Source organism: Vidua macroura, chromosome 1 (genome assembly GCF_024509145.1).
Source record: "Vidua macroura isolate BioBank_ID:100142 chromosome 1, ASM2450914v1, whole genome shotgun sequence".
Classification (NCBI taxonomy): domain Eukaryota; kingdom Metazoa; phylum Chordata; class Aves; order Passeriformes; family Viduidae; genus Vidua; species Vidua macroura.
In genome coordinates this window covers 87,138,062-87,282,240 of record NC_071571.1, presented here as the reverse complement: position 1 = coordinate 87,282,240, position 144,179 = coordinate 87,138,062, and positions in this window count along the sequence as shown.

Here is a 144,179-nt window from a genome sequence, read left to right as displayed (position 1 = left end):
CAGTGTCTATGGACGTGCATGTATGAAAAATGTCAGAATAATCCCACTGATTCTGAATGGTTATGCCAAGTTGAATTCCTCTCATTAACATAGGAAATTGTTTTATTTTCATGTTTGTAGAGAACACTGTGTTCCACTGTGTTGCAGAGATATCAGCAAAATAACAGGAGTGTCACTGTCAGCTGGATGTTGGTACTGTGTAGCTTGGTGAAAACCAACATCAGAGCTAGCTGGAAAAATGGCACTGTTGTGACATATTTGAAGACTTTGAAACTTTTCATGTCAGCAATGGAAAAAAAACCCAAATTCTGTGTAGTTTTATGTAATAAGGCGATGCAAAATACTGGAATTGGAACTATTTCTTTCCCACCCAGATATTTCACTAATGTACTTTGAGCTTGAATAGCTCTCCTATTATAACTTAAACGTATTTTCGTCAAAATTTTTCTGAAGCTTCCAGCACTTATACAGGAAAACTACTAATTAAGTGTAAATTTTGATTTGTTTGTCGGAGACCATAACTGATCAGTGCAGCTTCAAAAGCTGGACAGATTAATGATGATCTTTCATCCCAATGGCAAAACCAACTAGAGTGGTGTTGCAGTGATAGATGAGTCTATTCAGGTGATTGGCAGATGTGATTTTTTTCCCTCTGCAGCTCTACTTAATACTTTAGTTTATAAGTATTTTTTTCTTTTGTTAGCATGTCAAAGACTTTAGAGCCATTTTCTGAAACCATGCATTTTAAAGACTCTGACAGTCTGGGCACAAGGACATATTCCTTGCACACAGCTTCCTTACTCTGACTGCCAGGTAATGCCTTTGTGCATGAAATCACACTCTGCAGGTTTTATTTTTGAGATGTATACATTTACGAGACATTTTTGTCGCATCTTCAAACTGCAGATAGTAAGGACAGTAAAAAATCAAGAAAACCATCTAGTATAGAGTTTAAAAATAGTTTAATTGGTCAGTTGGAAAAAAGAAACAGCCAGATGTGGAGTTGTGTTTTTAGGTTCCACTGTATGTATGTTCAAAATGGTTTATCCCTCTGTACCCCCCTTATGCCTTTTTGGTTCATCCCAGGTTTTCCCATCAGCACGTGTGTGTCCATCAATGCCAAAAACCCTGACTCATGCCCCTGACCCCTCCCAGGTGACTTGTCCACCCTTCTCCTTTGTCTGGAGGCTTCTGCCGGGGTCACTGGGTGACTGGACAATGGCCTGGGGTCCCTCCCCTACTCCCTGCTCAGTGGATACCCCGGTGTCCTTCCCTCGGAGAGCCACTCCCATGTCTTCTCCCACTGGCTGATCGGGTTTCCCGCCCACCCTATATCAGGGCCTGCTCGAGGCCCAGAGCTCACTCTCTTCTGGGACCTCTTCGAGTGCTGTTGGGCTGTGGGGCTTTCCTCGGAGTCACAATAAATCTTGGACCTATCCCCAGAAGAGTGTCGCCCTTCCTTGCCGGTGGGATCAGCAGTGTCCTCGGACCCACAAAGGCACTCTCTAAAGCCCTGCTGGGTTCAGCAGAGAGTGCCTCTCGCTGCCCTATCGCCCCGTGGAGAGCTAGCCGGGGCTGGCGAGAGTTCTGCTCTTGCGAACTTGGGGACGAGACGCGGCAGCAGGAGAAATTGGAAGGATGGGATTATATGAAGACAATAAAGATATCTGCCTTGAGGTGTCACATCTTGGAGATGCGAAGGAATATCACTTTTTAACTCTTTCGTTTTCATTTTCTTTTTCTCAAATCTTTGTTACACTGAAGCCTGCTCTTTCCTGGCACTGGCTTCACAAATTCTTGAGCACTTGAGCTCTGAAATGGGAAACAAAGTCCGGTTAAGAATATGACAACAAATAAAGGCTTTGGCTGCCCTACTCCTGAGTCACATGGGAGGAGGTTCAAATGAAAAAAAAAAATCTTCATCGGATTTCAAATAAATTTTTTTTTCAGAAAGTTGATAATGCTTGGGGACAAAAGAGGGAAACTTTCCTACATTTACTATTAAATTAAAGTAAAATAAAATATGTTGGATGCTTTTGCTACTCTTTATTAGTTTTCTTCTTTTAGTTTCTACATTGTGTATTTGATGAATTAGAAATTATCTTCTATTTGAGATAATCATCCAAGTGGACACTTGAAAGAAGTTTTATGTGTGAGACAATGATGAGGTTATTTTGGTTGAAGATTTATTTTGATGAAGTTTTTTTTGGTTGTTGTTTGTTAAGTTCTTTGTTTGTTGGGGGTTTGTGGGTTTTTTTTGTGTAATGAAAGAAGTGTTACTAATTTTCTTTCCCTGACTCAGATATCTGCAAAAGAAGCTTTTTCAGAAAGACTTGCAAAACAAGCCTTCAACCAGGAACAGCAGTGTGGCGTAGAGGTGCATGATGGTAACATATTGCAATGTATTCCTCAAATCATAAAACTGGTACCTAGAAAGGAAAATTTTAGGATGATTCAATGGTAAAGATGGTAAGATGATTTAATGGTAAAGGATTTTTTGTTAAAGTAATTTTCTTAACAAGGTATCATTGCCTAATTATTACAAAGATGTGTTGCTGGAAAATCTAGTGACTGGTGAAATTAAAAAAAAATAAGAAAGCTGATAATAAAGAACCATCTTCCACTTTGTCTTGAGCTCTGTATTTTTGTACTGATAGTTCATTTGGTACAGCGCTGAAAATAATTCTGGCTAATTAATATAGTTAGTATTTACTGAGGATCCTTAAGCATCAGCAAGTTAAATTGAGTTGTGTGGATTCAACAGCCATTGGTTGTGCGCTATTTCAGTATCTCTCAAGTGATTTAAAATTAGGTTGAGAGCAACTGAGCAGGGAAAGAAGGAACAGGAAGTCTCAGGACACTGGGTTTGAAGTACAGGAAACCATCACAGGCAAGGCAAGTTGATTGACTTTGTAAATGTTTAGGGATATGCAGTGGGCACACTGATTTTATCAGTGTCATTGGTATTGTGGTATCATAATATTATGATAAAACACACTGTGGGTTTGCTTAAAAGGCTGCTGTGCTTTGTAAACACAGAAGTAAAGTTTCAGGAGACACAGGACTGGAGAAACATGAAGCTGATGAAACATGCCCAGGAAGAGAAGATTACTAGATGAGCACTTCAGGATGAAAGGCAACAAGTAGAGGTGGGGAATCTGAATAAACCTTCAAGTCAATAACTTATATAAATGGATTTGTTTTCCAGTTCTTTACTGTACTGAATTTTGGTTAGTGTTTGATGTCCATACTTTTTTCTCAACTTTCATGATGATCCATCAAGATACCTTGATCTCTTGTACTTGATATTTGTTCTGTTTGTCTTGTACTTGACATTTGAAGTGTTTGGGAATTGGCACCAGGAGGTGCTGCTCTGTTATGACTACAGCAGCGAAGACATTTAAAAACGGTATAATTTAAAAAGTTATTTGTTAGATTAAAAAGAGAAATAAAAGTTAAGTTAAAAAGTTATTTATAATAGTCTTTCCCCTCCAAACTTCAGACTAGCTGTAACATTGCTGACAGATGAGAAGATCATTGGTTGGTATTCTACATGGTGTTTGTTAAAGGAACCTAAGCTACATGGGGAGCAACAGCCACGGAGCAATTGTATGCTGAATGAGTAAATGAAAAAAATATTTTGCAACCAGGGCAGTTCTGACTACTTCTTTTAATCATGTTTCCTCTGAAAAGTAGTGTGTAGGCAGCTTTTGTGGTATAAATACTATTTATTGTAAAATGTCTGCTAAGCAACTTAATGCAAAATTTTCAACCATTGTTACTTGTGGGTATGTTAAGTCAGGCTCTTACAAGAAATAAATTCTCATCTTTTGTTTCTTTGTCAGTGAGGCAGTCTCTGTGGGATGTTGGATCATTTTGTTCTTTGTTCTATGTAAAAAAAATAAACTAAAAAAAGAAATAAATTACACTTAACTTTCTTGTGCACAAGAGAACAAGGTTTGAAGTGATGAAGAAGTCATTTGTCTAAACATTTACAGTGTGGAAAGAAAGGGAGGAAGGTTTGTACCTTCGCTACAACTCATTGACTCCAGAACTAGTATTATGTAGGCAGGATGATTTTTTTTGTTGCTAACATCAATAGATGACATGACTTGGAAAGCTCTTACTCTGGGTGCTTGCCATGGTTCATGGAAATGACTTTGTTTTTCACTTTGTGCATAACCATGGAACACTCACAGTATTTGAGTTTGAACTCCTAGTGCAGGTTCCTGTGACAGGCACAAGGTCTGGGCCCTTTGCTGTCAGTGAAGAAAATCTCCAAACACAGCTTGAACAATACAGATCAGCTACTCCACCAAACTAACAATAAAACTGGGGAAGAGTAGTCTCTAGCTATGGTGTGTTTTTTTTCCAGGGGTTATTTTACAGTGGCCTAGATCAATATTGAAATTTTTATAATCCACAGTAGAAAAAGAAGAAAAGCTGGTGTTTTTATTTGCACAGTATAACCTGGAGAAGTGCATTATTATTTTGCCAATGGTTGCATTATTTGAAGTTGGTTCTGGATTTATATTTTTTATACATTACTCCAAGAAGTACATCAGAAAATACACATTTCCTGTGGTGGGGGTGGGGAGGGGAGATTGTGTGTTTTTGCTTAAGAAGTTATTTATGCAGAGTGCTTTTTATTATATTCTTGCTTTAAACAGCTGTGTGTAAGGGGAAATAAAAATGAAGTTTCCTCTTGGAAATTCTGCTGTTATAAAAAGTCTGTGTTAGAAGCTGTTTTTTCTTTTAAATACCCATTAGGCAGTATCAGCTGTATTAATTGATATCTGCATCTGGCATGTCTAAATCAGAAGCTGGATCAGGTCTGAGCCAGGCTATTTTAAAATATCTCAGATCCTGATGAGCAAAAAGGTTTACTGTAAATTTTCTCATCAATGTTAACCTTAAGTTAGTGCTGCAGATCACTTTGTTTTTGAACAAGACCTATACTTTCTGCCCTTGAAACTTCTAAAAAATATGATTTGAGCAAGCCAAACAACAATAAGAAAAAAGAGATTTAAAAAAAACCTTTCTGTTGGTTTCAACAAAACACCTAGTGGAAATACAATTTCTGTATTTGTGCTATGGAAAGCTGAGAGTCTTATCCTGTTGCTTTTACTTGAACCTTCTTTGTACCATGAAAAATCAACACACTCTGTGCCAGGAGGCTTGTTCTCAACACTTAACTTGAGTGGGAAGTAGATGATGTTAAATGGAAGAGCAACATATGTGTGTGACAAAGCTTGTCTTGTCTTCTAACAGCAGCTCTTTTAAAGGAAGAGTAGAAGGGCTCCTTCTCAAAAGAGGAGGGTGCTGATAACATGTGGCTTTTACTTTCAATCAGGTAAGGGTAAGATTAATTAAAGACATTTTTTAGGCACACAGGCTTCATCTAAATTTTTCTGTGATGTGTTTTGTAGTGAAAAAAGGTGTTAAAATGCTTTAAGACAAGTAATGAGCAAGCCCATTTATCTGAATCTGCAGCTTTAGTTCTAGGGCTGTGTTTAGCTGTGTGAATAAAACTGGCTCTCTGGAAGGTCAAGCTGTGTGGAGAGTACCTGGAGAGTTGTTTGTGAGCACAGGATAGAAACAGCTGGGAAGTTGGGAAGGTCGTGTCCAGAGAGGTTGTGGATGCCCCATCCCTAGGCATGTTCAAGGCTAGGTTGGATAGGGCTCTGAGTAAACTGATCTAGTGAGTGGCAACCCTTCCCATGGCAGAGGGGTTGGAAGATCTTTAAGGTCCCTTCTAACCCACACCATTCTATGATTCTAAGCTTGCTGCTTTGCTTGATGGCTCTCGTGTTCACTGTCATTCCTTGGAAAACCTTTATTTCTGTTGAAGTTAGATGCTCTGTTTAGTTATACTGCTGCACGTTCCTCTGTCTGAATAATCTGGACTGTAGTCCTAAATACCCAAATGGGTACCAGGCATGAATGGGACCGATTTTTGTAATATTTACTCTTGCCTTGCTACTGGGCAATAAGGGGTCATGGTGGTGTGTAGGCACAGAGTTTGGGGTAACTGGGAGTGGGGCTGCCTCATCCCCAGTGGGCTACAGCTGTGCAGGACAGGTGACCAGCATTGAAGGCGGTGAGATATGGTGTGTCGAGGGGCACTGACCAATCAGGAAAGGGAACAGAGGGCACACAGGTGTAAGGCATATAAGATGAAGGGTATAGAAGGTTGGACTGAAGAGCAATAAAGAATAGATGCTTGAAGCCTTCTGAAGTGCTTTTGCTCTGTATGGGCTGATGTTTTCTGATATTGTATGGTGTATGCTCTGTGTAGTGTGGCTGTCTCAACTGCAACATGTACTGTGACAGCAGTGATGTTAATGTGTGGGTGTAGAAGACACAGCTGTGCACATCAGCAGCACAATTCTAGCCTGATTGCCATGGTAACTGTCGGTTTGGGGGTATGTAAATGTGTTGTGTGAGCCATGTGGATATATTGCAAAAGGGTGGCAGGATAAGTGATTGGGTATGCACCTGTGGCTCTGCAGAGAAGGCACTGGGGAAGCAAGACAGCCAGAAAAGGTGCAATACAGTAGGTATGGCAAGTAGATTAGGAATTAGTTGGGAAACTCAAAGAGGAAAAGAAGTAACTCAGAGGACAAATGGTGCAGAATCCCAAATGAATTCTTGTTCATGGTGAAGTGATTTGGCCAGTTTGTGTGAAGGGCAGCATTAGGTTCCAAAGGCTTGTGTTAACCTGCAGCCCATTAGCTGAAGATAATGCATAAGACCTAGATGGCGTTCTAGCCTGCAAAGCAATATATAATTGACTTGTTCTTCAATCCATCTGATGTAATGCTACATGCTAGAGACTTTCCAATAGATTTTTACCTGTTTATTCTTGAGTACAAAGTCTTGTATTTACATTGAAACAGATGATCTAAAAAGAGCTACAAATATAGATAGAGTTGTGTAAGTAAGGCCTTAGAATATGGTCAGGCAAGGATTAATTATTTTAGAGCAATGCTTGATTTTATTTCAAATACTGGAAGAGGATAAGAAAAAAAGCAAAAAGAACATGATAGCTGAAGGAGTTTTGAGTGGAATTGGAGCTGGCCATATTACTTTAACAAAGAGGTTTGTTCATGTTCTCATTTGAGGTTTTGTTTATAGATATTTAAGTGAAAAGGTTTTCAATAAAAATATAATTTTTAAACTGGTTACCATGCTTTAGATTGGGTTTACCATTTTATCTTCAAGGGGAACCCCTTCTCAGGAGGTACTTGCAGTAGGTATCTGAGCCATCTTCTGTCAACCATCTTCCTGTTTACCCACTTAAAAACCTGGAGGAGCATGGAAAATAATCGATGTTCTGCATGGAGCTTTGTTTGCTGTGTGTGTTTTCCCTGCCTATTTCTCTGTGTAAGAAAAAGGCAAGTAGATCTTGGTTTGGAAAGGTTACAAAATGCTACTTTGCCAGCTTACCTGGAGGACATTTTGAGGTTCCAGCTGTTAGAAGGAAAGTGAACCACTTAAAATCCTGCCTAAGAGATTGCTTATCACCATCTCACTGAGCCTACATGGCTCTCTCTCTGTGGGAATGGATAAGAATGTGCCAGATACCCAGTTTAGAGGGCAAGCTTCCTACTTGTTAATACAAATGGCATTCTTCCTCTCCAGACAATAATCCTGATAGAACAATAGTCACAAGAGACAACTTCTCTTGCAGGAGGAAAGGGTTATTGCATGAATAGGGAGAAGTTTTCCCAGATGTATTAAAATCTTCTGAACTCTTAGTATGAGAGAGCCCAGAAGCTGCTGAACTCTTAATGAAGGCACTCAAACAAAAATAGACATTTTCATCCAGCTTCAGTGGATCTGAAACACAAAAGTTTCCAGTTAAAATATGGTTTTCAAGCTTGTTACCGTGTATGTAGGAAATGGACAACTCTTTTGTAGTACAACTTTTTATTGCTTTTTGTTAATTATAGAAGAAGCACAGCAGTTGGCTGTGGGCAAATAATCAGGAATGGGGAAGTAGTGTCAGCCCATCAGAAGAGTTTTATATCTTTAATTTTTCATTGTGTTCTTTGTGAAATAAGGACAAACTTACACACAAACCTAAAAAAAAAATCTCTCACTAATGAAGACAAGAAGACCTGTCCCTTTATACTTACAAAGCTACTATTTTACAGGACAATGTTTATGTTCACAGATAGAGTACCAGAAGAAGTCAGTAAATAAGGAAGACAATAATCAGTGAACCTCGTGAGATAGTTCCTTCTATTTTATACTGGATGTCTCAAAGACTTGATCTATAAGGTACCTCTATTTTAGTAGTTAAACATTGCTGTGCCTCAGACAACATCTGTAACTAAAAAAAAAAAACAAAACAACCTGTAGGCGACTGGAAAAGGTTCAGTTGTCTGCAGAGAGAATAAGGGACAGACTTCAGTAAAATATTCAAGAAGTGGCAGATATGTTTTGTTGCTGTGTTTTGTGAATGCACTAAATAGTTCCCTGCAGAGATGGAGAATAAAATGAAGGGAAATCCACAAAACTGATTGTGCTAAAACCGGTACTGCAAAGGCATGCTTGAAAGGACAAGGGTAGATAGTTATGGGAGAAAGTCTGCATACCACACTTCTGTGCTTAAACAGTGAAGGCCAAATCTGAAGAGCTTTGGGTGACTGAATTTGTTATCTATTTTCATTCTCTCCTGGTGTCCCAAACCACGTGTGGCAAAGACATTTTGCAAGGGTGAAACTATTCTTAAGTGTTCTAAGGTCCAAGCCTGGGCTTCTTTCCTACTGTTTAACATGGTGTTTACCTTTTCTCACAAATAAGCATGACATATTTGAGGGGTGGAAATGCATAGTCTGTGTTATTTACTGTTGTGCTTATCTTGCTGTATCTGGCTTGGCTTTTTTGCTAAAGCTTCTCTGTATTCTTAAAATTTGGAATAAATTAAACCCTTGCATTAAACAGATAGTTTTAACAAGTAGAAAGTATTAAAGACACTTATTCCTTCAGCATTTTGGTGATTTTTTTTTTCAGTTATTTTTTAAAGATGTGAATTGAACAAATACGATTTATTCTATGCAGTGCTTATTTATAATGTGTTGCCACAGGCCCCCAACTGGGTAAAAATTAGCATTGACTTGATGATTCAGAAGGCTGATCAACTGTTTTATTATTATATCATCTTATAGTATATTATACTTCTATTACACTATATTGCAATAGCAAGAGCTCTCACTAACTCCAAAACCCATGACTCTCTGCTGAGTCCACAGCTGTGGATCTGATTGGTCATTGACTCTAGACACCATCACCAGAATCCAATTAAGCAATCACCTTGGGTAAACAATCTTTAGAACACATTCCACATGAGCACAACAACTAGTAGAGATAATAATTGTTTTGATTGTTTCTCCTAACTTTCCTAGGCTAGGCCTGAGAGAACTCTGTTCTCTCTTTGACTGAACTGAGAGCCTCCACAATATTCAGCTTGCTGATCCCTATGGGCAGGTGCACTATTCTCTGGGTAAAACACTGACTGGATGCCGGAACCCAGAGAGTGGATGGAGTTACATCCACCTGGCAGGTGGTCAGAAGTGATGTTCCCCAGAAATGATGTTCTCAGTGTTGGGGCCAGCTCTGGGGAGATCAACCAGTATCTTTATCAACATTCTGCATTCTTAGCATTAGAAAAATCAAAGGACAGAGCCTGTGCATTGTCACACTGCGACACAAAATAACTCACAGAAGCAAGCTAGATGTAAAAGGAAAGAAAAAGAACCCAAAAAAGCCAACTTTATTTTCTGACTCCAGTATATATACAATAGCAAAAGTGACAGTGGATTGGAGGGTGAAACTGCCACCTCTCCAACCACACTGGTCAAACCAACAGTCCATCAATTCTCTCCACCCTCAAAGAAGAATGCAAAACAGTCTTTATTTACATGAACATGTATGAGAAAATTCAGTTGAAATATGTAAATAACAGAATGCATAAGAACTTTTAGAAGAACTTTAAAACTCTCAAAAGAATAGGGTGACAGTGTATTGTATGCATGCATGAGTTTGACAATAATTAATTTGGCTCTGAAAATACATATATTTTTGTTGGAATGTGCATTTCTAGAGTCTGCATTTCACTCTCAATTTTTGTCTACCACTAACCTGTCCTCTCCTGTTCTTCCACTGCATGGTTCACTGCTATTATTCTCACATCTCTCATGCACTTGATGAAAATACAGCACTTAAGGTTAAAAAGGGAAGTCTTTCTTGTTTCATTAAGATCTCTTTAGTTTGCTCCATTAACTGGTTGAAGGAGACTTTTGTCCTTCAGCTGACTCTTCTCTTCCTTTCACAGAAGGCTTTCATTCCTCTTAAAGGCATTTTCCTATCACAACTGGATTCTGCAGGCTTTAGCTTCAAGACTGTAGTAAGGCACTTGGACATCCAGTGTGCTGTTCTGCTGTCTGCCTCATGAGAACCCTTTCCTGCCAATGTGTTGGACCACCTCCCCTTGTCCCAGAGTACCAGCAGTAAGTTTGCCTTCATTTGTCCCTCTCTTGCCTTGCTCTCTGCTCAATTCTGTGTTTTATCACTTGAATAAATGCAATTATTTGTTATTGGGAATTATCTTCAAAATTTTGCATTTTGAAGAAAGTGCAAAGAAGAAGAGACTTCAAGACTTCTACAAGTGTAATGTGTCAGACTTGTAGATTATGGTCTTGAAAAAAATTGCTTAGGGAGGAACAAGTGCTGGTTGAATGAACTGTCAAAAATGGTCTGTTCTGTTTCATTTTGTTTGGTTTTGGTTTATTTTCTTGCTGCTACGAACCTAGAACTGATTAGGGTGATGACACTTTTTTTTTCAGTATGGTTTTATAAATGAATGTGTGAGCATTTCCAATACTTGGTCAGGACAACTGTGATTGTGTAGACACAGTGAGTGTCTTGAAAACCCTTGAGAAGGTCCAAGAATGGGGTTTCCTCAGCCTGTGCAGTAGACCTAAGTACAAAGGAAGCAGCAGAGAGCAAATCTGAGCAGTAAGGCTGAAACACCTTAATAAAGCTGGTTTATTGCTACTACATTTACTGGTGCTAACAACTGCCATCTTTGCAATGGCTCAGCACAACTTTCAGCTTTGTGATTCACAAGCTTTTCACAGGGAGGGATAAACTATAGATACTTCTGCAATGTTTTTTCTCAGTATTGGTTTTAGGACTTGCATAATGTCTTTCTATTTTTTAATATGCATATTTTCAGCCATTAGGTTGTGGTTATAACCTTTATATTTTATCAGTGCTGCTAAGTCACTTGTCATTCAATGTAAGCTCAAACCTGTTCATCAGCATCTCTCTCACTAAACACAATTCCATTGACACCCAGTGAGCTCTGGAATGACAGCATTCTTGAAGGAAAAAAATAAACCAGAAAGCAGCCCTGTGTCTTATTTAAATTAAACAAAGATGCAGGAATCCAGTACCATACCTGACTTCTCATCAAAACTGGAGAGGCTAAGCATTCCTGTTCCTAAAAAAAAAAAATTAACAACCAAGCATCAGCACAGCTGAGGCAGACAGCAAATATTCAATCTGTGGTGCAAAACTGGTAACAAAAAGAACTAGATTCAATTATCATAAACCCACTTTTCTCACTGACACAATTATATCTGAAGACTTGTGCAGCAGAGCACAGCAAATACGCAGGTAAGAGTCCAACACAAAACTCAGAATGACAAGTTTCTTGACTTCAAAAGAGAGGTTTTGGTACTTTGGCTTCCAAAATACCAAAACACTTTGGTATTTTGGTACTCCTCTAGAGCTGGCTGTTAGAAGTCAAAAAAAGCTTTTGCATGAGTAACAGAATTAACATCCCTGGTTGTCTATGGACTTGTTCCTCATCCCCTAGTTTTTCCTTCCTTGTCCCCATTGCAGCCCTTCTATCTGGTATATTTGGCTGAGGAAAAAACACAGCACACGAGTACAGCAGCATACTAACCACAATGCACTGACTTAATGTCTGGGGCTTGTCACTTGATTACACAAAGACCTAAGTTATAAATTATTCTTTAATGATATACTTAGCTGTTTTTTTACATGAAACCTGTAAGATTTTAATTAACATATTTAAGGGAGCTCCCTTTGTCAAACTTATTCAAATGTGGCTAATATATTCAAAAGATAAAGGGGAGTGCAGTCCCTTATCATAAAGTCAACCTGAATGACAGAACATCTTACGAACCTTCATTTGTGCATCATGATGAAATGTTCCCTTGTATGCTAAAAGTCTGCCACCAGGTCTTTGGGTAATTATTGGTGCCACATTCCTTTAGGATTTGGTAGCCTCATAAAAGTGCACCTGCCAACACCAAAAGAAAGAATTGAAATAAAGGAAGAGCAGCATCTAACCTCTGAAACTGAAAAAAATTATCTGCCTAATTAATAAAAGACTGTTAAAAGAGACAACTGAGGACCAATCTGCCCTGTAAGAAACTGATTTTTCATAAATATAGATTAACATTAATGTTCTATCTGACTAAACAGATTAGTTTGGATTTGGACTAATATTTTAATTTTCAATAGGAGGCCATAGTATGCATTTGTTAGTTTTAATTGACAGAAGGAATTGGGAGTGCGATAATCCAAATATTGTACATACTTACTGTCTTACATAAAAAGAAATATTAAATGTTTACTGCCAACCAGTCACATCTTTCTCTAATGTAAAATATCTGTATTAGTTCTTTAAGTCTTTAGTTCTTTATTAATTATTTAAGCTTGTTGTAATTTGAAAAACGGAAATTTAGTTTTTAATTATTTTAGACATTCAATACATTGTCTGCAACTGGTTACTTTCTTTCTTTCAACTTAATTGTGTAGAGGAAGATGTAGAAGATAAGTATGAAGAAAAGTTGTGTGAGGCACACAATTCAAATACAATAGAAAAAATGCAGTCATGATTTTCACTTAAAAGTAAGCTAGGGACATGCTTAACCGTGGTCTGGGGTCTGACACTTCATTTTAGAAGTGGATTGTGTTTCTTTAGCTGTTTGTAGTTTGAGCAGATGCAAAATACTTGGTGATTCCCACACATTTAAAAAGTGACTTAATACAGTGAGATGTGACGAGACTTTAATGGGAAATGCACAGTAAACAATCACCACTATAGAAACTCTTCCTTCACTTTGAAGCTATGTCATGTAACCTGTCTAGGGCTTCATGATTAAATATATACTTTTGTAGTAGGAGAGATGCAGAGTAACTTTCAGTAAGTAATGGTTTGTGCGTTCTTTGAAATTGCAGTTTGGTTTCAAGAAAAGAAGCCCCAAATGCTGTTCACCTCAGCTCTCTCCAGCTGAGGTGCTTTTCTTGAAGAAGAGATATATAATCTATGGACTTGTTTTCACAATTTTGAGTCATACTGTTATGTTTATATAAGATGCCATTTCAATAAATCATCCCTCATCTGAATAATAATCTTTAGTTCAATGTGAGTATGAACAATTGAATAATTTCAAACTCTGCATTGCTTTTGGTGTCCCTTTTTGGACTTCTTTCTTCTAGTCTTCTATTTTTCTAAATATATCTTATTCTGATTTCCATGGCTTAGTTTTTGTTTTCCAATTTTCTATTGTTATAATTCAAGCATTTTTTTACTGTCTTTTTGAAAGCAGTATAATCCATCCAATGTAGTATTAAAATATTTCACTGTATAATTAACTTCAGGTCTTTCAATACTTGATTCTTATATGAAGTACAAAGATATTTTCTTTAAGAAGTCTCTACAGAGACTTAAAACTCTACAGAGCTTAATGAAATTTTAATGAAATGCTGTTTTATCACACTATGGTGTTTTCTTTCATTCTCATTTTTGACATTGGTAAATGTAACTCTTATATTTCCCAAATATCTTTGTGGAATATAAGGAATAAATACAAGCTGCATCAATGATTACTGGTTAATGATTGTTCCTTGTATAAACAAAATTGAGAAATATTATTTTTTGTAGTTTTATTCACATTCTTTTAAACTGGAATGTCTGTCTCAGTCCTTTAAAAGAACCCCATAATGTTGGAATTAGTTTCACCACTTACTCAGTGCATTCTTTTGCCGCTGATAATTTCACTTTTTTCCTTTCTTTAACTCTCCAGTTCCTTGAATAAAAAAACAAAACAACAACAAAAAAAAAAACCCACAACCCAGAAGCAAATAAAAATCTATCAGGAAGTGGATTAAGAGGTGACATACCTGAAGTGGCTGCAGGATGTCATTTGGTTTGCTGATATGTGGCATATAAAGGACCTTTTGTTTCATTACCCTGTAATATTAGAAATGTGCAGGAGTCTCACAAAGAGTAAAGGGCAGGAATGAAATGAAGAGCTCAATAATACAGATTATGAAAGGGAAGATGATTTATATGAATTGGTTGATTTTCTGGGGAGTTTTTGAGTGACCTCACTAGGTAGCATGTTTTGGGCTTTTTTAAATAAAATGTTATTTCTAGCATCTTATTTCTTATTCCTGAGGTGTTTTCTTCAGTGTTCTATCACCACACAAGTTTTGTTTGCTTTTCACATTTAAAAAAATAAATTTGTAAGTTAAAAAAGAAGAATAAAGCAAAGAGGAAAAGTGGTAAATTACTGGGCAGGGGAATATTTCTATTTTAATGTAGTATAAAATCCATAATTTCCGAAATAGTTTTGAAGTCCTCTCCTCTCCCCTCCCCTCCCCTCCCCTCCTCTCCCCTCCCCTCCCCTCCCATTCTGAAAACATGAATTATAAATGAGTTGTGCCAGCCTACTCAGTACTGCAGTTTGAGGAAAGGCAGTCCTTTCTACAGAAGATACTAGTTAACAAACTGTAGGCTAATCAACTTGGATTTCAGCCTCATGATTTTTGAACATGATTGCCACTTGCTGAATCTTGATTTATCAAACAGGCAGTTGCACTGGTAACTGAATTTGTGAAGTGAGACCAAAAGCACATCTAAGGTATGTTGAACTATTCAAGAAAACTTGATCCTCTGCAAAAGTTATAATTTTCCTAGTCAAAGTTAGAAAATAATTTGTCATCGCCCCCACCAGGTTTTATATAAAGATTTGATCTTAGATTGAGGCCTAGCTAGTCATCATTGTCACGTAAATTAGTAACTGAGTATTTCTGATCATACATGTAGATGTGGCCCTGCAGTACATGGTTTAGTGGTGGACTTGGCAGCAATAGGTTAACAGGTGCAGTCAAGGATCTTGGAGGTCTTTTCCAACCTAAACAATTCAGTGAATCTACAACTACTGTTTAAGTGTATTTAGGATAGTCACGTATATGTGGAAAAGTGGAACAACTTAGAAACTGTCACAGAAAGGCACACGAGCAAGAACAGAGAAAGGGAATAGTTGAATGATGTATAAAGGTAGAGTGAGTTTGCAGAGGAGATAATATTAAGCAGTGTACATATGGAAAATTAGGATGAAAAGGTATTTTGGAGTGTACAGTTCAAAAGAACATTTGCAGCTTTTGTAAGAGTTCATGAGTGAACCAGGAGGAGATGTGAATGGAAGATGGCCTTTAGCACCAATGTTTTGAATGAGCTGTGAGAAAAAAAAAAAAGATTAAAACAGGCAGCATGCTGGACACAAATCTATGATTCTGGCCACAAGAAGATCAAGTTAAACTCCAAAGGCAGAGCTATTTATGAGATAACCTGAAGCATGCTCCTTTCTCAGGGGCCATCCATGGCTTTTGACAGGATTAGGCATCCTTGCCTTAGGTTGTCTGAAGAGTCTGTCTCTACATTCATTTTGCAATTTTGAGTAGCTCAGGTCTCACTGCTATTCATGACAGTTTTTCCAATGTAAAAAAAGCACTATTTATTGATTAGTTGCATATCGCCTGACTCTAAGGGTCTCTTTCAAAGCAAATCACTAGAAGCCATAGAAGTCTTAAGTAATCCACAGAGATTTCTTGCAATTCAGTGGACTAATCTCTGTGAAAAATGAAAATGGAACTTCATCTGAAACTTAGAGAAAAATACTATGTATTTAATTAACTTTTCCATATACTGCATTTTCTCTACTTTTATTTAAAATGTCTTTTTGGGAGGATTATATTCCCTGGGTCATTTTAAATCTCTAGGGTTTTCTGTTCTGCAGTGTAAAACATTGCATTTATCTTATCTTTCTTTTTTTTCCCCCTTCAAATGGCAAATTTTCTTTCATAATTGTAGGGATTTTTTGTCACTATCACACTGAGTAACAGAAGATTAGACTACACTGCAGCAAATTTGTATTCAATGTGCATAACTGAATTAAGGATAAAATACACTTCGAAATCTCTTGAAAAGTCTGAGAGTTGGAAGAAGTTAAGTTTTTCCTTATGTTCTATGAGAAAAAATCCTCTGTAGTCCTTCTTTAAAATCCAACTGGCTTTGTGTGCAGAGACAAGAATTGATATATCTTTTTCTGAGCATTTTCTCCTAGACATTCAAAAAGATAAGGGGGGAATGTGGCTTGACTAAACCCGTTTTTTCAGTTTTCATCTGGGATAGCTGAATGATATTGCATGAAAGACTGATGTTCTTCTTCTTTACTTGAGCTTTTCCTTTTTTTTTTTTTTTTTTTTTTTTTTTTTTTTGGAAGTGGGTGTTTCAGTCCTTTCCCTTTTAATGGGTTCCCAATCCATCACAGGACTACTGCTGTTTCCCCCCCAGTGAAATTTCAAAAATTGTTATCTGTTCTGGGTATGAGGAGTTCTGACCTCCAGAGTTCAGATCCTCTAGGAATTTCCCCTCTAAGTCCATTACCTTCTATATTATTGGAAACTTTTATCCCACGAGCAACTTCTTCTATACACAAATATATTATCTCATAGGTAAGTAAATGACAATTTAATTAAGTCTAGTTGAAGTCAATAGGAATTCTCCTCCATATGACTTTGCAGATGCTGAAGGGTAGGTAATTTTGTATTTGGGAATAAGGACTAGAAAAACCAAACATTCATAAAACATGCTTGGGAGTTTGTTCTGGTTTTATGTTAACTGCTTCTCTGTTCACATGCTATGCTCTGTCAACAGTATTTTCTATGAAGTGATTATTCACAGCCAATTAAAATATTTGTCCTTTAATGTAAAACAGGAAAGATAAGAAATTTAAAAATGTATTCTGGACATTCAGGAATGCACTATCTAATAAATATAAAAATATATTTTTAAAGAAACAGATTTATTTACAAGATTCAGAAGATTCTACACTGAGACATAGCCAGGTCTTACAAAATTTTTCTCCAAGATTAATTTAAAGCTGTTTCCAATTCAAATACAAGTTGATGTTCTTTGGGCTACTTTTTATAAAATTTTTGCAGCAAACTATTATGCATATGCTTATTCTTGTAATTTTTTAATATAAATACTATTTCTTGTTTATATTCTGTCTGTGCTTTTAGTATTAACCCACCTGATATGTTAGGAAATTATTCTTTGAAGGACACTGAATTTTAAAGCATTCCAAGACTGTTTTTTTCCTAGATATTATGAAAAAAAAAAAAAAAAAAGAGAGATGCAAATCAATCCTTCTGTATTCTTGCATCAAAGTTCTGTTGAAAAAAAATTTTTTTTCTTCACAATATGAGGAAGAGGAAACCAGATTCAAACTCTGAAGGAAATAATTGTCCAGAACATGACTTCATTAAACAATAAGTACAAAAGATTGTGCTTTGGGCAAATTTGGGTATATTTCACATCAGATGAACTAGAAATTAATTTTTTTTTTTGGCATAAAGCCCTAAGGCTCCATTGATCATCCCTTTTTAAATTATTTAGCTGAGTATGTAGACTTAGGCTTTCTATATTAACTGTTTGTACTTTTTTTCTTATTTTTTATGTTATCTGGTAAGGTAAATCTTGATTTTTGCCATTGTGTTAAGAAAATTGTGAACTTCACAAATTTAATTTGGACGTTTCTTCTTAGGTCTTAAGACTTGTGTGCTTTTCTGAACTTGAATGTAAGCTTAAGTCTTTAAGCATAGCTCTCCACCTCATTGGACATGTATTTGGATAACCAAATTTAAAAAAAATGCAAACCCAATGTCAATAGCATTATGTATTTTTAAAATGCCATTTTTGAAAATACTGTAGAAACAGTATCCCATTCCTCTCGTTCAGCCAGGTGAGTTACAAGAACTGTGTTATATGCAAAATTCCTGCCTAGGATTCTGGAGTGCAAATTGTTTAGAGCTGTCTCTGTTTTACAGGTAGGAATAGCTGACCCTCTGTGGTACCTAGGTTGGCATGTTTAGATTCTGTACTGAGACAGAGTGTGTTAGTATATGTGGTCATAGGAACTGGCTGAAGTACTTGAAAAAGATTTTGTGTCAGCTCACCTAGAACACTCTCCTTATTAACCAATAAAATTTTCAGCCAATCAGTCCAGTTAATTAAAGGATGAACTGTTTCATTAATAGCTCAGAGTGAGACTCAAGTAAAAGTAATAAAAGAACAGCTGAAAGACTTACTTGCTCTTTGGGACACTTTTTAAAGTTTGTGTAGTTGGAATATTTAATCAGAAATTGGAGGTGGCAGTTGCAGATTTGATTAAGGGATGGAATGAATAGGAGATAGAAATTCTTAAAAAGAAACTTCAGGTGATGGATTGCAGGTTTTTACTGCAGTGCATGAGCACTTTCTGCATGTTTAGTAATCTGAAATGAAGCAGTAGTAGAAATTAAGGAAGTGAGTAATGAGGAATAAAATAGAGCAATGTAAGAATTATGAATTGTGTGTGTATTAGATATGAATATTGCATATGTATTTGTGTATGCAGACACACATATTGTTGCCCAGATCAGATTTCAGAATATTGAACAGCCTTTTCATTGTCAGCCATCAGCTGTCATAAGCACTATATTGATATCCAAGGCTCCATTTCTTCTCTGCCTTTTTTTTAATTACAGTACAAATAAAGTGTTGCATTATTTGAAAGATGAACCTGTGGCAAAGCATCACCTCATTTGCAGCATAATTTACATCTAGTTCTGAATACAGTTGAAGCACTCACATTGAGATCATGGTGAACTTCTACCATATGGAAATCTGCACTTGATTAAATTAGCATTTTCTTGACAACTTTAAACCTTCCAGAGTTTGACTGCTACTTCTGATAAATGCTTTCCTCTTGAGAGAATGAGAAGTACTTTTAGATTGCTGCATTGTGGATGCTTCTGTGCCAAAAGCAACATGTGGCACATGTTCATAGCAGTTTTATCCCACTCCGAATAGATTTGTTTTACTTGCCATCAGATTTAGCCTGAGTTAAATATAACTGTTGTTACATATTTCTGGTAATTGTATATAGAGAGAATGGGCTGATTAGCTTCAATAGAACTTTCCTTTTCCTTCTGGTGTCCAGCATGCAATAATGGCTTGTCCGAGTGTTGTGCTTTAACCCCAGGCAGCAAAAATGCCCCACTCAGACACTCACTCGCCCCACAACCCTATGAGGAGAGAATGCAGGAGGGTGAGAGAATCAGAAGAGTAAACGAGAGAAAACTCATGAGTTGGGATAAAGGCAGTTTAATAGGGGGAGGAAAAGCCATGCATGCAAACAAAACAAGGAATTAATTAATTGCTTCCTAAGGACAGGCAGGTGTTCAGCCATCTCCTGGAAAGCAAGGCTTCATCACATGTAATAGTGATTTGGGAAGACAATCCCAATGTCCCAAATGTCTCCCCCTTCCTCCTTCTCCCCCCAGCTTTATATGCTGGGCATGATGCCATATGCTGGGGAATGTCCCTTGAATCAGTTGGGGTCAGCTGTCACAGCTGTTTCCCCTCCCACCTCCCTGTCCACACCCAGGTTCCTTGTTGGTGGGGTAGGGTGAGGTGAGAAGCAAAAAAGGCTCTGTGTAAGCGCTGCTCAGCAGTAACAAACTGTTTTCAGCACAAGTCCAAGCCATGGTCCCTGCTTGCTGCCGTGAAGAAAATTGATTCTACCCCAGCCAAAACCAGCAAACAACCATCCGCTGGTGGCAGAGAACAAAGTCAGTAATGAACAGTGAAGAGCCCTGAACAAATGTTATGGTATTAAGTGGAAGTCAAGGATTAACTTGTAGCTTCTTGCTTATTGTTGGCCTTTTGTTCTACAATTAATAATATTAAAACAATGTTTTCTGTTGATCAGGATATGAATTTGGTTAATGAGCTCACTCTAGAAAAGATTAAGAAATAGTAAATTACTATTACACATGATGTTTCAAGGCATTGTTTTAAATCACTGGGTGTAAAAGAGAGGTGCATACACCAAGGAGATAATTCAGTCATGTTGTTCTCATTGTTGGTGGGTTACAATCATCAGGCCCCAGCTGTCCTGGCCAGCCTGTAACCATCCAAAGTCTACCAAAGACAAAATAGTTTTTCACCAGTTGATCTTCTGGCCCTTGGGGATGGTTCAGGAGGATGTGATTGCAGAGGAGGACTACAGCCTGGTCAGGGCAACTGGAGACTGCCGGCATGTGCAGGTCCCAACAAGGAAGTGGGGCCTTTGGAGTTAATCTGGATAACACAGAGCTCAGGGATAAGGTTTTCTATGGACTTTAGCAGACTTTGAGCGTGGCTTTAAGGCAGTTACAGGTGGCTGTGCTTGCTCACATAGACCTCTTCCCAAGTAATAGGTGATCTCTCTCCTTTTTTTAGTTTCAATGACCAGCGTTTCTGTAGGAGAGGGAGGTCTCATTTTTTCTGCAAATAGATGTGTGTGTTGCCAATTTTTACATATAGCTTGTAATTTTAGTTCATTTCATTGCTTCATAAAATTTTATTTGTGTTTATTTACATTTGCATGTAGTCCTAGATCAGGCTGCTAATAGATAATTAGTTCATTATCTCTTTTTAAAAGAGTCAGTCTGCTCCAAATGATTGCTTGCAATACTAGAAATTCAATTTGCAAAGTAATTAAGTGCTGAAGTTCTGAGGGCTTTTTTCAGTGTTTTGTGTTTTCTCAGATATAGCTGATTCATAGCAGCTGAATTTTTAAAAATGGTAGAAGAGGATATTACAGTCTGCTGCCTATTTTTATGATGTCTGAAGTTTACTCTAAGAGGAGGTTTATTTGTGTTTTTAAAAAGTAATGGGAAGAATTAACTGATAAAAATTTCATGTTAAGTCAAAAACCATTCAGTCATCACATTTCTGCCACTGATAAAAGTGGGGTAAATATTTGCAAGACAGAATTTACAGGGACTACAAAAAAATTATGTACTACATTTGTAATATTATATGGTCACATGATTAGCCTTTTTTATAAAACGTCTACATTTAAAAAAATTAAAAGAAAACATGGTAAACTGTTTATTTCCAGTATAAATTTATATATATGCTTCCTTCTGAAACTTTATTAATATCAGTAATTTTAAGATTATTCCCTCGTTATGTGTCACACATTTATTTTTATCTTTGTAAGTTTATTTGGCTTTACTACATATTGAGCATAGAAGGAAATACTATCTAACCTTTCCTAACACCAAGTGTGTTCTTGACCATTGTTGTCTTGTTTGCAGTTTGAATAAAGAAGGGATAAAATAATACTTGATAGTAACAACTCTGGATTGGTTAAAGGGGCAGTGCTGATATACTACAATGATATACTAAAATGTTTCCAGACACATGCAATCACTGTGATTGTTGCTGCAATAAGATTAAAGGAAGTCACAGAATTTCAGAGTGGATTTGTTTGGGTTTTTTTTTTACCTCTTGAAGAGCAATCTAAATGCAAATTTTATACCTGAATAAAATCCAAGAAGTCAGTATGAATGAGGCTTGAGGGGAAATAAAGTCAGTGGCGATGACACTTGGCAAGTAGGTCTGTCATGCACTTTGAATGTGAAAGCATATTATTTTTTTCTCACTTCATCATATACTTGTAAAGTAATAAAATAAAATCAGCTTTAATGTGTTGATCATCTAAAATTATATAGATGCATGCTGGGTGAACTATAGTGAACTACATACAGTGAACTAAAATCCTAAAGAGTTCTACTGTGATGCTGCTATGTTAGAGCTCTGAGTCTGTGAATGAAGTTTTCTGTTGATTTCATTTGAATTAAGTTTGTAAAATACATTTTAAATTGCAAGGTCATAATAAGGAAGCTTAAAAACAAGGGAGGGGAACTCTTTGAGTTCTAGGAATGTGGAGAAGATTGGACTCTATTATTCCCATGTTTTTCAAGTCTGCTAATATTACATTGAAAAACATAACCTAGAAATTGTTCACATTCCATCTTTCTTCCTGCTCTTCCCTTTGTCTGATACAAAACTCTAACTGAATAATATACCCTTGGCCCTGAATCTCTCCAACAGAAATAACTCAGTGGTTTCTAAAAGATATGGTTCCATGCCTGTTAATGTATTTGCCACATTTCATACATCACAAGTACTTCTGCAATTACTTCTGGAAACATGTTTTCTTACAACCCCTATTACTGAAGCTCTCAGACCAGTGTAGTTTTGAGCAAAGACCTATTTTGTCACCTCCTGCATTTTCTGCATCAATTAGCTTGAGAGCATGTAGGAGGTATTAGGAATCACCATGTATGAAGGTCACAAATATAATAATGTTGAACTGTTAGGAGCAGACTATTTGTAAGTGGAGCCAATTTAAGATAAAATACCAGTTTAAAATAGTTGTTTACAACAGTTGATGCGCCATGTCACATTTGCTACGAAATACGAAGAGGAAAGGAGAGAACGTCACCCTGTTTTATTGGGGTCAAACTTAAACGTGGTCATCTCTTCCCTCTGTGTTCAGTTGTATTGCTGCAGGTATCAGGGAATCAGGACATTTCAACCCTGTTTCCTTAAATCACAAAGTATGTAAGACAGAACAAGTACCTGGTGAAGAGTGTAGCTTTTGTGGCTACTCTTCCTTGGGGTTTCCAGGAGTTCTGCTTACATATGTTTTGTCTTCAGTAGAGCTCTTTCTCCTTAGAACTTCACAGGACGTAATCTTGCTGATTCTAACCTTATCTTTTGGACTGTCCTTACTTTTTAGAGATACCAATGTTATTTTAACAGATCTGTTGTAATCCTTGGTTGAAGACTGGCTGACTGGTGCCTTCACTTGAGGCAAATTAGAACGTTCTTTGTAGCAAAACAATGAGTGGATATATTCAGCATATTAATTTTGTGTCTCAACCTGCTGAATCTGGTGTTTCATATTGACCTGTGGAAAGTTAAATATTTTATGCAATCACATAAAATGCATCTTAATCAATGAGGTTTTTTGCTTCAGATCTGGTATGATTATAAGTAACCACTGTGAAAAATAACAGTGTTGGGACTTTAGCTGACCACCTTTCACAGAACCTCTGGGAGACTGACTGATATGGGGCATATTTGTCAATATTTGATGGTTAGGCTAAGGATTGACTACACAAGCACTTCTATTTTCTTAATGCTCTTTAAGTGACTAGAAAATAATGAAGGAATAAGGGTTTGCCTCTCCCACTTCCTAGTAATGTCCTAGTAATGTCCCATTCCTAGTAATGTCTGTGTCCTTTTGCTCTTAGATATGCAGAATTTAATTTTTTCAATTCTTTTTTTTTTTTTTTAATTTCTTTTGCTGTATGTTTTGTGAATAAAATATGGCAGTCTGTCTGAAATATAGTTTTAGAGGAATGGATATAGAAAAAAAGCAATGCTTTTTATTTCTTCCTTTCCCACAAACAAATGAAGAAAACACCCTATCCAAACAAACAAAAAAAAAAAAAAAAAAAAAAAACAAACTTCCCATGCAGCAATATTCCAGTTCTAGCACTAAACATTGAAATGTGTTTTTTTCTTCTATGTATGAAGCTTTTTTCCTGTCTATAAGTAAATGAATGATTCCTGAGGAGACATCAAAAAGACTGAGGGAAGGGAGGAGTGATCATAGACTGAGATTCTTTTTGAGGACATTTGATACTTTTAAGCTAATTAGTTTTTTGTTTTTTTTTTAAGAGATAATGTATAAATGAGCGAAGTTAATGAGTCTTTTTGTGTTCTGCTAAAGTAAGGCTGGCTGAATTTAAGTTTTAGGGGTTTTTGAAACCGATCGTGAGTTCCTCCATTTCTGTTTGTCTTGACATATTTTGCTCTTCCAGACCTTTGCCAACATGCTAATCTACACATTTGGCATTGTGAGAGAGAGACTTGATTTTAATTAAATTATTGATGGATCTCATTAAACAATGAAATATGCTTTTAGACTCTGGACTGCAAAACCCACATAGAATAGCATACAATATAAAACCATAAAATATATTATCATACTAATATTTATGTTTCAGCAAACTTTATCATGTGATTAAAACATCCTTATTTCAGTCATGTATTATATACATTTTTAATTGTAAATTTGTATTTACGAATTAATTTTTTTTACACTCTTGAAGTTTAGAGGCACTTTAGTTGTTTCAAAAATGGTTGTCTATCGTAAGGAGTTAAACTTCTTGGTGTCATATATACCAAAAGCACTGACAGCATCCAGCTGGTCTAACTGCAATCATGAAAAGAAAGTGGACTTAGCTGGCTTTGTCATTGTTGCCTGTCGAAGTATCCATTTCTGATGTGACATGCTATGATGTTTTGACTATTGTATATAAACTTTCAAATGTCAAAAGTTCTTCTAGAGCTTTTTGTCTTTAGATCCAATGCTGTGAATATATTGCAAAGATGAAATTTAATTTTCTGTTGCATCAACCTGTACCTAGCTTTGCATAAAGTATTGGATGTTTTTTTTTTTTTAAGGATTCTGAAGGATTGTTCCAGACACAGAGCTAGGATTCAACCAATGATTACTCATCTCTGGTCCTATAAGAATGGGTCTTTAATAATTTTATCTTCATTTCTTGAGTGGTTTATAAACCTTCCAAATAGACTTCTCTTCCAGTTAATCAGCTCACAGTAAAGATGGTCCCAAGTCAAGAAGCATCTAAGTTTCTTGGTTAATGGCTTTGCTAGCAGAAAGCACCAGCATAGAAACAATTAAAATTAAATCTTCTTCCATTATTATTCAGACAATCATGTAGAGAAATGGGAAAAGTAATTTTACGTTTTAATAAATTCAAATGAAATATTAACAATAAAATATCTTGCAGTGTACTTATATTAAAAAAAAAGCCCCAGAAATTATGCTCTGAACCAGGTTGTTGAAGAGCTGTCTCACCAGGATCAGAATCTCTCTCCTGGCTTCAGTGGAAAATGAACTTCTCTGATATATTTTCCTTGTTTTTTGTTTATAAGGATACCCTGTCCAGACTCTTTCTTTCCTGTTCCTTTGAGCCTCAGATCTTCCCATAGTGACTTATGGTTCCAAAAGGTCAGAATGTCTGGCTTGTCGCTTTGATATAGTCTAACTTCTAACTCTCTTTGTGAGACACTCATTGTTCTGGACATAACAGGGAAATATAAAGGCAATGTGCTTTTCACTACCTGGCTGCAAGAAGTATGGAACATTGGTAATTAGCTTCATGGGACCTGTCCAGATTCAGTTGTATCTTGTAATGAACTAATTGAGTTTTAATGATCTTGAAGGGATTAAAAGTGCAAATATGGACTAAGAGCCTATCTAAGATTATACAGTCAGTCAAGGTTTAAAGTTGTCTGAGCTGCAAAGTAACTGCCCAGGAGCAGAGCAGGAGGGTCGATGCAAAACTTGACTTATTTTGAATAGAAGAAACAACTAAAGGAAAACCAATATGAATTAGGGATCAGACTGAGTAGAAATGACGAGAGTAAAAGTCATCAACTCTAGTAAAATCATCCAGCAATAAACAGAATAAATCTTTAAATCTAAGGTGTCCTTAATACATGCCCTATTTTTACCTTGTTTCTTTTTAAGGAATATAATTGAAATCTCCAGGTATGTGAAAATTACAGGCTGTAGTTGATAACTTCTCTTCTCTCAGGAAACAGTGGTGAACTTCATGTTACAATGGATCTGGAACTGTCACAGAACTTGGGTCCGGGTCCTGCAGGTCTGTGAAACTGCTGCCATCACTCTCACAGATTGGTGCTTCCCTTTTGCTTCTTGAAGATAGAAAATAGGGCATTCTGTATTTCAAAATTTTTCTTTTGTATGAAGTGTTTGCTGGGAGTGGGCACACAGAATGTGCCCCTTCATCTGCACCATTTTGTAGTGCATATAGATTGCTAATGGATGCCAACTTTTTCAGATATTTTTTTAGCTTCTGGTTGGCTCAGTTTCCAGTGTGTTTGCAGAGACAGAGAGCCACAGTCAGTCAACAGCTGCAAGTTTACTAACAAATATGCACTTGGATTCATGCCTAAGTGTACTTGCTGGGAAAAGTACAAATTTTACCTCTCAACAGAAATGACGTTTTCCTCAGAGTGTTGTAAAAGGACAAGCTTCACAGAATTACAGGTTAGCTTGGGAGGGACCATAGTGAGCCTTCTGATCCAACCTCCCTGCTCAAGCAGGCTCATCCTAGAATTGCATCCAGATGGTACTTGAGTACCTCCAGTGAGGAAGACTCCACAACCTCTGTGGGCACTGTTCCAGTGCATGTGCACCTGCACCTGCACAGTAACAAAGTTTTTCTTCCTATTTAGGGGGAATTCCTGTGCATTAGTTTTGAAAATTTGGGGGAAAAAAGGCTTTTATAAAAGAAAGTGTAATGTATATGCCTAGTAAATTTTTGTGTCTCTTTTGTTGGTTTCAGCTGCATTCTTATTCTGTAATATGAAAATAAGAGGGGCACTGGTAGACTAAGATCCAGACCCCTAAATGTATTTAAACCCTCATACCATTTGAAGTCATTAGAAATTCAAAGCTTAGATAGGAGCTGAATGGTTAAAATCCATTGTAGCTTACCTATGTGATTTAACCATGGTTTTGCATAAAACCATAAAACTTAATTTTGCATAATATTGAGCAACAACATAAACAAATGTGATGATAAAAGACTATTTTGGTACTATAACATATATATAATGAATATTAAAATTTAAAGCAAGTTTGAGCTTGCCATGATTATATTACTTTTTTAAGAAATATTAGTTTAGGAGAGTCACCTCTTGATGTCCTGGAGGAAGTACAGTGATTGCTGTAGTGATTAGCTATTTTTGAGTCTTACCCCCTTTCTTGGAGATGTCCCTTTTACTCCCATACTTACTTGAATAGTTGTAATTGAGATTTTTAGGTTTGAAGAGCTGAATGAAAATGCAGGGACATGCTTGGCACTTTTTCTACTGCCTAGGCAGGGAAAATAGCCATACTTAAATGTATTTTTAGTCTAGATTAGAGTTAAGCAGACTGCCAGTCTTAAAGACTGTTTTAAAACAGATTTTTTTCTTAATTTAAAAGTATGTTTTCCTACTTAGTCCAGATTTTTTTTATTATTTCAGTGAGTAAACACATTGTATTATATTTTTTTTTCTTTTTTTTTCTTTTTTTCCTGGAACAAATACATCTAAACTCAATACTGTGATGTCCTTGGAATGTAAAATTGGAGATCATTTAAGGCACTTCCAATTGCCTGGCTTGTATTTTCTAAATCCTAAAAGTGGTGTCAGTGTAAGTAATTTTTAAATGTAATGTTTTCCATAAGCAGTAAGTATACAAGGTGTATTATTCATATTATGACTCTAGGACATGTATTAGACTTAATAAAATGTGAACAGATACTGGAGGTAATAGATTGTATGTTTTTCTGTTAGTAGCAAAGACAAATAGCTTGTTGTAACATATAGTACATCAATAACTTTTACATTTAATTGTATTGCTTAGAGGCAAAATCACATTACTAAGTCCAGGGCAGGTGGATGGATAGACAGGTGAAAAACTAGATTAATTCATTTGGTGAGTGACACACTTGGAATAATAAAAAGAAGGGAAGAAATGCACGGCAAAGGATGCAAACTACATCACTCATGTATTTCCCATGTACATTAAAAAATTGAGGGGAAAATTGCTGTAATCTGTGTGTACATGGTAGGAAAGCAGTAGAAAGAATGGAAAATGTTTCTGCAGCACTTTGTAAGAGGAAAAAAATAATCACTGGGACTTTTCATGCCTTGCTTCCTGTTACGTATTGGCAATATTGTTGGCATCTGGAAATGGAAAATTATAAACCCAACATGATTTTACATCATGTTTTGATAAATATTTTTAAAAAGACATGTTTTGTCGGTTTTTAAGATGTCTTGGGCATGTTGGGGAGGAAAAAAAATGGATTCACTTGGATCTAAGGAATTTCCCAAAGTTCAGAACAATTAAGAGCAGTTGAAATATATATTAAGTAAAAAAAGGAAAAAATAAAAAACAATTCCAAGAGTTAGGAAGTGACCTTTCTAGAGAGCTTGTACAGGGATGAAAGCAAATAATTTCTGAGAAACAGGGGAAGCTTGTGTTCAATCTTATTCTTCATATTTGGATTGCTGACCCAGTGAAAGATTGTCTTGATTTGTCAAAGGTTTTCAATTTCTACCAATTACCATGGCTATATTGCAGAAGTTCTAGTCTAGTTTTTGAAGCAAAGGAGAAAGTAGGGAGTAACTTGCAATAAAGTCAAAAGATAGTGGAAAGATACACACTGTAAAGACATTGTAGTGTTTGGTAAAAATTGGTGATAGCAAGATGAAACTGGAAAAGAACAATAGAGGATGTAAAAGAATTTTTTCTTTTTCCTGAGTTTCATGGTGGAAGAGAAATTACTAGGTATGGAATTACATATGTGTGAGCAGAGTATGTCTGTATAACAGACATTATATATATATATATAGTAATATATTATATTATATTGTAATATTATAATATACTATGTTGCAATATTATATATTATGTATATTTCAAATATATTTTTATCTATAAAAATCCACTAAGACCCCAAAATTAAAGTGTAGTAAATGGAGAATGTTCAACATTTTTGACTAGTGGCATAAGTTGTGAAGGAGTTAGAAGAGAAATACTAAAGATAAACATTCTTATCCTGTAGGTAGGAGAATAACTGAGGAGAATGGGAGAAAATTCAATTTGTACCAGCAGATTTGGTTCCATGGTGTAGTAGCCTGGTTTTACTTGTGATCAGAAGCAGTCTGCCTGCAAAATAAGTGAAATATTAATAAGGAGGCCAGAGTGTTTTTTCAGTACAGCCTGCCACAAAATGAAAAATGTTGAATGGGATTTGAATGGTGGTTAAATGATCCCTGCATTCAGAGATGAGTATTTGGATTATTTTAAATCACATTTGTTTTCTTTTTCTTTTTTATTACTATTATTATTATCTTTATTACTATCTTTTTATTATTATTTTATATATAGTTGTAGATACTTGGTTTTATTCTGCTACAAATTTGGAATTCTGCTCATCATCATCATAATTTTGGTAAAATTTCACATCAACCCACAGGAAAGAAGGACAAATTGTTTCTTTTTGCCAGACAATAATTTGGAAGAAACAAGAATTCTCAACTTTATTTGCTTGTAAATTGGAACACTGTACAGTCAGAGTAGTTTGAGGAAAGAACCATGAATTGCTAGGGGAAAAAAATAAGGAAGTAAAATACATTGTCCAAAGAAACATAGAAAAAAGTATTAAACCATTTATAATATGAAACAAAAAGGTGATTAATTTTTTAAAAACTGACTGAAATGACACTATAAAGAAGCAAAACCCTGAAAAACCTGGATGAATAAAAAGCTTAAGCAAGAAAGGAGGAAGCTGGAAAATATATATAATTGTGCAAGAAGATGACTAGAAATTCTAAAGGCAATTCTAGCTTGGTTGAAGACAAAAGTGAAGAATGGAGAAAGATGGAAAAGATTAATTTGAGTTTTTCAGAAGTGGTTTCCTGGTGCAACTGCAGGTGGTTGTCTGAATTCCACAACTGGTGTAGTAACCAAATTTTCTGATGATACTTGGATGGAACAAATTATGATATTACATAAATATGAAGTTGAAGAACACTAATAGCACATCAGGAGTGCATAGCATATTGGTAGGGATCCTGAAAGTAAGAGGACCCTCTGTAGTGAAATTGTTTAATCCTTGAATAAAAGAAATATAGAATAAATGGAAGTCTGGAATTTAAATTACTTGTTACTGTAGCTTAATTCTCGGATAACTCCATTGTAGATTAAGTTTTAGATGGTAAAATTTAAACCACACCTTAATAATAAGCTATCTCTCAAAATACCTTTTCGAAAGAGAATAATAATTTAAAATACAGTTTTACTTGGTGTTTGTGAAAGTGTGTAGATATAATTATATCTGGGCATGTATTTAGAATCTAGACATGCATGTTACATTTCATATACTTTTTTCAACAGCTGCAAATCTGTTTAAGATAAAGATGTTTTAATGTGGGATTCATTTGAATATTGAAAATACAACAAGTTTGAAAGCACATGAATGTTTTGGTATGTACTGCTTAGTCTTCAGAACAGAAATGAACCTTTGTTTAATTGGAGAAGTATGGAAAAGAAATAACCAAGGGGGACTTAAAGAACACTATGAGAGTTTAAAAACTCCTCTGTCACCTCTCCTAGACTTGTACATTTCCCATAATTATGTAATTAACCAGTATTTTGGTGTCTCTCCCTTGCTTGCTTCTTTATTCATTTCCCAATGAAAAGTTTAAGAAGCCATTTCCTTTCAAAACTTGTGAGCTTTGACAGATGACCTGAAAGTCTGTACCTTACTGTCTTAGTCACAGTTGACGTTAAACCAGGCCATCTGCTGGTGCTCCTCTCTCTGTTCAGCCTGGGCAAGTATATTTGACTTTGTCCCTGCTCTGTGTAATTATGTCCAAACCTTCCATTTGCCTCTGTTGGATTGCCCCAGTTCTCTTAGATTGTGGCTTATACTTAACTGTTTTCTTCCCTTGGAGAGTAATATTTCTCTCTTCTCTCTTTTCTTATCTTGAGATACTTAAAAAAAAACTGATAAGAGTCAACTAGTATGTATTTTGAAAACACTCTAAACCTTCTCAGGGAGGAATCCTCCATAGAGAGCCTTTCTTCACAGCTTCTCTTTTTCTTATTTCTGTAGAACTTATGCCATGTTTGGGAAATGGACATGTCAGATGGATAGCTTCTGTAGCAGAATGAGAAAACTAAGAAAAAAAAAAAAAAGAGGTATCTTTTGTGTGCCAAGGCCTTAATTTTAGTCTTAATCAGATGAAAAGGCTTGTGAATAAATTATTGTCCCAAATATTTGTTTGGAGTAGATTTGCTAAGGCTAAGTAAAGAGGATTCCAGAGGCCACATGTTACCTTTCAAGATGTACCTAAGGAAACCATCTTTCACTTGCTTTTTGGGTTCATTGGTACAGCTGTCATAAAAACACTGGTTATCCACTTAGTTCTCCTTGGCGATACATTCAGCTTTCTCAGAAATTTTTAGGAATTATTTTTTTAAATGAATTATCACCAATCCTGCATGTGTGTGTAGGAAAGGGCATCTTTTGAAAAACTGTGTTTTTTGTTTTTCATTATTGCTAATCTATTTATGTTCAAGTATTTAATTTTGATTTTTAATTTTAATTTTTGTTAATTTTATTTTTTTTTGTATCATAACATTTTCCTTTTCATGCACCATGTAAAGAGGTCCAAATCTGATCTCACTTTTTTTTGCAGCAGTATCCTGTACAACTTTTTCAGATAATTGAGTAAATATGAAACATAAGAAAATCTCACACTGTGAGCTTCAACATAATTTAGTGTGTGCTACACAGCCATCTAACCTGCAGCCCACACATAGATTAAATTAGAGTGGTGCTGTGTGTTACCCCTTACAGAGAAAACAGCATTCTGAAACTCTGTGACCTGCAAAAATAAGAAAGTTTAGGGAAAATATTGATGCACACTTAAACAGTCAATAGTTGGCTGTAAAGATGAATGTCTTTTTTTTCTGCATCAGTAATAGTTTATAAGATTTCATTGTAAATTGGCCCAGGAAACAAACAATAGGTGCAAGAAGGCCTCATGCACATCAGGGGTTTGGTTAGTCATGATTTCTTCATGTCTCTGAGCAAGCAGATTCAGTTGGTTGTTCTGTGTAAGCATTACCAAATTTGCCCAGAAACATATTTATGTAAATACAGAGAGGTAATTAACCCTTATCAGGCAAGTTACTTCCAGTTAATCCTCACATGCTTGTTATAAAAAATGAAAGCCAGAATTTATCTTCTGTTTGTTTTCTTACATTTCTCTCATTGACACTAAATATGCCACTTTTTCATTCTAATCAGGTTTGTTACTTTCTACTGCTTTGATGAATGGAATAAGTAGTACAACAAATATTTGTTTTCTACTATAGTCTTGATTGAAGCCTTTTTGTCCTGGTTCCATCCCAGATCAGGGGGGAAGGCATGGCAAAGATATTATGTTGTTCAGTATCATCTAATGTGATTACCAGGGTTGGGGAAAAGGGGCTCTCTCTCTTACTTACAAGAAGGACAGTGTTCCTTTCCAGTTGGGAAAATGGTTGGTGTGGTGGGGAAGAGCTGGTTGGTATTTTATTGTGGGCTTTCAGTGTAAATCATTTATTTGTCATTATTAGTATTATTGGTATAACAGTATTATTATACCTTTCATTATTGGTATTGGTGCTGTTTGTTTTCTTATCTCATTGCTGTTTCCAGTAAATTACTCTTATCTCAACCTGTGATCTTTGCCTTTTGTTTTTCCAGCTGGAGGGAGAGGGGAAGTGAATAGCAGTGTGGGGTATTTTACTAGCAGGACTAGTAAACTAGAGACTACAATTCCTAAAATGTGACACTTTTCCGAAAAGACTTTGCTGGTTTTACTTTCTTCCATAGTCGTAAGACACTTCTCTCTTATTAGTTTGTTTGGCTACATGGTTAACAAAAGCATAAAAGAATGTATCAAAATCAGTATGTTTAAGCAATAAGACATACATATGGCATAATACACATAAGGAAGTGGTTAGTTTTTGCAGCTGCTTACTGCTGCAATATTTGATGATAAAAAAAGGACTGCATCAGAATGAATGTGGTTCCTGCATATAAACTCCTGCATGTGTGTGTAGGAAAGGGCATCTTTTGAAAAACTGAATGTTAAAGTTACCTAAAAACTAGAAAAATAGTATTCTTTTTTATGCTTGATCTCATTAGTTTTAATACAAAAGATATTAAGACACTTTTTAATATTGTTTCTAGGAAAAGATGCACAAAAAGGAATTAAATATTAATTTAGATAATATTGGAATGGAACTTAAAATTTTCTAAATGTCTATGTAGATGTTTTTCTTAATTTTCTTCTTTTCTGTATTATTTTGAATTTGTTGACTTTCAACTGTGAATATACTAGATTATGACAAAACATTGCTCTTCCTTCTATTACTTCCGCCCCCCCCCCCCTTTATTATGGGTAGCAAACAGTGAAGTGTTTAATAGAACATATTTTTATTTCTGTTCTGGGTGTCTCCACTTCATCCACTTCATTATTCTACCAGATTTAACTGCATTTGTTTTATCAAATTGTCTAAAGCTCAGATACCCTTGTCCTAATGAAGAAAGCTCAAGTTTGCACACAATTTAGAGATGTAGAAACTGGTACAAATTAGTCCTGGATGATGCTCCAACTGCCCTTACTTATTTTTGTAGCATTCTTTCTCATGTGGTGACTGCCAAATATGAAATGCTTGTTTGTGAATGAGTTTCTATTTATTTTGAACTTGCAGTTTTTATTGGTTGTCAAATTCCCCTGTCATGCAGTTTTAAGAGTAAGGAGAAATATAATCATATTATAATCTTAAATTCAATTTCAACTCTTTTAAGGGCCAGTTTTATCCTTTAATATTTAACTTTGAAGGCCCTTAGGCCTTAGTATGCATGATATTTGAACATATGCTCTATTTAGACTATATAAATTAATATGTACTCTTCTTTAATGTCACTGAAGCTTTCTTACTAGTACTATAGACCAGTTGGAAAACTATTTATTTAGTAGATTGTTTATGGAATATTTTGCAAACTTTTTGTTGAGATTTTTTTAAATTTTGAATACCAGCAATTTAAAACTTCTGTTTGTTATTTTCATCGCCTAATTAGCAGTGTACAGTTCACATACCAATGTTACCAAGACTAAGCCTCAGAATTAATTTCCTGGGAACATTTCTGTAAAGCACTATAAAACTTCAACATCATAATTGTTCTGCTGTTGTTCAGCTCTGTGCATTCATGTATTTTTAATATGTTTCCTAATGTCTTTTTTCTTATTTGGTGTCTGAACAACTACTATCTACTGCTTATTTTGATTGTATATAATTTTAATGAGTAATTATGATCTCAAGTTCCTCTTTCTCTTTGTCTGTAAATGGTTTTTCAAGCAGAAGAGTAACCAGCATGAATTCAGTGAGCTGGTTCTCATGTGCTAATTATAATTCATGTAGTTTTTTTTTTTTTTTTCATTATACATAGCTGAAATTTACATTGTGTTTCTTGTGTTTCTTTTATCTCTATATAAAACTCTATATACAGGACATCATTATGGTCTGTATGTTGTACAGGAGCACACAGCTTCATCTTGTCAGTACAGCTAGTATAACAGAGGTAATTCTCCAGAGATTTGTATATCTCAACATTGCAGGACATTCTTCCTTAAAACAGTATGAAAACAGAAAATTGAATGACTTTATGTTTTTGGTCTTGCACTACTTAGGAAACTGCTGTTTATGCATCAAAATCTTATGGTATCAAAGTTCTTATGGTCCAAAGACAAGTATAAGTCTCTGATCTTTTCATCCAGAATTAAATAGTTATTTAATAAGCATTTTTTTTGGATAAAGTGGGATTGCTGTTGTTAGTGGTGGTAGTCAGTTTATTGATAGATAAACCAATCCACTTTCAAGGCATCAATGGTGGTTTTGAGATTACACTATAGTATGAGAAATGAAACATCTCAGAGAGTTAAATGTTACAGAAAATGGAAATTCTGTTTGATTGTGAATTTATAAATTATTTCTAGGTGAGAGACTTACCCAGCCTTAAACTGTGAAGAATTGCAGTGTGTGTTCTGAGTGTTGCATACTTTGGAATGGAAATTATTCTACACTACAGCTTTCACCTACTCTTTAAATTTCTTCCAGGCTAAGAGTTCTATAGACATTGTGATTCATAAATTCTGCTGTGTATGTTGCTGCATACTTGCAATTCAGCTAGAATTTTTTTTCAGTGATAAACTAAAGAATAAAATCCAGTCTTTCTGAATCCACTTAAGGTGGTTCTTAGACTTGCAACTGAAAGAGGTAAACCACCTTGACTTCATCTTCTACCTCTTTACATTGAAATGTTTAATGATATTGTGGAATTAACTTCATATACTTAGTTCTATCTTAATGGATTTATCATCACTGATGATAAACACTTCTCCATCAGAGGTAACTCAAGATTTTTGTGCACCAAAGAACTTATTGACCTATGTTTACAGTTTTGCAATACATTGTTATTGTAGTGGCCTCTCTGGTGTTGACATCTAACTGGTATGTCTTCCACTGAAAAAGAATAGGAGGAGAAAGAAGGAAGAGAAAATGAGGAATGATGGAGACTTCTTGCTTATCACACTTCTTTTCCAAAATATGTAAATGGCTTTCTTTTTTTTTTCAAGTTAAGCTGTATTTTGCTCTACTTCCCTAAGCACTGGATTTGGAAATTGTATAAAAGGGTTTGTAGAGAGACAAGTCTTGGTATTTACGGTGGCTTTGATTTCCACAGGGTGCACAACCTTCTATTGTATAGTTGGAGCATCTGTAGCTATTGCCAATCATTATTTTGCTACTCAAGGTGGCATCTAAAAAGTTGTGTGAGCCAAGGTTATAATTTCATCACTGTGCAAAACACAGGTGGTAGTGCATGCTGTTGATCAAAATTATTCTTTACTCTTAGTAGTAAAATAAATGTGATCAGAGAAGATAGAAGGTCCTGCAGTAATCTAAGATGACATGTGTATATTATCCTAGGGGTTTGCCTAAGCCAACAAATCACCTCTGAGTCTTTGTGGCTTTAAATCCTAGATTAGTAAGAAAACATTTACAGTTTTTTCTTTGGAAGCATATCTTCAAAATGCCTATTCTTTCCTATGAAACTATGTAGAAGGATGTGATATTAAGCAGAGGATATTTAAACTGCCAGGAGAGTAATTATTTGGAAAAATTATGTAGGTCCTGTTTAAGGAAATAATTTTTCCAAAAGTGTAGAGATTTAGTACACTACTTACATTAGTTACTGTAACAAGGAAATCTGCTTCCTTCCCGTTTTAATGACAAGGGATTTTTTCCCTTACTTGGAAGTATACTGTGGTTTTAATCAATTTTCTCTAAAACTACCTTGCTATAGTATTAAATTCATTAATGTTTGTTCTGTTTCTGGCTAGGTTAGGGTAAATTTTTGCAGTAGCCAGGAGGTGGCATGGCTAGGAGGAAGAAGTCATCTTATGCCACCTCATGCCTTGCCAGGGCCAGGGGAAGGGTCTGTCCTCCAGGAAGGAGGGTTTCCTTTCTTTGACAGAACTTGGCAAAGGGAACTGCCCAGTGTTGTCTATTGTTGTTTGGGTTATTTTTTCTGTATGAATTTTCTTATAGCCTCTGTCATTAGTATTGTTGCTGTTACTGAGTGTTTTCTTATTTCATTGCTGCTTTCAGTAAAGTGTTCTTATCTTAACCTGTGATCTTTGCCTTCTTAACCTTCAGTTCTCCTCTCCAGCCTGTTGCAGTGGGAAGGAGGAGGGGAAAACAGGAGAGCTAGAAAAAGAGACAGGAATGTGCTTTTTGACAGTCTTGGTGGGTGCACTGCATTGGGGACTATCATTGCCAAACCATGAAAATATCACAGTATTGAAATGAAAAGTACAGGTGTTGAACATTCTTCTGTTGCTATTAATCATGTGATAGCATTTTTACTCATGGCTTACATAATTAAAATTCCTTCTTTCTGTTCATTTATCATGATAAGCATTTTATCATCAAATGGAAAGAAATACATTTGCTCCTTTAAATAGTGCAAGGCTTTCTGGTCAATAAGGTCTAAGGCAAAAATGTTAAAAGGTGTCTTTTCACTGGCTTTCAGAATTTTTTTATATGGGTTAGAAGCAATAAAAGTTTAATAAGCTAGGATACCAGAGAACAATAGACCTTGTATCAGCCTGTGTGATATATTGTACAGATATTACTTAAGGCTTATCTCCAGACCTATGAGAATGTAAAATGTTCTTTGTCAGTTAAGGATCTTAGGAAAATAAACAGACACAAAACAACACACCACCAACAAAAACACGGTCTTGCAGTTTGTTCCCTCTAATCTAGTTTTGACAATATTGTACTGGAAATGCATTTTTTTTTTATTCTTTTAATGAATGGAGAGCAAAATAGAGCTCCATTACTCTTGGAAAACAACCCTAAACTGCAGCAGTATGCACTTGATGTCTTAGAGAAAATTAGAAAACCTTTCACTCCTATGTAATTTTTTGACGTGCGACAGAAACAATTTTGCAGTGGGTGGGTAGCAGTCTCTGTCCAGTGTCAGGAAACAATTGCTGGCAGATAAGTAACAGCAGTGTATTTGACAGTAGATGTGAATTTGTAGATTCACACCTGAAATAAATTCCTAAGCCCTATTTGCAAGAGTATTTTTACATCTGAATTTGTTCTATATATAGTTCTTGTATCAAATGTCAGAAGCTGTCAGACTGCTGGATTCAGTGATGATTTACATAAGCACATTTTTTGCTTTAAAAAAAAATTAAAATAGAGCCCTGCACATGATATCAAGATATCCACCCATTTAAATAATTGGCTAATTATAATTAGATTAGGGAGACCTGCAAGACTGGTTTACAAGAAGGATTAGATGAATTAAATATGTTCTGGCTAATCAGATGTCCACACAAACATTAACTTAAATCTCAAGGAAGGCAGATAATTATTTATGGATAAGAAAAGAAGCCTTGCTAGTTAAAATAATTCAATGTTCAGTCTAAGTAACAAATAATTCTCCTGGATTGAAGAATTAACTATGGCAAGCAGTGGAATCAAAATACCCTGTGTATTTAAAATTAGAATCCATAGCATATGTAGTCCTGTGCTGGGATGAAGGCAATCAACATGAGGCTGAAGGTGACCAAAGTAGTATAGTTTGAATTTTTAATTGTTGCATTGGTTTTAGAAAAGATCCTGATAATTTTTGGCATGGGAAATAGCTAAATGTACAAAACCTGTTAATCTCAGGCTCAGGTTTAGCATTATTTCCTCACTTCACACATATTATATGTGCAACGTGTTTTTATATACAAAACCAGAATCAATACAGTACAATACTGTATAGGGAGGACATGTATGAAAGCCAGCTCCACAGTCATCTGTTTAGCAGGAGAGGCCTTTTGGGCATGTGAGCAGTGTTGTTTTGCTACTTATATTTGCTGTGTTAGTAGATGGGATCCAGATAATTCTTTTGTTCCTCATTAATGGTTTTCATATGAAAAAAAGTTAGTAATGAACTCATCCTGTCTCCCCAGCTGATAGCTGAAATAGATAAGCTAGGTAAGCAGCTGGAATGTTCAACGTAGACAAATAGAATTAATATGCTTTGTGAACTGTAAAACTCTGTTATTCCATTGCTCTTAAAGAATCATTGAATGTAACAGAGTAGATCAGGAGTCTTCCAAAATCCAGAAGTCTGGGCTGAAAGGCATGGTCTGCAAAAGTTTAATTTAATACCTTCTAATCAGTCTCAATGACAGCAAGCATGCTCACGATTCTTTAAAAATGGACCATGTGTTCCATTAGCTGTAGAAATAGAAAAGCTTGAACAAAAACTAGAAGGCAACAGTGCTTTGGATAAGAAGTAAAACTGGAGTCACATGTGCACAAACAAGACACTGACCTGTGTTAAATAGGTCAAAGGAATTTAAATGCACGTTGCCATACTGTATAACTGATAATGTACATTGTTTCAGGCTATATTAATTTTATGTAGTTCTAACTAGTAACTCATTATATCTAGATTAGAGAGTACTCCTTTATAAAGAGATTATGTGTATTTAATGTGCACTGATTAATCATGTTGCCATATCTATTTTTAGAATAATTAGATGCCTCACAAAGAAGTTAATTGTCTGGTATTAAAAAATACAAACTTCTGATGTGCTATAGGAGAGAAGGAGTTTTTATATTACACTAGATTTGTTCTGAATATTTAACATACAGAGAATACAAATTGTGCTAATCCTGACTGGTTTTGTCTCAATCATGAATGATGGTAACTATAGAAGATTTGATATGTAGAATCTCATACCATTACTGCATATTAATTTGTATTCTGGATTTGGTCTATAGCAAAGAGCTCACCAAGAGAAAGAATTCAGGTACTTGTACATTGTTATTGGTTTCACTTGTCCAAACAGAGCATCACAACAGAAAGCAGAACTAGACAGAGACTGTATCATGTTAGTACCATGGCAATCACTGTGAAAAAGGAAAGCAGACTACCTGAAAACTTGCATTGATTTGCCCCTAGATTACAGTGCTTTTATTACTTACAAACATTGAAGGGTGTAGGGGCTGTTTTTCCCCCTCCTGCATTGACTGAGTTAGACCAGTTGAATGTATAATTAAGCCATCCCTGGCTTCCTTTTGAAATCTTGGATGCTTGTTCCTGTCAGATAGGCAGTTGTTCTTCTGTTCCCTATAAATCCCAACTCTAGACCTCCTCCTCTTCCAGTAACATGGTAAATATCCTTCTTCCTATCTTTTATCCTGTATGATTTGCACTAGAGTCTTAAAAAATATGCAGGTCAGTTCTAATAATTCTAGTTACTGCTGTTTGGCTGTTTTTATGGGCAACAATGAAAGCAGGGTGGAAAAAGACATAAAGACCCTTTCTCTGGAAAAAGGAAGTTTATAGAAAAATGAAGTTTAGTGACAGAGATCCAGTAGCATTTTCTCCAGAGAGTAGTAATATCATCTACATGCAATCTTCTAATAATTTAATAATTGTGCCTTATCACTTGGTTACCATACTTGCAGTGTAACACTTGTGGTTACAATTCAATAAACCACGTTTGGTTTGGTTTATACCAGTGATTACTGTATAATAATATATATAGGTTTAATTATATGAGCCAGAATACTTCAAAGCATATATGTGTGTTCTATGATCCTAAACTTTGAAAAAGAGAGAGAAATAAGAACCCAAATAATAAATTAATCTTCAGCTCTTGCTAGTTTCCTGAGATTTGACTAATAAATGGTAATTGCTTACCATATGTTCTATGACAGGATTTTTCATACAATCATACTGTTGTTTAGGTTGGAAAAAGCCTTTAAGATCATCAAGTCCAACCATCAACATACCACCACCATCATGTTCATTATTAAACCATGTCCATTAGTGTCCTATCCACAGGTTTTTTGAACTCTTCAAAAGTGATGGTCACTCCACCACTACTCTGGGCAGCCTGTTCCAGTGCTTGATAACCCTTTTGATGAAGAAACTCAATATCCAATCTAAACTTTCCCTGGCACATCTTGAGGCCATTTCTTCTCGTCCTACTACTTGTTATCTGGGAAATGAAATGGATCCCATTTCACTAGAATCTCCTTTCAGGTGCTTGTAGAGAGTGATAAAGTCTCCCTGAGTCTCCTTTTCTCCAGCCTAAACACCTCCAGCTCCCTCTGCTACTCCTCATAAAACTTGTGCTTCAGACCCTTCACCAGCTTTGCTGCCCTTCTCTGGTCTCACTCCAGCACCTCAATGTCCTTCCTGAACTGAGGGGCCCAGAACTGGACGCAGCACTCAAAGTGTGGCCTCACCAGTGCCGCGTACAGGGGACAATCACTGTCCTGGTCCTGCTAGCCACACTTATAGAAGCGAGGCTGTCATTGGCATTCTTGGCCACCTGGGCACAGGCTGGATTATGTTCAGTCACTGCTGACCAGCATCCTCAGGTCCTTTTCTACCAGCCATCTTCCCGGCCACTCTGCCCCCAGCCTGTAGCACTGTAGTTGTTGTGACCTAAGAGCAGGATGTGGCACTTGGCCTTGTTGAACCTCAGGCCGTTGGTCTCATCCCGTTGTTCCAGCTTGTCCAGATCCCTTAGCAGAGCTTTTCTGCCTCCCAGTAGATCAACACTCTCTGGGCCTGGCCATCCAACCAGTTTTTACCCAGTGAGGTACTGCACTTCTCTCATGGTGTGTTTAGAATGTCAACACAAGCACTTGTTTGACATTTAAGCAGTGATTAGAACATGTAGGTTGCTAGGTTTGAACATATCACTCACTTTAAAGACACAGGATAATTAATTGTGTAGATAAGCACATATTTCCTGCAAGTTTTTGTTATAGCAAGGCGGTTAGGTTTCATAACATGAAATCAACCTTTTTTGTTTCAGTCTTCAGTGTTCTACCATTTTCAAGGAAGGTGAGGCCTCTTCTAGACTTGTCATGTGTCCATATTTCTGAATAATGTAAATTAAACAACTTTTCTTTGTGTCCTCCCATGTATTAGTCACAATTTTTTTCACAGAGAGGCCTCCAGATCCTTCAAACCATCAACTGAAAAATAGACATAGGACAAAGGAAATCAGTAATATTGACTCACAGTCTTAATCTAGGGTCTGTGATATCTAATCTGTTTGCCTAACAATTATTAATTTTTTTGTGTATTTAGAATGGTTTTTTTTTCCTTTCTTTCATGAACAGTTTATGAGATCAGATTTCTAAATCATTTGAAAGTAAAAAAGATGTTCTTTAAACCCTCAGAAATGTACCGTAGCTAATATTTGCACTAATCTCTGCTCTCGGCTGTGTGATAAGAGTCATTAAACAACAAAAAAAATAGACCACTTTTTCTTCTTGAGGAAGCTAAATATACTGCTATAAGTGATACCAAGCAACTTAGGTATATTAAATGATGGCAGTGCTTTGAAGGTGCTAATCTGCTGAGGAGATAGGTACTGATGTTGTTAACGACTCTCTGAGGTCTCTCATGGTAGATGAACATCAGACATCTGGGAGCTGTGTTGATAACACAGCAAGGAAGAAATTATTAGCAGGGACAGTTGTCCTCCAATAATGTACATTGAGCATTGTTGTTGTCTCTGAGGACACAGAGAAACTAGTCCTGTTTTATGATCAAAATTAGGCTATAAAATTTCTGTGCAATTTATAAAAAAGTATTTTTTTGTTTTTTAAACAACAGGGTTTAATTGTTTGTATTGAAATAAAACATTGCTGTTAAAAGCCAGCAGGTAGCTTTAATAATATTCATCAAATCATGTAAATATAAATGGATACCCTAGGGTATGAGCTGTAATCAATTAATCAGAGATTCCTAATAATGAAGCAATTAATTTGATAGGGGTAAAGATATTACTTGCCTTCCAGAGCTGACAAGTGGCATTTCAGTTCACTTCCTCCTCACTTCTTCCTTCCCTCCTCTTGGCATAACTGAGTTTTTACCTGTAGCCATATGTGTCAGACTTCCCATCTGCCAGAGTATTGGTGCTGCCTGAGGAGACACTACACAAACGCTCTTATCTAAGCAGTTTAACTAGAACCGGATGCATGCCATGCACTGTTAAAACTGTACCAAAACTGTTTGCCTTGTATGTTATGCTTTTCCAAAGTAACAGTGCCTTTAGGAAGGAAAAAAAGAAATAAGCCAAGACAACCAACAAACTCGAGCTGCAGTGAGCAGTGCAGTTGCAAGATATATCACAGCCCTTGGTAAAGGTAGCAAGAGCATAGAGGCGAATCTGATAATGTAATTTAGGTGGCAATGAGATCATTGTTATTTCAAAGCTTATATCATGATAACATATATATCCAGAGACTAAATCCTAAAAATAAGATGTGATAATTGAATAGAAAATAAAGGTGTGAAGAATTAATGCTAATCTTCTGGACAAATACAACTGTCACGTGGAGCTATGTGTTATGTAGCAAAAGCTGCTATGCTAAAACAACTATCTGAGGGATAATAATATATTAAAGTATTCCCCAGCTAACTGGAAGTAGACATTCACATGGCCTTAGCCAACCTTTTTTATATCAGCAGTGAGAGTGACTTTGGCAGGAGAGTTGACTGTAATTGGCTGTGCTCAGCACCTTAGCAGATGTGCTCAGTATGCATTAGGATCTGACTATTTTGTCTCTGTGAAGCAAAACACTGCTGAAAGCCACTGGAGGTTTTGCTTGGCTGAGGTTTCCAAATTGGTTACTGGGTCTGTTTTCACTTGTAAAAAATATGTAACTTTCCCCTGTATATTTTTTTTTCTTCAAAAAATAGTCTAGCTAGTATTTTGTGTGCTGAATTGGAAATATCCTGAGTGAAATGTGACATTGAATTAGACAGGTTCACCTTTGCAATTGAATGGATTTAAGAATGATGTAGAATTAAGATGATGTTAGGTGATGTGGCAGGTTAGGTGATGTGGGGGTTTATTTTTCTTGTAAAGGACCGATTATAATATGCTCCATAAGGAATCTATTTTCTAAGGAATTATCTTTTAATTCTACCACCTCACAGGCCTGTTCCAGCCTTCATGGTGGTAATTATCACAGAATCACAGAATGTATTGAGCTGGAAAATATCCATCAGGATCATTGAGTCCAACTCCTGGCCTTGTGCATGACACCCTGAGAGTGACACCATGTGCCTGAGAGCATTTTCCAAACACTTATCTCTGTCAGGCTGGTGCTGTGACCACTTCCCTGGGGAGCCTGTTCCAGTGCCCAACCACCCTCTGGGTGAAGAACTATTTTCTGATATTCAACCTAAACCTCCCCTGACTCAGCTTCATGCCATTTCCTCAGTCATGGTCACAGTTATGGAAAGTTAGACGTTACGTTATACTTGTACAATATTTTTGTAATTTTACCACACTCTTAACCATTGTGTTTCTGTGTAGTAATAGAGCCTTCCAGTTATTTGTAGGATTATTGTATTGTTTAAAACTAATCAGTAGAAGGAGACAGCTCCAAATAGTCCATTTCCAGTAGCACTGTATCTTATAATGAGTAATGTAGGTGTTAAGATTTGAAGTTTCTGAATCCTTCTTGTCATTTGGGAATCCATTATTACTTCTTCACCAAGCAATATACTGGATTGGTTTTCATTTTGTCTGCCTGAATTAAGCTATGAACAAAAGGTAATTGAGATTGCATTGCCAGATGGATTGCCTTCGAATGTTCCCAGTACAACCTGTCTATAGCTAAAAGTAGAATAAATATTTTCAGTGATGTTTGGTAACAGTTGGAAGAAAATGTCCAACAATTTACCTAATTATAGATAATAACAGTGAATGAAATAAATGCCAATAAGAATCCGACAGTAAGCTGTATTTATAAAAATCCATGAAGTATGACTTGACATCTCCTGGATAGCTTTGATAAATGTCAACATGAATAGAAGGGACCCCACTCCTAATGTCCAGTATGCTGATCAGATTTTTTGTTACAGTTCTTGAAAGACTCGTGTCCTTTTCTTCTGGCTCAGCTCCAGGGGAGCAGGTCCTGTACCAGTGCTAATGTGGGATAGATCATTGGTTGCAGAAAAATGATCTCCCAGAATCATATCTGAATCTGTGAAGTCGATTTCAGTTCCATCACTCTCTAGAGACTCTTTTCTCTGCATGCATCTTTTGAAGGCAGGTTTATTTTCCAGGCCTTCAGATAGGTTTTATAATAGGGAAGTTGTTTAAATGATAGATTATAGATGATAAATAAATAACTACATTATATCAGATTAAATATTTTGTTGGCTATTATGAGAACTTGCTCTTGCCTTGTGTATGAACTTTGTGGTACTTGAAAGAGTTTTTTATCACAAGATGCAAATATTTAAAATCAGATTTTCTGCAAGGTAACATTGCCTACATGCACTTATTCCTAGACATCCTTGCATTGAGAACCTAACTTTCCCCTCCATTAATTTTTCTGAATTAATTTACAATTATTTGTGTTCAGAAGGCTTATTTTAGCCTGTTACCCAAGAATCTTATCACACAGCTTTAGAGAGCAGTGAATACCCTTGCACCCATTGCTTTTGCTCTCAGAAGATGACTTTATAAATTGAGCTGTACTGTCTCTGCTCTTTTTCATAGGCTTAACTGTTTCCTAAAATATTTTATTTTGATTATAATGTATGTTATTCTACTTGGCTATGAGCTTAACTAAAATGTGGGAATTGGGCTGAGTTCTTTCTAACTCCTGCCTCATTCCTAGTTTCTCAGCTCCTATCTCATGTGGATTTAAGACTTTTTCTATTACCCTCACAGACTGTGAGATGAGTTAGTGCATTAGGGTCATGCAGCTACCTACGTAAGTGTCAGATAAATTGGAATATGTCTTCACAAAGTCCTTTTATGCCTTATTTGAATTCTGGAAGTGTTGTGAAGGGAGTGAGAGAAGACAGTAGTCAGGAGAAAAGAATTTTTACCAGATCTGCTTACAGATTGTGGTGAAACTGATGAAGCAGAACAATGTCTGCAGATCCAAAAATATTAACATGGCACTTTTCAGAATTAGAAATTACAAAGACTTCTTTAGATCCAGCAAGAATCTTTATTTCTCTGGGAATTTTGTATCAGTTTCAGCTATTGTTGCTGGCTTTCTTTATCTGAAGTGATGATTTTCTCATAATTTAAACATAAGGTGCCAGAACAGTTTTTCTTCAATGATTTCATCTTCAGTAGAAACATTTTTCTGTGGAAACATACCTTCATGCTTGAAAACTAATAAAGAAAATAAATAAGCTGTAGAAAAACCCCACAGCCCACAAAGCTCTCAGAACTCTTTAGGACTTTCAGGTTTACATAGATCTAATCATAGATGGTTATTATTTTTACAGTTTATCTGATCCCAACATGATCTGTGTGGAAATACTTCTCATTTTTCCTGGTGTCCTGACCTTTTTCAAAATCAAAGCCAAGGAAATGTAAAAAAACCAAAAAAAACTTTGAGGGAAAAACTTATTCAAAATCACCCTGAGTCAGAGCTTTCTGATTGAGAGTCCTAATGAACTGAATCTATTAGGACTCATAGTAGGACAGAAAAAAACCCGTAAACTAATGGCAGATAGAGCTGGGAGTTTTACCTCAGTGTGGCAGGTTAACATCACCCTGTGAACGATAATGGATTAAACCTGAAGCTGGAAAATGCCGTATTCTCTCTTGTGACTGGGAAATCAGGAGGGAAAGACTGCATTGCTGATATAAACCAGGCAGTCTAACAGCTTTTACTGATGGCAGAAAACTCATTCTCACACCCAGGAGGTGTCTGGGAGCTGACAGCATCTGTGTCATGTCAGGTATTTCACAGCTCTGTGTGTTTCTTTTTCTTTATTGTGGTATTGCTCAATGTTTTGAAAAATTTGAGCTACCTATTTCTTGACTAAAGGATTCATATATTAATGTTAATAAAATCATATACGTCACAGAGAGGTAAAATAGTTTTCAACAGAAGGAATATGGAGCAGCAGATGATGTAGGTTTAATATGCATAACAAACTGATCGTAGTTGTTCTTAGCACATAGCTTTTGAGTAACCTCTACAACCCTTTGCTTATTGTTGATACTTAGGACTTATGAAAAAGACCAATAGATAATTTCCTAAAATAAGGAATCTACAAGTTTTCTTCCTATTCTGACTAACACATTGCTTCTGGCTCAAGATTTCACAGAGCTGTAAATTGGAAAGTATTCATAGGGAATAGCAATGCCTGCTTGCTTTCTTTGTTCCCAAACTCCTGCTTAGCCATCTTCTACTGACCACTGCTGGAGACTGAGTACTGGGATAAGCATTTCTTTGGCTGGATGCTCTTTTGCAGCAGTATTACATCTGTAAGGCTCAGACTCACCAGGCTGTTGGACAGAGGGTTTGGCAAGGTCTACATCAGCATGTAGCTCCATGAAGTAGGACAGGATCTTTAGACAGGAGCTGAGAACACCACGCAGAACATCTATGCTATACATTACTCAGGGTTTTTCTTTGAACTAGATTTAATCTCATCTTCTGGACTGAATATCCCCGTCATGTGTGTGACTCAGTTGTAGGGAATAGAGTGTGGTTTGTTCACTCCTGAAACAGAGCTTCCAGTTTGATTTCCTGTAGAGGTAATCTAATTTGTGCTCACCTAATCTATCCAGTGTGCTGAACCAATGTACAAAAAGTAGGCACAGCAAGGGATTTGTTTCAAATTTGCACTGATATTCAGAAACAAGATATTATTGTAACTCACATCTGCTTTGTCTCAGCTTCTTGCAGAAAGACTTTGCTTTCCATTTCTATAGCTGGTAATGGCTTCTTTTTCAGAATGACTCATATGATATGTGGGGCAGACCTGATGGCACAGCCATACAAGTCCAGTAATTAGTTAATTAGTATTATTAATGTCTGTGTTTAATAGGCATGCCTGCAGAAATAAGATAATTAGCTATGTTGAATAATATTACAGAGCAAGTTTGTATCAAATGTTGCTGAAGTCCATCCTTTTTCTTAGTGACACAGAGGAGTTTTTAGTATGACACAGCTCACTGAAGAGTCAAGAACAAATTCAACAACATGATGACGCATCTGTTTTCTGCCTATTTTTAAATTACATTTCTGTCACATAACAGAGAAATAACAGTGATACAGTCACTGCAGATCAGATCTGCAGAAGTTCATTTACATTTAGGTGGAACAAAACTGCTGTCCTGAGGCAGTGACAGGGGAAAGATCTTCAAGGAGGCATTGAAGTGGAGGAAAAATGTATAAAGCCATGAACTCTGGGGAGACAGGGACCAGAGTAAATTTCCTTTGGCTTCTCTGCAGGTAGAAGAGGTTGGAATTTCCATCAACTTTGCAGAGCAGGCTGACTGTTTTGGGAATTGGACTGATAGTCAATGCTTGTGACATTGGGAGGAAGAATGTGGATGCCACTTCTTTGAGGAGAAGAGATGGTCAGTTACATTTTGCTTTTGCCAGCAGCTCCTGGTCAGTTTTTGCAGTCATTCAGGTTGTAGTATGAAACTGGTCTGTGGGATCTCATCAAACTGCAAATATTGGCATCATGCTTATGTAGTGGGAATGAAGGGTCAAAAATCTCTCTTGAAACTTCTATTCTTTTGTCATTTGGAGATACCTTTGTTCTTTTGAAGGAAGGTTTTGAAGACTTTTAATTATGGAAATAGTCATGTGCAGACATTCTGAGATTTTTAAAACGGTGAAGGAAAGGCCTGTCCTAATTACCTGCAATAATGGGAATTATTAGGACTAAAGTATTTTGCATTTTTTCTACACAAAATCACACAGCTGAAGCAATAGCTAATGATTTTCATCATCATCATCAAAAAAAAAGAAAAATGTCATGGCATTTGTTGTCCCTCTACCAACAAGAGCATAAACACCATCAGATTAAAGCCAGAAATAAGTATTTTCAATTTTAAAAAAGTGCAAATATGTGAATGAATTTCATCCACTCAGATAAAAATTCCATATGCAGAAAGGATTTTATTTCTCTTATTTTTTATTTTTAAAAATGATGTTATGTTTTATTCTGAATTTTGAGAGAATCAGAGATAATTTAAGGAGGACATATTTAAGGATTTCTATGTGGCACGTCACAAATGCTTGGGATCTTTGGCAGTGTGTTTTAATTTATTTTATGTCATCTTAGATTGTTTGGGTACAAGCAATGCATATTCTAACTTATGGTGGTTATTTTAGGGCTTTTTTTGTAATATAGTAAAATAGCACTAAATTAAACAGTGCTAACCATGTGAGATGATAAACATCACAAATCACTTCAAAAGTTCTGCAAAATACTTTATTATCAAGGTAACTGAAAAGCTTCAATACCTAATGAAGTCAGTGAGAGCTGAGAGTTTCCCCTGAAAATATATCTGGTAAACTCTAGGTTTGAGTTTCCTCTGGAAAATGCATCCTACTGTAAGTCTGTGCTACAACCTTTTTCATGGTTGGTGGAAGACCTAGATCTGACCTTAGATTTATTCAAGGTAGTTGTTTGGGTGTTGATCCCTGATTTGTAGAGGCTTCATATTCAGGTTAAGGGGAATAAAATGTTCTTCAGTTCTAGGGCCTTCAGTTGGATGATGTGAATAAGAGTCTTCAGGTACAAAACATTTATTTTAATGTAGCAAATCTTCCTATTGATGCCTTGGAGTGGCTACCTGAAACAGAAGCTAGACAAAATTAAGAGAATAAAAGTGGGCATTTATTAAAGGCCTTCACTAGGTACACCTTAGGGAGCCAAAAGCCTCTGAGGGGCTACAACCAAGATGGACAATGGTCACGACTTTTTCATACATTTACAAGTTTGGTCCCTTTACATATCAGGGGTTAATCCTCCAATTACAATTTCAGGTAATGAAGTCATTTACTCCAAGTTTGCCTTCCCACCCCACCACATTCACTGTTTGCGTCTCTCAGGGCCTGAGACAAGGTGTCCTTGTGCTTCAGGCCTACAGAGGAATTGTTTTGCCTGGATAAAATGGGAGAACAGTGGCAATCAGGCTATAGGATGTCACCCTGTTCTTTTGAAAGTTTTAAAGTTCTTCTGAAAGGTCTTATGCATTCTGTTATTTACATATTTCAACTGAATTTTCTCACACATGTTCATGTAAATAATGGTTTTGCATTCTTCTTTGTGAGAGAATTAATAGACTGTTAGTTTGACCAGTGTAGTTGGAGAGGTGGCAGTTTCACCCTCCAATCCACTGTCATTTTTACTATTATATATATATAGTAGAGTCAAAAAAGTTTACTTTTTAAAGTTCTTTTTCTTTCCTTTTACATCTAACCTACTTCTATAAATTATTTTGTGTCACAAAATAATGTGACACAAAATCGATAGTGTGACAATTGGACTGTAACACAAAATAATTTATAAATGTAAGTTAAATGTAAATGAAAAAAAAAAGAACTTAAAAAATAAACTTTATTTTTTGACACTACTATATATATAAAATAATAAAAGTGACAGTGGATTGGAAGGTGAAACTACCACCTCTCCAACTACACTGGTCAAACCAACAGTCTATTAATTCTCGACACTCACAAAGAAGAATCTAAACCAATTATTATTTACATAAACATGTGTAAGAAAATTCAATTGAAATATGTAAATATTAGACAGTATAAAAACTTTAAAAAAAAACTTTAAAACTCTCAAAAAACAGGGTGACAATGGAGTTTGAGAGTTATACACTAAAGCAGTACAGGATTTGAAAAATATAAAAGCTAAATCCTAAGGCATCACTATCCTTTATTCAACTGCACAGGCAGAATTTGCAACAACATCAGGATGTAGTACTAGAATAACTCTGGGGTTTATTTAAACTCAAACCTGACACATATCACTGGCCTAGTCTAAATAACACCTTGTTTCTAAAAGATTTTCCACATTAGATTATTGCACTCTAATGATTATAGCTGTACTTTACATATAAATACTGTCATAACGTAATGGTAAAAAAATAAATCATGCATATATAAGTTTGAGCTAATTCTAACTTTCAAAAAATAACCATTTACAAGTTTATTACCTCATTTGATGCAAGAATGACTCTACTTTTGCAGTAATGCTTCTTTGAATGATGTAAGATAACACCCATCCACTCTATTGGGCAAACCCACATGTAAATACTGGGGGATTGGTGTATTCTTCTGTATGGACTGTGACTACATAGTAATCTCTTCTTTTTACAATATATGATAATCAGCTGAACATGTCATGCATAATGGTATTGTGGGTCTGTGTAATGGACCAGAATGAGACGCATTTATTTAAATAGGTAATTTTGGGCTTGTTACTGAAATTCACCTTGCTTTTAGTGCAGTCACATATTTTGGGAAATTATTTCTGGATATTTGAGCATGACGGAAACTTTGCAACTTTTTTGGGTAAGTATTGTTCTGCTAGGAATTAAACTAATTTCCATCAGTATTTGAATTATAAAAGAAAGGGAAACAGCAGAAACTCTAGTCTTTACTGAAGCTGTAACTGCTGTTTCATGGAAGAATGGATTTTAAATATTTAATGCTAATAAATTTTGTGTTTCTCTGTTAAAAAGGGCATATTTAATCTAAGCCTGAGGAGAATTTTTAGAAAAAATACCAAGAGAAACTTAATTAATGCTAGAATAGGGCTGTTAGGGAAAGGGGAGGCAAATGTTTTTTGAAGATATTAGAACTGTCTTTTTGCCCCACTCCTTTTTTTTTTTTTTTTTTTGGTGAAAATAGTGATTATATTGGACATACTGCTATCTGTGTCATGAAAGAGATGAATTTGAGAAATATGGGAATCAATTTGGCTGAACTAGAGGTGTTGAAATGTCTCCCAAGTCTATTAAAACTTTCACACATCCACATTTCCAAACTAATAGTTGACATCACCTGTCCCATCTCAATAGAGCCTGTCAAGAGGAATGAGAACTGGTGTAATATGACAGCTGCTTTAAAGTAAGTGAGAAAAAGTGCAGCTGCTGTTGCTCCCCTTGATTGTAGAACATGGGACACAATGGGCTGCATGAAGTACAAGACAAGGCCTTGTCTGAAGAGAAGCAATTAGGGAGGCAGGAGGGAACTGTCTGCAGGCATTGCTCATTTAGTGATCTAGGAAGGAATTGGTAACATGATAATATTGGGGAGGGAGAAAGAAAAGAAGGAAAAGAGGAAAAGGGTATGTAAAAGATGCAAAGAGAGAGTAGTAAAGATGCAAATACAATAAGAAGACATTAATCTCAAGGTGTCATCTCTGATTAATGAGAACCACATTGCTGGAAGCTGAGAGGATATGTGCAGTAATATACATCACTGTATACTGTATACACTCCTTTCTATGCTTTTCTTGCAGTTTTTGGTCCTAGCTGTTGTTGGAATAGGGCATAGAAATGGATGGCTTCATGTGATGACTCAGGACGGACATTCTTTTATTAATTCTGTGTTTTTCCATAGTAGTGAGGAGACAGAAACCTGAAAACAAGAAAAAAAAAAAAAAAAAAAAAAAAAAAAAAAAAAAAAAAAAAAAAAAAAAAAAAGAGACAGCCTTATCATGAGCAAAATGCATCCTTAAAATTCAAACTTAAAATTCAATTTCACATTTACTGCCTGAGGATTTCATTTGGAAATTGGCCAAAGAAATAGGAATGTCTTTCTGCCAAGTCTGAGTTCAGCTCTGGTCTAGCCTCAGGCAAATTATATAATCTTGCTGCATGAATGACAAATACAGAACAAAAAATACAGACTGGTTTCACCCAAGATACTGAGGGAGTGCTTATATCAATGGTTATGTGAAGTGTATGTTGCGTGCTGTATAAAAATGATTACTATGATTCCATTATTCTCAGTTGAACTCCTGATAAAACCGTGATACACTGGTGGGAAGGCTTCTGGGAGTCTGCTGTTAAGGTCTGCCTGTCACCAAAATGAAAGCAAGGTACCATTGTGTCAAGTGGAGTTCAAATGTCTGCATTTGTAGTGCCAATCATACATTCATAAAATGGAGATATTTCTCGGCCTTAGTTAAAAACATTTCTGGAGTTCGTATCTCTTTGCTGTCACACCAAATAACTTGGAGGGTAAGGAATTTAAAATAAATTTCATTGGGAAGAGATGTGTCTATTCTTACCCTGTCTTTTACAAATATCTTTATGTGCAGTCATCTTTATGTTCTTGCATTTGTAAATAATGTAAATTATTTAATATATAGAAAATTTACATGCACAGATGGCTTATTTTAAGCAAATAAGGATATAAACTTCGTGTATATGTACACACATGCACACATGCTAATAAAAGTGTATGTTCATGTGTGGAAAAATGTGTTTCCTATGGCCTCTATCACCTTGTGGTATCCTACTAAGTTACTACTCTGGGTAAGTGCTGCACCTGGGGAGGAAGAGCCCCAGGCACCAGTGAATGCTGGGGCTCATTTGAAACACAGCTTTGCATGAAAATACCTGGCAGTCCTGGCTGACACCAACCTGGACATGAGCCAGCAACATGCCCTGGCATCAAAGAAGTCATCTGCCATTCCAGGCTGTATAAGAGGTGTTGCCAGCAGGTTGAGAGTGCTGATCCTTCCCCTCTGTTCAGCCCTGGTGAGGTCACACCTGGAGTTCTGAGTCCAGGTCTGAGCTTCCCAGTACAAAAGACACATGGAAATGCTGGAAAGAGTTTGTGGGGGGCCATGAAGGGTCTGGAGTATCTCATAGAAGGAAAGGCTGCAAGAGCTGTGACCGTTGAACCTGGAGAAGGGAAGGCTTAGGGGAAATAATTTTAGGAATATCTGAAGAGGGCGTGCAAGGAGTATGGAGCCAGGCTTCTTTCAGGAAGCGCCCAGTGACAGGATCAGAGGCAAGGGGCACAAACAGAAACACAAGACCTTCCCTCTGGACAGTAACCACTTTTACTCTGTGACAGTGACTGAGCACTGGCACAGGTTACCCAGGACACTTGTGGAGCCTGCATCCTTGGAGAAACTGAAAAGCCATCTGAACATGGTGTTGGGCAAACAGCTCATCAGTCTGCCCAGTCACAGTGAAAAAGAAGAGCCTATGAATAAGTTGGCTCTGATTATTTGGAACAGTGCTCATATTTCTTCCTCCAAAGGAAGATATGCACACACTCATGGCTTCTCTCATTACTGTGGGACACAATAATGTAAAGGAAATAATTTACAGTAGTTTACTGGAATAAAGATAAGCCCCTGATTTTTCTAAATCTAAATTGGCAATTTACTACAGTGGAAAAGAAGAAATGAAATTTTCTGTAAGCTTAATTCAAGGAACTGAAAATAATGCAAGTCATAAAAACAAATTTATTTTTGAACAGGTATAAAAATTCTATAGATGATTTTACATTTAAGGAGAATGAACCAATATGAGGACTCCTCATTAACTTTCAAGGACCATTTGGCAGGTAATGGAATTCATCCTCTAAAACATTTATTCTTTTTGTCTTATAGACACACATGTCTATCTCTGAATAACACAATTCGCTGTTGGAGGAAAAAGCTGTCTCTTTTGCATCGAAGCCAGAAGGAAAAGCAGGAGAGAAACAAGACAGGGAGAGGAATAAAATTGAGGCTAGAGAGAAAACATGTAGAGTAAGCAGAAAAGAAAACAAATTCATTTGCCACAAAAAATGAGGAAAATAAAAAACTACTGGAAGCTTACACTTTTTCCCCGCAAAGATGCAAAAACCCACAAAGATGCAATTCCAAATTTACAGCATTGCCTTAAAAATATGCATGTTTTGTTTTATTGGAAATCCTGTAGTGATATTTAGCTAATTTTGATTTTGTGTGGAACTATGGAATACTGGTTTGTGTCTCCCATCTGTCTCACTCTGTTCTGCAAAGGCTGGGCATCCTTTGCCGTGGAAAGGACAAGCCTGTGAGTCTGTGATTTACTAAAGCTGATATTGCAATGATTGGGAGAATTTTCAGTGGAAAGCAGTGGATGCTGCCATTTAATGTTTTGAAAATATAAATTGTGGAAAACTGAAAATCTGACTTGAGAAGTGAAATAGTGTTAAACAGTAACAAAAGTTATACTTTGAAATATACATATGTAAGAGTTTTGGTTTCTGTTTGTGTAAAGAAACTCAAAGTTCTTTATTTCTGAAAAAAAAGTTGCAGAAAAAGGTTTTTTTTTTTTTTAATATACACAACATTGTTCATTACTTGGAAATACATGATCCATAATGTTTTACTCAGTGAAAAGCTATACAGTGGTTTAGTTTCTCCTGTATTTTTTCAGATGCCCCTAATTTCACCAACTCCTTGTGCTGAAAACTACACTTTAATTTCAACACACATTGAGAAACTGGAAGAAAATATAAAGGAGTGAATGTCTAACTCTCTGACATGTTATGAATCTGTACTGCACATTCACAGAGGATGTGAATGTGCAGTACAGATTAATAAGAGATTCAATGACACCACACGTCTTTGATTTTCTGTTAGAACCTGTTCAAGAAGAATTGTTTCTATTTATTTTCATTATTTTTCATCATCACCCATGCATACCAGTGTTCAGCTAGAGGTTACAATTGTAGAATGATCAGCAGAAATGGAAATTGGTCATCTTGTGACCAATCTTTATTCCTATAGCAATATATTTACATCGTAGGTATGGAAAGTAGAAATGAGTCAGTCAGTCTACAAACACAGTGAATGCTCTCAAGTACCTGCACTTAACTTCAAGTTTTCTTGCCTAGATTCTGTTTTCTAGGATAATTGACCTAAAGTGTCCTAGCCTCTCTTCATGAAGGAACTAAAACCACAAGCTACTTTTCCTGTTCATACATTTGTCTCAGTTTGTCTTGACTGCTCTCCTTCCTGCTGATACCTCTTCCTTTTGTAGGTTGTTTCCCCAGTTGCCAGAGGAGACTAGTAGAGGAGGAGCATCAGCAGCACTGAATAATCTTGGCCTTTTGCCTGTCTCTAAAACAGTTCATTGTCTTAAATTGCAGGATGAACTATATAATTGTCACACGTTCTTTGGAGAAAGCAAATATTCAACCTACAGCGAATACTGTTTATGGAGTTGCACTGAAGTGGACTTGGAATGCTACATGCTTTATAAGTTTAAGTAAATGTGGATATTGTTTCTGATATTTTTTGTAAACTGCCTTTCCTCTCCAGAAAGAGAAGAAAATAGGTTATTTGGTATTGTCACTTGCCCTAATAAGGGTGTTATCTGACCGGGAAAAATGGAAGAAAGCCTTGTCTATATCTTTATGTGCTGGGCAGAGGAGTCCTAGGGAAATAATCTACAAAGTATAAATTAAAAACCTATTATGCATGGGTTTAGCAAGAATGTACTGTTCTGTGTAACTATCTCTCTTCGGGCTATCTCCTGGAGTCTCCAGTTAACCACTGGAAAACTATTTAGAATTAAATAACTTGCCATAAATCATGTACATTAATATCCTGTCTTTGGAAAGGAAGACAAAAAGTTTTTTTTTTTTATTTCATCCTCATGCTTTCACAAAGAGGAGATTTCTCTTATTAATTCAAAAGAAACTGTTTGAAGATGAGGGTAAACTCAGAACTTCATTATTTAGTCCAAGTTTATCAAATACACAGAGTAGTCACCAGAAAAAAAAAAATCTGTTGAATGGGTTAGAGATGGGAGTTCTAATTTTTGTTTGGTGTTTTTTTTTTTTGTTTGTTTTTTTTTTTTTTTTTGTTTGTTTGTTTTTTTTGTTAAGATCCACTACAACTTTTTTTTTTTTACAAAGTGTGAGTGGGATATGACTGAACAAAAGTAGTAAATATTATTCCATTTAAGTAAAAAGTAATTGAACTAATTAATGTTTAGGGACTTGGAAGTTTTATTTCGTATACTGTCATAAGAACTTGTATGATGCAGAATTCTGTGTCTTTAAAAATCCCTTCAAATACTTTCTGTACTTTGTACTCCCAGAGAATAAGATTTGCATGATGAATGCAGAGGGCACATTGGAATTGCAGTAGCATCCCTATACCTCATTTCTGGTGGAGTAAATGATAGTTGAATCACATTCTTAGCAAGTGTCCAGTTGCTCCAGCAAACATAAATTCCATGGCAATAAGCAGTCACAGTACCTCATAAACAATAGGCAATGGTTTAGTTTGGGACTTTTATATTTATGTACCATTGCTTTTGATTCCCCCAGGAGTTCAAAATTTATGCAAATAGTAACATTCTTCTTTTCATGGTTTCTCCTGACCCTCTTATAAATTTTGTAGTTGTACCATTTCAAAAATTGATTCTGAAAGTTTTGGTCTACTTCAACAAAAGCTAAATGAGCCCAGCCCAGTCTGCAGAAGCCTCATAAACTTAGATGATTCTTTACCAAATGTTTTTTTGACTCTGCATTTATTCAGTGCTGGTACCAGCAGTGCCATTTAACTGCCTTATATTTCCTGATCCACTCAATCTGATCTACGTTTAAAACTAGGTTGATGGGATTTAATGCTTTAGCTTATCCAATGCATATTTTTATTGCAGTTGGAAATGAATGTGTTAACGCTTCCATGTAAAAATTCTTTCTTGCAGAAGACTATTTTGTTTTTTATATTAAGAAAATTAGAAACAAAATGTATGGTTTATGTAATTTTTTTAGTACTTTCAAAATAGAGTTGTATTATTTTCAGCCTCACTCTACATGTTTCATAGAGCATTGATTTGTATAATAAATTAGGACCTAATCCCAAATCTGTTGAAATTTTTCTTGTATGCTTTTTCTTAAATGGATGCTCTATGAGGATTCTGACATGTATAGATCCAGATGTACAAACAATTGTATTTGCTTAGATCTGTGTGGAGAAATTTATGACAATCCTCATCACAATCTAAACTTTTTAGTAATGGAGCAGTGCCTTCTTTCAATCTGGCAGACTGCACAAGGGACAGAAGATAGGAATAATTAAACATATTTTGTAGTGGTATTTCTGTCTTTGTAACAGGTAAAATTACCTGCACAGAGCAGGTGTGTTACTTCTTATTGTGTATATTAAGGAAAGCAGAGAAATACTTTCAATTAAGTACTTTTTAGTTTTCCTGGTTACATAGCTGCTGAGTGCAGACATGGAAGATGCATCAGGGACATAGAGAAATTAAGAGGGTCAAGATGGGCTCATCATGTGTAGCTGGGTACTGTCCTCAGCCGTCCTATTGTCTCCTGCTACCTCCTGTCTGCCTCTGCTTCAGTGGTTATTCTGCTTCTTGATGCTTTTAAAGGCTTGTTGTCATGACCTGACAGTTTCAGATGAGACTTCAGGAAAGATGATACACATTTTTTTAACAGTAGGATAGAGAGGAAGAGTTAAGGCTTCTATAAAAGAAGGGTGTTAAAATAAAACCTATCACTTGCTATGATTTTAGGTAGAAATTTAAGCATACATGAAAAGATCAATGAGTTCCATATAAGAAGAGTGAGGCAAGTAGAATTATCTGTGTGCCTTAAGCGATTGTTCAATGTGAAAGTACTGTCCTGTGCAAAGATATGTATAGCTTGCATTTTTTTTTCCAGCACTGTGGGAGTTGGTTAGTTTTCTGGTATTAAGTATAAGTTTTTTTTTCTTTGTTTTTTTTCACTTGGGACATGCAATTCTCCTATGATAAAGTAAGTAGGTGTATGAATCCATTCATGCTTATTACATATTTTCACAATTATGGGACTATAAAAAAACCTGAAGGACTTGCTATGAATTTTTATCTTAAATTAGTGTGTAGTTCCTTTATTCAAAGAAGAGGAGTGGCTAAATGCATGGTTCATTTTTTAACTGGCATACTGTGATTTTGGCTGCAAACTGAATTACATATTCATTGTAATATTTTTCCATTGCTTTCTGAGCAATTTTGTTCTTAATCAAGTTTTTATGAAACTATGTATTATCTTGATCCACATCCTAGGAGGAAATGCTGACATTTATTCCCTCCCAGACGGAGGCTTTCAGAACTTGATATCTGCAATTGATTTATTTATTATATTATCAACCCTCTTGTGGATAGAGCACCTTCACTGTTGCCCTCTACTCCAAGTTCTGATGACAATGTTTTTTAGGGCTTTTACCATAAATTACTTTATTGTTATAGGCATTTTTGTAAATGTACTCTTGTACATTATTAAAGGGAGTGAAATGACTGCATGAAGTTTCGTAAGTAACCAGCCATCATATATAAATTTAACTGATGGATATTATTGTACTGTATGTGCAAAAAAGGTGTATGAGCAATCCTGCTGATGATCAACAGGAAAAGAACTCCAAGGCTCTGGTTGAGATAACTACTGCTATTCAATTTTTCCTTCACACTAGGTACTGTGCTTTTGTGTCCTCGTGCTTTGTGATAGTTCATGCTTTCTTACTTTATGGAGATGTCAATGAAACTGGCCAGACTTCTCCTCTGTCTGTTGTTTAGACAGAGATTCATTTCTTTGCTCAAAAAGGTGAAAGGATGGGAAGGTAAGGGCACATCTGTGTTCTGTGATGGTAGTACTATAATTATACCACACTGTCTTGATATGCGGTGTGTATTGCACTTATATAGCAGTAATGAAGAACAGAAGCTGAAAATCTGCTATTTCTTTTGTCTTGGTTGTATTGTTGTCCCAGCTGTAATTAAGTAGGATTGTGATTGCTATTCAGTGCCTGCATTATCATACTTATTGCAAATAAATCTTTTGTTTCTTTATTTCTTTCTCCTAGAAACTTGTATTTTCTTCTCTCTATCCCATATCCCATGTTGTCTTTTCTAGCAACATCACAGAAAACTCCCAGGATTACAGTTTCCTTTACACCTTTCAAAGGTTGCAATTCAGCTGTCATTTTTTGCCCATTCTCCTAGTGTCTTTAAATTCAAATTCTCTGAATCTATCATGGATGTGACAGGGTGTGAATTATGATGCAATAGAACACTTATTCCTATAAAGTATAAGGTTATAAGTCAAGTACCATTAAAGTAAAAAATGTGTGAATCATTGTGCTGTAAGTCACTTAATAATATGTTGTGTGATTCTATGTTGGCCTGGTACAATTCTTTACTTTAAAAAAAAAACAAACAAAACCAAAACATAAAGAAACTTCAGGAATAATTGATTTTAATTGAAATTTATTTACTTATTTATTTATTTATTTATTTAATATTGAAATAATTTTATTGAATGCAAATTAAATGGGTTAAAGTTATGATAGATATGTTCTCTATTTTAGGTTAACACTAAAAACTCTACAAATGTATTTAGTTAAAAAGGAGTATAGCTGTGCATTTTTAAGGGTACTAGAATCACTGTGTTGTGTAGGATGAGTGTCACAGAGTGATGTGGGTAGGAAGGCACCTAAAGATCATCCAGTTTAATTTTTCCTGCCGTGAGGACACCTTCCACTAAAGCAGGCTGCTCAAAAAAAGCCCCATCCAACCTGACCTTGAACACTTTCAAGACTGGGTCATCCACAGCCTCTTTGGAAAACCTGTTTCAGTGCCTCACCACTCTCACAGTAGAGTATCTTCCTTATATCTAACCCATACTTACCCTCTTTCAGTTTGAAGCCATTCGTCATTTTCCTATCACTCCATTCCCTTGTAAAAAGTCCCTCCTTGGCTTTCTTGAAGGCCTTCTTTAGGTGCTAGTAGGCTACTATCAAGTTGTCACAAAGCCTTCCCTAAATTTTTTCAAAATTGCTCCACTTAATCTCACAAGCAGAAGTATATGAGGATTGTGAGTATCTAGTCTGATAGAAGTAGTAAAGACAATAGATCCTGAAGTCTTTTGTTACCATTTCTTCTTGCAGTGGCTGTTCAGAAGTTGATCAAAGTAACTTTAGAATTGTGTGGTAATTTTCTATTAGCAAAAGCATCATTCTAAAAAAGTATTTAGAGCTGTGTTAGAGCTAAACCAAGGTGGGATTTTTCAGTTCTCAAATGCTTTGTGCTTAGACCTTAGAACTTGGACCCTTTTTATGTGTGATCCACATATGTGTGAAGCCAAAAGGTGTTGACTTATGCTGCTCTTAGTATGGGAGCACTTACATTCACAGTGAATGTGTTCCAGTTGTTGACATTCAGTAGATGGTGAAAGCATGATTAAGAGTCAAAAAACCAGTTTTTCCATCTGAAACAGAGAAATCTTTATAATCACCTCTTTTGCTTTATCAGAAAATAAAATAATCAAAGTATATAAAACTCCCTTTGGAGGTGTGCTACCCAAGACTCATTTTCATGAAGATACTTCCTTAATTTTAAATAATAGAGTTCTATTTAAGTTGCATCCTTCCCCTTCTGACATTTGGATTTAGATAAAAAATGGTCTAATGGTCAAAGCTTGTCTAATAGCTTGTCAAATGTTCACACTGTAGGAGTAAAGGAATATTGTCACATTACATCTAGTTGTTCTGGTTTTGCCTGTCACAACGTCAAAGCACAGCACAATGATGTGAGTTACAGTTAGAAACAAGATATAATAAATTTCTCAATAAAGTTGCCTGAATTTGAAAAAAAATGGAGAAAATAGGCATTTTTTTTCATGGTTCTGGCAAAGTAGGCAATGGTTATTGCATTGTCCCATCACTGGAGCCAGTTTCTGAGAGATGCCATGCACTTAGTATTCCAAGATAATTTAATGTGCTTTGGAAATTTTTCAGATTTTTTTATCTGTCCCCCTATGGATGTATTTGCTGGTCAATAGATTTTATCTAATTACTGAGAGTGAAGACACAATTTGGTGTGGCGGGCTTTTAAATTATACAGTTCCACAGCTGTTGTCACTAATAATTTCTATAAATATGCCTTCAGTGCTGCAGATACAACACATATGTTGGGCTCTTTCTTCTTTTTTTCATTCTGTTTACTTTTTCCTCTGGGTTTCTGAATGCTTATTTTTATTTTGGAAAGGTATTGTGTTGGTAGACCTCGTGAGTTTTCACTGACTACTCCTTTTATGTGTAGAAATGCAATTGAATTTCCAGCTCAGAACTGAGCTTCAGGGAAAAAAATGCAAAGCTGGAGGTGGGCAGAAGTACCCAGAAGCCTAAAAATGGAGGGGGGAGGTTTAATGGAATTTTGAAATGGATTTATTTATAGAGATATTTAAAGGGAGTAACACAACTGGCCAATTAGATTAGTTGTTTATAACATCTTCAAATTATATTCTGCTATATGTGAATGTTCAGCTGTCTTATTATAAGAATTCACTTCACAGTACGCTTGTTTTTTACTGTGGTGTCTATATTCTCTTTTCTTGTTCACCAGCCAGCCTTTCTGGATTCAGGAACTTGTCCTGATATCCCTGACACAATTTATTATCATTGGAATACCTGCGTTTTTTTGGTTGCTTGTTAAAGAACTGTTGACAGCAGACAAGACGATAGATGTGTGCACATAGAGAAGGTAGGTCTGTGTAAGATTTGTGTCCTTAGACACTGGGATAGAGAACAAAGACCCCATCAGAGACTGAAATTCTCTAATGGTTGTTCTTACTCCTAGAGAAATAACCAGCTGGCTGACAGTTCAGATGGACACAAAGCACATTCAATTCTGATCTGTGCATGGGCAAATTTGAGTCGCGGGATGTGTGTTGGCTTGGCTGTGTCAAGGGATAAATTTGTGATGTTCTTGATTCCTACCTGTTGAGATACAGCCCTGGTCCTATAAGCTCAGCTTGTAAGAAGACCACTTACTTTCATGGGGATATTAATTAGGGATATTTTCCTCCTCTCTCTCTCTCTTTCTCTCTCCATAGAGAGCGCAATAAAAAATTGTTTGGCATTAAAAGCAGGCTGTTTGTGAATAAGACACCTGAATAATGATTCTGAAGTTGTTATTTTTATGCAAATATGGCTATTATGATGAGGATGAATATACAAATTAATGAAGCCTGATACAAGAATAAGAATTAGTTAATCCAGCGAAAGCTGCAAACAGTATTTTTAATCTTTCAAAGGAACTGCAGGTAATTTTTTAAATTGTTTTCTCTATCTTCGTACTTTCTCACACTTCTTCAAACTCTTTAGAAAACAATTTGGCTCTTAATGTCCAGTTGAGGAAGTGTAGAAAAAACAATTCAATAAAATTCAAGTGTCTTACAGTCTATATAAACTAACTAAAATTGTGATTGCAATAAATTGTGGTACATGAGTCAGCTCCAGATCTAATCTTGTAGCTTTTAACAGTAGTTGCCTGTAACAAAACTTATTGTCTGTAGCCTAAGCCAAATTGGAATGACTCATTCATCTGTTTCTTCAATAGAGATTCCTCAGTGTGAGCTTTCTCTTCCTTGCAAGTGATAAAAGGCTCCCTTGAAAAACATGCAAAATTTATCTACCAGTAGAGTTAGTGAGAATGTTTCTTCTAACAACTGAGGGAATAATACTGAGAGCATCTGTCCTGGTTTCAGTTAGGGTACAGTTAATTTATTTTCAATAGCTGTTACAGTGCTGCTTTTTGGATTTGGAATAAGAATGGTGTTGATGACACACTGATGTTTTGGGTTTTTTTTCCTGTTGTGTTTATCCGAAGTCAAGGACTTTTTTTATGTCTCATACTCTGCCAGTGAGGAGGTTTGTCAAACAAAAAGCAAACTCTGAGTCAGCATAGCCAGGACAGGTGAACTGAATGGATAAAAGGGATTTTCCACACCATAGAATGCCGTGCCCTATGAAGAATATAGTATATAAACTAGGGAGAGTTACCTGGAAGGTTGACCACTCTGGGTTCAAGAAGGGGGGTCTGGCATCGGTCACTGGGTGGTGAGCACTTGCATTGTGCACCACTTGTTGTTTGGTTGGTTTTTTCTTTCCCTTTTTCCAAAATTATAATTATTAGTATTATTTTACCATTGTTATATTTTTCTTTGTTTTCAATTAATGCATTTTTCTTATCTCAACATACAAGTTTTACTTTGATTTTTCTCTCCATTCTACCAGGATGGGGTTGATAAGAGAAAAGGTTGAGCAAATGGCTGTGTGGAGTTGCATCTGCAGCTGGGGTTAAAACCATGATAACATCTTAAATTCCTTCCTTAAATTCTAGTTTATAGACTTCTGATCATTCTATTTTTTTTCTTTCAATATCAAAAGAATCTAAGAAGATCAAAGAATGTCTGCCTGTATTTACCCCAATGTTAATTTTTCAGTGATTTCTTGTAAAGACTGCTCTTTATTGCATCCCTTTGTAAAAGTAAAATCACTTGACAAATATATATGAAGATGGAAATAGTGTGCTGTTCTTGAGATATCTGTTTTTACAGCTGTATGCTAGTCACTTGCCTCTCATTTAATCCATGTTTTCTTGGCTGCCCAGAAAGGAGGATGATGATTATTCAATACTCTTTGCAGGAAAAATCAAATCAGTGTTTAAAATTTTTTAGTCTTAAATTAGTTACAAGGGTTGAATGATATCGTCTAGAAATTAGGGTTTTTTGGGTTTTTTTTTGTTTGTTTGTTGAGGTTTTTTTGTTTGTTTGTTTGTTTTTAGCAAAGCAAACTCTTTATGGTGTTAACTGGTTGTAGTTAGCTGTGTAACATACCATTCATATACTGATTATGATGCATTTTTATTCATATTCTGACAAGGACTTCTGCTGGAACAGATTTTTTTTTAGTTCTCCCTTTCTTACTTAGTGAAAGTATGAATTCTTTTGAATGTTAAAATCCTGTTATTGCATGTGTTCGGGTTTGAAAACAAAACCAGTGAGAGACTCCAAGTCAGAAATACAATTTATTGGGAAAAGGGAAAAGAAACAAAATACATGCAATAATACAAAAGGAAGACCACTGACAAAGTCAGAGTACAACCTAACACTCCTTTGGCCAGCGTGTTGGTAGCAGTCCAAATTGGAGTGCCTGCAGACCTCTTGGAGCGGCAGATGTGGTTTCTGTTGGAGCAGTGATCCTGTAGAAAAGGTGTAGTCGTCCAGTGGAAATCCCAGCTGTGTCCTCTTGGAAACCTGTGGGAAGGCTGCCTGCCTGTCCAAAAATCTCAGAATATATCTAGGTGGGAATGCTTAGCTGCTCCCCCCTGGGCGGAGCATCTCAAAATGGGCTGATGTCATTCTGAGTCATGGGGTGGGACCTTGATCACCTGTTAAACAGAAACGGCTCCTGGAGGGAGTTATCTCTGAGCTATGTGGCAAGACATTGATGGGCCCATTAACAGGAGATAAGGAAAACTGCCTAGAAGACAACTGCTACACAGATGGCAATAGAAAACATCCTGCTTCTCAGTCTTGGACAGCATGGTAAGGGTACCCTGCTTTAGCTGTTTGTAACAGGAGAAAATGACAGCAGACACTTATGATGTTTTATCAAATATTGGTACTTTCAGCCCAACTTTTAAGTATGTCTTTGATTCCAAAACTGATTCTAAAATATCCCTGTCTTAACAGACTGGTTATATGTGCATGTTCACACATATTTTGTTTTAAGAGCTGTATTTGTTTCTTTGGTATTGCTTTTCTTTCTTCAGCTGTAGATTAGGGATATTTAAATATAATACTCTCAGTTTGAAAAATGGGAAGATGATGTAATTAGAAATTTTATTAAATATATTAATTTCAGTGTCCCTTTGCTTAATGCCTATTTTTATATCTGAATTGATGTGATAAGATTTATCACAGTAAAAAAAAAAGAACTGCTTTCAGTCGAGTGGGTTCATAACTACCTTTGTTACACTGGCTCTGAAGAGGTCAAATTGTAGCACAATGGCACACCACAGAGTTCATTACTCACAGTTCTTGATGAGAGGCTTGATATCAGGCAGTTGTGGTTGCTTGAATACTTTTCCTAGCTGGACCGCTATGCTGCCAGAAAAAAAGTTTGTTTTCTTGTTTCTAAGTGTAGCACATGTGCATTTCCGATAGATATGAGTAACACTGGGTAAAAACCTGACCAATCACACTTGAGAGCAGTGGAGTTAAAACTGATATAGGTGTGAAGCTGAGCAGGAGAAGGGAAGGGCAGTACTCCTATAGAAGGATGTGAGAAAAATCTGGCTTGCATTTAGTGGAATAAAGGTGGAGAAAATGTATGCTGAATATCCTGAATTCTTCAGTGCACCAGCTGCTGAGGAAGAAAAATTTCTCTGGCAAAATAACACTTAGGAGATAAATAGCTATAACATAAGCATTAATACAATTTTAAGCTGAAAACTGGAGAAGAAATATGGTGGTAGAACAAAAATAATAATTGTGGAAAAATGAATTAGAGCATCTGACATGATTTCTAAAATTTCATTGGAGTGGGCTATGGTAGACCTTTCCATTTTGACTGCCTGCAAATATCAGCTTTATTGAGAAGCTCTTCTGCATCTCTCCTGAACTCATAAAAAGCACACAGAATTTATACAGAACTCAGACAGAAAATTACACATAAAATACTGGACTCTCTGGAGGGTCTGCAAAAATTATTGTGAACAGAATCCCAATGATATACACAAATCCAGTAGTGAATTGCTTGCATCTTATATCTTGCTTTGTAACAACATCTGTAGGACACCTAGAAACAAATTTAACAATAAATAACAAATAGCATGAAAAAATCACTACAAGGGAGCAAAATATCATGGAAAGAATATTCAGCTGAATGAATGGATAAGCAAAAAATTTTCCTGGTAAGTGAAAGACTTTGATTCTGAAGTAACAAATAAAGTTTTAAAGGAGACCTGTTCCATTGCTTAGGCAGTGGTTAATTGGTTTTTCTCAAAGCAACAAATTTAAAGTCTGGATTTATCGGAATATTGATGTGGCTTCCTGCAAAGGAAGTTTGTCTTAGGTGAGATAAATGACATAGTCTAAAACTGGGCTCTTTCTAAATGCAGTGTTCCAGTAATTTAAAAATGATTGTGTATTTTGCCATGTGGGAAAAGGCAGAAGTGGGGACTGTGGTAAGGATTATTGATTGCTGCAGGAGTGAGCTCTTCCTAAACAATTGTATCAGTAAAGAAAAGAAATCAATTAAGCACGTTGAGAATTTGTAAATAAAAATACCATCTCTTATTCAAAATATTAGCAAGTTCTGTCAACTTGAAAGATGGCACCTGCACACACAGGTGTTCTTTTTATACTGAGCATTTGGTATAATAAGGATCTCTGGTTATAGTACTACACAGCAGTGATATTGACATCATACAGTACTGAAGAGTTAAATAATCCAAAATGCTTTCTGTCACAAGTCCTTTCATTTACCTCCTTAAAGGCAAGAAAACCCAAAAGCAAAAACTAGGTCTTTCCCCATGTTTTATCATGAATTGCACTTAGGTTTTTCTTTTTAAATGTTTAGTTCTGATACAGTCTTCCAATTGCAACCATTAACTTTACACTGGGAGATTAGGTGACCTGAAACCATGGATCAGCTGAGAAATTATTTTGTTTCAAAGTCAAAATATTTCCTTTTGGGTTTCATACACTTCTGTTATTTTAGACTCCTCTTCTTCCTTTTGGGTTTTGTCTTCTATCTTTTAATTTTTTTCCTCCTGACTCTCGACTGGTAGATTTTAGTGCTTGGGGTCTTTTTTTAAGTGTTATTCATGGTCTCGTGACTATACAATTTAATACTTTTGAAATCTGTCTACTCTTTTCTTAATTTCGTCTTTTATAGGCTTCCTGATACCTTCTTTTTTACTCCTTATACTTCCTGGTAGCATCTATATATATATGTATATATATTTTTTTTTTTACTGATTCACGGTACCCTAAAAAGGTTGAGTATTTTTTTTTCCAAGTGAATAGCTTTATTCAGTGAAAAATGCAGTTTCATTCTATATGAAACTTTTGAGACTTGCAAAATTGGGTGAATACTTTAGGACCTTTAATTTAAAAAGCCATTCCGCAGTAATATTTTTTGAAATAGATCCAAAGTGTTTCTCTGGATTCACTGGGGACATAGCAGCATGTATAAAAACATTTGGAGAAGCTATCTGATTCTTTTCAGAAGCTTGTTGTAGTCATCGAATTTTCTCATTCTTCCAGATCTAAGAAGATGGATAAAAATTAAGAGACCTTTGAGTGGATTTTTCCTGCTCTTTCCTGCTGAACCTGTTCTGTGTTAATAGTTATATTCCTATACTTCAGGATATAGCCATGGAATGGTCATCTGTGAGGTCAGGAATACCTGAGTTCCAGACCCAGTTCAGAGATTATTTCACATAAAGTGAAACTGTTTAAAATGGAGAGAAATATGCACCAGAAGAGCTGGCATTTCAAAGTTTGGGGAAAAATTCTGAAGGTGCACAGTGGGAATTTGTAGCCTGCTCCCCAGAGGAATCATCTAACCAGATGCTCAAAAACTAGAGAGAACATTATAACTCTCTTCTCTGGAAGTTTTAGATGTGGTGGCTCCTGTGTGGGCAGGTATACCTGTGTATCACCTAGTGCTCCACTTCAACCAAAAAACTTGAAAACATGATTAAATAATTTCTCTCTAAACTTATAGAAATTTATAGTTTCAAATGCAAAGTATTATGTCAGATCTTACTTTTGGCTGTGCCTGAAACACGTTTTCAATACTTTGGCCATTAAATGATAAAAATAAGTCATCCATTGAGCACAACCTAGACCCAAAAGATCAGATCTATCATCATCTTTGTCGAATTCTTCAGGTGATTATGTCAGCAGCAGCTCTGTTGCCTTCATTAGAGCTTTAGCCATGTATTATATCAAATTCGTGTGTCTGGAAAGAAAATTCATCTCCTTTAACAACAGCAGTTGGCTGGAAATTGACTGTTAAATCTCTACCTGCATCTCATCTCTTGGCTGAGAGATCTCAGTGTGCATGCGATAAATATAACAAGATAATTTGTTTAGTGGCTGATTTCTTATTTTTCAGAGGGAATAACTTTGGAAAACTCATTGCTGTTGCTCTGAAGGTAAGCTACAATATTCTCTTCTATTGTAAATATACAAAATCACTTTCTATAAAAATATACATGATTCTTTATTTTTTTCTATTGAAAAAGCTATTCACAGAACTTGTAGAAGAAAGGATTTTCTTAGCTAGCTTGCTGATGGCATAAGCCATAAACTAGCAATCAGTGTTCATGGGTCAGTGAATACTTTGTGACTAGAGATATGTGAAAGTCTGTTGAGAGAGCACATCATGCCCTACTCTCATTCTAACATCATTCAGTAGTTTTTGAGAGGTGAGAGATTTCTATTTGCCCTATCATACATTTTTATTATTTTTAACACCAGCTTTCTGAACATGCTTTTTTCACCCCACTCTGTGTCCTTGTTCTTTTTTATTTGCCAGAAGAGGTGACTGTGTGGAAGGAAAGGTACAAAAATATGACAGTGACAGGATGCTAATACAGATAATGAGATGCTCTCACTGTCTTCTGCTCCTCTCTTCTGTGTGCTTTAAGAGCAGTGTATTATACAAATAACTTTACCCATGTTACCTGGAACACGGTGTGGAATAAGTCTCCCTGTCCCTCACTAAATCACAGGGAATTTCTCACTGCCAGTCCTGTGACAGGGAGACCTTTGTTCATGCAGTCAGGCAGATTGAAAGAACTGCTGTGTTCTGATAGATTTAATTTAGTTACCAGAATGTCTGATCATATTTGGATCATTTATGTCTCATGGGATCCTCCTAGTTTACACTCCAGATGCTTGCTTTTTTTGGCCACAAAACAATAAGAATTGTGGCTGGTTTTATTTTCCGTTATAACATTTGAACAACTACAGAAAATACTTTCTTTTCCCTTGTGCTTTAATATATTCTTGGACCACAGAGAAATATGTTAATTATCTTTATGAAAGCTAAAGTTCCTAGTCTTCTCAAAAGAAAAATTCAGAATAGTTGGCATTAGTATAGTGATAGATTTTTATTTAGATATCCATCAATCACAAAAGCAATGAGAAATTCACATTTAATACTTAGCTTCAGATGAGCAAAGAGCTAAATGCTCACCTTTTTCATTGTTAATTGTAAAAATTTTGTGTTCTTATAAATTCTTTCAGTGAAGAAACAGAACAAGGAAGAGAGACTTTGTGGTGGGTGGATGACACTAAATCGGAATCAGATGCGGATCTTCTAGTACCATTAAAAACTTGCAGATTGTGGATTTCAAAACCAGTGTAGACCTCAGTTCTTACACTAGAAACCGGCATGTTATATATTGTTCAGCTATTGTTAGTTTAGTAAGGTGGACTCTGCTTTACACTAGAAGAATCATGATAGGTGTCCTCTTTAGAAGTCCTTGAAAAGTAAAGTACATTAATAAATATTCTAAAACTGATTATATGTCATCATACACATGCACAATTATTTGATAGAATGGACTGTGGTCATTGTCAACTTGGTCATTACATGCACAGAATAATACAGAATTTTTAATCTTAGGGTTTGTTTTTATTTCTGAAGAGTTAAGTCTCTGAATAAAATATATCTGAAATAATCTATAGATTCTTTTTTAATATTCTGAATGGCAATATCATATTCTAATCAATGTCTCTGATAATATCAGATTCTACATAAACTAAGCTAACTTAAAAATGGCTCAAACAGTTGCTTTTTTATCATATAACTGACAGTTTCTGAAGAGATATCTATTGCCATGTTGCTAAATTTCCCTTTTTGTTTAATTTTGTTCAATCTCTGTTCAGAGGCAGGGATTGTTGAATTATAGAAGCAGAGCAGTAGCATATAAAATAATTTTCAAAATGATATATGCAAGTATTTCAAATTCCATGCTCACACTCAACTCTTTCCAATCCTTCTCTTTCTTTCCCTTTCAGCAATGGTTTTATTTCAGCAAGTGGAATTTCCATCAATTCTCTCTGATTTAAGAAGAGTTTGGATCAAAACCCCATGTCAGAGCTAATTGCCATTTCTTAGAAGGGACACCTGAGCTGACATGTGGAATATGAGTGTCCCATTTGAAATATCCCAGATTGGTATAGTTCAACACCTGAAATGGAGCAATTTATCATGACTATCCTACACATTCTCTTCTGTATTTTAAGTATTTTGCATTTATGTTTACAGATTATAATACCATGCATAGGCAATCAGCTCACTTTCTGGAGAATATTTTGTGAGATAATTTAGTTTAGGTCAAATATCTAGGCAAGATCCAAGTATCAAAAGACCTTAATGAAGTTCCTGCTGTCTTTGGCCAAATCTCTGAGCTTTTTATGATTGCAAATTTGTCTGATTCTTTTTTTCTGTGGACTTTTAATGTAGCAAAAGTACTTGGACCACTGTGAAATTTTCTGTGAAATTAAAGTTTATATTTAGTTTTACATTTGACATGTCTTTTGAAATCCATGTTTTTATGAAATTCATCTGGATTGTCATAAAGATTTGAATTGAGGTAAGGTAAAAGAGCTTGCTTTAAAAAATAATATTTTTGAGAAAGAGGAGTAGCAGGAAGCAGTGTTGCATTCTGTGCTAATTGCTCTGAGTTGCAGGAAGAGGAAAGGCTTCCTTCCTTTGGGAAAGGGGGTGGGGAAAATGAGAAAGAAGGTGTATTTAGGGTTACTTATGAAGCACTTAGCAAGGGAGACCAGAAGGTGATATTTTGGACCAGTTATCCAAAGCACTAAGTTTCGTAGTGATAGAGAATGTCAGCTAGAGCAGTAACTGTTTGGAAAGGATACAGCCTACAGCAAACATTTGCAAATTCCTTATAAGAGTTTTCTCATACAGAAATAGCAGAAAGTCTCCAGGCCTTTCTGTCATTGGTTAAATACTAATTTTAAGCTTGCTCTTACCTTTTCAAGTGGACAATTTGAATCTGTTTTTAGAAAAGGCAAGTGGAAAAACATGAAATAAATATGTAAACCCACAGTGGAAAAAAAAACCAAAAAACAAAAACAAACAAAAAAAACCACCCAAAAACCCCCAAAAAACATCCCACCCAATAAATTTTAAAAAGATAATTTTAACAAATTTTAAAAAACCTAAAAAACTAATCACCTAAGAATCAAGCACATGGATATGTGGAGTTCAGAGTAGCTGAAACTCTCCTAAAGAATAGGTGGTAACTTAAATTCTTGCACTCCAGAGTAAAGAAAAGTTAATGCACAGCAAGTGAAACTAGATAAAATTATAAACTACATGCATGAAATAGGAACACAGAAACAAACCCTGAACTGAGACACAAATGTAAACCTGGCTATCAGGGAAATGAGTTTTTATAGAGTCTCACTGCTAAATGGCAGGGGTACATTCATGTTTCTGTGGCCATAGTGGCCTTTCATAGGACTGGTGCTTTTTAATAGCTTCATTTACAAGTTGGATGTTCAAAAGAAGATCTTGTTTATTAATGCACAGATTATGCCTCTCAGAATGAAGAATGCTGAGAGGGCATTAGAATTAAAGGTGACATTGACAATTTACAGAAATGTCCTAAAAATGGTGAAATCCATTAAAATTTCTTGCTAAAGCAGGACTAATCGATTGTGTAAATGCAAGATAGCTAGGTAGCAGCACTGCCAAAGTAGATGCATCAGAGCTGAACTGTGAGTAAGGTATTGCTTACTCACAGTAAGGATAGAGAAAGGAAAAGGTGATATTGCATTGTAAAGAGCTAGTAAGACTACTGTTTTCAGATATGAGAATCCATCCACCCCCTGCTTTTCCTGTCTGTAAAGCTACATTTGCAGAACTGCTTTCAGCTTTAGGCATTACTATGCAAGGACAACATCTTGGGTTATTGAATTAAAGACTCATCACCACACATGAGCACAAAGAAGCACAGAAACATGATTATAGGCAGGGGAACTCCAGTAACCCTGATAGAGGCATGAGTTTCTGCCTGTTTCTTCCCAGGTCTGTCATAAAGAAACCACCAGCTCTTTTGCCAGCATGGAACCCATCATGACAAATCAATGGGACAGGTTCTTCTGAGTCCTTTTTTGGACTCTAGGGGGCTATTGCTTAGGAGGTATAGGCTTTGTTGTGGAATGCAAGGGGAAAGGCATCTCAGCATTTAATATGTCTTTCTAAGGGAGGTTTAAGGAAAGAACCAAAATTAGGAAAAATGGAGGAATCTTTGAGGTTTAGGGATGAAGAAGCTTGGGAAAATTGAGACAATAATAAAATGAGACTGTTGTATGCAAGCAAGTTGCTGACCAGTGTGCTTGCCTAGCTGTGCCCTGAGCTTGACCAGTGCACTCTGCACTATCTTCCTGTCTGGCTTGGTTTTTAAATATTTTCCAGGGTAAAAAAGCTGTCTATTTTCAGTGCACTTATCACTATGGAGGTGAAAGTTCTAGAGAGTTACGTTGGACCATGAAGGGCCTGTGTGGTTTTGGAGCCAGTAGCTGAAGAGACCCAAGTGTGTCCATACTGTGTGGATGTCTGTGTCAGTGTATAATCACTAGTTAGCACCAAACTGGTAGTCAGTGAGTAAGATGAAGCTTGGGAGTCACAGATTGGATTGGCCATGAGTCTGGAGAAACTTGAGCAGTCTGTGAGCTGACTAGTGGAGGGGTCAGAATGTCCAAGCCAGCTGTTGGAGAAAGCATGGCCTCTGAGGTACAGCTTCAGGAAATGTCATAATGTGGGTCAGCAGCCGGAGAGATCTGGTTGCACATGTTTGTGTCTGTGAGTGAGGCAGCTGGGAGGCCAACGCATCAAGGATACGGTAACTAAACAGACTGAATGTCTGAGGCCAGTTGCTGAAGACATACATATTTTATATATGTGTGTCTGTAAATATATCTGTTTTTTCAGCCATATAAGAGAACAAGATCAAGCAATTTGTGCTCTTTTTGTTTGAGTGCTGTGCTCAGTGTTCCTTTATTGGTGTGGCCAGTTGTATGAATCTATATTGCGCTGTGTGTTTGTCTATTTACATTACACTCGGACACCTCACTGCTGGCTGGGCCTGGGGTGCCTGAACTGATCCACCAGATTCAGCAATTTGCAACAAGTATGTTTGGAAATACCTGAGAGACAGACAATGAGAATTGTGAGAACAGTGAAGAAATTCATTTTCTGGGTAAAAAGAGAATTAAATGAGAACAAAGCATTCTTTAGTATGTAAGAGGAAACACAAAGGGGAGAGAAATAATCTGTAGTGCAGATTCAAGTATTTGCAGAAAAGGAGTTTTAGTCTTATTATTAGGCCAAGCTACCTGATAGGTAGCAAAGCAAAAACTTAAGTGATTTGCATAAATGAGTTGTTGAAGTTCTGTCTGCAAAGGTTTTTATGAGTAGGTTCTACAATCTTCAGTGAGGAACATTGTTGTTGATCCTGTCTTTAGTTAGGGAATAGTTATAATTTCCTTTGTGCTTTCATGCTTTAATCTTATGTCTTTTAGAAATTTCTCTGTTTAAATTTGACACTGGAACTATCATGCTTTATGACACTGGATGTACACCTGGTGATAGGAACTTGAAGTATTTGTCCTGATCAGCCTCTAATATCCTGCAGCAAATGGAAGAATTCCAAGTCCTCTGCAGATGAAATGTTCAGCCTCAGACCAAATTTTAGAAATTTCTGGGGTTGCAGTGGTCTCTGACTATGAGCTTTTTGTATAGAAAACTAACAAGTTAACCTAAAGACAGATTTTGAGGTTGATTAGCCTTTTTTGTTGACATAGCGTTTTTCAATGTAAATATAATTCTTGTTTTGCTATTTTTCTGAATCTCCTTCCTTGGATGAAAATTTATTTCTGCAAGGTGCCCTTATTCTGTGTGAATTGGCTTGAAGCACTAGACAGATGCTTCTTGCTCATTGATGACAGATATTTAGAGAAGGCTGAGGGCTATCAATGCAGGATTCTTCCAACATTGTTGGTACTTATCTGTCTCATCCAAGTAGCTGGGCTAGTGGTTCGTGGTACCCTGCTATATGAAGTGGTAATTATTTATTGATTTATTTCACTGCAGAGAGCCCTCTACATTCGTTCTGTGAGATGAAAAAGGAATCCTTAAACCACAGTGTCAGAGAAAATATCTGAATAACTCTAGGATAAGCCACAGCAAATGGGCCTTACTTCTAGCACTGGACACTGGCTGAGGCAGCAGGCTACTTTGAAGTTCCCTCAGTGGACTCCTTTAGAGTGGTGGGAGAAAAGATAGTTGTGGTTCTCACAGGAAGGAAGTAGCTGTGAAAGTTTTGCAGGATGAGGCCCAGGAAGTTAGGTCAGTCTGGAAAGTATTTGATCATTACTGACCCTGGACTGTACCAGGACACTTTACAGAGTTTGCTTCTTCCATGTCTGCTGGGCACGTTCGTCAGGGCAGCCATCTGTTTTCCTTTTGCAAAGGGTCTGAATATAATTCCTCCTGGAGATGGAGTCACTTCTGGTTTGGTAAGGAGCACAGTATCTAGAATCACTGGTACATATGCATGAACAGCCCCTGCTGCAGCCCACACTGGAAACAGGATCTATAGGAAACATAAAACTTAGATAAGGAGACAGTAGGCACCTAAACTGTTACATGATGCAAAAGAACAGAAAATAATTCCACATATAATCTATGGTTTTGTTTCCAATCCATAGTGAGCACACCTGAATAGGAAAAAACATGGTCATGTGTAGCCTAAGGCAGTGATATTTCCTGCAAAGTACACAAGAATGGAGGCTTTATATATCTGTCCCCACTTTCCTGAGATATGTTTTCTTTTTTTGCCATAATTAAAATAATGACATTAGACAACTTCTTACTTTAATGTTTTGGGAGTATCAAATCTCTGTGCTGCTTTGGGAACATGGCCTTGCTAGCACAGTTGGAAGGTGGGTCAGGAAACATGGGAAGTTGAACTCACAACATAGTCTAAAACAACTGTAAGTAAGAGGCAGCATCTTTTGCTGAGAAGACATTATACATGCAAATCTTAAAAGAACTATGGATATTACAGTATCACTAGACTGTCCTGTAGGAGCAGCTGGTCAGTTCCTGCCCTCTCACACCACTTCTTAACAGGTTGAGTGACATAGCTGTGGCAAACTGGGGATTCAAATGTGGTCAGTGGAGTAGATATGGGTATCATTTAAGTGATCCTATTTGGTGATTTTTAGGGAGAAATCTGAAGAAGAGCGAGACCCTTCCAACAGCACTACTGTACTGAGAAAGCAACACAATGAAGAAGTCCCTGTTAGAAACCTCACTGAGTATTTCATGAGAGTCCTCATAGGAAAGCTTGCTGCTTGATGTCAGTGAACTCAGCAAGTACTTGTGCCTTTTTCAGTAAGGAACAAGGAGGCAGAGGAGGAGGTTTTGGTGCTAGTCTTTGCTCATGTTCAGTCAAGATATTATTGTGAATTTTTTTGAGTGTGGCTATTATTGTAAATGCTGCATCAGAATATGGGTACTTGTCCTACCTCTGAGAGGAGATTTTTTTACTGCTGCTGAAGTGTAGGGGATAGTGGAGGAATAATAAGAGACACTGTAGTGTGTGGTTAGGGATGGAGATTCAAATGGTCAATCCTTTGTTCATGTCCTCTGGAAGGGATTCTACTTCCAGAAATGGATCAGGAGGGTTTTTCACGTGTTTCTTGCCCATCAACTAGTCTGGTCTTTCTCTCCTGACTTAATACAGTTTTAGATATGATCTGCATCTTTATTGATGCCAGACAGGCACTGTAGCATCTGTGCCTACTTTCTTATGTGACAATGTCTAAATTTTTACTTGGGGAGCACCTTAGTAAAGTGCTTACTGAAGAGCTCTCCTGTTACTGCAATGTCTTTGGAAAACAGAAGCCATCAAAATTCTCCATGAATTGCATGAAAAACCAAGGCAGAATCCAATTTACATCTCTGTCTTGATTTTTCTGTGATTTAAGTTGAATAATAATATTTTAGCTTAAATGTTTATGACAATGATGTGAACACTTACAAGATAGACTGTTCAAGACTGTCATGTATAGGCTCAGGGAGCACACACAAACTACTTAAGAACTATATACAAACTAATTTTTCTTTAACCAAAACTGTAAATATATTCATACATTCAAGTGACGTAAAACTGGCATATCTGCCTCAATGTGCAATGTGGGTTTCTATCAGATAAACATCCCCTACAGTATATCTACACAGTAACTTTATTATTGCTCAGATTCAGAACTTGACAATTCAGTTTTTGCTCCAAAGGATCTGAAGGTCAGTGTCATGGGAGACAAGGCACTCGACAGAAGCACAATGGCCTCCTTGGAAAGGAGGTGTGTGTGCTTTTGTTTTGTTACAATGAAAATGCATATTCCCTGAGACTAGCGCTGTTATTGACAGTCTCAAGGGAAAGGGGAAGTTCTGATTTACACTTTTTTTCCTCTCTGGAAGGTCTCTCTGGCAAAGCAGGATGCAGAAGACCCTGCTGCCATGACTTGCACTGTAGTTACTTTGTGGGGAGAACCGATGAGTTCAGCATACATGTCAGTTCATCCTTGTGCTCAGGAGTAATCTCCATCCTCAGGTAACTCCTCTTCCAAGCTGTCTGGCAGTGCTGCTCTCAGCAGTGGTCTGTTGACATGCATATTGGAAACAATAGCAGACTGTTGGGATTTAAAAGTATTTATTTGCTGCCTTGCAATGGCTCAGCTTGTCAAGATATATTCAGGTAACAGTGAAGACTGTCATACAGTGTAGCACATGACAACAATATAATAGGGTCAATAGAATTCCTCTTGACAGGACATAAATGGATAGGCCAAACAAGGATAGCAGGTTTTCTTTCCTTCTCTTGCTGCTAAAATTGTCCTGATTCTAGGAAAGGGAGCTGCTTCAGGGTTAAAATCAAAGAAAAGAAAGAAAAGAAAGAAGCAGACCTGAAAGTGTGGTAAATACTTTGGAATATGGAAAAGATATTTTTTTCTTTTTAGCCAGTGTGTTAGCTAATTTATTAAGTGAATTCTTCACATAGTCTTGGTAGAATATAAGTGTATTTTATGTATGATATCAGCCTCCTCTATCAAAAAGAGCCCCTTTCTGTCCTGAAGAAGATGACTTGAGGTTGGCCAACTTTTAGTCTGCACAGAAATACACTTGGCATTGTGGCTTCAAAAAAATAAATGCTATTTGGTCATCTAACTGCAATGAAATTTTTTTGTGCTTTTGTTATGTTACCGTGGGAAAATGCATCTCTCCTGTTACTAGGGTGGTTGATAGTCTCAAGGGTAAAGAAAAGGTCTGATTTACACTTTATTCCCTGAAAAATAACTGTCTGGGTAACTTGCATCAATTTAGAAGAGGATGGTGAGGGAGCCTCTCCTGCTGTGGCTTGTACTGCCATTGATTACTTATTACACTGAAATACCTATACATTTTCTCTGAAATAGTATTCAATTAGACTTCATGAAAAAGAAACAAAGCAAGTTAAATAATACTAGAAATTCCTATAGCCTTCTGTTCATTATGCATTAAGTTGTTAGCTTTTCTTAATCCCAAGGATTCTGCATCTTGTTGAGTCATATTATTTAATACATGCTATAGTTCTTCTAGAGTGCTTATAATTGTCTGAGTAGTCTTTATGATTGCTTTTTATTACTTCATTTATGTGTAGAACTGCATTCATTCTTACTGTCTATCATGAAATCAGAGCCAGGAATTGCTGACTAAATCCTCACGCAAAGCTAGAATGAATATAGGAAATAAAACCAGATAATTAACTTTTCTGTTTTTACAATCCTTTTTATTTGTGATCATCCAGAAGAGTGACATTTTGCTTTTTTCCAAAGCAATATTTTTGAAAATCAGATTTTTGCCTCTAGTTATAAATATATTTCAGTGAGCACATTGACATTAAAGTGCTATGGAAGCTTCTCATAAGTAGTCATGCAGTATTTTAGCATCAGCTCCATTTTGAGCAGAAATTCAGTGTTGAAAGGGCTTATTATCAGAGACTTGAGGTTAAAAGCAAATTTTAGTGCTTTCTTGGTTCATCAATGTGGCAAGAGATGGAAATGGAAAATTTGAAGTATAACAGAAAGATATAGGTTATTCTACTGATATTTTGTTTATTACTGGTTTGAACTGGATGAGATAAAATAAAATCTTTATTACTTTTTAACTAAAACAAAATAAATGATCATCAAAACCCTATACATCTTTTTAATGATTCAAATAATTATGTTCATAGAAACTTTCAAGAATCTGGTTCAGAACTTTTCATACTAATTTTTATTTTTCAGTGATTCTCCTGCCAGGAAAGTAGCTCATGCACTGAGCAGTAGCACAGCTGTGTCAGTTGGCAGGCCAATTACACAACCCAAGCAATGGCAAAGCAGTGATTTTACAAATAAACACAAGATAAATGTTGCATGAAAACTCAGGCATTAACTTTCAGAAACAACATAAATTTCTCGTGGATCTCCTGGTTACTCCTTTTTGCTAGGCAGTGTTTATATTTGCCAAGAATTTTTGGTAGATAGTGATGGTTTTCTTTTTGCAGGAAACTGATCTGCATATCTCTTCCTTTTTTATTCCTTCCTCCTTTTTCTTTCTTATTTTTACTCCTTCATGGTTATCTGAAGAGGAGAAGACCTAGCTATTTTGCCACCCTCCATTTGGATGTAAGCCAAAATCCACCAAAGTCAATGAGGTGCTCCACACTGAATTTTGTAGGTACTGAATCACACCTCTAATTCTTTGAAGAGTATAGCAACACAAATTAATTTGTATTAATACAAAAGATGTACCTCGCATCTATTGATATATTTTCATTAAATAATAAATGCATGTTCATCCTACAGTTTAACCATGCAGCAGTAAAGTGTGACTATAGTATTCTTCTATACAGCTAAAAGAAAAGTTTACATTTGTTTATTCTGAAGGAGATTTTTGTGAGATAAGTAGAGAGCACAAAAATAGAAGAAAATAAAAAATAATGCTAAGAAAAAATCAGAGAAAATAAAAAAAGAAATACTTCAATGCACCTGCTTGTATTGTTTTATGGGTGAGACTAACTAGTATTTAAAAGTTAATATCTTGAAATGAACTCAGATATCTTATTGAGCACTGAATGTTTCTAAAGACTCCAGAGGAAAAGTCTCCTTTAACAGATATATCATAATCATGAAAGGTGCTGTATGAGGCTACCAAATGGTGATTTGGAAAAATATAGCTTCAGCTTTTTCAGTCAGAGGCCTGTCTGAAGTTATTTGATTGTCTTCGAGAAATAAATGGAACTCTGGGCACTAGTGGGTTTGGTCCTTTAGTTATGTATATTCAGCAGTTGAGAAATTAAAGCATTGTCTAGGAAATTTGTCTCACTTACTGCCAGGCTTCCAAATACACAAGGATTTGGGGAACAGCCTGACAGAAACCCTTGAGTGACAAGTGAGATAATGATTAAGGGATGAATTAAGACACACGAGGCCAAATTGTGCTCCTGATTACTCCTATGGGGATGTCCAAAGGCATCTCTGCAAAGGGATTTGTGGACAGAATCAAATTTGCTCTGCCTGTGTTGCCAGATGCATTCAAGCTGATTCTGGCTTAAAAGCTGGGAGGCTATGGGTTTAAGATGAAGTCTTAAGCCTGAGGTGCAATCTATTAGTATCTGAGGCCTTAGAAGTATGAAGTGGGTTTGGGGTATTTTTGTTGTCATTGTTATTGCTCTTTAAATTGGCTACATCGGCTTACGGTTGAAGTATTAGAAATAAAGCCTTCTGTCTCCAGTGTTATATCCCTGCCAATTGCTGACTGCCACCTGGAAAGGCAAAATAGAACAAAAAGAGACAAAATGGAAATCTGAATTTTCCTACATTTCAGACCTCTCTGTGGCTAGCAGAAGTAGGCATGCTTGTTCTTAAAAAGAAAAACAGTAACAACCACCAGCATATGCTTTGCTGACCTTTGTTTCTCATTCTTAATGCCAGGACATACCATACTATTATAAACACTCCACAACTGAAGAAATATTCCTACTTGCTCTGAAGTTATGCTTAGAGATGTGTTCCTGGAAGACTTACAGATTGTCTGTGGGCAAAGTACAAAAACAAGCGGATTATCCCTAGCTTGATTTTCTCAAATTACTGCAAATTCGAAATTATTTATTCCCTTTTGTTTTTAAAGTAAAATAAAGGCAAATGAAGCAGAAAAACATTACTATTAGTGCAATCAGTCACTCTTAGATGTAGTAACTTTATGCCACCACAAGATCTGATTGAAGTGTGAGGTCCTTACAGACACTGTCCTTTGGCCACTTCCTTAACTCGATTAGAAGATAGTCTAAGACTGTGATGCAGCAATATCTCTCAGGAGCTGAACACTGACTTTTAATAAGTGATTATTTTAAAATTGAATGTTAGCTTTAATATGTTGCTAAGTTTCTATGAACTTTAGGCAATGCAATTTCAAATAAAAAATCTCCTTAATCTCAAAATAAGGGTTGGGAAGAACAGTGACGTGGCTTCAAAGAGTTTCCATAATACTGGCAATAAAGGAAAATGCAATTCTCAATCACAGGATGTAACAAGGTCTCTTCCAATTCTGCATGCCTTCAGGTGAAGAAAAATCATCCTAATAGTTTGCATAATTACCTCTTGGTTACCAAATAAGAGGGGGTTGGATTTCTGTTCTTTGAACATGTAAAAACAGAAAACGAGGGAGAAATGAAGGGGAAAGGCAGTAAAGGCAGAAAGGCAGTATGGTTTTAGTGTTCAAGCTGACCAGGACTCAGAGGTGATTTTCAATGCCAGGTTTGACAGCTTCAGCAGCCACTGCTTCACTTCAGATCCTCTGTTTCCTCAGTGTTTTCCGTTCTGTAAGTAGAGAACTCTTCTGAAGGTCAATTATTTTGGGATCAATTTCTGAATACATAGGAGAGAGGGAGAACTAGTGACAGAGCAGAGACAGATTAAGAAGGGTGAGTTGAGTGAGCAGAGGGAAACAGGACTTAGTTGTGAAAAGTGGGAAAATTGAGGGTCTGTAACAAAAAGTTTGGAATGGAGTGAGTGTTAATGGATGGTAAGGGTGATAACCTAAGGAATTAGCACAAGAACTGAGAAAAAGTGAGAAAAGTGGGGGAAGGAGAGACTGATGATTAGAAATATGACCAGCTTTTGAAAATCAAGGATAATGAACAGAAAAAGAAGTGGGAAAAAGGAAAGTAATCAGCAAAGTAATTTGAGTGAAAGCAATGAAAATTTGAACACCCCCCTCCCCCAATTATTGTTAAATTTTTTTTTATAACTGTCTTTTGAACAGTCCTTTATATGATGCATGAAGCCCTTCAAGATCATTCTAGTGAAGGCTTTAGAGAAGAGCTGGCCAAAATGAAAAAGATTCACACTCCATCTGTCATCATAAAAATATAAGTGAAAAAAGCTTTCCTGTTTTTTATAACATACATTTCTGTGTAGGTATACTGACTTTTAATAGCTGCATAATATGAATAACAACAATTTTTTGACTTTGAGCACCTTATCTTCTACCTGATTACTAGTTGTCCTCTTGAAAACATGTAATTTGGGAAAATTATGCTCAAACAGGATGCTGTCACTGACATGAATGGAAAACATTGTACATCATGATGAAAGATTCAGTGCTTCTGGGAAAATGAAAACTGAAAAGCCCTGCAAAATGTTAATGTCAAGTCTGACCATACCATTTAATGGTATAATGGTGACTGATTTTAGTATGTTTGAAAATGGTGTTATGATATTGCTGGGACCAGGGATTGCTTATTCATGAAAAAAATTCCTGCCTTCAAAGTATCTTCAACACAAATTTCTGCCTTAGGCTTCACATGGCTCATAGTGTAACTAATAAATGAGTAATTAGGCAAAATATAAATTGCCACATCTCTGTGATATCCTTTTTTGATTGAAGGATTCTCTAATGCTTCACAGTGAAGTTTAAGTTCTTGTTTAGCTTTTCTTTGTCCTTTTTCACCAGTATTAAAGGTGTTTTCAGACCAGACCAGAAGTCACTTTTTTCTTTTTCAGGGTTTGTCTGCTTCTTCACAGGCGCTATTTATGTGACAACTTTCTGAGTGCCTGTCCAAATGTTTTTCTGCTCATGCAATCTGTTTCTGGCTATGGATTTCCATCTCAGCTGCAACATGTAGCTGTTTGGAGTACAGCCAGTTCTGTCTGTCAATGGACGAAGTATTTCCAGAAGTATCAGCTGCAAAGTTCTTGTATGAGATAACACCTCTTACAGAAAAAAAAACAAACTAAAGACCACTGACAGTAAAATAAAATATGTATGATGGCTGAAAAGGGTTTTCTCTGTGAGCTGACAAGCATTTACACTACACTCTTATATCTCTTTCTAAAGTGATGCTAATTCTACAATTTGGTAAACATTTCTATGTGATGACACTATAAGCATGATGATAGTGGTCTGATTGATAAATTTAGGTAAACAAATTTCAGCTGTGCTGAAATCATTACAGCTCTATCAACAGATCTTACAGTTGACTCTCAGTGGTGCTTTTAGGACAATTTTTATCATCATCTCAGACAGTAGATGATGATATTTTGCATGACTAGTGACTAAAATCTGTGCCTGCAAAGTGCAAAGTATTATAACTGAGATATGCCACATGAAAGAAAAGAGAAAACTGGGCTAAAATCAGAATACTTAGTAAGAAATGCAGTTCTTCAGGTCATGATCCAAACAAAAATATTTTGGATGAAGAATATTATTTGGTTTTTTTTTGAAATCTCATGCACTAATTGAATGTCAATGATTGGAGGCCAAAGATACAAACCATCCAACTGTACATTTAACACCCTTGCTTACTTCTTTAGTTAATTCATTTGAACAGCAAATACACATTATTTCTTCAATATCAGGTTTGATATGGAACAAATGACACATGCATGAGTGCAAGACACAGTACTAGTTCTCCCTGTCCTTGTGGGTTAAGTAGAGAAGCACAATTATTACTAAGAAATCAATTTATCTGTAACTGCATGGACTTGGCTTTTAGCAAAGTTTTCAGACTACTTAAAAGAAGATAATATATTCATTGAAAAGAATGGATTTACTTGTACTTTTTCTTAAGCTTCTCTCCAGGCAACTGCCTGACAATTCAATAATGATGAGATATTATTTCATGTTCTACATTAGTATTTTTAGCACCAACATTTCTAATGATTGTCTTTTGTAATCACCATGTGAAGAATTTTCCTGAAATATCTGTGAGGTAATTTTTTATTATTGTTTTCTTTTAGAGGGATTTTGGGTTTTTTTGCAGTTCAGAGTATTTCACACAAAGTACAAAGTTATTTTTAAGTTTCGGAAGAGGAGATTAATTTCTGCAATACTCTTGTTTGTTAGGCAGACCATTTTGCATATTCAACAATCAAAGGAAAAAAAAATTATTTTAATTTACCCTATTAAATTCTTTAAGAGTCAATGGGGGTTTTATTTTCACCTTCCAGATGAATCAAATTTATTCTTATGAATGTGAACAGGGCCAACCTCAGAAAAAAAATCTCTAAATAATAGCTTTTGGTGGTGCTCATCATTGTGGAAAAAAAAAGTCTTTCTCATCTCTCTTTATGAAGTGTTTTCAGCCTTCTTCAATTTGTTTTCATTAGTCAGGCATCTTTTACCACTTTGCACTTGACCTTCCTAGATTCACATCAAACCTTTTATGTAATACTATTTCCATGTCTCTTCCATCTGACCTCTTTTTTTTTTACATCCTGATAATTGTGAAGGTCTAAAGATTTTTTTTTTCAGGCTTTCTCTTAATCTCTCACATGATGTTTCTGCAGTCTCTTAAATAGTTTTTTTTCTTCTACAGACTAACCTTCATATAAGCCCATCTTTAAATCCATTATGCATAATGCTATGACAATTCAAAAATTCTCTTGTATATAAATTATTAACATGAAAAGACTATATTAGCTGAAAAAGACTGTAATTGTGCTGCTGGGCTTTCAGTCTCTACTGTGTGTAAGTAATTGCAATTCCTCAATATGATAATTGCAAGCTATAGAGAGCAAGTTAAAATGGACAAAACCTGAAAACTGACTGACTAAAATTAAACCTTTAAATCAATATCTAAAGATCTATTAAAATCTCCCTTTTTTTTTGAAGTTGAAAAGCTGTATTGGAATTAATGAACAAAAAAACTATCTAAAATTAAGGCTCATTTGATTTAATGCCTTCTTATTATGAAGTGAGCATTTTAGGATCCCCATTTTTATCTGTTTAAAATACTGATCTGTACTTCTTCTGAAAGATGTACTTATGTGTTATTAATCAAACTTATCAAAAGAAAAATGTCAAAATAGTGTTATTGAGCAATATTTTTTAAAGTGACACTTCAATCTTCACTGATACTAAACAAACTAGTATTTTGATATTACTCATTCAGTAAATAATAATTAAACACTGGTGGCTGGCTCTGTTTGTCAGGTACAGACCTGCTGCACCAGGGAGCAGTATATTCACTTTTATACCTTGGGACCCTTTCATACCTGAGGCCCACAGCTGTCATCTGCCTTTTCAGCACGTCCCACTGGGATCTCTTTAGTGAGGAACCATGGTTTTTGTTTTTTCTATGAGAAAGCAGCTGGACCATTCCTTTGCTGTTGGTGTGTGCCTGGGTCAGTAGAAAGGCTGTATGGACAACCCTCTTCTGCTTGCCTTCCGTGCCTTCCAACTTGCCCTTGGTACTTCCACCTTACTTCTCCAAGGTCATGGACTTAGGTGAAATTAGTGTAGGTGTCTCATGAGTTTAAACTCTGCTATTCAGTCAGGTCAGTGTTTGATTGGGAGTGATTGGTATCCTTTGGTCCATGTGTTCAATGCTGATGTCATGTGATGACTTACAGTGAACAATACATAATGTACATGTTGGTCAGAGAGTGAAGGAAAAATATTGTGAAAATTGACTTAGCTAATTTTCAAAATGTCCTCTTGCTTGAAATTTCACAAAAAAAAAGATTTTGTGAACTTGTGTGCTGATTTATTTTTGGAGAAGTTGCTTTTTGGGAAAGTTGGATTTCTTTTTTTTTTTTTTTTTTTAGTTTTTGATAAAACTTGAGGTAGAAGTAAGATAGTTAATGGGGTATAAAGCAAGTTCTGTGCTTTAGGGAGCTCTTTATTCCCAGACTGTATATAGCAATGGAATTGCAGAAAGATTACAAAAACGCAATCTAAGTAAAAAAAAAGTAAGTGCCAAAAATCAGAGGGTGGAAAACACTTTTCTTAATAGAAAAACTTACTAGGGACCAAATAAATTGACTTCCTGAACATAGCCTGTCTCTTTATTCTGTATGTAACTTAATGTCTCAGACTAGACTTTATATAAGCATGTTGTATTTACAGAAACAATTAATAGACCCATGTGAGTTATAATTGGAACACTTGCATTATTCTCACGTCTTTAAAGTGCAATTTGGATAAAATCTCATATTTTAATTTAGCTGTAAATCAGGTGTTACTCTACAAAGTTTCAGTTTCTATACAACCTCCTGGGCTGGGATTTGGGCTGTTTTAGTCCTGTAATGCAAGGAGTTTAAGTAATTGTAAATGTTATATTTATTTCTGGAGCACTCATTCCTGTAGGAATATAAATACTCAAAATGTGTTTACAAGGAATTAATGTACTCAAATTTCAATCTGATCTGAGCTACCAATAGAGTATAGGAAGTGTTCTCACTTTTTCACCCTACAACTTCCTCTGCTTATAAGGAGTTTGGGCCTTTTTAGGTAGACCACATAGGAACTATTCACCTGGGTTGATTAAAAGAAAAATGTGCATTATTACACAGGTTCAGTAACATAGGATAACAGGTTGAAAGGCCCAGGCCATATTCTAGTGCACCTCATATGCTGAAAGCTTGGTTGCTCAGGACTGTGTCCAGCTGAGTTTTGCATATCTCAAAGCATGGACATTGGACACTCCACAGCCCTTTTGACAACCTGTTCCATTACTCAATCATACTCACAGTAAATCCATCTTTTTTTTCTTGCATTGAAATGTAATTTCTTGGTGTTTTTTTTTTCCCTTTTTTTTTCTCCCCAGTTTATGTTCGGAGGCTCTTGTCCTGTCATGGGCACCATGGAGCAGAGTCTGGCTTCATCTTTTTACTATCCACCATAAGGTATTTATACACACTGGTAAGATCCCCTGTGAGCCCTCAGGTTAAACAATTCCAGCTCCCTCTCTCTGATACATCTCCGTGTGTCTGATGATCTGGTGACTTACATGCTTTTGTGTCACTTGTTCCAGTCCACTAATACCAAGCTGCTTTCCTAGAATGACAGCCAGATCATTAAGATGATCCTTCTGAAGTGATATAATTCTCCTTTTTTGCTTACCCTTTGAAAAGAAGGACACATGAAAGGAAAAACTAAAAAAGCAAAGAAGATGCAAGAGGCAAAGATAACCTGCCAAAATAATTTCTCTAATGCTACTCTAGGTGAATACCAGTCACCAATCACAGTGAAAACTATTGTATGAGGAGGACGATGTTGAACTTTCCTTCTTCTCTGGTCCCTTAGTCATTAATCAAGTTTTAGATCCTACAAAGTTTACCATCTATGGATATCTGGAGACTGTCAAAGCAGATGCACTGCACATGTATGCCTGAAAGTTTTCTTACCACAGAAAAAATCAATCAAACCTTGTAATTCTTAAGGTCAATAGCAAAAGTCTTAGTGAAGTGAGAGCAACCAGGATTTTGTATTGTCTTCTTTACTGAATCAGCTATTCTCAGGAACTACCTGAAACACTGGTGCTTCCTTTCACTTTCCCGAGTGTCCATTTATATACAGCAAATATTATTGCTGTTAACTGTTATCATCACTGACATTTCAGATTATTATTGATTTCTTCTGAGCTGCTATCATCCCAGAGTTTCACCACTGGAGTTTCTGGTCCACAGATAGGAGACTGGGAAGAAATTTTTGTCTTTCCCAGGATATGCCCAGATGGGAGCTTGGTAACTGGAGAGCTTATTAAGCTCAATGACAAAGCTGCTTAGCTCCACAGTCAAGGGGGTTTTGGAATTGTAAGGCATCTGGAAATCATTTGTCTTATTTATATCAAAGCTTTTTATGGAGTCAGCATTGTGCTGTAGAGCACCCAGATACTGTAGAGTCAGCGTTCCAACATAAGACTCTCCTAGTAAAATATTTTCAGCTGAATCTACCAGCTCATTGCATTGAGATAGAATTATTACAGAAGTGTATTTCATGAACTGTGCAATTCATGGGCAATGAAATTTTAATCCAGCTGCAAAGTAATTTTGATAACTGTGAGGATTTCATCTTCACTTTATATCCCTGCCACCTCGAATCCTGGCATATGCCTATGGAGAAAGATGAATTAGATTTAATATTAGCTGACAGGGGCAGATGTGAGAATAAGAGGAACAAAGTTAGCTAATTGAGAAGTTTAGGGATTGAACCAAACCTTTCCAATGTTCTTATCCATTACTCTGTGAAAGAGAAAATGGTATATTGTGCACACAGTTTGAATAAACTAATCAACAGTTTCCTAGTTGGGAATTGCACTAATGAAAATAAATTTCAAGTGACATATTAGCTGGAAACATCAGTGTGTATGTCTAGGCCAGAGAAATTAATTCAAAATATAGGCAATGGGAACAAATGCCAGCTGTATCTCCAGCCCTGCATAAATAGCTAAATAAATGAAATGGCTAGCTAGGGGTTTCCAAAGTGTCTGTGAGTATCACCTGTTTTGACTCAATGAGGTAGCTGTCAAGTCATGGTGCTCTCCAGATGGCTTACTGAGCACCATCTGATGCCCAAAGCAAATCCTCAGTGCTCGTAGTTGTGTTGTCATGTGCAGAATGACCATTCTTAACAGAGTGAGCAACGCATCAGTTTTTAAGATGAATCTGCCCAGATTATACAACTCTTTGTTTGACTTTCACCTCAAAGGGAAGATAAGGAGCTTTTAAAACTCCTATATAGTTTTTCTTGAGCATATGCAATTATAATCAATAATTGTGACTTTTTCCTAGCTCTCCAATTTCTCCAGAAATCCACAATTCCACCTCCTTTATCATGCTAATACAGAGTTCAGCCAAGGCCTGGCTGATGTTACACATATCTACGTGAGTGGAGGAGCTGTAAATTGTTGATGTACTGACAAACAGCAGTTCTACTGACCCAGTTGCAAAACCAGTTGCTTGCTGTTGGTTGGTAGAGACCTGGGGAAAGCCCAGTATTAGCTGGGCTAATCAATATATTGCTGCCTATTCATGCAGCCCAACTTACATATCTTCTTGCTACTGTTCTGTCTTCTTTTTGAAACCTATCAGATTTTTCCCCCTCACTCATCTATTTCCCTTTTTTTTTTTTTTTGAATAGCAGAGTTTTAAGGTGTTAATGCTTTTTGCTAAAGCTATTTTTCATTCCTGTACTGAACCTAGAAATGTTGGCAATGGCAAGTTTTTGTTTGCATTTCAGGTATGTACATCAAAAATATAAATGTAGGTATATAAGTAGGTCAGCCTGTGGATACACTGGTGCTTATTACTTATTCCTGGTGGACTGCACCATGCAGATCCAGCCTTTTCCCTTAGAATCTCCATATCTGCAAAATATGGCCTTTAGAAGTGCCAATTTTAATTCTTGCAGTTCCTTTTACTTCTAAATATAAATGATGCTACTTTTCAAAGTTGTGGGAAGCTTCTCATGTAACTGAGGTAGACAGTTGGGGAGGTAGACAGTTCCTCATAGCTCTACCCATAGCAGCACTCATTTCAGAAGCATTCCATTTGGATTTTTAATGGGGAACCTAGTATTTATGTCCCAATTGTGCCCCTATAAATTTTACTTATATAAGAATCCTCCTGTGTTTTCAGGATCGCGTGAATTTCAGTGTGTGTGTGCAAACCAGATCCAAGTCAGGGCATATTTGAGCTTCTACTCAACTGCCTAAAATTGGTCTACTGGATTAAGTCATCCAGGAGTATGGGACAGTGATTGTAGTTGTAAGCTGCGATGGGCTGAACCAGGCTGGATGCCAGTTGCCCACCAAAGCTGCTCTATCACTCCCCACCTCAGCTGGGCAGAGGAGAAAAAATAAAATTATATAAATACTTTTGCAATGTATAAAGCCACCTTCTTTGTCTCCAAAGAGCAGAGTTTCTTTCATCCAAAAGCCTGGGTAGCTGCAGATTAGGAAATCTGTGACACGGAAAAGGGAAAAAATTAATTTCCATGAGAAATTCCCTAGATAGTTCTCATGGTCAGAAAATACTCTCTTGAATTGTGGGGTGTGTCTGGGGCACCTTATTTTAAAAATATTGATTACTTTATCTTTTGAGGATTTGTCAATTCCTTTTTGAAACTCATTTTTGTGTTTGGCCTCCACATTCCACAGGAGTGTGCATTGCAGTTACCCTTCCTTTTGATGGAAATTAAATTCTGTTAATTTGCTTTAAACTTGCTTGTGTGATGATTTCGTTGATCACTCACATGTTCTTGTCTCAGAAGAAACGGCAAAAATAATTCCTGGCTTAGTTTCTCCACATCATTCAACACTTTGTTAGCTTCCAACAATTTTTTTTTTTTTAACTAAACTAGATAGTTTTTCTCACATCTGATCACTCTTATATTTTGGCTGTTTACCATCCCTCTTCTAGTTCTTTTGCATAGTCTTTGTATACACTGATCAAAATTAGGCATATAATGGCTTCTGCAGTATCAGATTGACACTTGTGATTGCTATTTCTTTTAAAACAATTGCAAATGTTCTATTTGTCCTTCTTTGGTGGAACTTTGAATTTTCAAAGGATGACAAGATATCTTTTTTAATCAGTAGAGCAGGTCACTGTAAATGTTAATGTTATTTTTCCATGTGTGTTACAGGCACTTTTCTATATTTAATTTAATCTGCTCCTTCTTTTATCTCTCAGCCCCACAACTACTGCTTTAAGCTTATATTTTGATGATCCTGAATAATTTCTATCTTCACAAGTCATCCCTTTTCTCAGATCATATATAAAGATATTGAGGTGAGCAGGCGCATATATGATCCTCCTTGTAACTGCCTTTCTTCCTCCACAGAGAATAGTTATATAATTTTGCCCTGCAATCATTTTTTAAAATAAATTAAAAGAGGCCTTTCCTTTATCCCCAGACAGTTCATATTTTAAAGAAACTTTAATGACTTTAATTTTAAATTTTTTTGAAAAACCAAGTATGGAGTATCTGTTGATTTTTTTATAAATGATGCTTAATTCAGTTTTCTCAACACCTGACTTCAAAATTGAAGAAAATAACCCTAGAATATAGTTTGTAAATCCATTAATGGACACCTGGATTTGTGTTCTGAAGAATTTGGAAACACTGCTTCTGTGGAACATTGTCAATTGCAGAATATTGCTGAGGATTGAATCATCAGTCTCTAACACAACCCCTTGCAGATTTAGGCATACTGGTGTATACATATAGGTATGACAGATTTTAGTCTGAAAAATCCCTGTCTTTAGGTGTGGAAGAAGATGTAATTTACTCTCCCATTTATTAATAATGTGTTGCTCTGCCATGAGTCAAGCTCAAAACCAATCTTATTACTTGCAGGTGGAAAATAATAATCGGGGGATAGCAAAACTTATGTCATCTATAAACCATAACTCTTTGGAGTAGAACTGTGCCCTAGAGTCGTAGTTTTAAAATTACTTGTTTTATATGAGATGCTTTGTGTGTGTGTATGTGATATTCGTGGGAAAACAGAGGGCTGTATTTATGTGCATATGTGACAGAGATGGATCATGTAAATGCATTATCAGTTGAAGATCAGAGACTGCTGAGAGCAAGGTCTTGGGGCATTTAATGCTTTCAGAGGATGATCAAATTTTCCAACCAGATTTTTCCGATCCACTGACATTAGGTTACTCAAATAATGACAATATTTTTAAATGCAGAGTCATTGCTCATTTAAGACCTTGATAATAATGCAAGCATAATAAAAATTGGACACTCCTCAGGCACTGTCTCACCTTTTAGGGCAGGAAAAATTTGGTGTTTTTTTTTATTTTTTTTTTTTTGCTGTTGGGTGCTTTGTTGCTGATTAACATGCAATGAGAACAAATGGCTTGCAACTGGTACTAGTATTTACTTAACTGAGCTCTAAAACTGTCCTGCAGTGCTAAGGTGCCAAGCATATGGCAGGCAACTGTTAATTAAGCAAAGCACTTTGATTAATATGTACCCTTTCCAATATGCTGCACAATTTACTTGATCTCTACTAACTGAAACAATGGCATTTATTCAAGTGTCTACTATTTTCAGTCAGTTTTGCAACCTTTCAGCCTGTCTCATGCACTAGCAATTTCTTCAGAGGCAGCAATCCTTCAGAGACAGCTGGGGTTGAAAGGTGCTATCTTTCCCTTATGTAAGTTCTTCTTAAATCTGAATTTAAAACCTAAAATCTCAAGATGCTTCTGGTGGACAGGAAAGAAATTCAGAGACGTATAGAACCTTCAGGTGCTCATATGAGCACCCAAAAAAAATAAAGCAGCAATCCACCTCTAGATTTCCCTCACCTTTTATTTTTGACACAATGGAAATGTCCAGCTTAGAAACCTAGTGGCCATACACAGCCTTTGTAATTAATTAGTAGAGGGAGAATCACCTCCCTCTTTGACAGTGTCTCAAATGTGAATATGCACATAATGATACTGTTGTGGGTTTCTTTGTCAAGCTAAAATATTGTTTGAAATTAGTATGAAATGGAGCTTGTGGGGTATTATAACTTCTAACCTGTGACCTGTTGTCACACAGATATTCTTAAACATATATACCTGCAGAATTGATTTTTGGAAGCCCACAGTTTTAATACCTGATGATTAAGCCAAAATACACTCAAGTCAGTAGAAGCCTTTATTCACCTTTATATGTTTTATAATTCACTTCCTAAGGTGTAAGTTCTTGTAATTTTCCTTTGTAAAACTCTGTCAAACGTTTTGATGCTTCATTACTGAAAGCCTTCATTTCAGTTACACATTTCTTATGCATTATTGTTGAGTTTTAGTGTTTTGTCTTTTAGAAGATACTGTTCCTAAAAAAAGTAAGTTGCTTTAAGAAACTTTACCTCTATTTTCTTAGAAAGAATGCAATTGCTTCAATGGAAACTTTTTTTGTAGTCCACTGAAAAAAAAGGAATATAGAATCAGATATCCTCGAATGCTTGAATGAAAACTACAGTTTTATTGCTTTTTTATTTTAATTCTTTAAGCCATGAAAAATTTCAAATAATATCTTGATTTTACTTATTGCCTATCCTTGCATGCGGAAAGAAATCAGGAAAAAGATATAAACATCCCACTGAGCAAGGCTGTGAATAGTGTTAAAAAGGAATTTCAGCTGGGCAGCAGGAATGCTGACAAATGCCATACATTCTTAAAAAAGACAGTCCTAATATGTTTTTTTCCTGACTTTGTTGGACTGAGAAAACAAAAGAAAATTAAAATACATGAAAAAAACCTCCTGAAAGAAACAGACTAGTATTATGGTAGGTAGGACAGAAAAAAACCAGACTTTTTTTAACCGTAAGAAAGCTTTTAAAAGATCAGGCTTAAACCATCATGAATAGATATGAAGCATATGACAATATTTAGTCTCAGCGAAACTTAGGAGACAGTAGGGATCCCATTTTATGTGGAGACAAGTCCATGTGTTTGTTTCTGTCAGGTCCCTCATTTTGTGAACTGTCATTTTTTTGTTCCCAAATATAAGATTTTTTTCCTGATTTTGGATTATTGTTATAGATGCTAACCAGTATTTCATATAAAGTCCATTCTTGTAGTGATAGCAAGTGAGAGCAATAATTTTAATTTTCAATGAAGAAGTGGGATTCATACAGCAACATTGGCTGCAATAATATTTTGATTTTTTTTATCTGCCTTGTCTTATATTTGATAGCACACTTTGGAATGATGGCCTGTTGAAAGTAATGGTTCCATATGGAAGACCCAATAAGAATGTGATATAAGAAAGCATGAATTTTGATTTTTAAGATTTGTATAAAATTATTAAAAAATGAAAGGAATACTGTGATTGCCATTAATTTTTAAAGATTTTTCTTCTATTGAGCTACCTGAGACTATTTACTGAGTGAGTTTCAGATGTTGGCAGGTTGGTGAGGAGAAATGACTATGTAATATCACAAACTCATCCTTTCACTGACCCAAGAACTTGTGAGGAGACTATTCTACTAAATAGAATACATAGCCTGGATTTCATTTGATATTAGTATTGATCTTGAGTACATTTAGGATTGTTATAGAGATTGTAGATCAGTAGATCATTTTCTGTGTATCTCAGAAAATCTATATGGATCTTAGGGTCTGGTGCGTCTTACAATCAAAGCCAATGAAGAACAGGATACCTTTTTTTTTTTACACAAGTCACAACAATCTGCACTTAATTTTAAAGTACAATCATATTAAACTACAAACATATTAAAAGTGTGATTATTAAGGTTGTAGACTTCTTCTAAATAAGCATTTCTTGATGACATCATGAAGCAGGTACCTGTCAGTTTTGTGTCATATTAATTGTATGTGCTTTTTCTGACAATGTTTATGATTTCTTCTTGTAAGTGAGGACCAGACTAGGTTATAATAGTGTCTCTTTCTGTCCTTAAGATATATAAATCTGTTGATCCTGTTATTCTCTAGTCATATATGATCTAGGGTTTCTGCTGAGTGGAAATGCTTAGAGCACAGTCAGGTATGTTTTAGGTGATTTAAAGGAAAATGAGAAATCTCATCAGAAGCTGTCAAGGGACATTTACGGCTTCGGTGTCACAGGATTGAATTGTGACAACTTTTGTGCTTCTTGTGTGTGCATTCAAAATCTTTTAATCTTTCAGGAAACCTCTCAGCACTGGTTTCCTTTTAGACCTGGTATCTCAGAAAAATCATCTCCTTTCTGTAGGCAGTTCAGTTTATGGCTATCATGAATTTTGGAAATATATTATTAGACACTTTAAGTGTTAGGAAGTCTTCTGTAAGATGTGCTTATCCACCACTTCAGCTTTTGGGGTCCTTCCTAGCTGAATTTGTCCAAAGCTCAAATTGAGATCAGTAATGGTGTGCACATCCAGACCCTACTGAAGGCAAAAGATTAGTGAGAAAAATTTGTTCTGTTCATGATGGTTCCCATGCATGTTTACCATGAATCAGTCTTGCAGTGCTTTAAATCCATAGTTCATGATAGTCCCCATTCATGTTTAGCACGAATCAGTCTTGCAGTGCTTTGAATCCATAGTTCATTGTTCACAGGCACAGAGAAAAGATTGTTTTGTTCTTTGCCTTTTGTATTTGAAGCTGTAATCATTGTCCCTCCTTGTCTTTTCTTTAGTCTAACCCCATTCTTTCAGGTTTTCTTTCCCAACTGCCTGTTTATATACCTGAATAGAATATTTATCTTTTCTTCATGCTATTGTTGATTTTTTGGGGGAAGGTTTCTATGCAAGTAGGTGATCCTAGACCTATAGTTATGTGATTGATTATTCCTCTCTCAGCTAAGTACTCACTTTCTCTCATCCTAAAACAAATCTCTCAGAAAATATGCTCAGTGCATCTTTTAATTTTCACAGGCAAGCAGCCTCTTGTTGTGTCTACCACTGAGCTTTGCACCTACTCTGTAGTACTTTAACCAAGATCATATTTCCCTATTTAGCTTATGAGAATGCAAACCAAGAGCAGCAACAAAAAATCCTTTACTAGGTCAGTGACTGTGTGTCTTCCTTACCCAAAAGTCATTATATTTTATTCTAAAGAGACATATTTTTGTTGCTCACTCAAGCTGATGCTGTTTCAGATTTAAAATGAACTGCAAAGCAGGGAAGCAAAAGGCAAAAAGAAGAAAAACAGAAGGGGTGGAGGATTTTAAGAAAATGTGAAAGTATCACGTTCTCCCTTTCCTTAATGAAGTTTTGACATTGGCATGGATTTTTTAAGCAAATTGTTTTCTCTTTTACTGCATTCTCTAAAGCAAATGTTTGCACACAAATCCTTTGCTTGAGGGTTTTCTACATACCTTAATACTAGGAAATTGCCTTTGCAGCATTTTTTGGATACATTTTTTAGGTAATATACACACCTATTTGACATTTTTAATTTTCTTTCAGATGGCACTAAGCAGTAGCCTAGTTAAGAGTTCTCCAACATTCATAACAAATAATGTTAAACAATATAGTGTATTTTAGCAGGTCACAAGGCTTCCATACAGACTATGTAATTTAAAATGAGCTGTGTTACCAGGCTCTGTAACACTAGCTGGTTAAAGCAGGTAAAGCAGTATGGTTTATCTGAGGAAAATAATAAAATAAACAAGAACAGCCCTAGCTAAACAGATTGGAATTCCAGTGCTAACACACTTTGTCATGTCTGAGTCATGTTAAATAATTTCTGGAAGAATTCATTCAAATATTTTCAATGAAATAATTGAATAGAAAAATTGGGAGTTTTATTCCGTGGTCAATGACAAATTATCTCTCTCGCTGAGAAATGGAATAGCTTGGCCTGTACAGAACAACATATGCAATATTAAAGTGATACAAAGCTGACTTCCATAGAGTTGCTTCTTGCTTATTTACACAATTTAAGAACAGAACATTAATTTTGAGACCTATTAAATCTACTGAATGCCAAATTAAGTTTCCTCCAGCAATTTTGCCTCTGTGAACGCAAGGTAGCTCATATGCTAAAGATCTTGTTGCTTCCACTGACATGACATAACTTTTGCTACCAAATTGTATTGTGTTCCAAAACATGTTTATGTAGTCAACATTCATGCCTTGAAGGTGCACATTGTCATTTTCACCTCAGTGGGCATTTGGTTCAAGCATTATCAAAATAGGTTTAGAAAATGTTTCTTTTGCAGAGAACAGCTCAAATAGTGTTTCTTCTACCTCAAATAAATCTGATGCTAAATTTCCTTCTCACGTAAATGATGAAATAGATACTTTAGAGACTACGATTGTTATTCAAAATAATAAAAGCAAATTTTTTCGCATAAAAAAATGTGGGCTTAAAAGAGCACCCATCTCATTTTCCTGAATGGATGACCAAATTAGTTAAGCATGTTTTGGTGCTGTTAGACTCCACATGAGAGGAACATCAGCTCTTTGAGGCATTACCATCAACACTGAAAAGTAGTTATTCCAGAAATTCAGGCAGGGCAGAATTAGGTTTTCCATACATGCAATGTACATGATGTATCACACACTGTCCTTTTCTTTACCTGAAAAGCAACAGTGGAGATAAAAATGTATTTATTTCAATAGGGATTTGCCATATTTGCTGTGATTGAAGGAGGAAACAGCTATTACAGCTACATTACTTAGTAACTGGAAAGTGTTAATTATGGTGATAGTCCTTTCTTCCAGTTTAATGTTTAATAATTTTGCTAAATAACCCTCCTAAAAATATTCACATTTGTATTTTTACATGCCAATTTTAAATTCTTTAGTAATACACATCTGTAAAGTTCTTAAGATGGAGTTTAATTTTATTACACATCCAATTTAAAGTATTTTTATAAACAATTGAATGGGGAGAATATCCTGGAAATTATTTGTAAGAATTTAGGTAGAAATCATGTCAGATTTAACTAAGATGAGATCCTCTAATTTGTTTGTAAGTCACCATACTTTTCTTCTGCTTCTTGTCAGTGGTTTGTAATGAAGTTTGGTTAAATAAGTGGTACTGCCTCTGTGAAATTGACAGGGTGCAATAGTAAATACAATATTTAGGTAACTTAAGCTTCTATGTCTCCTGAGACATGAAGCACTACTGTGTTAGTCTACAGTGTTGATTCCTATTTGGCTTTTTAAGATGATACTATTTCTGTATAAATTTAGTTTTACCTCAGATTTCTTCCAGCTGGAAAGATCAACTTTATCATTATTGCTATTCTAATTCATCTCTAGGTGTTTGAGTCTTTTGTAGCTGGCACTAATCCCCTGAAGCAGGGAACTTACTTTTCTTAATGTGACATGTTAATGTCAATATAATAACACCAACAGTAGGGAGCCCAGATTCATGTCCTCATAGCGATTAACAGGGATTTAAAGCACTTTTTCTTAAAAGAGATAATTATTACCATTTACAACCTTCTTTTAGACCTTAATTGTTTAGCAATGGTACCATTGAGGCACCTGACAGTGTTTGCAGTAAATCCTCTGAGGAGACTTCATACATAGTATCTCCAACTTCAAAAGAAACAAACCAAAATATGTTTCAACACTAGGAACCAGTTCTTTCATGTCTCCCTGGCAGACTAGTGTCATGGCCTGGAAGTGGGCATGATGTTCACTGTAAATCGTTGTTGGACTGAACACAGGCACCAATTCACATGTCAGGGAACTCTTATAATTTATTGTATGAATCAACTCCAGCAGCTAACCTGCTATTTAGTTGGTAGAAGTGTTGACTAATAAGCTCCCAACTTTTACAAAGATGTGCACTACTTCTTCATGCTGGTATGAACCCATTTTACTTCAGGTCCTCCTGAAGCCAAAGAAACTCACTGAAGAAGATAGAAGGTACTAATATATTTTGCTGACTTGGGGCCTTTGTGTGGATATGTGACTGCACTGCTGACCATATTTTGTCAGACCTGCAGGTGTGCATTTACTCAGAGGAAATGGATTCTTCCTGCCCCAGTCTATACTGCTTTCTCCAGAGTGGCAGGCACTACAGAAATGCATGAAGAGGAAAAATTCATAGTTCCCAAGCACTGAATTGTTCTTGTCGGATTTAAGGGTAGTTTGCTAGTCAGTCTGTCTATATACAGTCTGTCTACAGGAGATATATTCTTTATTTTTCTTGTAAACTGTCACCTATAGGTTTATAACTGGTTGAGTATTAATTCATTTCACACATACAACTCATTTTTGAAATACAGTGAAGTATTTGTAAGGAAGCCTAATTTAAGTTACTCCTCAAATCCAAGATATACAATACTGCAGGTGTCAAAACCAAAGCTCAAAAATTATGAATAAGGTTTAAACCATTCCCTCATGCTCTGAGGTTATTAAAATAACAAGAATGATAAATCAATATTATGGAGGGTCTTTTTTATTTTTATTTCTGAGGGTTCTTTTTTACAAGATATCTTCTTCTTGTCTTAGAGCATAATTTTATTTATTTATTTTAAAAATTTGGGGTTTTTTTTTGAAATCAAAAAACCCTTCTGTTTCTTGATATTGTATAGATTTAAATCTGCACAATATTTCACATTAATATAGATACTACAAAATATCACTTGTTAATATTTATCTTATTAAGAATCTTGAGAAAACTCCAAGAATTGTGCATTAGAGCTAAGTTGTTCATACAATTTTAACAAGAGACTGAACATACAATTGGCAGTACAATAAAAGTTCTATAATAGTGGTAGATGCTAACTACTATGGGCGTACTCTCCTGAATATTGCATTGCTGTAATATTTTAAAACAACACCCTTGAACAAGTCAAACATACAATTTATTTTAAGTATTTTGAGCACAAAATTCAGTATGAGGAGACGTAAACTTATGGTCTTGTGTCCTTTAACTGAACAGAAGGAAACTATTTGGAAAAACTTGTTCTTAATCCTTTTTTTAACACTGGCATCTGTTAGTTCTTACTACTGTGTGAACACACAATCCTATATATTATTAAAAATATTTTATTTTAATAACAAATATCAAAGGCCAACAAAATTTGTATCTGTCAACTTTCTTCATTGGTTTACTATGATTTGTCACAGGAAAAATGCATTACTTCCCATGAACACCATTAAAAATGGACATCTATGTTTAAATTTCAATCAGAACATCTGGAATGAAATACAGAATGAAACCTCGGAGTACAGAATGAAACTGAAAACATTTGCTTTGAAGATTTGTAAAACATATTTGTTAGGCAAGAGAAATTAAAAAAAAAAAAAAACCCAAAGAAATAAAAAGATCAGGAATTTGAATGTATAATACAATTCCAATGCAAAACACTTAAAGGGGTTATCCTGTGTAACTCAGAAGCTATTCCTTTGTGAGCACATGAAGAAAATATGGATTCTAAAAGACATTAATTTTCAGTTTTTAGGAATCTTATGAGTTAAAAAGTTTCAAAACTGCTAGCACCTAAATAGTTGAGGTTTGAGTTTTGATTTTTGTACAAAAAGGCCTTCAGAGATGGGGAGAGGGTTTTGTGTGGTTGCTGTGGAGTAAACAAATCTCTGGGGGTAAAAGAAACATATAGATTCTATACTACGACAGCTATTTCCAAACCCACAGACTTTTTCTATTGCCTTGCCTATTTTTTAGGGATTTTTAAAGCCCATCCTTGTAGTAGGACACCCCTGCTAAGAATACCAGGTGTAAGCTTCCTCTTTTCTCTTAGAAAAAATAAATTTTGGGGTACTCACAGTATATAGCAGCATTCATGAAATTTGTTGGACCATGCTTTAAAATGTTTGCATCCTAACTCGTTTCTAATTGCCTTCTCTTAAAAAATGCAGCTTCTGGTTGGAAAGGACATGTAGAAGCTCTTTTTAAAGAGATTCTGAGGAGTGCATGGGGATGTCATGATATCAAGGAGGTGGGTTTATTTATGAACTGATGAGCTTGTTCCAGTTTTTAGTGGAGTTTCTTATATCTACAAAAAAAAGAAAAAGTACATTTCAGGTCATCATTTCTTAGTTTTAACATTAGTTATATGTTTGTCTCTAAATGCTTCTAATTAGAGAGTCTTAACCTTGTATTATTTGATGACAACTAGCAATTTAGTTGTTGATAGAACTTTGTAAATAGTTACCTGTTTTTCGGAGAACTGCTTCTATTTGATGAGGGTATTTAAATGTTTTATAAATCATATCTCAGACTTGTCAGACAGCATATTTTACACTGTTAATATTTAAAAGAGATGAATTAAATGTGAAGTCAATGGTTTTTAAGTTGTGCTTTAACCTGCTGTGTCCTGTCAAAAGGCATATGCTTTCTTGGCTGATAAAAATCTTATTAAAATATATACTGGTGACACGAAAACATCTGTATTATCACTGATTTTTGTAGGATCCCTAGTGGTTAGGTGATTAATTAATATTTTTTTTTAACTTTTGATTCAGTTTTTACTACAGCACCCCATTTTAGGATTATAGCTGCCTCCTGACTGCAATCCTGAAAACAAAACACAGGAGAAAATGCCTTCCACTAATCAAAAAACTGTTAAGTAATAAATCATATTTTTCAAGCAACTCTCTTAAGATAACACAAAAAATTAATTGCATGTAAAATGTATGCTACAGACAAATCTTACTGGCAGCCTACCTCATTCTGTGTCAGGATACCTCAGTTTTTGTTGTGCTGTTACATGATCTCTGTGTGTCTGTTAGTAATTACTTGTATTTAACTCACATGGAGCATGATCCAGCTTCAAAAATCCTTTTACCTGCTTTGTATCTCTTGTTAGTGGCACTTCCTATGGGTTTCTCCTGCTACAGGTCTGTGCTTTTTCAGGAAAATGCAAGTATTTTCCCATTATGCATTCTATGGTTTTGTTAAAACAAACAAACAAACAAACCAAAAAAAAACCAAAAAAAAAAACCAAAAAAAACCAAACCCAGATCTATCAGACAAACTTACACAGTTGCTTGTGCAGAATGAATCCCACAATGCATGTCAGATTTTTGAGAAACTTCTGAGCAAATATTTTTTGCAAAAGTACCTGATGATACTCAAAGCAAAAAATATGTCCCCACTTCATAACAATACAGATTATTTTGGGGATATTTTTTGATCTGAGCTTTCTGTAAAACTCAAGAGATTACTGAGTGCCAGTTATTTATGTGTAAATATGCATAAATAGGTTATCTACTGATTTTTGATATTGTCACAGGATTCTCACCCAGAGTTTAATCTTATTGGTATATTGAGGTTTCTTAGAATTGTAGCAGAACAGGTGGAAAGGCCTCTCTGAGGTGTGATATCTATCTAAACAAGACCTTTGTTAATTGAGCTAATGGAAATTGAGTAGGGCTATATCTGTGATGACTTTAATGCAGAATAAGGCATCAGTTTAAAACACTAGGTGCTAAAACAATAAAGCATGAGGGCATGCTAATTTCTAGGTTTGGAGTTTGTTAGGTTGGGAGATTAATATAAACTATTTGCAAGTTTAAAGTGTTTGAATTTTTATGCTATTTATTAGATCTCTGGGGTTCAAACAATATTCATAAGCTAGGAAGATTAATGAAATAAATGTCTTTAAAGAATAAAGAAAAGTACAATAAAATTTTTCTGCACCATATTTATTTGTAAGTTGTTGTATTGTGTTTTTATCTCTGTAACAGTCCTGTAATGGTTTGCCCCTTCATCCCCCATTGTCTCCCAATGGTTCCACCCTGAGCTTTCCCACCCTTTCCCCAGCGCCAATCTCCCTGACAATGCTCAGTCACTCCCCTGTCCCCTCCCTGGTACCCTGTCCATCACTCAGCTCCTCATCCCACTCTCCCAGAATCTTCCACTTTGGGCATTGAGTGACTGGATGAGGGCCAGGGGTCCCTCCCTTAAACTTTCCCCATTGGTTTGTGTGTCTGTCTGTCCTTTTGCCTTCCACTCCCCCGAATCCCCCCATTGGGTGGTGTGCGTCCCTTCCCCCTTGTCACTGCCCCGGTACTTAAGATGATTGTGAGAGCCTCGAGGGCTTTTGGCTGCCAGGACAATGGCATTTGGAGCTCCCCGGAGCTTGCATTAAACCTGAGACTTTTTCCCCAGCCTTGAGTCGACTCCCTCATTCCCTCCTCGGACGCCTCCTCTCCTCCTAACAAGGCAGACAGCGAAGCGCTCTGTCTTAGCCGCTCCCCGAATCTCCTCGAGAAACAGGGGAGTGTCCCCTGCTGCTGACCGTGCCTCGGCTGGGCAGGCCAAGCCAGGAAGCTTTAGGGCAGGCACTGCGGCCGTAAGTCATGTTTGTGAGATTGTATCTGTGATATAAGGACACATAATTTATTATCCCTTGATTATCTTGTCATACCAGGTAAAGAGGTTCTAAATGTAAAAGAGATAGTAAAGTATCCTTAAGCACTATCTCTGTAAGCATACTTCTTTGATATAGTAATAATGAATGTTTACTTTCCCTCATAATTTCTGCTTAGCTAAATCTATGATTAAAAAACCAAACACAAATTAGTGATTAGTGCTATTGGTCAGAAACAAACCAGGCAAAGAGTTTAAATAAATTAAACCTAATCTCCATCATGCCTGTGATCAGCAGAGACGCCTACATACACATACTTTTTTCCCCAGTTCTTACAGAATTTCTTCACTTCTGGGGAATACTCTGGATCCAGTTCCCCTTTCAGATTCTTCTGAAACCACCAGCCCCTCTCAAGGCTTCCTCTGACACTGATGTTGCTCTGAAATACCTCTTTCAATCTGCACGGGCAAATATTGTTTTTGAGATTTGTAGTGCCATTTAATGTAGATACAATAAAATTGATATGAAGGGTGAGTGAAAGGGATTGTCTGAATGTGGAAGCAAGAAAAAGAAGATGAGAAAGGCTTTTAGAGTGTCAGGTATAGGTGACACTAGGTTATCCACAAAATACCAATGGGACAATTCTCAGGACAACCAGTCTGGGAAAGCAGAGAAGAAACTAAGAAAAGAGAGCCTGCTCCCAGAGCAGAATAGCCTCAGGCAATTGAGAAGTAATAACAAAAAGAAAGAGAACAAAGTTGGAGACTTGACATACAACAGGAGACTAAAGGAAATACACAGAAATTAATGAGGACAGACACTCAAATTTTCTTAACAATTGTTAGATCAAAACAAGCACAGTCTCCTGTCTAAGAAAAAAACAAATTGTAATGAAGGCTTGATAAAAGCTGCCTTGCCTTCCTATGTCATTGCATGAAATTCTGGCCAGACCACTGGGTACATACAACTTGTGCCTGCGTGCTGAACAGTCTGCTTGGATGTAAGCGTTTCAGGACATATGAGGGCTTGGCTGTATGACCAACACTGGTGTCCTTTTAAAGTAAAACGTTTTTCTCCTGCACTGAACATTGCTATATGGTTGCACAAATTTTGCTGCATGTTTTTCTTCACTGTGGAAGTGTGTTTTATCTCTTTTAAGGGTTGTCAATATCATTGCTTGAAACAGAAAATCAGTAGTATAAAAACAAGAGGACTGGCTGGTGTAGCATGTGTGGGTGGTTGTCTTGAATACTTCACCACATAGGATGTGTTCCAGAAGACACCTGTGCAAGGTGCTGGGCATTTGGAGGAGAAGGTGAATTACTGGGAGTGCATTTAACGGAGTAAGCCAAGGAATTAACGCTTGCATATATTAACCAGGTAGGAAAAGTATGTAGATAAAATGAAGTAATATAATGAATGGTAAAACCTGAGTGTTTTGAGGGAGAATGAGGGCTATAGATTTCAGAAAAAGGTTATAAAATACTCATATTCCAGCATTCCTTTAACCAAAGGGGTATAACATGAATCTTTACCTTAAATTGATTGTGGAGGTTCTCAACCCTAAATAAAACCCAGTTGTGAAGCCTAGAGCATACTTTCATTGTGAGTTTTCAAAGAAAAACTTGACTAATTTTACAAGAAAGTATGAATAATAGAGCTATAACTCTGTTGTAGGAGAGGTAAGGACCCATTGTTCATAAAGTATAAATTCCTGTTGTAGTACATCAGCTTGGGAGAACACAGAGGGAACACAGAGGGAAAGTGTCATTCTAATGACACTTGTCATTAGAAGATAAGAGACTAAATGGGGCCTTAAAAAGGCAAATATTTCTGTGAACAACATTTATATCCTTCCATCACACACATCTACATTAGAGCTCCTAAATCATCTTGGAAGTCAATGGTTAGTGAAATTACCTAAGATCTTCTCTACAATTTATTTATGTTTCATAAGTTTAAAGGAAAGACACTTATGCATACTTCTACAACTAGCCTTTCCTGACAAAGCTATCAGGGCTGTCTTGGGTGGATATTTTTAAAACCCATGTAGGCTTTCAAAAATACTTAAATTTACTAGATTTTTCTAAAGCATAGATTCTCTCTTCTAAGATGACCTAAGTATGCTCAGGTTAAAAAATATTCTTCCATTCCAAGAAAAATGCTTATGCACAAATTTATTCTTAAACATTTAAAGTAATATACATTTAAAATTAAGGGTATGTTGCAGAGTTTTTGGATCTGACACACATTGTATTCAAGTCAGGTACTACATGTATAGCAGTGATGACAAGAAGAGTGAAGGTATGTTAGAAAGAGTATTAAACAATAGTCCTGTGAGCACTAAGACTAATAGCCTGATTGTCTGCAGTTTCAATGTTGTGAATGTGCATCAATGCTACACTGGGAATAAGCAGCAATGCCAGATCATTGTGTCCTTTGTAATTTGTGCTCTGTTTACTGCATACATCTCATGGCTCAGTTTCCCTCCCAAAGTGTGTTCCCAGAAAAACAACTGACAAGAAAATTGAATTTCTTCATTGTAAGCAATGCAGTCATTGCTACCGTTTGAACAGGATTTTCCTCTATCTCTCTAGATACTGCTCTATATATGGGTAGGGGAGATAAAGAGCACCCCATAAATCATTTCTGCATAAGCAAGGGCAAGCAAATGGTAATTCATACTGAATAGAACTGCTGTGTCCTCTGTGCATATATATATATATATATTTGTGTATGTGTCTGTGAGGGACTAAAAACCTGCTGTAGGCATACAGACAAACAACACAACTGCCCAGTTAATTTAGAGTAGTTTTTAAGATCTACACTGAACATAGTTCAGTTAGAGTTACTAAAAGCAAGTCTTTTGCGTCGAGGAAACTTACTCATAAAATAGTTATACTCTAGTTGAGGAGAATATTCTCAGGGAAGGAGAGAATATATGACTATCACTATAATAAGTTATATCCTCCAAGCCTTTAAGGTACTGAAATTTTGACTCATATTAACTGTTTTCCTGAATGCAGATGAAAATAATCATGAACTTTTGTGCTTTTTTTCACCTGACCAGCAAAAATTTGGTTAGAACAGACACATGATTGGGATCTTCGGGTTTATTTTGCTATGCCACATTTTATAAAAAACAGTGTTCTTCATTTTCAATATAAGTTCTAGAATTACTGGTGTGCTCATGGTCTCTATGTGCTAAAAACATCATTGTGAAGAAACACAGAAAGAAATAGTGGTGAATAATGGGCAAAAATTTTGATTAAGAATGGATATTAATGATTTTTAAATCAACTTATCAGTTTTAAGTATATGTTTAAGTTTCATTCATATAAATGTTTGTGAGAAAATGAATGAGCATTCATGAGAAACAATCTGAAATTGATCAGCAGCATTCAATAATGACCCTCAAACAGTCAAACATCAGTGTTGTCAAGGTAAAATTATTTATTGAGAAACTTCTGTGGAACCCTTTCCCTCATGGCTCACTTGGCTAAAGGTTTTGATCATTAAACTTCTGTGCTTTTACAACCCAGTCACAGTCTGCCAGAAATACAAGGAAAATAACCCTAGGCACCAGCACAGGCTGGGGGACGACCTGCTGGAAAAGCTCATTGGAAAAGGCCCTTTATGTCCTGGTGGACAACAAGCCGTGAGCCAGCAGCGTGCCCTTGTGACCAAGAAGGCCAATAAGATCCTGAGGAGCATTAGGAAGAGCATTTTCATCAAGTAGAGGGAAGTGATCCTGCCCCTCTCCTCAGCCCTGGTGAGGCTGCCTCTGCCTCTGCTGTGTCCAGTTCTGGGCTACTCATGACAAGAGAGACACAGAGCTCCTGGAGCAGGTCCAGTGCAGGGCCACAAAGGCGATTAAGGGACTGGAACATCTCTCTTATGAGGAAAGGCTGAGGGACCTGAGCCTTTTCAGCCTTGAGAAGAGATGAATGAGACGAATGAATGTCTGTCAGTATCTGAAGTGAGGGTGTCAAGAGGATGGATACAGGCTCTGCTCACTGGTGCTGACCAATAGGGCAAGAGGTAACAGTGAGAAACTGATACACAGGAAGCTCCATCTGAATTTTTCCCTGTATGTCTGCTCTAAATACTCTTGACTGCGCTCTCTACAGCAATTTTAGAGGAGCACTTCACAGTCTAGAAGGCTAGATTACCTCAGGCATAGAAGACACTATCCTTGAGCAGCAAATTAGAGCAGCAGTATAATGAATCTCTTCTTCTACGTAGAGGAGGATAAAATGGGAAGTAGTTATGAGGATTTAATTCCCTTTTATATGTAAAAGGGCTTTGAACTCTTCAGCAGGGAGCCCCAGGGCTGTGCAATTTTCCATACTAATGGTAAATGAATAGGAAAAGAAAAAAAAAAAAAATCTGTGAGCCTTAAGTCTGTTCCCTGTGTGTTCCCAAAGAGATTAGGTTGCAATGATGGCTGGAATGCCAGGCAACTTCACACTCAAAGTGAATGGCACAAAGACTTCTACAGCTTGGTTTGTAGGATTGTGAATTTTTTTCGGGAGAGTGGTAAAGGAAAGAGGACAGGTATGTGCTATATAAGATACTATATAATGAGATAGAATACGATTTCTTAATTCCTTCTTTTCTGAGTCTGACATAAATATAGGATACATGACCTAGAAGAATAGCCTGAGGTTTTAATTAACTCCACTTCCTTGGATTTTACTCCAGCTGTGACTTACTCATCAATGGCCTTCCCTTCAAAGCAGTCCCTTCTGGACCTTCAGGGTATGAAAAGTGTCTGTGTGAGACTACTGGAGGCAGGAATCAGTGAACATTTGTACATCAGGATCTCTAACCACCCAGTCATGCACAAAGCCTGGAAGGATTTCCTTGCATAAAGAAAGGATGACAGAAAACACACACCCTTCAGAGCAGGTGAAGTTATTGAGGTATGTGTCCTCCTTCATTCAGAGAGTTTTCCTAAAACACCAGGGTATGGATTGTTCATCACTTTCTTCCTCTGTCAAGACATGGTTGCCCACAATGGCTACAAAGTGGGTTTTGATACCCATCACTGCTACTGTGATGGTCACCAAGTGATTACTTGTGTTTCCCAGGGACAGCTGTCACTTTGCTGTTTCCTGATGCTAAATTGCATTATACATCAGTCAACTGGAAATCACCCCTAAGTTTTCCGTTTTCCTGGGATGCCTAAAGCACTAGAAGGGCATCTGATTTTTTATTCCAAATTCTTTCTTGAATCTCCAGTGTCCCACAATTTGTTCTTTCCATTTTTATTTTGTTTCCCTAGGATCTCAGAGATTTTAAATTTTAGGTGTCAGCTTTACATCATATGTGATACCTTTCTATTTACATAACTTTATCCTGCCTGCTAAAGAACACACACTTCTTGACTGAAAAACACATAAGTGAATTGCTAAGGCTTGTGGCTACTCTTGGAATACATATAAATATTTCTTTTATTTCATTAAACATTATTTCATCAAACAAGGATTTGAACAGCTGTTTTACCTAGTGCTTTATCTCACACCGTGACAAACATGGTCTCTGATGTGTTTCACAGTAAACAATTCCTTTGCATTTCCTGTGCATTTTTGTATCTTTATGTAATATGTTCTACACATATATAAAGATATATCCAAATATTATTGCTCTCTTTAAATACGTTGGTTTTCTGTATTATTCATTGTAAAAAATTACATCCTAGCTAGAAATGTTTTTATTGAAGAAATTTGCTCATTGTTTTCTTTCAATACTCATTGACTTTTTTTTTAACAAATGGTAGGGTGATACTACATTGCATAAAACTTGAGGCTCTTGACGCAAGTCCAAATCTGCTGCAGATTTATGCATAGATTATCTTGAACTGAACTGGAATTTTTTTTTTCCTTAAATTCTTAACCTACTTTTGCTTAAGGCTGGTTTTTTGTTTGTTGGTTGGGGTTTTTTTTAACATGCTGTTTCTTAACTTTATTACTAGAAGTAAAAGGAGAATCATAGCTGATCACTTTAAGAAAAACTTGATCTAGTTGATGTATCAAAGGAGTACATTAAGTGGGTAAAAATAGTCTGTTGAAATAAGTTTATCTTTTTTATTGACAGCACCATGTGAACTTTGACTTCCTTGTCCTTTATCTCCTCTGTTAATTTACTTAGTCTTGACCCTTCAGGCTTTGGTGGTTCGGTTTTGTTTTTTTTTTACTGTGGCTGAAGAAATTTTTCCATAATTTTGAATATGTTTGAAAATTCTCTCTTTTCTCTGTTAGAAACATTTCCCATCTCTTAATTGAAATTCTTTTTGAAGGCATGTCTTTCTCCTGAGGGTCAGAAATGGTCAATCATTGTATATAGGTCATGGACACTGTGTAAAATAATAAAAGTAAAACAGAGTAAGGAGAGATAAATTGATAGGGTCTGGACAAGCCTCAGGGCTAGTCTCTTAAAAATGCAATTTCCTAGGTTAAATTTTATTTCACTGTAAAGTACCTGTGCAATAAATTGGAAGCATTGCAGAATATCCTTCCATTCACAATTCTGTGAACAAGTGAATGTGCCTGAACTGATTTTGGAAAATACTTTCACTTGTTTACTTCATAATAGAGGAATGATGAGTGACTGGAAGAATTTAACTTCGCTTTTCCAGTGCAGGGAAGGAGGCAGTGAAACATGTTTGACATACATTTTAATTCTGATCATGAATTCTGGTTTAAAATTGACCTGTTGGTGCACTGTCCTTATTTGCATGAATGTTTGTAGAACATGGAAAGATCTCTGTGCTGCATAAGTCCTGGTTACTTAAGCACTTTGAGTCAAATATTTTGTTTAGTTGCCTCACCATCAATTTAAGATCTTGATTTTAAGCGCTGAAGTCAAAAAACCTAGCTCTAAACTGTGTTTAACTTAGGAATAGGGAGGGAGTAATGTAAGGAAAACCTGATATTAATTTGAAATGTCCTTGCCCCTAAAACTAAGGAGACAAAAATACATTGAAAATTAATTTGGCCTATTTCCCTCCTTGAGGTACATTTTTTTTATTCAATCATTATTTCTGACAAATGTATCTGTTTTGAAAGACCTTCCAGTTTTAAAAGATCCTCCAAGATAAGGTCAGCAAATTTTTTCAATTGATATTCCAGTATTTTAAAATAAAGAGTTAACCTTTAGCACTTGGAATTCCTATCTAGTTGAAAACCTTATAAATGTTTTGGGAATTTTTTTTCATAGCAAGTAATTTTGAAATATTTGCAACCTGCAAATAGATCCAGCCCTAACCTCTGTCAAAGACATTTTGTATTTTTTTCTCATGATTTCATAGGGCAGGACACCTGAAACATTGGTTTTTGTCATATAGTTGGCCCAAATATTTTCAAATTTGAGCTGAACTGAATTATGTCTTTATTTTAAAGGATGTCAGAAAAAGAAGAAAGTAAATGCAACTTTGCAGAATTTCATTGCACATCATGAAACTCTCACTGCAGAATCAAAGTATAGACAAGTGCCATGATCTCGATTCAATCCCACACATGTCCTTGATAATGTGATGGATTTTTCTTTAAGAGGTCATGTTTATGGTGTAGCCATTATAATGAGATCTTATAAAAGTTTCTCTCAGGAGGGGGCATATATGCCACAGTGTTTTGAGAGGTTTCAGCTGATTTTGGCTGATTATCAAGCAACAAAAAAATAATTTAATTGGTCTTTCCTTTGGGTATCTTCTGATGTTCTGACAACTACCCTGACCAGTCTGCTTTAGGTTACCTTTGGATCTTGGGTTTTATCAGCTAGAAAGTGTGAGGTATATAAAAATTTTCTTGTTTTCACTCAGTGAAATTGTGAAAAGATGTAGAAAGAAAAGAGATACTATTTTGGCTGGAAAATAGAATGTGCACTGGAAGAAACCTGTATTTAAAACAATTCTCTGGAAATGTTAAAGGCCAAATTGGATGGGGATTTCAGCAACTTGTTCTAGTAGAAGGTGTCTCGGACCTAAAAAAATCCAAACAAAAGATACCCAAAAGAGTCAGAAAATTATTGAATCCATTTGGATATCCATTTGGCACTGGATTGGTTAATACCATATTGAGACGATATAAGGTGCTGCATTCTTTTAAATCTGGAAGAGAAAGTTCTTGCACATTTTAATATTATTTCCCCTGAGAGACATGTTGATGCTCCTTAAAATATATAGTTCAATAAAATGTAGAAATATATAATGAAGATAATAATTTTGTAGGAGTTTATGTGAGTTAGCAAGAGAAAGTTTTTTTATTTTAAAAGAAGAATGTGCATGTATTTGAAAGTATCAGAAATAAAACATAAATCATTCAATATCTTTACCTTCAATATTATCCAGCCCTTAAATAAGATTCTTAAAGAAACTTGATTTTTTTTTTTCTTGTTGCTATTGTTGCAGTGCAATAAAGAATCTGATATGGTAATGAACTGGCAGTGTTGGAATATTTCCGTCCCTTTTTTACAAAATCAGATAAAAAAGTATTTCTGATTATCAGTTTAAAATTTCAGAAAATTCTCTTGATTATATATAAGTTTGTTACACTGTGGAAATTCACCATCACTGACCTGACTGGTACCCCCTAGGACTTTCAGTAATATTGGAAATGAACTCTTGATTAGCTGTTCTTTTATTTCATTCTTTGTTTTTAAACATTCTTTACGTCAGTGTTCAAATTTGGTAATTCCTGCCCTTTGAAAATGTGCTTCTCAGAAGCTTAAAATCATCCTTATCCCACCATTTATGGCCAGAAAGATGTGCCACAAAATATCCTTCTAGTATTAAAGTGTACTTGTTTGGAAAGCATTTATAATTATATTAGAATTAGCTAAATTTAGAATTACTGTACAAAATAAGCTCAAAATTTTTTACATCTTTCCTTGTGTATTTTTATTCCTCGCTGATGTACTCTTCCTCTGTGTGTACTCTTTTTCAAATAATATGATTTAACATGTAAAAAATATATTATTTTAATTGATTTTTTCTCCTTCTTATACCAAAGTTCATATTAAGTAATCATAATGGATTTAGCGTTTATAGCACCATAGTAGTATCATTATAGATTATCTCTCTTTTTGCTAACAACTGGTATTTCTCATTCTTGATGGTTGTTTGTTTTATTTTTGTCTTCTTTTTTATATGAATTAAAAACTTTAAAAATGCTTGTCTTTGCTGAGGATATATCTTATTGGCAATTAAAGGTTTAAAGACTTTTAAACCTTTAAAGGTTTAAAGATTTTTTTTTAAATACTAACTATTTACCTATCTTCTTTTTTATCTCCCATTCCTTTTAAAAATATGTGAATTAAAAAAAAATATTTTTATAAAGTAGCTTATACCCCTTGTCAAAAAGGTAAACATTCAACTACTATTCAGGACAATATCCAAATGTCTTAATGTACTTCATATAAAGAGTCAGCATAATTCCCTCCAATAGATGGTAATTAATGTGCTCATGAACATCCTTTCACATACATTATAGCTTCCTTTACTGCTCCCTGTTCCTAGCTTTCAGCTATCTAATTAATTTGGTAATGTAAGACTTGACAGGTGGTTTTAATTTTCTGCACCACTGAGAGGGAGACATGAGATTGCAGTCAGGGAATACAAATATCACCATGATATTTATTTTAATATGATGACTTTGGTTGGTTTTCTTGAGAATATGTAAGGCTATTTTAGTGGCTTGCAACAAATAGGGATGAGGGATTTAGGCTGTTCATAGTGCCAAGTTGTCTGATAAGATTGTGTTTTACAGAAAATAATTCTCTTGTGCACTTTTCTGTCTTGCAATTGTTGATGTAAAAGTATTTTTTAATGGAAAAATATGCTACAACACTTTTTGATACAATTGCAAGAGTTTTTTAAGTTGGAGACCTTGTTTTAGTAGGTGTTTCTCTGAAAAGAGGGCTTAAGGACTTTAAAAATTATACCTAAATCAGTGTACAACAGTTACAGAAATGCTAAAGACTGTTTAAAAGAAATGCTATTCTCTCCTCCCATCCCTGATAGTGTCATAATTTTTGCCTAAATGTCCTTGAATGTCTTATAGGGCTAGAGTGAATAACTAGATAGTTCTTCCTATTTTGCTCTCACTGTTGCAACAGTGGATTGTCTTGAAAATGTGCATGAGAGGCAAGAAGTATTTCCTGCTCACTTATAGAAAATTGAGATATGGCATAGATCAAGAGGCATTCTTACAAAATACAGATGCTAGGGGTAATAGAGGCAGTTTTAGGTGAAAGGCCCCTAAAATCAGATTGCTTGATGTCTGATGTATTTCACTATTCACTAGAAACTCTTTCTTTACACACTATTTCCCTGCTCTTAAGAACTAAAGCACAATAGATTTTATATTATTTACAGAATCCCAGATTTAAAATTACTTGATAAGTGAATCTTTCTGAAGCAGTCTTATCTGTGTTCTAGTCTTCTGTAATACTTATGTGTGGTAAGCTATGTAGCTTCTGAATAAAATAAAATTTCTTAGAAGAGATAAACTACTTGTACAAAGCAGCAGAGTACTAAAAAGGAAAAGAATGAGAGAAACAGTCATATAAGGTTTGAATTCATCAGTCTTGTCCCTTGATTTGTGATCTGGTTGCTTATCCACTGCATATTGTCTTTTGAGTACCCCAGCCTCAGATAACCTTGGGAACTCTTGGCCAGTCTTACACTTGCAAGAGAGGGAGGCAACAGTCATGGACCAAATTGTTTCTTATGAACACTTAAGGACTCAATTAGGTGGAGGAGTGGAGTGTTGCTAAGCACTGCCACAAGAAAATGCAGTGGAAGTTCATTCTCAAAATTTCAGTCTTCTGTGCTGAGGAGTAGGTTGGGAATATAAAAGATTATTGAGATAATGTAAAATCAGCTTTTTCTGAGGGGCTTCTTAAGTGGAAGTTCCAGATCTTTTTGATGACTCCTAGTGGAAAGGTGATTATCCCCTCAAGTCAATAGATTCTTGCACTGGCATCAAGACACCACCCTTCACGAAGGGCTGAAACTTCTGAACAAGGAAATTATGTTTAAAGTGATCATAGAACCCTTTAAAATTATCAAATCATTTAGGCTGGAAAATACCTGTAAGATCATTGAGTACAACCATTAATCTAACACTTCCAAGCCCACCATTGAACTGTGTCCCTTAGTGCCACAGGTCTTTTAAACACATCAAAAAGGGCTGATGGTTTAAACACTTGTGATGTGTAAGGGGTGATGATAAGCTCTTCCAATGCCTGACTAACTTTCCATGAAGAAATTTTTCCTAATATCCAATCTAAACCTCTTCTGGCTGTTTCCTCTTGTTTATTTCTTGGAAAAGAGACTGACCCCACCTTACCACTACACCCTTTCAGGTTGTTGTAGACAGCAACAAGGTTCCCCCTCAGACTCCTTTTCTCCAAATGAAAGAGCACCAGTTCCCTCAACCACTCAAACATTTTCTGTAGAATCTTCACCAGATTTATTGCTCTTTGGACACACTTCAGCATCTCAATATCTTTCTTGTATGGAGGCGACCAAAATTAACACAGGATTTGAGGTATGGCCTCACTATGATGTCTGTTGGAGTCCAGATAAAAAGACAAGGAGACCCTTTTTCCTCTCTCCTGTATTCATTACTGTTGATGTAAATACTGCTCCTGTGCTTCCATTTTTATCTGATAGCACATTAATTCTGGTATGACAATACTGATCTAAGCTGTTTTCCCAAATAAAAAGCTCCTTGCTGCTTCCCTGTATGTTGGCTTTGGTTATGGGATACTTTACCAGTGCAATGCTTATGAGCAGCACAGTGAAGGTACCACCTAAGAATTGATTATCTTTGAAAACCACATTCTATTTGCAGCGTCTAAAAATGAATTGAAGTCTAGGTAGCCAGATTTGAAAATGGAATGCATACTGAGTAAATGGACAACCTTCCCCATGTGAGATACAAAAAAGCCAAGACGATATAAAAGATTGAATTGCAATAGCTTTTTGGTGAAACCTGATGACATTCCATCCATACATGTTAATGAGTTTGTCATAGACTAAAGGAAAAAACCCAAAAGCTTTGTCAAAAGTGTCTCTGGTACATAAGCCATGATCAACTTTTTACTGAGATCAAGCAGGACAGGAGCACTACTTCATTACTTATCACTTTACTCGCTATTTGAATTCCAGCAACACACACAAAATGGTAGAGGGACTCAGGAACTCACCTGCAAGCTTAGAGAAAGCTTCCATGATAAAATTATTTTTTAAATCAACGAGATTCTACTTGTCATATTACCTGTTGCCCTAGATATTTTGCTTAAATATTAATCTATTACTAAATATTAGTGCAGAGTAAAATTGCAAACTGAATCACACATTTGATCAGTGACTCTGCATATATAGCCACTTAATCATGTTGGAAAGCATTTTCAGCTTTTCACAGTTCAACTGTCAGCTTTGTGTCCATTCTCATCTCCTTTCTTTCCCCTGTGTTTCTAAAGAAGCATGGGTTCATGAAATTACGTGATGACAGCTTTCCTTTTTAAAGGTCTGCCTGGCCTTGACGTACAATCTTAGGTATTTTGACTTTCTGTCATGAGAGCTTGGACAAAATTCCAGTCACTCTTTATCAGTGGCATAACTCTGTAGTGTCAATTCTCAATTAATCCCTTTAATGAAATATTCTTTAGGAGCAGGCAAATGGCTGTCCTTGTAAACTGAAGGCTGTGTGTCCTTCTAACCTCAAGAATCCCAGAATAACTCTATTTCTTGAAAGACAAAGAGAAATGTTTTTCCAGAGAAGAGATGGCCAAGAACGATTGACCTGCAAGTAAGTAGAAGAAAAATGGCTTCAGGAATTTCAAGAGGCTTAATAGTTCAGAAATAAAAAGTTAAGGAAAATTGGTAATCCTTGGAGCTCTTCCTTTCTGAGCTACAGTGAACAGCAGATAGAAAGAACACTGACATGCAAAATTAGGCAGCTGCCTGTTAAAAGGGTTGTGTATACAAACCAGAGCAGGCATTCCTCTCCTGGAACAGAGTCAGATAGAAATAACAGTTGCCTCTCTCCTGTTGAGAGGCAGCAGTAAAAATGCATGGAAAATGATGCCAGTAAAGAGTTTTAAATTTGCTAAATGTATACCTGGCAAAAGAATGCAATGCAGTTATTTGTTTGGGCCATCTGCTTTTGGACAAATAAAAATAGTTCATTAGAAACCATCATTAGATAATTGTTTGCAAATGCAATCTCAAGTAAGATTCTGGCTCCTCTTAGTTTTCTAAAAGCAGACATTCTTAGGGAAAAATGTCATATGTATTTCTAGAGCAGAAGTCTAGAGATTCTTTTGTCTTCAGAGCATCTAAATTGCTTTTGCCTGTCAATATTAATCCTATTTTTTTTTTTTTTTTTATGGTATAAACTATAACTTGACCATTCTGCCAACTAGTAGGTTTGGCTAGTGAACAAAATGTGAATAATCAATATAATTTCTTGACATAACACAAACCCTATTAGTAGACTGTCAGGAGATCTCTTTGCAATATGGAGTTACTTTAAGTGAAAAAACAAGGCCAAGAGTGCAGAGTCAGTAGAGTGCATGGCACATTAAAGAATAAGGAAAAAATTATAATGTCTCCTATTCAGAAATGAAAATGTTTGATAATTTGGGGATGTTTGATATGTTAATATAAGTTAGGGATAACTGAAAAAAATGCAGTTATTGCAGTCCAAGTTTTGAAAAAGATCAGTAATAGTTTCTGGTATTAATGTAACACAATTGATGTGTTTTCTCCTTGGAAGAAGTTCCTTTACTTCCATCCACAGAGCAATGGCACAGAACCTCTGTAGGGCTCTGCTTGTCTGTCTAAAAGTGAAAAGAGAACAAGAAAGAGCAGAGGATTGCTTACATACCACCAATCCCTGCCTTCCCCTCAAATGACCAGGAGTTATAGACACATGGTACAGAGAAAAGTGATATGTGAGAAGCTTTCTTTTGGAGACACTAGTTCCTCCATTGTCGTTTGCCACTGAACGTGTTCTCCATCACTATTAACACCTTCTCCAACAACTTTAAAGGTTAGGAAAGAGAAGCTAAGATGAGAATTAAGTAACCAAAGCCTATCTAAGCTGTGTATTATTGCTGCTTTTGAAAATGGCATATATGTAATGTGGCTGACATGACTGGTGATCAAAATGTTAATGGAAGCAGTAGGGAGTCCAAGGAGCCCTGGAGTGAATGGGCAAAGAGTATGGAAGGGGACACCACTGTCATTGTTTAGCTTTATAATAGAGCTTCTTGAACTGCTTTTTGTGTTTAGGTATGAATGTTTTAAATTTTCTTCATGTTTTCTCCTAAGGGATTTAGTGCTTTTCATGCCCAGTTTTCTTGCTTGAAATCTTCTTTCAGTTAATCTGCATTTTATGTTTCCCACTCATAAACTTCTCTTATGAATATAATGACAGCTTTTTTTACATTGTATAATCTCATGTTGTAAGAAGCACAGAGGTGCTTTCCTTTTTTTTGTCCTGCCAAGACTTCCCCATGCAGCAGGAATGGATCTCTCATCATTCCACCTCTATGGTCAAATCAATAAAAAGTGATTCACTAAAGGTATATTTGCAGTTCCAGCCATCTCTACCTCTACAATGAGACATGTCCTGTTGTCTCAGGGGCAAAGAGGCAGATGAACAGTTTCTCTAAAAAGACACATTCATTTTGCAGTTTTCTAATTGAGATGATCTCTTTGGTAATGCTGGGTGTTGTCTGCTTTTACTGTATCAATATTGTCCCCTCTAAAATTTTTAAAATGTCAGCTTGCAGTTATATTGAGAAAGACTAGCATTCTCTCCCTAGCATGCCTAAAGGATATATAGAATATCTTTCTTCAGTGATTTTATAAAAGTCACTCAGCAAATGTACAAATTCAGATCTGATACTCCTGAGTGGATCATTCCATAGGTTTCAGCACATGCATCTTTCTCAGAATAGTGCAACAGGTACAGCAGTTAGTCTTGTAGGTACAAGGTGCTTGTTGCAGGTTCTTATTTCACTACTTCCTTTCCTCATAAGCTGGAAGAAATCTGAAAGTAAATTAAATGTCTCTTTTTCTCTGGTGATGTATGAGAAACTAGCTCACTGGACTCTTTGTTGAACCATGGCTTAGTACTTCTGGAAAACATAAAAGGTCATAATGTAGAGAGATGAAATATGCTGAGAAGAAAGAATAGCTGTGGTTCAAAAGCATCCTTGAGAAGATGTGAGAAACTCATACCATGTTAGTGTTCATCCAAGGATCACTGTTTGGTGTTCTAATGCATGAGATACCTCTGAGCCAGGTAATCTCCCTCTCCTTTTCTTCCCATTGATTCCTCCTACTCACATTTTTTCTTAGTACCTCTGACTCTCACTACCTATTCCGTGGTTAAAGGTAAATCAGCAGCTTTGCTTTGTAGTGCTACATATATGAAATTCATATGTTAATATTTCCAGGCTGTCTTGTATTATCTAATTCATATTTTCTGCTGGCAAGCAGATATAGGAGAGAAAAAAAAATGCAGGAATTTAAGATATAAAAATTGCATATATTTAATGACTATGTAAATGCTATTGCACTAAGAATCTGATTAATTATCCCTAATTATAAAAATATATTTCTGTCTTTTTATTACTTAATAAGTTTATAAATAACATTTTATTTTGAGACAATAATGACATGATAACACTCTACAAACTTAAGTTGTAAAACTGATACATATTACAGAAGCATGATTTTCACTAAACTAATTTATCTTTTAGTGGCATAGTAGTTAATTAAGCAGTCTTGAAAATTCCCTCTTAAGACTACATATGTTACAAAAGGAGCATTCTATACATTTATAAAGATAAATAGCAGTAGATGATATGTTCCATTGAGTTCTAAATAAATATAAGTCCTCTTTAAAATACGTCTTTGTTTCATAGATATTTCTAAATTGGATGACATCCAATTAAAGAGACCTGAATTACAAAGAAACAAACAATAAAACTATAAAAGAGCAGTCTAATTGGGTTATAAATTTGCTTGTAGGCTGTTTGGTCTTTCCTTGCCCCATTCCCAACCATAAATTGGAAGGGTTTTTTTAAAAAATCCAGACATTTATTTTCATAGTGATGTGTATATTAAAAGAATCAACAAAGCTAAAACTACATAGTTCAATTTTATCTGTTTCTTCCTATAGTTGTTAATAGGTATCTTAATGGCTCACCTAATCAAAATAATGTGGATTTCTGATTTTGCCTGTTGACAATCCATTCATGTCTTTTGTGAGACAATTATGCTGAGGATGTCAGAGCAACAACAGCTTTAATTTGAATTGTGTACATGTGGCTTAAGAACATGAAGCAAAATTGCAGTGCGATATAGTGAAAGCTGTAAAATAGAACAATCTTATTAAAACAGCCTCCTATCTTCAAGTAAACAGCCCCAAACTGATACAAGAGTGCTCTCTTACCTTCATTAACAATGTACTTCCATTTGGGAGGATAAGTTGGGAGGATAATTCTTTCTTTGTGTTTACAATAGGAAGGTTTGGGGAGCAGTTTGTGCTCCCTCTGCCTTTCTTTTGGTGCATGTACTCAAAAAGTGTGAAGTTCTGATTCAGGAAATATTTTCTGCCATCTGGATTTCTGTGAGAATGCCATAAATTGAGGTTTTTCTGTAGAATCAAGAAAGTCATGGCTGGTAGCTTTTATCAATAGATCTTCCAGTGGTGTATAAAAGATTGTTTTTCCCAAAGTAATTCACGGAGAAGAGGAGGTTACCAGGGAGGCCAGAGGCTGAAACAAAATTGTATTGAGGGTCCTGGTTCTTCATAGTGCTTTTTCTTCAGTCAAAAACTCAGAAAACAGATAAGACCTTGGGTTTTCACTTGCTCTACACCTGCACTGACTGACCATAGTAACAGGCTTTACAAACGCCCCATGTTGTGGAGTTGGCTCTTTTGACACCTGAAATGGTAGATATTTTATGCTGCATGTGTGGTGAGGCAGCTCTGTGGGAATAGGAAGAAAAGAGGTTGGAGCAGGACTATTAGCTTCTGCTAGGCGAGTGCATCGTAATGGAGCAACAGACCAGATGCCATATAGTGACTTCTTTGGGTCTGGAACAGCAGCAGACAAAAGCAGCAACAGAAATGAAACCCAGCTTTTCTGTCACTACCCAGATTTTTTGGTTTGTAGAATACTTCCAAGATATAATCCTCAGTGGGTAATTTGATATATTTAGACTGAGCAGTTAGCAAACATAACTACCTTTCCTGCTTCCTTAATTCCCTAGTTGATCCTAACCACCTGCACTGAGCTGCAGCTCTCCCACGGGAATGGAGGCAGGGGATGAAGGACAGCCCTGGTCAGGCCTCTGGCCTCAGAGAGCTGTAGTGCTGCTGGAAGACATGGCTCACAGCAGGCAACTGGAAGCATGCCAAAGCCCTGGGGTGCCTTGGGTCTTATTTCATAATTAGCCTTTGCAGGAGGAGACTCCCACCTGCCAGGCAGGGTGCTCCTGCTGGATGCTGTGCTGGCGCATGCTCCTTGTGAGTTCAGAGAGCAGCTGAAGTGGGACAGGGAGCAAAACCCAGAATTTCTGTATTGTTCTCCTGTGTTTCCAGCTTCTTATTTCTTATTTTTAAGGGTGCATAGGCTATGTATGGCATATTTCAGCATGTGACATTCTTCTCTCCATAAAACAGCATGTCAAAGTGCTTTTTTGGATGCCTTAATATAGGCTTCCAGTACCATTTCAAATGGCCTACATGTCTCTCCTGACCTACAGATGTTTTTTCTAAAGAGTATTGGTCTCTTGTAGGTTTTGTATGATGACTGAAAGCCCTGTGTCAATATCTTGAAGGCTTTAGGATGTATTCATAGTCACTCAACATTCATATTTAGATACCAGAATTGTTGTCTGTATTGCTAAGGGACCATTTTCTTATTGAAATATTACCTTAGTGTACCAGCAATTTCTCAATAAAGTAAAAAAAAAAAAAAAAATTAAAATGTGAACCCACTGCTGTGAACTTGTTTTAAGAACAGAGAGCCAGGGCTCTTAAGCAAACACCTTTTCATAAGGTACCACTCAGGTAAGACTAAATGGTGTTGTGGGTCATACTTCAAGTTTGTCCTGACAGAACTAAGAGACAATTTTTATTTTCATAGCAGTGGTTATGAAGTTGGGAGGATAATTCTTTGTTTGTAAGATTTGTTTGTTCAAATTCTTTGTTTGTCAGATAACATATCTAAGAAGGTCAAGCAGTTCCCTTTTATATTGGTTTCTTATTTTTGTATATGTGAGTACTAAAAAAAAATCAAGACCAAATTTGGTTGTACAGTTTACCTGTGGGTTGACTTATGGAGGTTATTTGCTCCTTCTTAATTGTGCTCTGTGCTTGGTTACCTAATTTACATGTCAATAAATTTATTGGCAGAAACCTCTCCAGCAGTAACAGCTGACAAGTGTCGCCTGGCTCGCAGTGGATTCTAAATAATGTATACACCTGATTGTGCATAACTAACCTTGTTACATGTAAATCAGAATTGTGACAGGAGAAACTATCATTCTCCAAATGTTTGTGCAAACAAAAAAGGAGTCTTCAGTCTGAAAATGAAAGATGCAGCAGTTCTGCTGTGGCTGCCTGACACTGACTGCTTGGTGTGTTTTCTGCTCTTTCTACAGCGCTGCTCTTTTTCATTGGTTTGAGCTGCCTATATATTTTTGGCTCTGTTTCTCTCTTTTTTTTTTTTTTCCCTCTTTCATTGACTATCTTGAATTACTTTAATTGCCATTTTAGGTTATGCTTCTGACTGGCTGGCTGTCTTCCAGCTATCTTATTTCAGTTTTGAAAGTATCCTTGTAATATTTAATGGATTTCAAAGAAGTGTTGTATCTAAGAGCAATACAGAGCTCTCTGAGCCACCACAGTACTATCTTTGCATTTAACCACTCATTTTGCCTTACATGGTATCCCAGTATAAATTTTGTAATTTATTATTATTTAATTTTAAATATTTCACTTAACTTGTTCCTGATCAATACTGGTGCAATTGAGAAAAGAATGTGCAATTGTAATATGTCAGTGTGTAAATCCTCCAAAAAAATCTGGTTTGGGAAAAGAATGGTTGGAATTTTTTGAAGGAATTTGAATTGGTTTGCTTATTTCCTAGCTGAGGTTCAGTAGGATTTCTGCATCAAGGACTACACTGAATTTTCTGAAATTCATATAGAAACATTCCAGGTAGATTTCTGCCCCTCTGGAGTAGATGGCATTAGCATTACCCAGAAATTCACCATGAGGGCAGCCACCCCTTGTAACACAAGTGAATACCCTGCATGCAAATGTTTATATTTGTTAGTTCTCCTTTCACACCAGATTGTTAACACTAACTAGGTGATTGTTCCAAGAAATTTTCAAGGCTTTGCTGCTGCCCATTTCTCTTTAGATCTGATCATGACTGGAAGAAAAGCTTACAGAAGAGAGAGATGCTCTGGGAGCATCAGCTCCCTCAAACAAGTGTGTGCAGAGGCAGACACAGAAGAAAAACATGAGCCTGAAGCATGATGCTGACACCTCACAGATGCAACTTGTGCTTGTCTGAGACAGCAGCTCTTGTCCACATGTCCAGTATACAGAAAGACAAGTCAGCTTAAGTCCCTTGTTGGCCTGATTAGCTTGAAATGGAAAAGCATTGTATCAGTAATCTCAGCTAGAAGGTCACAAACACTGCACTTTGGTAACTTAGTGTCCATAGGTGGTCAGAGGAATCCGAGTATTCATTCCGTAAGACAGCTGTGTAAAAGCCAACTCTGTTTTCCTACAAACTAGAGTAGTAAAGTAGTTTTCACATAGTCAAAGCTGCTGTCAGGCAAGAAATTGCAGGTGCCTCAGCAAGCCATTTGGCTGTAATACCTCAGTTTTAGTGTACTTTGTAATCTGGATACAGCAGTGGGGGTGAAATCTTTCCCTGAGCCAGCTTTTTGTGCTTTGGCCCAATTCACACCTACCATGTAAACATACCAAGAAAATTGAACTAGAAATGCATAGATTTGCTTGACAGATCTGTGTTTCAAAAAATGAGAAGAGTAATCTTAAGCAGATACTCTCAAAATTAATTGCCTTTTTTCCCCCAAAATTATATGCCTTCAATAAGCTCATGAGAGTAAAAAGTTTCTACAGAACTTTGAATCGGTGTTGCAATATTTGTTGTTAATTTGGCATACTCTTTTCTGCTTTGTTTTCCTCCAGCTTTAATTGAAAGAAAAATTTGTCAGGAATAATGATTCCTATTCTATTCCTTTGCACTGCAATTCTTTTTGCTCTGTGTTAAAGTATTAAAAATGCATTACATCTAAAATCAATACTAACTTTTAAATGGGTACCAAATCCTAGAAAGAGGCTTCAAATTATCAGTGCACTGTCCTATTTCTGGGAAAAATAAAGGTGACACTTTTGAGTCCTTTCCTTTGCAATTGCATTAGGGATTAGGATAATGAGTGCTAGCATTGCAGGCCATAAAAATGTGTTATTTTTGACTAGAGAAACAGTAAGGAAAAACAAATTAATAGCAAAGGGAATAATTGCTAAGTCATGCACTGGAACTTCCTGTTATGTTTGATTTTTCTTTTTCCAATTAATTACAATAAACTAGCACTATCTTTATTTAAATGCATAATTAAAAAGGAAAAAAAAAACAGGGCAAAAAACAAGTGATTAAGTTGTGGTTCTACCCGGATTATATTCAGATGAGTCCAAGGACAGGATTTGGACTACAGATGAAATGTGTCTATATTTTTCTCTGCTGTCTTCTAGTGGATGCAAATAATCTACATGGAAGCTATTCAGGCTGAGCTCCTTCAAACATCACGGTTGAATTGGCACACATGCTGACAGAGGTATTATCATTGCTGGAACCATATCCCTTCCCTCTGCTTTCTGCACCCACTTTATGCTGAAGTGAGACCAAGGGCTTCACTTCTTCCTTGAGATGAGTCGGGATCTTTTAGGAGATTCAGGGGGTGATGGATCTCAACTTTATTTTGGTTGGGGATTGATACATTTAACTAAGTGAACCCTTAAATAACTTCTTGAATGAAAAAGAGTTTTAGCACCTTTCTTCTGTGTTTTCCTTTTCAATCTGTTCTAAACAAATCCTGTTCACAGTGCTTCCAGAGTTGTTGCTTGACCTGAGTTCAGCTGTGTGAGAAGTCATTAGATCTCTGTGCTCCTCTCTGCTGAAAGCCTTTGCCACTCAACAACTTCTCAGTAGAAAATTGCCCATGATGCTCAGTCATGGAGAAGTACCAAGAGTAAATGAGCAGATGAGCAGCAGAAAGAAAGGAAATAAATGAGCTTTGACTACAGAAAGTATTTAGCTGAGCTCTATTTTTGTGAATAATAAGCTTTAGTATTGATTAAAAATCAATTTTTCCAGGAGAATTATTATTTCTGGCTTATTTAGGCATATTAACTTATTTTACAGAAAATAACCCAAATATTATCATAGGATCATAGAGCAATTTGCATTGGGAGGGATCTTAAAGATTGTCTAGTTGCAATCCCTGCCTTGGGCAGGGACAGATTCCACTAGACCAGGTTGCTGAAGGCTCCCTCCAATCTGTCCCTAAACACTTTGAGGGATTTGGCATCTACAGTTTCTCTGGGCAGCCTTTTCCAGTATCTCATCACCCTTACAGAAAAGAATTACATCCTAATGTTAATCCAAATCTACTCTCAGTTTAAAGCCATTATGCCTTGTCCTATGACTACATGCCCTTGCAAAAACTTCCTCCCTGGTTCTCTTACAGGCTCCTTCTAGGTATTGGAAAGTGCTCCATGGTTTTCCCAGAGCCTTTTCTTCTCCAAGGTGCACAACCCCAGCTGTCTTAGCCCATCTTCATGGGACAGGTTCTCCAGCCCTCTGGACTCACTCCAACAGATTCACATCTTGTACTGGGGGCCCCAGAGCTGGGTGAGCACTCTACATAGGGTCTCGCCAGAGCAGAGCAGAGGCTCCCTTGCCCTGCTGACTTCACTGCTTTTGATGCAGCCCAGGACACATCAGCTTTCTGGGCCGTGAGTGCACATTTTTGGCTCATGTTGAGCTACTTGTCCATCCACAACCCCAAGTCCTTCTCCCCAGGGTTTTTCTCCATCAGTTATCTGGCCAGCCTGTATTTGTGTTTGGGATTGCCCAGACCCAGGTGCAGGACCTTGCTCTTGGCCTCATTTAACTTCATGAGGTTCACACAGCCTCACCTCTTGAGCCTGTCAGGGTCCCTCTGAATGGCATTCTTTCCCTCCAGCATGTCAAGTTTAAACTTGATGATGATGTAGTCAGTCCTACAATCCATGCCATAAAAAAAAAGAGGTTAAACAGTGACAGTCCCAATACCTATCCCTGAAGAATGCCACCCGTCACTGCTTTCCACTTGGACATTGAGCTAAATTAGCTAAATTGCTCCTATCAAGGCTATCGAGTTCAACTCTTTAAGTGTGACAATGCAGCCAATCCCTTATCCAGCGTGTAGTCTGTCCATGAAATCCATGTATCTCAAGCTTAGATAGAAAGATGTTATGTGGGACAGTTTAAGATATTTTCACAGAATCACAGAATAAGCTGTGATTCCTCCTCTAGAGGAGGTCTTGGGGAACTCAAAATGGTAATGGGAAACTCTAAAAGTACAAATAAAAGTATGGTCTTTCCCTCCTTCAGACATATCTTGCTCTTCCTACACCTTCTTCAGACTCTTTGTTCTCATTAGTGGAGCACCTGTTAGCACTGTCCTTTGGGAGAGGCAGCTCATATGGTCTGGTTTTCTCCATTACAGCTGTGAAGTGCATGGGCCTGAGATTGCCTTACATGCTTATCAACTTTCTTGCAGTTAATGGGAAATTTTCATGAAAGATTGGAAACATGATAAAAGGGGTATTTTTTTCCTTGCCATTGAAGTTGAGTAAGAAAGCGAAGGGTAGCAAGAATGCAGTTAATGCTGTAGGGTCTTTGAAATTTATTTCTAGGATGACATTGCCATGAAAATTAAGTCTTGTACATTTGTTTGACTCATCAGATAACTTCAAAATCAAGTATGTGTAATATATATATATTTGTAAATATTGCTAGAATAAATATTTCTAGAGAACAGATGTTTTTCTTAAAAGTTGTAAAACCAGTAATGATGTTGGCCTTCTCCAGACTGTGCTACTTTTATTATTATTGTGTAACTATTTTTACTTGGAAATTAATTTACACTGTTAATCATGCTTTACCTCCAGTTACATCTGCAACTACCAGTGTACACAGGAACTCACTATATATGTTAAGATAATTTATAATTTAATTAGTGACTCTGGAAAAGCAGTTGCAATGCTTTTGGTTCATGAGCTTTTTCGAGAGAGAAAATGTTCTGTTTGCTCAGTTAAAACTAGAAGTATTAAAGCTAGGTGTTACCTGAGTATTTGTTTATAATTTTCAAATTGATCATATAGTTGAGTCCAGACCTGAACTTTAGCTTTTTAAATATTTAATGTCTTAGATCCCTTACTCACAAGTACTATCTTTTGGCATATGAACCGATCTTTTAGTGACCTAGGTGCTATGCAGAGGAACAAAACAACCCGGACTTTCATGTGGAGGTTTCAGCAAAAGCCATGTGCAACATTCAGAATATCTCCAATCTTGGCCATGGTTTAGTTGTCTTTCTGTGTCATCAGTTTAACTCTGGGAGCCAGAACTCACAACATGGTAAAATAAAACATTGTAACATGTTGAGTGTCAGTAACCTTGCCTGATTTAGAACACTGTTCACATTCTGCAGTTTAGTATCTCAAAAATTCATTAGCTGTTAATTAACTCAAGCATTCTACTTTTGATAACCTACAGTGCTTGATATAATAAACCAAAGAAAATTCTATTAATCATTGAAATGTCCTATAAATTGATATTGTTACATATTAAAGACAGCAACTACATTTAGATCAGAAGAGCTACTTTTTCAATGTCTGCTGTAGCCTTTGGTTACTGAAATCCTAGATTGCCTATGTATTTGCATGAACTGTTGATTTCAGAGTTATAGAAAGCTTCTATATACTCACCATTTGTGCATCTGTTTTTCTCACAACCTCCAAAAAGCACTGGCTGAAACAGGAGAATTCAGTCATACAACATGATATTTAACTAAATTATACAACATATAAGCTAGAAAGTTCTGGCAAATAACCAGTATATTTACTGTTTTACTCCTAGGTTCAGCAGAGAGTTCTCTTAATTGAAAGGGGTGAACAGGGCTTGCCTGAATGAGTGTCTCCCTTTTTGGCAGATTCCAAACTACTGTTGACTCCAGTACACTGAGTTTTGTGAAAAGGCTTTAGTGGGCTTTGTTGAACTGGGTCTTGATAGACAAGTGATTGATAGACTGTGCATTAACTATTCCACTTTGATAGAAATATTCATACTTACAGGAGACATACATTATGAAACATTGTTTGCTCAAAATTATTTATCCCTCATTGTTTTCTGTGCATGCAAACTGTAAGTACTACCAAATTTAATGAAAAAACTCTCTCATTTTGACTAAATGCTCTTTTAATCAAACATCCTTAGTGTTTTTATCTTTTGGGGAAGGAAAAAAGTAAAACAAACCCCAAACAAACAAAATCAAAACTGAAATCAACTTTCAAGAATGTTTTTAAAAGTATTTACATTCAAAATACTTTAGAGTTGAGTCCTTTTTAGATATCAAAATATTGTAAGTTCAGATGTATTTATTTGTTTTTCTGCAAAAGCCTCACACACTTTAATTTCTCTGTTTGGATGCTCTCCAGTGTTGTCTAAAAAGAAATATGGGTTTTCCATGTGTGTATTAGTATTCTAACAGTCTACTGTGAAATTGTAATAAATTAAAAAAAAAAATAAATGGCAGTCTGGCTATTGCTCAAATTTGCCATATGCAGAATGCCAAACAGTCCCAGCTCATGCTGCCATTTAAGGTAGTTCCTACCTTGAGGGAAGTTCTGCTCCAGGGCAAAATGAAAACATTGCTGTAAATCCACTCTGAGAGCTCTGTTTACTGATTTTCCAATTCTAATAAGGAAGCAGGCTCTATTAAGTGGAAAAAACCAGACAATTATGCTATGGTAGGTTTTAACCTGAATATTTTAGAAGGGGCTCAGGGAGTTGGGTGCCTAAGCTCCCTCACCTGTCTCAGGATACTATGCACCACCACGTGTGAAGCAGAGAGCACCCTATCTGTTTGACACAACTGTAGTTTCCCTGTTGAAATATGGAAATGTAGGATCTGTTTCCAAGAATGCAGTAGCTATTTCCCTTCAAATACACCAGAGCAGAGGACTGATGTGTAACAACTCTGAAAAAAAAGGAGTTGCTTGCTTCTGGAGTTGTTAAGGCTGGATGACATCAATTTCCAAAGTAACTGCAGTTATCTGCAAATAAGGGCAATTCTTAGGTTTGAGCAGGACTCTAAGAGACTGCTGACTGCAGTGGCCTTAGCAGTATTCACTACTATGGCCTTAATTTTGGGGCTGTTTGAAGTTTTTTTTTTTAAGAATAGGACTATTTTTATTAAGTATAATCCTGTTACCAGATAATTTATTTTTCAATGAAGTCCACGGGCAACAACAACTTTGTCTTCACAAAGTTTTCATGAGAACATACAAGTAATGTATTTACAGTTCATATGTTTCACCCAGAAAAATACTGTGAAAAAAATGTAATATATTTCTTTGCAATTTGTCAACACAACAAGAATATTAACTAAGAAAATTGTATTAAAAAGTCAGTTTGCTTGAAATTTTTCACTTTGGTCAAACAAACAAAGTCCTAAGCAAAAAAGAAAGCAAACCTTTGTGGTTCTCACATTTCCTTGATAAAACTAACCAAATCAAAATCCCCCCAATTTACAATACATGTAACCTTTGCTTTCTTCTCATTTGAAAATATAAATAGATAAAAAACCAGAGCAAGGAGCAGGAATAGAAATGAGAAATTTCTTTTTAGTTTGGAGAAGATTCAAGCAAAAGCTGCAAGTGAATTTTGAAACATTTGAAGCAGTAGCTCTACACTTTATCAGTTAATATTTAGTATTGTGATTTTCCTGAAAAAATTCATATGAATGAAAATATGAACATGGAAATATCATATGAATGAAAAAATCCATTCACCATTTGAAACATTTATAGTTTTGAGTAACTGCAGTGCAAAAGGGAAATACTAACTGTAGAAGGCAAAATGCAATGTGCATATAGCCTGTTGAGAATATGTTAGTTAGAAGCCGCATTTCTTTTGTGGTAAAATAAAGTTTAAAGTTGGTAAATAATTGTGTCTATTTTGAGGTCTTGCTTCCAACTTTCATTGACATATTTATTTAAATTAGATGAAGTTTAAATTACAACCCACATGGTGTTTGAAATTAAATGAGTATTCTGGTTTTGCCAAAAAATGACTTTGCTATCTTTCAAGGGATCTGTATTGTTGGTGATTAATGCCAGGTTAGTTCTTTGATAATGACCAGAAATTTCAGATATAGACCTAGTTTTATTTCAGGCAGTCTGTGTTAGCACATATAGCTGTCTTGTCACCAGCAGTCGTTCTCAAAGACATCTCTTATTCTGTATCTTAACTCTTGTTCAGAAAAGTTCAAGAATTTCATTGCGATTCCATTCAAATCACAGTTCCAAGACATCTGGAGTCAAAGTAACTACTTACCACTAATAACTGCAGACATCTACTAATTTCCAATGTGTTGGTACAATACCATCAAGAATATTTAATTCAGTGGTCCTACCTTCTTCATGCAGGAATTTGTATTTTCAAAAGTCAACCTGGTACACTGAGTCAGTATGCAGAAAATGCAATATTTCTGTTATTAATGTTTGGTAAAAAACTAGACTTTCTATTCCCTTGTTTTGCTAGGATGGGATTCCTTTTGTTGAGGCAGACGTTGACCAACTTTTGTCTTTAGGTATGATACATATGAATACATTCCTAAAGTTATATCATATTGAAGACTAGTGAGGCAAAATTAATTTTTCACTTGGACTTTGTTTTGGTTTTTCCTCCCTCTTTTTTTCTTGTTAGCAGTGTAACTAAAGCCAGAACTTCTATAGTCTCTTTTCATGGCCAGAATATACTCTGTGTAATTTAAGCTGCTACAAAACTTTAGTAAAGATTTACAGGAAGTTTGTAGAAATTTGTCATATGCCTCTTAGGGTAAAAGCAGGAATAGCACTTTAATCAGAACTTTGCACCTTCTTCCATCACTTGTATTTCCTTTGGCTTCATTTTGGCACTCTGTGGGGGAGTTATAGGATAGCACAGGGAAAACAATGCTGCTTTGAATAGTTTTAGTGGGGGCTATTGCAGAATTTATTTGGGTTAATATAAAAAGGCATATATACCTCAGGCACTGTTTCACAGCTATGTAGAACTAAAAGATTTTATAACCTTTCTGGAAAACAGAAGCAAAAAGCCTGAGGATTACCTAACACAATACAAAGAGTAAATTTAAATAATTGTTTCTTAGATTTTCCTTGCTTTGCTTTATGTTTTGTAGATGTTTTGCAGAATGACATTTGCTGTCAAGTGAATAATCAATGATTTATAGGCTAAATATTAGGCTGAACTTTTATAACTTATATAGTACCAACCAAAAATGTCAATCATCTGTTGAAAATCTTTTAACTGTGCCATGGTGAAAGAAAAGATGAGAGCCAGGTAACTATTTTGGGGGCTAAAGAATGAGTGAAATAATTAGTCTACGCTGTAAATATCTATGTGGTATCTGTGGTTAAACTCTCTTTGAACAAGTCCAGCTTCATGTGACTGAGTGGTAAGGACCCAAGACAACCAAAATCAACTGCTTTTTTTTTTTTTTTTTTTTTTTAAGTATATGTTAAAAATAGCAACTTGATAAAAATGGACAAAATGCCAAACCAAAAATAAACTGAAAGGAATCTCTAAAGAAAATCTGAAAAAAGTTCATTAAATCTAATCCTATAGTGCTGACCTAGATTCTATGTTTCTTCACAGTACTTGACCCTACCGTATATCTGAAAGGGTGAATGTTCTCTTTCTGCATTACCATTATATATGGTGGAAGGTGTCCCTGCCCATGGAAGGGTGGTGGAACCAGCTGACCTTTAAGGTCCCTTCCAAACTAAACCATTCTGTGATTCTGTGTTTCTGTGTAGGTTGAAAGAGTGGAAGAGTGGATAGGCCACCTTTGACATCTGCTTTGCTGCCAAGGCTGGTAAAATAGCTCTGAATGAAAACGTCTGTGAACTTGAGTGTAGCCAAATACAATCAAACAAGAACTAGATAGAAAACATATCTGCTATATTTGTGACCTTTCATATACATTGTATCAAAGCAGCAAATTCAGAAAAATGCTGCTTATTCATGCTGCATGCAAAAAGAGGGCAAAAATTGAATGAAATTATTGGCAAAAAGAGGCAAAACAGTGAGTCAGCCATCTGCTATAGAAACATATCAGATAGCAAGATCAAGGGTCTAGGTACTAAGAAGATGTTTGCTAATTGACACTAACCTCTGCAGTGTCATGTAAGTCTGGAAGCATGTTTATTTTCAGTTAAACTGATGCAGAGGGCATTATGCATATCCATCTTTCTTGGAATATGCATGATCAATTATGCAATCAAAGCATTTTTCATAGAATATTTAAACAGTTTTAAAGGTAAAAATTTTCATGTGTTGTCTTCATTCTTAATTACATTTTGTGTATAAAATTTTCTTCACACACAGTATCAAGTGCAACAAGATATTTTGGTGGCTGCTCTCTTCCATGCAACCAGCCTGCTTCTCTGGCTGCTGCTCTTGCCTTCTGCCTCAACCTGCCTTTGCAAAACCACTGCAAAACAGGCAGTCACAGCCACAACTGACTACAAGTAACTCTGCCCTCCTCAGAAATCCTCGGGCTTTGTTAGTCCTTTGCCTAGTTATGGATTTTTCATTTAAAAAGTAGTTCATTTTAATAATGTCATAGAAGTTCCACTATATATATATACTGGGAATTTATTATTTGTAAAGAGACCTAAGCTTCAACACAAATAGAGAAGTCTGGACAGTATTTGTGACAAGATAATCTACGAATATACATAAATGCAAGAACTTCCCATACAGAATGTATAAAGACATAAATTCAGCTTTCATGCTTTCAAATATTTCAGAGGTATTACATAGGAGTAAGAAATTTTTTTTTAAAACCAAGTTACAATAAAACGTTGGGTTTTTTTTCATAACTGATAATAATAGTATTGATTTTTTATTCAACACAGCTCTCAGAATTGCATCTTTGTGTTTTCTAAGAAGCAAAATGATTACAGCTTTTTCTATGACGCAGGCTATTGTGAAACTTAACCAGTTATTTGTACTTTCTCCGGTGCCTAATTTGCAAATTTTAGCCTCTGCTATTTGAAATTCTCATTGGATTTCTGATTGAGCCTTCTCATCCTAAACATCCACGGTCTGTCAGGTGTTCCAAAATGATCTTTTAGAACAATATAAGACTATTTTCTGAAAAAAAGCTGATAATACCTGATGTCTACATTTGTTTTATATTTCTGGTTCCTTTCTTGAGATTCAAAACTACCTTCAAATTGATTTTTTTTTTTCTTGATTTGTTCCTCTGGTTGGTTGGACACAAGGTAAGAATCCTCTGTAAAGCACCAGAGCAGAAAAATGTGTGGGAAGAGTACATCAATTTTGTCAGGTAACACCTTCAATCAGGCAGGCACTGAGATTTAGGAACAAGAGTCAGCCTTACTGATCATGCCTCCATTTTCTTTCATTGATTTGATTTTTTTCCCATGAATGACAGACACATTTCCTTATTTTTCTCTCTCTTTTGTCTTCTTACATCCTCAAGGAGAATCTGTGAAGGGAATCAGGTGTTTCCTTTCATCTCTGAAGGCCTCTCAAAATCATGTGGAGGAAAGATTTTTTTTTCCTGTGCATAAGTGAATATATTTACTGTGATTAAATATCATTCTCTAGTAGAATCCTACATGGTACAGAGTGTTCAGTAAGGGCAAAAGAAGTACAAGAATAAACAGTAAAGAAAATAACTGTGCTGGATTGCAACTGTAGCCTCTTTCCCACAGTTCTGGGCTGGATGTCTCAGAGGCTGATTCACTACATCCTAAAGCAGGTAATTGCTTTTCCCAAAAGTGAAGCACTGTTAGGAGTACTACTGGCTGCTCCTCTGAAAAGGGCTCATAAATGCAATCATAAGAGGAATAAGAAAAGAAGGCCTGCCTTCCTTCTAGCAAAATTCTGAATCTGTCTCATGAATTTTTACTCACTTGCTTGATATTAAGAGTTTCCTTGCCCTGTGTGTTCTTCAATTCTCTTTTCCTCGCTGCTCACACCATGGTGTGCAACTCCTCCCTTTCTTCCCCCTTACTCAGTCTCAATGGACAGTTAAATGTTAGTGTGGCTCTAGGAGAAAAATTCTTGTCTGGAAGCAAGAATTCTCATAATTTATGACAACTGTCAAAACTTCAGGCACAGTGGTATTAAAAGTCTTTGCTGATAAAAGCTCCCACTTACAATAAAGTCTGACCTGTGTGAGTGCTACAGTGAATTTTTGAGCTTAGCTTCCATGCCTGAAGGGTTCCACAAGTCGGGGGCCTCTGAGAATTTAAAGACATGATGACTTGTGCCACGAGACTAGGTTTCTTCCATTTTGGGATAAAATTCAGCTTTTTGTAAAATGTCAAACCTCATAAAATTCCAGACAGGAAATATTTTGATTAAGTCAATTGACATGTTAAGAAACTGAATGCTTCTTTGAACTTTTTTTTTCTTTCTCAGTAAGAATGTACTTTTTTGAAATGACTTGTGGCTGTCATAATGTGAAGCACTTCCTCACAGTAAATAAAGCATAATGGGTAAATAATAAAAAAAAAAAGGTTGTTTTCTAAAAGGTATTTCTTCTAGCCATTCTTCCAGTGAGGGAGTGTTACCGGTTTAATGATGGACTGTGCTTTGAGTCACCTGTCAGTGGGCACAAACGGACATGAAGGAAATTTGCTACACATTTTTGTTAAAACTGAAACATTGTGTTTCTTGCATTCCATGATTGTAGTTGGCAGCCCCTTTGATCTGTGAAATTAGAAGTAGATATCTTCACACCTTTGGTGTAGTACTATTTACTCTTTTCCTAATTAATCTGTAAACAATTTGTACTATTTCAGTGTAATGTATTTTTCTGCCAGGGCCTACAGATCTAATCTTAAAAACTTTCTTTTAGTATTGACATTGAAAAGATGTTATTGTAGTCATCAATTCTTATACAATTGGCTACAATTTTTCTGCTTCTATTTATGCTCCAATGCATGGCTATATTCCACAGTCTTTAAATGTGGTTCTGTAATTTTTGTCTTGATTCCAGAAGCCATCAAAAGTGAAAGATACATGCAATGAATTAGATATTAGACCTTAAAACATAAAGTTCAAAAGCTGCCTGATCTCTTAGTGATTGGATGTAAATGTCAAGGCTAAAAAAGCCCAACAAAGCAGTATTGTTTCCCTCTTATGAGTAACTCAGGACTTGCACTGAGAGTCATGAGATGGCTATGAATTTCCCCATCTATATTATCTATTGGACCAAAACCAAAGGAGAGCAGGAATGTCCTCAGTTTTTTCTTCCATGGCTAGAGAAGTCACCAGGAATGCAGGGGACAAATAATGAAATGCCACAGGTGCTTGAGGGGACATAAAGATTGGGTCATGTTTTTCACTGTAGTGCCCTTAATTCCAAATAATGTGGTATTTAATGGTTGGCATTCTCTCAGCCTCTGTTACTGAAACTATTGCAGGTCACATTAAAAAAATATGCATATTTATTTTCGGAGTGAAAATAGAATGGGTACTTTGATGGTAAGGGTATGTGGGATGCAATGATGAAGGAGACCTTGGTTTCTGTTTCAGGTAATTTTAAATCTTTTTATAGAATATGTAGAGAAAGCAGCTGGTGAGTTGGAGGAACACATATTGATCTTCAGAATAGTCTACAGCCATGTGACTGGGCTTGAATGTTGGAGAAATAACCCATCATGAAAGAAAAAGATCTGAAAGTAACTCAGAACTGGGGAAATTGCTTTAGCTATCTGGGCATTATTACAAAGAACAACCCACATGAATCAAAGTGGTTTGTATATCCTGAGTGATGACATTTAACTGGTGGTCTTAACTGGTATCTTTGATGTTAAAATACTTTGTGCATACATAAAATATTTTGTTAATAAGCAGAGCTGATAGCCATAAGGAAACATTCTTGAACTAATTTTAGCTTAGTGCAAAATTCTGTTTCCCAAGCTAGGAAATAGGGATGGAACTATGCTTCCTCTTTTCTTCCTTCCTCCCTTTCATTGAGAATATTTTGAGCTGGACAAACACCTTTACTGAGACACCAATGGCTGAATGTAGAGAGCAGACTCATCCAGGCACGCGAGTCTGCAGGAAAAGATAGGATGAGTTTCAGACACTTAAGCTCTTAAAAGTGTCAGACTCTTGACAAGTGATTTCAGTGCCTGATCCTGCTGCATGTGAAGTGATGCTTTAATTTGCAATTGAATGACAAAGTCCTCAAATCATCCTTATCTCCTGAGTAATTGAAGAAAGACTCTGCAGTCTAAGAAACTCATTATAATTCTTCTGTGTCATTTTGCACCTTTCCAAAGGAATTTGTTATCATTATGTTGCTCTCTGGCATATTTTTATTAGCACTGAGCTGCAAATATGAGATGCACACCTAGATTATGTGCTTGTATTTACAGATGAAATGGAAGATTAAAAAGAGAATTCATATTACATCTGTGCTAATTCTGCAGAGCCTCTCTGCCATTGATCTTTACACTTTATAATAGTTTCTTTCAAGCTTTGATGAGAAAATAAAATATGACCATTCTTTGTGTTATTCGTTGCTGTCCATACGAGAGGAAGAGATAACTTTATAGTCATTTTACAAGAGGAGATTAATCTAATGAAGTAATTAGAGTAAGTTAAGATAAAATCTTGGATGAGAATCTTTAAAATGGGAGACAGAATATTTTTTATTGTCTGGTGTGCATCTCTGCATTTCCTGGAGGTGGAGAATGCTAATTTTTGAGCATTTCCTGCCATGTTAGAACTTAAAAGCAGAGCTGGAAGCCTTTCTAAAGAATTATTTCTTTCTTTTGGGAATTTGAGAAAGGGACACTGGTAACTGAGAGTTTCATTGGTAGAAAAAAGATTGTGAATTATGGCATCTCTTAGAGAATTATCTGCACATGCAGTGGGGTGTATCCACTGATAGGCTATGAGTAATTTGTGCCATTTTGGCTAAGCAAAGGAGCAGTTATGACTGCTTAATTTTTTTTCCCCTGAGTATGTGACAGAAAGTAAGACATAGAAGCATATTCTCTGCATTATTTGTGATATAATTTTACTAGTTACCATAGGAATATAGCATACACAGAAATGAAACCCACAAGGAATGAGGAAAAAGTTGAGAAAGCATCAGGGTCTGAAGGAATCTGAGGTCTCTCTTCTGGAAGGGAGTTATAATAATGGAGCTCCATGGCCTCATGTACCTCAAGTCTCAATCTGCAGCTGGATGCCTCAAAGGATGAATTTAAAGGAGAATGTGTTAGCAGTGGAAGCATAGGAATCTCGTTGTGATTCTCTGGATCATGACCTGAAACATGTTCCAGGCTGAGTTGTGTAACTTTGGGGCAGAATACAAACATGTATTGGATCTAAAGTATTTTATTTTCTTCTCTTTTATCTCTTTCTATTTTTTATCTCTTTCTAACTGTAGTTCTTTCCCTGCATGAAATGTTTACACTGATCTCAGCCCCTAGACTGTTGAACCCCAAATATATTCTGGATAAGGCCTGTTTTCCTTTACTGTCATTCTTCCTTGGAGATAAAGCAGCAGTAGGGTTTTATTTTAGTTTATAATGATAAATTATGTATAGTATCCCTACTTTTTCTGCTGCTTTTAACAATTAACTGTGATAAATTTACACCACATTTTGTTACTTTGTGATCTTAAGGCTGTGGTGCAGTGGCTTCTCTGCATTCCTTAGAGTATTTGGTCTACAAGTCATCCCTTGTTCTGGAGGTCTATGTGTAAAAGAAGTTTTGGTTTCATGAAGAGAAGGGTTTTGTTCTTCACAGGAACTTGTTACTGAGTGACAACATTATTTCCATGTCTGTGCTGCATTGGTGTTTTTGCACTAGAAAATAAAAGAACAAATCAAAAGTTTAAAATGTTACAAGGTAGTTATTGGTTTGGGTATTAAGGCTTTTACTTGTTTAAATTCCAAGAACCAGGCTGTAAGAAATATTGCTCAGTGTGGAGGGGAAGCATTGAAAGGGAACAGGAGCCACTTTGTGATCCTAGTGATGTTTATATAACGCTTTATATTCCAGATTTTACGAGGTTTGGAAATAGAGTTTCTCTGTCAGTGACACCTCTGTTCCCCCAGGCTGAGGAAGTTCTGCTGGAAATACCCTAAAGCATGGCCAGTTCAAGACCCTACCTATGGAAATGAATGTCTTTGTAAAATGCCTTTTATGTACAGTAGCTGGGGATTTGGTTTTACCTTATTTAGTGTTAGAAAATGTTTGGTGTTTGGGGATTTGATAATCCAGTTGAGAACTGCACCTTTTGACTTGTCTTAATTTTTTAATTTGTCTTAATTTTATTTTCATGCTTTATAATCAGTTTTATTAATTGGGGGTGGCAGGTTTAGTTGTACCTTAAATTTGAAAATTATGCAGACTAAATCAAATCAAATAATTTCTCAATTATTTTTTGCTTGTTTGAGGGTAAGCAGTATAATATGTGCACAACTGCCATGACACATAGACTTTTTGGTAAATATGGATGGTTGCAAAGTGAAGTAAACTTCAGTATATTGTTGAACATGGACACATAATCTTTTAGAATTAATGTTTTCTGAAACTTGAATGATGGTGACTTTGGAAAACTTCCATTGTTTAACCCCAGCTGGCAACTCAGCCTCACATAGCCACCTGCTCACTCTGTCCTGATTGGTTGAGGGAAAGAATTACAATAATAAGCACAAGAGCCCTCCTGGGCTGAGGTAAAACAGCTTAATAGGTAGAGAAAAAGTCATGCACATAAGCAAAGCAGAAAAAAAAAAAATGTTCACCATTTCCCATGGGCAGGCGAGTGTTCAGTCATTGACAGGAAAGCAGGAGTCTTTTACTATAACAGTGGCTTGGGAAGACAAACACCATCACTCCAAATGCCCTTCTTCTTTCCCTAGCTATCCATGCTGAGCATAATTCCATATGGTAAGGAATGTCCCTTGGATCAACTGGGGTCATCTGTCCCCACTGTGTCATCTCCTGTGGTATTCACATATCCTCTGAACAGAGAGAGACTTGGGTTTCTCAGGATTGTTCCTGAGAGAAACTGTGAGAGAAGCAGAGAAAAGAATGATCAAAACAATTCTTATCTAATTTGCTGCTCGTTGTTGTGCACATGTGGAATGTATTATGGAGATTGTTTACCCAAGGTGATTGCTTGATTGGATTCTGGGGATGGTGTTTTGGGTTGATTGACCAAGTGGGTCACAGCTGTGTCAGGACTGTCAGCAGAGAGAGTTAGTTAGTGATAGTTCTTGTTAGTGTAATATAGTATAATAAAGTAATTAATTAGCCTTCTGATATCGTGGAGTTCCTGCACATCATTCTTCCCGTGTCGGGGATCGCAGCACCGATAATCTCCCACTCTTGTACTACCACAGCCTCTTTGCTGGTGGGGTGGGATGAGAGAAAGAAAAGGTCTTGACTCTGTGTGAGGAGTCCTCACTGCTCAACAGTAATGAAGACTTTGAATTATCAACAGCATTTCCAGCACAAATACAAAACATGCTCCCATACCAGCTACTGTGAAGGAAATTAACTCTACCCAGCATAAAACCAAATGACTCATTCAACTGCACCCTTAAATTTGGAAAAAGTGCTGCACATATCTTTGTCTCATTACAGGGCAGATATATGCATGCCATCACCATCAAATGATGGAAAGGAGTCTTGTGAGGAATTGATTAAAAAGTTACTACTGCTATAACATCTTGTTCCCAAGGTAACTGGGATAGGAGACACAGTCCCTCCCCTCTGCCACTGTGATAATGTTAGAAGGGTGATAACCAGACCTTGGTTCAGTTCTTCTGGACAAAATAACGTTCCCTGTGACTATCCTGTGTTGTGCTTTCCACCCCACTTCAGGCCAACATAGGTCATTCTGAACCAGGCTCATGCATTGCTGTCAAAGTTAATAAAGCAGATGAAGTTTATATTTTGTTATTACTTTATCTCTGAACAGTCTTTGCCTTTCAAACACTCAGTGATTTGGGTTGAAGTTAAAGAAGATGGGCCAAATTAATGAATAAAGTTTAAGAATCTGTCCTAATTACACAGCTGTCCTCAATCTGGATGCTCTTCTAGAGCGTTCTTGCAAGTGATTCCCTGGGCAACTGTATTTCTGTGTAAGGCCCCCGTGTTACATGCCTTAGATTGAATGATGTGACCACCCAACTCTGCAAATGTGCTCTAAGGATTGCTGAACATAACTGGAGATACATATGCCCTGCATGGGTGAAAAAGATATTTAATTCTGTTTTTTGAGATCTTATTCCATCTTTTCATAGCTCTCTGAGACTGAGTTGCCTCATGCCTGATAGTTGTTGTGGTACAAAAATAGTAAGGAACTGTTGCTGCTTAAAGATTATAAAATTGTTATTATTCCTGAAAAGTCTTGGTTTTGAAAAATCAAAGGCCAGTGGAGATATAATACATAGATATTGATCATTAAATTAATTTTTATGAACTTTGTTTCAGTCAGAGACAGTGACTTGAAAGCTGCAAAACTGCTGAAATAGCTGTGTCTTGCTGTGTTTCCAGATTCATGTTTGTATATGAGGAGCATTGATTTATACCAAGAATTTCAGCCAGCTTCAGTCATGTTGTCAGCTCTTCTTGTCACTCAGTAATGACTTTCTTATCACAGAGCACCAGAAGAGCCCTTGTCAATATTTTCAGATAAGAGTAGTCTCTGGTACAGTGGGTCACCAGCCAGCACTGCCTCTTCTGGGTGGTTCTGATGTCAGCATGGTTCTTATGGAGTGTTTCTCATCCAAGCAGGTTGGCGATGCCTAAACCAATCAGGGAGTTCTCATGGGCCCCTGCTCTGGTTATGGGCAGAGATCTTAGGGTCACTGATAGCATCAATGCATTTAATTTTTTTTTCTCAGCCTTGCCATTTAGAGATGTCTTACTAAAATTTGTTCCCTGATGCCACTAATAATAGGCAGCAATGTTCCTTTCATGATCTCTGCAACTGGAGCAGGAGTGACATGTTACAGATCTGTTCACTTGTGTTGTCAAAATCTAGGTCACTCAGAGGTGACAGGTCTGGCTAGTAGAAAGGCTGTGGAGGGAATGTTAAGGAATTAATTTTCAGTATGATTCTCTGCATAGGGCAGTAACACGCAAAGGTACGTAAGTGAGGTATAAATAGAAATTATTTTTGCTTTGTGCATGAAAGTGCATTCGGAAGCCCATGTCTATTTAATGCAACAATATTTAAAGTGCCCAGTTATATTTTAAGGGAATTTTACAAGAGATGCTCAGCAATCTGTGTTGTTATACACCTGCCTGGCTTAGCAATGGAGATGAGCAAATCAGATGCCTCCCACATCGACTGTTGGCCCCCAAGTGATTTTCTGCACAGCAGAACATTTACTATCCAACCTACAGGAGAAGTCCAGTCTATTTCTTAAGTAGGAAATGTTATGTATGTTATGAAGAACATACAGAAGAAAATAGTGGTGTTTACAAAAGGACCAAGATTTAATCTCAGTAAACTTAATGTCCATGTCTGGGGCTTTGCCTCTCAGGAAGACTGCTCGGCCCTCACTTACTATATTATGTGTTCATTGCATATTTACTAGCTTGACCTTAAGTCCAGACTCCAGCAACATGGTTTTGTTGAACTACTCAAGTATTTGGCCAGCTTGTCCAGAATGCATCAATTGTAGAATATATTCATAGTATCATGGAATTATGCAATCCGAGAAGGTAATGTGAGACTCTGCTCTGCATTAAGTGCTTGATTCCCTTTTTTGCTGTCAGTATAATTATTCATCAGGTTAGATCTTCCATGTGGGTCAAGCGGTTTAGTAGCAGCTTCATTCTCAGGTTGTATTCATGTTTGCAGTCAGTTGTCATAACTCTTGTCAAGTCCAAAGAACAGAGATTTAGGCTTGGACACGGGAACTCAGTTTTATTTCTGTCTTCCGCAGTTTTCCAAGTGCCTTGGAAACTGAAATGCTGAAGCTAAGCTTCTGTCTCTCTGATTTCCTTTCCCTCCCATCTTTATGTGCTTTGCAAGTTAAATGTGGCTTTGTACTCTTTGCAGTGGCCATTTCTGAGTGGTGTAGGAGGTTCCCCTGGGGAAGGACCTCTGGATGTGTTGGTGTGAGACGCTGTGGCTCAGGTGAAAGGCTCGTGGGTTCTGCAGGAATGGCTCCTGCGCCCCCCGCCCCCAGCATGGGGTTTGTGCTGTGGCTCTCACCACGTTACACGCACACAGCATTTAATCCTGGCTGCTCTCACCTCCAAGGACCTAAGATAATGTAAATAAAAACCACAGGGTCTTTTCCTCTGAGAGCTTAAAAATGTGTTGCTTTAACACTGCAGAAGCTAACAAGAGTGTTTGTATCTTTGTTCTTGTGGCTTTGGTGAATTGGATGAGGTTTACTCCTGGGACTGAAAAGATGGTTTAAAAAGGCTCTTTTAAGCACTTAGCTTCATAGGATTATTTTAATCACAATGCAGCTTTTAAGGTACACTGGTTGTATTTAGTATTTTGAATTATGTTTAATGATTTCTGTTTTCCTCTTGTGCATACTTATTTTTATCATGAGTTTTGCTCTGTATTTAAAGTGCCTGGGGTGCTTTCACAGACAGGTGCTACATAAATAAAGTATATTCGTATTTTAATAAGCTGCAGCAGGGCAGCAATTAGAAAATTCTGTATGTTCACATTATATTTTTAATTGTTCATATTGCCAGGATTTACTGTTCAGGAAGAAAGGTAGAGTAGAAAGGAACTTCCATGTGAGAAAGAGAACCTGCCACCCTCTTTCATATGCATACTGAAGAAATATTTCCCTAAAGACCTTAAAATAGATGCAATAGGTTATACATACATATTTATCTCCAATCTTTCTCTTCCTGTCTCTTGCAATATTGTCAAAAGGGTAAAGAGCAGCAGCTAAATGTTTGGCTAATATGGGAGATTTCAGGAATCTGGTGAGACCAGGTAATGATGGCAATACAGCCATGCAGGAAAACATTTTGAGCTGTGACCAAAATGTCATAAGCATACAGGCAGGACTGTTTCCATTATGCCTTGCATTGAACACCTGAATCAAACAATTATGAAGGGTCAGAAATGTTCTGTTAGCTGATACTCTTCTGGTTATTTGTTATTGCTGCAAACCTCTGTACTTCCAAAATCAAGCTGGTCTTGAAAGAAAAAATATCAAAATAAAAGGGGTTGGAACTAAATGATCCTTAAGGCCCCTTGCATCCCAAATAATTCTATGATTCTGTGAATACTTAAAATATGAGAAAAAAAATCCAACTCATTAAATCCTCTTTCTGGCTGGAATGTCAGAAATCTCTTGAGAAATTCTGTTTTTTCGTGATTTCCACTGATAAATAGAAAGTTGTAGTGGTATAAAGCTGCAGGTGTTGCTGAGCAGTCATTTAGCCAGAACCTTGGCTCAATGTCCTGGGGTTGACTCAGCTCCACAGTGTCTGGCAGCACTGGCCCAACTCCAGCAACCACTTCACTGTTGCTCTCTCTTTTTCTTCTTGGACCAGTGACTGATTCTGAGTCTGTGTTTTCACGAGTGTATAGTAGAAAGTAGTCAAGATCTAAACTGATGTCTCAGCTCAACCAGAATTCAAATAATCACTTAGATATTTAGCTATTGTAAACAGTAACAATAATGATGTTTTCTGGAGACAATCTGTGATTCCTATTTGAGTTTCTGACTCAGTCTGGAGTTTTTGTTTTTTATTTTTTTTTTATTTACACTGATATATTCAGACCAGACTCTGGTGCTTTGGACACAGTACTTCTATTTGGCACATTGTGAACATGAAAAACTAAATAGACCTAATTAAGTTTTATCAAAATATATGCCTTTGGAGATCATAATTTGAAAATGAGTCATCATTTTACATACAGTTTCTAGTGTAGTAAAGCATGCATATAAGCACACCTACACAGCAATTCTGTTCTACAGGAGAATGTATTTTATTTCCACTGGAACTCTTTTCTTGCAGATTTACTTGTAGGTTTCCTTCTCTCTTATTTTTTTTTTTTTTCCCAGCCATCAGAATTTTTTGCATTAACTCCATAATATTTACTGTGTAAAAGATGCCTAAGGCATTTTGTTGGTTTTGTGACCTGAGATATGTATTTTCACCTGAGAACAACATTTCTTTTACTTGCTGGAAGATAGATTCCTGCTTGGAGACATTAGTCTCCTGCAAATGGAGGTCAGTCCTGTCTGCCTGTTGATAGTCTGGCTGACCACAAAGGAAGAAAATGCTCTGGTCTGTTAATGCTGGGACCAGTAATGATACATCATAGCTGTAACCCAGCATTGGGGCCTGATTTCCTTAATGAAACTCACAAACATGGGAGAAAGATAGAAAATACAGGGTCTGACAGGAGTATGTCATATGGCTGGGACCTGGGCCAGTTTTCAGCAAAATTTATGTGTATCCTGAATGAAGGGTAGCATTCAGCATTTGAGTAGCACAGTCTTATGCTACAAAATTTGGTTTGTGAAATACAGGATTTTGGTATTGTTTAAAACACTGGATTTAGTTGTGTTGATTCTTTTGGTTTCATTAAGTTCAGAAAATGTAGGAATGCTGAATATTCCTTATTATTATTATAAACCATTTTTTTTAGAGGCACAGAACTTCTTTTAGCTCTACATCTTTGGAACTAATTGCTTGCACTATATTTCTGCCTACAAGCCTTAAAAAGAAGTAATGGTTTAACTTTATCTCTTCTTGTTGTCCCTGATGCCTTGGAGTGGCTACCTTGAACAGAGGCTAGACAGAGCTAAGAGAATAAAGTGGGTATTTATTAAAGGCCTTCAATAGATACACCTTGGGCAGCGTAAAAGCCTCACAGAGGCTGCACCCAAGATGGACAATGGTCATGAGTTTTTCAGACAATTATAAATTTAGTCTATTTGCATATCAGGGGTTAATTCTCCAATTATAGCTTCAGGTAATTAAGTAATATTCCCCCAGCTCGCTCCCCCCCAAACTCACTTTTGTTTACACTTTTGGGGCCTGAGGCTGTGGTGTGTCCTTGGATCACAGGCCCAGAGAGATTGTTTTGTCTAACCAAAAAGTGAAGACAGTTCCTACACTTTATATGGAGTTTAGAGATAATGCACTATTGCAGTATAGAATTTTAAAAAATGTAAAAGCTAAAATCTTAAGGTATCATTCCAACAAGCTGAATATCATGCACCTCACATACCAAAATGTTGTATTTATGATGCATCTCACTGTTAGCTAGAGAAGTTGTCCAAATGCAGAATAAGAATAAAAAATGGTCATCACTCTGAGCTTGCGTTTGAGTGGAAGGTACAACTGGCAGATGCAGGCAGATGGGAAATGCAAGTGTCTGTGTTAGTTAAGGTGATAGTCAGGACCCTCAGTGCAGCAGAAGTGTGACTGTCATTGTGTTATGCAGGCACTGGGAAAGGCATTGCTCTGAGGAGATT